The following is a 140,391-nucleotide window of genomic DNA, read 5'->3' as shown; positions in this document are numbered from 1 at the left end:
AACCAAAATCCATAGAGGGATATCTTCCATTCTGAATGTCACAGAGGCATGGGAGTTGGTTTATATCATTCATACTGACAAGCAGCCTTTGGAGATTCATGATTGGCAGCTGCCAAGCCACTCCCTAGCAACTAAACAGAGTACCCTAGCAACCGTTTAGCAGTAACTATATCTCTGCACCAGAAAATCAGAGAGACTTCTGGGTTGATTTATTTCAATCAGGATGGCAAGGACACTTGATTAGTATCACTATGGTAACTGCCTAGCAACCAGATGGGGTTACCCTAGCAACCGAGTAACAAATCACATATCTCTGCATCAGAAAAGCGTAGAGACTTCCGGGTTGACTTATTTCAATCAGGATGGAAAGGAGACTTCATTAGTATCACTATGGTAACTGCCTAGCAACCAGATGGGCTTACCCTAGCAACCGAGTAACAAATCACATATCTCTGCATCACAAAAACATACAGACTTCCGGTTTGACTTATTTCAATCAGGATGGCAAGGACACTTGATTAGTATCACTATGGTAACTGCCTAGCAACCACATGGGGTTACCCTAGCAACCTACTAACAAATCACATATTTCTGCACCAGAACATTATACAGACTTCTGGGTTGATTTATTTATGACCACAATTTCTGTTCTTTTCAAGCAGGCTATTTGGCCGAGTTTTGCCACGGCAAGCACCACTCACATTTTCTTCAGGAAATGTACCTATCTAGTTATTATTATTCTTCTTACTCTGAAATTTCTATATCTAACTCCTCCTAGAGCTTTTAAGCTACAGGCACCAAACTTCGGCACAGACCTTCAGACTAATCCCGAATAGTGTGCTATATCTTTTCTAACTGATCGGACTTACGGTTTTCCTAAAAATGACGATCAAACTCAGAAAAAACTCCCATTGACTTAACATTGCGGAATGTTCAGAAATTTAAATTCCAACTGACATTTTCACACACACAGACAAAAAGGGCCTGTCAGCCCTGCATCTCTCCCTCTCTCTCTCCCTCAGAGGATTTCTTTTATCAAGCAGCCAAAAAGTAATGACCTAAAATCTTCCTAGCCACATGCTTAAAACATGCTTAAAACCATGCTTAGCATCATGCTTAACACATGCTTAGCATTGACTAGCGAAGTGCTAAAACATGCTAAAAACGTGCTAGCATCATGCTAACACATGCTAGCATCGCCTAGCAAAGTGCTAAAAATGCTAAAAGCGTGATAGCATCATCTTAACACATCTAGCATCGCCTAGCGAAGTCTTAAAACATGCTAAAAGCGTCTTAGCATCATGCTTAACCATTCTAGCATCGCCTAGCGAAGTGCTTAAAAATGCTAAAAGCGTCTTAGCATCATGCTTAACACATGCTTAGCATCGCCTAGCGAAGTGCTTAAAAAATGCTTAAAAGCGTCTTTAGCATCATCTTAACACATCTTAGCATCGCCTAGCGAAGTCTTAAAACATGCTAAAAGCGTCTTAGCATCATCTTAACACATGCTTAGCATCGCCTAGCGAGTCGTTAAAACATGCTTAAAACGTCTTAGCATCATGCTTAACACATCTTGCATCGCCTAGCGAAGTCTTAAAACATGCTTAAAAGCGTCTTAGCATCATGCTTAACACATCTTAGCATCGCCTAGCGAAGTCTTAAAACATCTTAAAAGCGTCTTAGCATCATGCTTAACACATGCTTAGCATCGCCTAGCGAAGTCGTTAAAACATGTTAAAAGCGTCTTAGCATCATCTTAACACATCTTAGCATCGCCTAGCGAAGTCTTTAAAACATCTTAAAAGCGTCTTAGCATCATCTTAACACATCTTAGCATCGCCTAGCGAAGTCTTAAAACATGCTTAAAAGCGTCTTTAGCATCATCTTAACACATCTTAGCATCGCCTAGCGAAGTCTTAAAACATCTTAAAAGCGTCTTAGCATCATGCTTAACACATGCTTAGCATCGCCTAGCGAAGTGCTTAAAACATGCTTAAAAGCGTCTTTAGCATCATCTTAACACATCTTAGCATCGCCTAGCGAAGTGCTTAAAAAATCTTAAAAGCGTCTTAGCATCATCTTTAACACATCTTAGCATCGCCTAGCGAAGTCGTTAAAACATGCTTAAAAACGTCGTAGCATCATGCTTAACACATGCTTAGCATCGCCTAGCGAAGTGCTTAAAACATGCTTAAAACGTCTTAGCATCATGCTTAACACATCTTAGCATCGCCTAGCGAAGTGTTAAAACATGCTTAAAACGTCTTAGCATCATATTAACACATGCTTAGCATCGCCTAGCGAGTCTTAAAACATGCTTAAAATCGTCTTAGCATCATGCTTAACACATCTTAGCATCGCCTAGCGAAGTGCTAAAACATGCTAAAAATGTCTTAGCATCATGCTAACACATGTTAGCATCACCTAGCGAAGTGTTAAAACATGCTAAAAGCGTGCTTAGCATCATGCTAACACATGCTTAGCATCGCCATAGCAAGTGCTAAAGATGCTAAAGCGTGCTAGCATCATCTAACACATGCTAGCATCACCTAGCGAAGTACTAAAAAATGCTAAAAATGTGCTAGCATCTATCTGTCTGTCTATCTATCTATCTGAGGGTCAATATCTATCTATCTATCTATTTGAGGGTCAATATCTATCTATCTATCTATCTATCTATCTATCTATCTGAGGGTAAATATCTATCTATCTATATCTATCTATCTATCTGAGGGTAAATATATATCTATCTATCTCTCTATCTATCTATCTGAGTGTCTATCTATCTATCTATCTATCTAGCAACTAAGTTAAACTTTAAACTAATTTAAACTTTAAACTCATTTAAACTATAAACTACTTTAAACTTCAAACTACTTTAAACTTCAAACTACTTTAAACTTCAAACTACTTTAAACTTCAAACTAATTTAAACTTCAAACTAATTTAAACTTTAGACTAATTTAAACTTTAGACTAATTTAAACTTTAGACTAATTTAAACTTTAGACTAATTTAAACTTTAAACTAATTTAAACTTCAAACTACTTTAAAATTCAAACTAATTTAAACTTTAGACTAATTTAAACTTTAAACTAATTTAAACTATAAATTAATTTAAACTTCAAACTTTCTGGTCCAAACTTTCACAAGCCAACTTAAAGTTTGTCTCGACGAACTTTTTCTAGTTATTAAGTTGGCTTGTGAGAGCCAACTTACTGAAATCCTATTTAAACTTATTATTAGTGGTGCTTGCAAAGCATCACTATTGTAATCTCACATACTTATTATACTTTTTATTTTTAGTGGTGCTTGCAAAGCATCACTATTGTAATCTCACATACTTATTTTTATTTTTATACTTTTTATTATTCTATCTCCGTACAAAACTTCGGCACCTAACTCGTCCCGCACCGTTTGGCGTAGACCCACGAATGAGGTGTCAAATCGAGCGACCTATTGAGGACACGTGTGCTATGACTTTTATAAGCGATCGGAGTACGGTAATTGCCCCAGGGGCAAAAAAGCGGCCGAAAAATCCCATAGACTTAACATTGCGACAAACTTTGGCGCGTCACAGCTCCGAGCGAGGATTTCGCAGAAACGTGTGATTTGCCACATTTGAAGAGGCTGGCAGGCTCTGTAAGAGCATACCTCAAAATGGGGTAAAAGTTGCACCCCTGGGGGCAGGAGCTGCCCAAAAATGCCCCAATTGACTTACAATGGTGTAGGGCGGCCCATGAAATGAAATGGCATTGGGATTTGTATTCAACATAGCTCTGGATCACAGTGTCATAGAGACAATGGGGCGGGCTCATTTTACTCAGACGACCAATCAGTATCTCAGGATCATTTTGAATCTATCAAGCCACGCCCTAGCAACAATTTAGAGCACCTTAGCAACAAGTCCCATAGACTTCTAATGAAAGACATCAAAGGGATATCTCCGGATAGAAGTGTCATAGAAACACAAGGGTGGTCTCGTTTCACTCGGGGCAGCAAACAGCCAATCATGAATCACCTCAACACTTCCTAGCCCCTCCCTAGCAACCATTGTCGAGCACCTTAGCAACCAAAATCCATAGAGGATATCTTCCATTCTGAATGTCACAGAGGCATGGGAGTTGGTTTATATCATTCATACTGACAAGCAGCCTTTGGAGATTAATGATTGGCAGCTGCCAAGCCACTCCCTAGCAACTAAACAGAGTACCCTAGCAACCCTTTAGCAGTAACTATATCTCTGCACCAGAAAATCAGAGAAACTTCTGGGTTGATTTATTTCAATCAGGATGGCAAGGACACTTCATTAGTATCACTAAGGTAACTGCCTAGCAACCAGATGGGGTTACCCTAGCAACCGAGTAACAAATCACATATCTCTGCATCAGAAAAGCGTAGAGACTTCCGGGTTGACTTATTTCAATCAGGATGGCAAGGACACTTGATTACTATCACTATGATTACTGCCTAGCAACCAGATGGGGTTACCCTAGCAACCGAGTAACAAATCACATATCTCTGCACCAGAAAATAGTACTGACTTCCGGGTTGATTTATTTCACTCAGGATGGCAAGGACACTTGATTACTATCACTATGGTAACTGCCTAGCAACCAGATGGGGTTACCCTAGCAACCGAGAAACAAATCACATATCTCGGCACCAGAAAAGAGTACAGACTTCCAGGTTGATTTATTTCAACCAGGATGGCAAGGACACTTCATTAGTATCAATATGGTAACTGCCTAGCAACCACATTGGGTTACCCTAGCAACCGAGTATCAAATCACATATCTCTGGACCAGAAAATCGTGGAGACTTCTGGGTTGACTTATTTCACTCAGGATGGAAAGCAGCCATGTATTGTATTACCTTGGTAACTTCATAGCAACCAGATGGGGTTACCCTAGCAACCGAGTAACAAATCACATATCTCTGCCCCAGAAAATAGTACAGACTTCCGGGTTGACTTATTTCAATCAGGATGGCAAGGAGACTTGATTAGTATCACTATGGTAACTGCCTAGCAACAAGATGGGGTTACCCTAGCAACCAAGTAACAAATCACATATCTCTGCAGCAGAAAATCGTACAGACTTCCGGGTTGATTTATTTCAATCAGGATGTCAAGGAGACTTGATAAGTATCACTATGGTAACTGCCTAGCAACCACATGGGGTTACCCTAGCAACCGAGTAACAAATCACATATCTCTGCCCCAGAAAATTGTAGAGAATTCTGGGTTCATTTATTTCGATCAGGATGGCAAGGACACTTGATTACTATCACTATGGTAACTGCCTAGCAACCAGATGGGGTTACCCTAGCAACCGAGTAACAAATCGCATATCTCTGCATCAGAAAAGCGTAGAGACTTCGGGTTGACTTATTTCAATCAGGATGGCAAGGAGACTTGATTAGTATCACTATGGTAACTACCTAGCAACCAGATGGGGTTACCCTAGCAACCGAGTTACAAATCACATATCTCTGCATCACAAAAGCGTAGAGACTTCGGGTTGATTTATTTCAATCAGGATGGCAAGGACACTTGATAAGTATCACTATGGTAACTGCCTAGCAACCAGATGGGGTTACCCTAGCAACCGAGTAACAAATCACATATCTCTGCATCAGAAAATAGTAGACACTTCCGGGTTGACTTATTTCAATCAGGATGGCAAGGAGACTTGATTAGTATCACTATGGTAACTGCCTAGCAACCAGATGGGGTTACCCTAGCAACCGAGTAACAAATCACATATCACTGCACCAGAAAATAGTAGAGACTTCCAGGTTGATTTATTTAACTCAGGATGGCAAGAGACTTGATTAGTATCACTATGGTAACTGCCTAGCATCCACATGGGGTTACCCTAGGACTGACGGCACACGTGAGTAAATAAATAAGAAATAACAATAAATTTATTTCATGCTAGTTTTAGTTTTTATTTTATTTTATTTTATTTTTTTTATTTTAGTTTTAGGGAGTTTACTAATCATTACTTGAATAAATCATATTGCAATATAGAGACAATATAATATAAATGCATTTTAAAATTAAATGAAATTATATTAATAAGGTAAATTATATAGGTATATTATTTTCTTTATTAAAATATATAATTTAGGCATTAACTCAATGTAATGTGTTTTACTAACAGCCAGGTGTTATAATAAATTGTCGCATTGTTGTTAACTTATTAAACTCCAAGAAAGAGATGACAATTTGGTGGATGATTTAAAAATATTCGTTAATCATCTGTAGGGTAGTGTATTCATTTGAATGTAATCATATCGGAACGCCTGAGTGCGCTCAACGACCACGTCAACCACCACGAGTTTCTAACAATTGTAAAAAAATAACTAAAAACAATAAATACATGAAATAATTTACCATTGTTAATGTGTTTATTTTTGTTTGCAGTTATAGTATTGAAAGATTATACACATATTAAGGATGATAAACCAATTCAATTGATGAAACTACAAAGCTGGTACGGAGATATATATATAATTACAAACTAAAGTCATTATAATGGTTATTAATATTATTTTATAAAGTCAGTAACATTTAAGATAAAAGGAGTTTTATCACTACGTGTGACAAGCAGTTTCTGCAACAGCTCAAGCTCTCCGACGCACTGTGTATACGTCAGCGTCCGAATTCACTCACTTCATTTCGTTCACTCTTTACCGATATACCCCATTTCAATGGATGGAAGAATGACTTCAAGCCAATTGTAAAATCTCTTCATTGGATGACAGACAGAAATGCCCTGAAACTTCTTTCCGTTTTGGAATTGTTTATGTTATTGGACTAATTACCCTCACCCTTTTTTTTTCTCCTTTTCTTCTTCTATGTTCTTTTTCTAAGTGATCTATCAACACGAATACAACTGTATGATCGTCGATTTATACCTTATTGTTTGTACTTGAATTCTCTATATTAATAAAAAAAATTAAAAAAATTTAAAAAAAACTCTTTATAATGCACTCAAATGCCATTCACTATATAAGGATTAGTGAATGAGTGAACGAGTTTCGGACACCTTCGAGACAACTCCCGAGGTATTCCCGAGTCATATTAAAGATTTGTTCACAATGAACGAATCATTCGTGACCAAATCATCACTAAAAGGTGTGATTCTATTGGTCGTTCAATCAAAGCTCGCTGCTGATTGGCTGAGAGATGGACTTCACTGAACAGTGGCTGACGGATTCTCCGCACTATTCTCTTGAGGTGAGTGGAGACGGTTGGTTTCAATTATGCTGTTTTATAAAGCCTTGTATTGTCAAATGCAGCTCATTATGTGAAGTAAATGTAGGAAATATTATTCGTATTATAGTATGAGTTGTAGTTTATATCATTTTTTGTTAAGCACTGAAGCTATTTTTTTCTTTAAATATGGTATCTTTAATGCATGATAAGTAACGTTAATGTCTACAGCCACACTTCTATATTTGTGTGAAAACGTAAAATTATATTTTGTGTGTGTTTGATGTATATTACGTCCTTTGGTTTTTGCTGTTTGTGTAAAGCAATGGTAGCTCATGTGATATAGGGCCTACAAGTTAATAGTATAGCGTTACTTATGGTAGTCGCCGTTTGTTGTAGCCTATTTTACATTCATGCATATGGATGCATAGATTTAAGAATGAATATTGTCGATTGAAGCAGCTCGCTTCGTGTCAATCAAAGGCAGCGTCGAAGTTTCCGCATGTAATCTAATGAAGGCGGTTGAACTGAGTTAGTCAGGGGAGAAAAATCCAGTGAGAAGCGATTTCATTGCACGCTCACTGACAGAATTATCTAATCATAAAGTGCACATACATGTATGTAAGAATTTCATTTTTCTCTGTAATAATATAACGAGAGTTTCATGAGTGTACTGGTAACTTTATCACTCAAGACAAGAGTGAGTTGAGATAACCTAGCTTTCGCGCCTTGCGGTCACGGGCTTCATGCAAGTTAACAAAACTCCGCGCTGACATACGTACAGCCAATCACACGCTTTTCTGCTCAATTTAAAAACGCAACGTCCAATCGAAGGCGGGAACTGATTTCAGTGCAAGCTCAACTGACAGAATTCTCTAATCATAACCCACAAATGCAAATATAGTGTATGTAAGAAATTTATTTAGCACTGTAGACTGCATTGAATTAGACTTATTTGATCGGTGAGTGATGTAGATATAGATAGATGACTGCTGCGCTTGTGAAAGAACGAGCAGAGAGCGAGAGCGCGCCCCGGGCGCGCGCGCGCACGCTCTCGCCGTCCTCCAAGCGCTGCCTTGCTGTCTCCCTCGCTCAATTATTTAAAATCAAATGACACGATGGTAAAACGTCGGAAGAACAAAGTTTCACGTGGAGCATTCTGAGATTAATTTTTTTCCTGAATTACCGCTGGGTGTGACTTGTGCTGAAAAAAAAAAACCTATCCAGTGACGAAATATTTTCTGTTCCAACACTGAACTCACGAGACGTCTGCATCGGTGTATAACTGATCGATAACACTTTACAATAAGGTTCCATTTATTAAACTCTAGTTAAACTCAACATTAGTTAGTTAACGTTAACTATTAATAAACTGAACTTCTACAACATTTATTAATATTTGTTAATGTTAATTTCACCATTTACTAGTAGCCTACATTATTGAAATCAAAAGTTGTATTTGTTACTTAATGCACTGTGAAGTAACATGAACAAACAATGAACAGCTGTATATTTATTAACATTAACAAAGATTTATAAATACAGTAACAAATGTATTGCTCATTGTTAGTTCATTTTAGTTAGCCTAACATATTAACTAATGTTAACGAATCAAACCAAAGTTACATACAAATCATTTACTCAGAACACCTAAAAAAAAAAATGAAAGTGCTTACCACAGTTTTTTTAGTAAGAGTGGTTAGCGAGATTTCACCTTAATTAACTACAGTAGTTTCAGGTTATTTATATGACAATGTGTAGATTTGTGTAGAAAATTACCAAAAAAATAAATAATTTTTTTCCAGTATTATCATTATGTGCAATGAAAGTTCAAGTTATGGGTTTGTGAGTTGAGTAAGTTAGGTTGTGAGTGTGGTGTTGAGTTTTATGACACACTGTTTTTCTCTCTTATTTCAGAATACTGTTTTCACGAGCATTCCTTACTGCATTTTAAAGGTAAAGGTTTAATTAGGGACATGGCCACATACAAAATGCTTTAGATTTGGCTTCTTGATGAGAAACATTTAAAAAAATTATAAGGATCATAGAAGCTAGTAAAATACAAACTGTTTTATGCAACAAATAATTAAGACCACATTCACCCATCAATTCTCCAAAACACTTGTTCTATATAGTAAACCAGGCTGGATGGCCAGACCATCACAGGTTTTAGACCGCATATTTCAAGAAAAATACATTCTTAAGATAAATTCCTTAAATTATATTCTACATGTACATCAAAATATATAATTAATATTGAACATGCAAAGAAGTTATGAATATTTGACTCGGCGTTTAGTCATTTTTCATTATGTTGTCATTGTTATTTTTTCAGACTGACTGATCAGAGCACAACCTGCATTTTCTGCTGCACTTTTCTCCTTGGTTAGTATTAAAATGGGTTCTTAAGCTGTACTATGACACTTTCATCACATCACCATAATTGTAGTCCCTGTGCCCTAATATGTCTGTTTCTGTTCTGTTTCTTTACAGGTTCCTTGTGCTTTCTACAGGGAGCAGTTAATATTATATTAGTTATATCTCTTGTCCAGACATCTGCCTTCACAGTGGTGTGTTACAGAGCTATCACAGTTATCACAATCCTGTGTACTGTATTTTGCAGTCATGAAGACATTGAGTCAAGAAAAGTGTAAATGGTGCATGGAAAGGAGGATACTTGGTGATTTGGTTGCCTACAGTCCTAGCTGGGGCAATTTGTGTGGTATTATTGTGTGTTGAGGCATTATGAGGCATTGCCACCAACAAGGAAGTTCACATACGCAATTCTGAAACTATCCATGCTCTTCACACTGACATCATTACCATTGATGCCGAAGACTACAGGAAAGACCCAAGAACAGGAGGAATGAGGAGACAAAACAAGCCTGTCTCAGGAAAAAAAGACGACTTGCCTGACACCATACAAATTGCATTGGGAGTACGCATAATGGTGACTAGGAATCTGGATGTCGAAAGATTGCAAATATTGTCAATAAGACAAAAGATGGAATCAACACCGTACAAATGCTAGGACTTCAGCTTGACAATCCAAGTGCAGGCAAGAAACAAGAGTACAAGGTGAAGAAAGATTGAGAGATCTGAAGAAAATCTAAGGAAAGGATCAGTTCGTCAACAATTCCCCATCAAGTTAGCCTACGCCTGCACAGCTCACAAAGTCCAAGGCATGACAATGGAGAATGCCGTGGTGTCACTGAAGAAGATTTTCGAGCCAGGAATGGCCTACGTTGCCCTCAGCAGAACGACCTCGCTTCGTGGATTACACATTACGGACTTCAATGAAAAGATATGCTAATCCTACAGTCACAGCCATCGGTCTTGTACCATTCAAAGGAATCATGCCACTTTTGGGAAAGCAGGTGAGGGAAACCAACATGGATCAAACGCTTAAAGTCATTCATCACAACACAGGAGGACTGTCATCCCACATTGAAGATATCAGATGCCATCATGAACCGCTTCTTTTGGATATTCTTTGCATGACGGAAACTCACCTGACTGGATAACTCATTACACCCCACGTCCAATTGGAAGGATACAACGCATTTATGCGCAACAGACATGTCTCCTACTCGACACACCAAGAAATTGCGAAGAAAGCTGGTGGTGGAGTCGCAATATTTTGCAAAGAGCATATTTCAGCTCAACCTGGGCAGTTTGTAAAAAATGTGACCGATCTGGAGTATGTCGTCATCAAAGCAACAATCGCTGCTGTGTACAGTGTACATATAGTTATCACAATCCTGTGTACTGTATTTTGCTTAAATGAGTTTTTGTGATGGACTGGTATTGTTGTGTGTGCGGTAGGTAGTATGCCATACGGAACCATTGCCACTGAACCTGCATTAACGACGACAGTGGGGCTTGAACAGCCTTAGTCAAACGGGTTGGCGCGTATGGTCGGGTTGTTAGGTAGTATGCCATACGGAACCGTTGCCACTGAACCTGCATTAACGACGACAGTGGGGCTTGAACAGCCTTAGTCAAACAGGTTGGCGCGTATGGTCTGGTTGTTAGGTAGTATGCCATACGGAACCCTTGCCACTGAACCTGCATTAACGACGACAGTGGGGCTTCAACAGCCTTAGTCAAACGGGTTGGCGCGTATGGTCGGGTTGTTAGGTAGTATGCCATACGGAACCGTTGCCACTGAACCTGCATTAACGACGACAGTGGGGCTTGAACAGCCTTAGTCAAACGGGTTGGCGCGTATGGTCGGGTTGTTAGGTAGTATGCCATACGGAACCCTTGCCACTGAACCTGCATTAACGACGACAGTGGGGCTTCAACAGCCTTAGTCAAACGGGTTGGCGCGTATGGTCTGGTTGCGGTGAGATTGTGGCCTTAGTGCCATAAACCCTTGACATGATCTAATCTCTGAGCTACAAGGAAGGAACAACCTCAGCAGCAGGAAGGACGGAGGAGTAGTGTGGCAGCTTCAGGGAGGACTCAGACAGTAAATTATAAAAGATACAGCAAGGTAAAGTGAGAAGTAGCAAGACACAATTGTAATGTATTTGATTTTGATTATATAACATACATTTTAACTTGAATTAATGTTCAATCTATACAATTTGTGACAATCTGTACTGGATATGCAGTCCCCTGCTATTCTACGATTGATATGTGCCCTTCTGTAAAGTTGCAGGAAGAATTTGGAGGCTATTGCAATCCTGTCCAGATATGAGTGTGCAATATACCTTCTAAAGCTAAGTGTTAAAAGATTTTGCTTCAGTCAGTGTACTACTGCTCCTCATAACCACAGTTCAAGGAAAATTGTATATTTTAATCTAATTTTGATTTTGATGTTTTTTAGGAACCAGCCAATTGAACTCAGAATCGCTGAGAAGATCAAGTGGGCTACAACAATACAGATGACAAGCTGGATACCAGCTTACGTGCTCATCTCTTTCCGTAAGTTTTATTTCGGAGTTTACTTTCTTTTTTTAGTTTATTAATACTGGTGTATGTAGTGATCCCATTATTAATTTATTAGTTTCATACCCAGAGGATGGGACCAAATGTCTATGACAATGCTGAAGAATAAAGAAGCAGAGGAAGAATCGCACTGAGGTAAAGTTTGTCAGTACTACTGGTAAGGTCTAGTGTTTCAGTGCATTTTATTTTACAATGGTGTCAGGGCAATTTGATGTGAAAACTTACATTTTAAAGTGTATGATGTATGATGAAGTGAGAGAGCAAAAATTGTCTCTTGCAAGACATACATCTGACCTGAAACTTTATGCTCCATAAGTCTTGGAGAATCAGGAAAAAATTCAAATAAATTCATTAATATTATCATATCTGTTGTACCTCCTCTACCTCAGGATATCCAGCCTGTATGCAGTGTCAGATCCAGTGGCTAGATGGCGGGAGATGCTTCATTACACCACATTGCATCATCATTGAATGCATTATTAATTAATTTGAATATATATAAATGGTTTTACTATCATATTAAATAAATACTTACAATTTCTAGATATATTAATATATCATATATTAGCTTAAATAAGAAAGTTATTATAATGTGTACGCCGTGCCAGAGGAGGATGGGCTCCCCTGCTGAGTCTGGTTCCTCTCGAGGTTTTTTTTTATCTCCCTTAAGGAGTTTTTTCCTTGCCACTGTCGCCATTGGCTTGCTCACTGGGGGTGTTGTGCCAGGTCTTGTCCCTCCCGGGTCCCTACCAACCAAGGTTTGCAAAACAACGGTTTGCAAATTGACGAACATTTTATTATTATTTAAATCATCAAAATGTAAATAAAATTAATTTGAAATCAAAATTAAATCATGTTATAGCTTAGTCATTTAAAATAAAGCAGTGAGCCCTGTGAAGACATTATATATAGTGATTTCAGAACAGCTAAGGGGCGTTGTTAAAATGTTATGAAATCAGTGTAAATCATGACTTCACTGGAGTTTTGGCCTTATTTCTTTTAGAAATACATACGCAGCAATGCACCAAATCATCGACAGTAAAACAGTATTTTAAAATGTACTTTTGTGAGTAGAAACTTTTACAAGTATTCTGCCAAAATTAAATCTTGAGGGTTAGAAATAATAAAAGTGAAAAATGTAAAACAAGCAATTTGAAAGTGAAGAATTTACAACATAAATGTTAGTATATTGTGTAAAATAAGTAATCAGATAAGCTGTGTTATCAAATATTAATTGTATTATTAATTGCCATAGGGATGCATTTCTGTTTTAATTTGTATAATCTTAAAGGTAATGCTGTAAAAATAATTTTACTATTTAATATCTAATAACTAGTACAACCCAATTTGATCTAATCCATTTGCTGGGTGGGATTTGGCACAACAGGCGTTTTTCTAAATCTTTTAAATAAACATTTTGTGTGAATTGGCACATACAGCATTTTTGTCTTTATTGAATTTTACACATTAAGAATATTTTCTTGTAGGCTTTTAAATGACCATCTTACCTGGGTCTTCTCTGAAGTTCACATTTAAATTAGCTTTGTATACTTAAAAATCAAGACCACAACATTTACAGGATATCAACAATCAAAGTTTGATGTTTTTAAAAGAATGACAACATGCATATATATTCGGATACGCCTGTTCCTGTTTATGTGTCTTCACTGAACAGCATCCATGTGTTTTATAATCCAGAAGTGTGCATAATTGGAGGAATAGCGATATGTCTAGACAGAATCATTATTTCTATTCGTATTCCAATAAATGATGTGACCTGATGAGCATTAGTGGCTTCCAGCGAACGCCGTTATGACCAGGTGGTGTTTTATGGTATTGTCATAATTTTCTTAATTATAAACTTTAAATTACTCTATATTTTATTTCAACTACAAATTTAAATAAAATTGAAAAACAATGAAAATTAAATATAATTTAACACACTTAAATTATTATATCAACCAAAAAAAGAAATACCAATGTGCAACGCGATCAATGGGTGTGTGCTTGTATAAAGTAACTGCGCTTGGGTCCTTCACAGAAACGAATCAGTGACATTTAAACAATACAAATACACTGCTGCCCAGAACCTTTGACATGCTTGGCAAAAAATGTACAACTGGACCATTAGAGAACACCGTTAAATGGTTGCGTATCTCATAAAGTAGGCTAAAGTAGTTCATCTCATTAAAACAATGATAGGAAATCTTGTTATGACTATAATAAATAAAAATGGAAATTAGTTTAAATATATCAATATATAATGTTCACTCAGGACACCATAGCAATGGTTTAGAGCCACCTCGAAACCATATTGCAACCTAGAAGCCATATTTCAGCCCCACAATATCATACAGACATGGTTGTTGGCTCAGCCGGAAAAAGTCCCATAGACTTAGCATTTGCACAAAATTTGGGAGATCATATCTTTGTATCAGAATGTCATAAAGACTTGGGGTTGGGCTCTTTTGACTCGGCCTATCAAGAAGCTAATAAGTAGTGACATAATAACTTAATAGCTGCGCCCTAGCAACTATAAAACAACATTTACAAACCACATTTCAGCTCCAGAAAATAGTAGAAAAATGGAGTTCGGCTTTTTAGTCTCGGACTGTCAACTAGCCTACTCTTTAAATATCATCCCGTAAACTGTATAAGCATGCCCTAGCAACCATATATAGTACCCTAGTAACCATTAAAAAATATGAACACTATATCTACACACCAGAACATTGTACAGACATGGTTGTTGGCTCGTATGGAATCATGTATAACACCCTAGCAACCGAGTGGCGACTTTTGCCACGGCAAGCACCACTCACATTTTCTTCAGGAAATGTACCTATCTAGTTTTTATTTTTATTTTTCTTCTTTTTATTATTATTCTATCTCCGTACAAAACTTCGGCACCTAACTCGTCCCGCACCGTTTGGCGTAGACCCACGAATGAGGTGTCAAATCGAACGGCCTATTGAGGACACGTGTGCTATGACTTTTATAAGCGATCGGGGGTACGGTATTTGCCCCAGGGGCAAAAAAGCGGCCGAAAAATCCCATAGACTTAACATTGTGACAAACTTTGAGGCGTCACAGCTCCGAGCGAGGATTTCACAGAAACGTGTGATTTGCCACATTTGAAGAGGCTGGCAGGCTCTGTAAGAGCATACCTCAATATGGGGTAAAAGTTGCACCCCTGGGGGCAGGAGCTGCCCAAAAATGCCCCAATTGACTTATAATGGTGTAGGACGGCCCATGAAATGAAAAGGCATAGGGATTTGTATTGAACATAGCTCTGGATCACAGTGTCATAGAGACGAGGGGGTGGGCTCATTTTACTCAGACGACCAATCAGTCTCTCAGGATCATTGTGAAGCTATCAAGCCACGCCCTAGCAACCATTAAGAGCACCTTAGCAACAAGTCCCATAGACTTCTATTGAAACAGATCAAAGGGATATCTCCGGATAGAAGTGTCATAGAAACACAAGGGTGGTCTCGTTTGACTCGGGACAGCAAACAGCCAATCATGCATCAAATCAACACTTCCTAGCCCCTCCCTAGCAACCATTGTCGAGCACCTTAACAACCAAAATCCATAGAGGGATATCTTCCATTCTGAATGTCACAGAGGCATGGGAGTTGGTTTATATCATTCATACTGACAAGCAGCCTTTGGAGATTCATGATTGGCAGCTGCCAAGCCACTCCCTAGCAACTAAACAGAGTACCCTAGCAACCGTTTAGCAGTAACTATATCTCTGCACCAGAAAATCAGAGAGACTTCTGGGTTGATTTATTTCAATCAGGATGGCAAGGAGACTTGATTAGTATCACTATGGTAACTGCCTAGCAACCAGATGGGGTTACCCTAGCAACCGAGTAACAAATCACATATCTCTGCATCAGAAAAGCGTAGAGACTTCCGGGTTGACTTATTTCAATCAGGATGGAAAGGACACTTCATTAGTATCACTATGGTAACTGCCTAGCAACCAGATGGGCTTACCCTAGCAACCGAGTAACAAATCACATATCTCTGCATCACAAAAACATAGAGACTTCCGGGTTGACTTATTTCAATCAGGATGGCAAGGACACTTCATTAGTATCACTATGGTAACTGCCTAGCAACCAGATGAGCTTACCCTAGCAACCGAGTAACAAATCACATATCTCTGCATCAGAAAACGTAGAGACTTCCGGGTTGACTTATTTCAATCAGGATGGCAAGGACACTTGATTAGTATCACTATGGTATCTGCCTAGCAACCAGATGGGCTTACCCTAGCAACCGAGTAACAAATCACATATCTCTGCATCACAAAAACATAGAGACTTCCGGGTTGACTTATTTCAATCAGGATGGCAAGGAGACTTGATTAGTATCACTATGTTAACTGCCTAGCAACCAGATGGGGTTACCCTAGCAACCGAGAAACAAATCACATATCTCTGCACCAGAAAAGAGTACAGACTTCCGGGTTGATTTATTTCAATCAGGATGGCAAGGACACTTGATTACTATCACTATGGTAACTGCCTAGCAACCAGATGGGGTTACCCTAGCAACCGAGAAACAAATCACATATCTCGGCACCAGAAAAGAGTACAGACTTCCGGGTTGATTTATTTCAATCAGGATGGCAAGGACACTTGATTAGTATCACTATGGTAACTGCCTAGCAACCAGATGGGGTTACCCTAGCAACCGAGTAACAAATCACATATCTCTGCATCAGAAAACGTAGAGACTTCCGGGTTGACTTATTTCAATCAGGATGGCAAGGACACTTGATTAGTATCACTATGGTAACTGCCTAGCAACCAGATGGGGTTACCCTAGCAACCGAGTAACAAATCACATATCTCTGCATCAGAAAACGTAGAGACTTCCGGGTTGACTTATTTCAATCAGGATGGCAAGGAGACTTGATTAGTATCACTATGGTAACTGCCTAGCAACCAGATGGGGTTACCCTAGCAACCGAGTAACAAATCACATATCTCTGCATCAGAAAAACATAGAGACTTCCGGGTTGACTTATTTCAATCAGGATGGCAAGGACACTTGATTAGTATCACTGTGGTAACTGCCTAGCAACCAGATGGGGTTACCCTAGCAACCGAGTAACAAATCACATATCTCTGCATCAGAAAAGCGTAGAGACTTCCGGGTTGACTTATTTCAATCAGGATGGCAAGGACACTTCATTAGTATCACTATGGTAACTGCCTAGCAACCAGATGGGCTTACCCTAGCAACCGAGTAACAAATCACATATCTCTGCATCAGAAAACGTAGAGACTTCTGGGTTGGTTTATTTCACTCAGGATGGCAAGGAGACTTGATAAGTATCACTATGGTAACTGCCTAGCAACAAGGAGGGGTTACCCTAGCAACCAAATAACAAATCACATATCTCTGGATCACAACATCGTAGAGACTTCCTGGTTGACTGATTTTACTCTGGATAGCAAGGACACTTGATAAGTATCACTATGGTAACTGCCTAGCAACCACATGGGGTTACCCTAGCAACCGAGTAACAAATCACATATCTCTGCACCAGAAAACAGTACAGACTTTTGGGTTGAATTATTTCACTCAGGATGGAAAGGAGCCATGTATTGTATTACCTTGGTAACTGCATAGCAACCACATGGGCTTACCCTAGCAACCTAGTAACAAATCACATATTTCTGCACCAGAAAATTATACAGACTTCTGGGTTGATTTATTTATGACCACAATTTCTGTTCTTTTCAAGCAGGCTATTTGATCGAGTTTTGCCACGGCAAGCACCACTCACATTTTCTTCAGGAAATGTACCTATCTAGTTATTTTTATTTCTTATTATATCTCTTAACAAAACTTCGGCACCTAACTCGTCCCGCACCGTTTGGCGTAGACCCACTAATGAGGTATCAAATCGAACGGCCTATTGAGGACACGTGTGCTATGACTTTTATAGCTGATCGGAGTACGGTATTTGCCCCAGGGGCAAAAAAAGCGCCGAAAAATCCCATAGACTTAACATTGAGACAAACTTTGACGCGTCACAGCTCCAAGCGAGGATTTCAGTAGAAGCGTGTGATTTGCCACATTTGAAGAGGCTGGCAGGCTCTGTAAGAGCATACCTCAATATGGGGTAAAAGTTGCACCCCTGGGGGCAGGAGCTGCCCAAAAATGCCCCAATTGACTTATAATGGTGTAGGACGGCCCATGAAATGAAAAGGCATAGGGATTTGTATTGAACATAGCTCTGGATCACAGTGTCATAGAGACGAGGGGTGGGCTCATTTTACTCAGACAACCAATCAGTCTCTCTGGATCATTGTGAAGCTATCAAGCCACGCCCTAGCAACCATTAAGAGCACCTTAGCAACAAGTCCCATAGACTTCTATTGAAACAGATCAAAGGGATATCTCCGGATAGAAGTGTCATAGAAACACAAGGGTGGTCTCGTTTGACTCGGGACAGCAAACAGCCAATCATGCATCAAATCAACACTTCCTAGCCCCTCCCTAGCAACCATTGTCGAGCACCTTAACAACCAAAATCCATAGAGGGATATCTTCCATTCTGAATGTCACAGAGGCATGGGAGTTGGTTTATATCATTCATACTGACAAGCAGCCTTTGGAGATTCATGATTGGCAGCTGCCAAGCCACTCCCTAGCAACTAAACAGAGTACCCTAGCAACCGCTTAGCAGTAACTATATCTCTGCACCAGAAAATCAGAGAGACTTCTGGGTTGATTTATTTCAATCAGGATGGCAAGGACACTTGATTAGTATCACTATGGTAACTGCCTAGCAACCAGATGGGGTTACCCTAGCAACCGAGTAACAAATCACATATCTCTGCATCAGAAAAGCGTAGAGACTTCCGGGTTGACTTATTTCAATCAGGATGGAAAGGAGACTTCATTAGTATCACTATGGTAACTGCCTAGCAACCAGATGGGCTTACCCTAGCAACCCAGTAACAAATCACATATCTCTGCATCACAAAAACATACAGACTTCCGGTTTGACTTATTTCAATCAGGATGGCAAGGACACTTGATTAGTATCACTATGGTAACTGCCTAGCAACCACATGGGGTTACCCTAGCAACCTACTAACAAATCACATATTTCTGCACCAGAACATTATACAGACTTCTGGGTTGATTTATTTATGACCACAATTTCTGTTCTTTTCAAGCAGGCTATTTGATCGAGTTTTGCCACGGCAAGCACCACTCACATTTTCTTCAGGAAATGTACCTATCTAGTTATTATTATTCTTCTTAGCGGTGAAATTTCTATACGCTTACTCCTCCTAGAGCTTTAACTCCACATACTCCAAACTCGCACAGACACTCAAACTGGTCTGACTCGAAGTTGCTATATCTTTTCTAACTGATCGGACTTACGGTTTTCCTAAAAATGACGATCAAACTCGAAAAAACTCCCATTGACTTAACATTGCGGAATGTTCAGAAATTTAAATCTCAACTGACATTTTCACACACACAGACAAAAAGGGCCTGTCAGCCCTGTGTCTCTCCCTCTCTCTCCCTCAGAGGATTTCTTTTATCAAGCAGCCAAAAAGTAATGACCTAAAATCTTCATAGCCACACGCTAAAACATGCTAAAAACATGCTAGCATCATGCTAACACATGTTAGCATTGACTCGCAAGTGCTAAAAAAGGCTAAAAATGTGCTAGCATCATGTTAAAATCGCCTAGCCAAGTGCTAAAACATGCTAAAAACGTGCTAGCATCATGCTAACACATGCTAGCATCACCTAGCGAAGTGCTAAACAATGCTAAAAACGTGATAAAGCATCAAGCTAACAAATGCTAGCATTGCCTAGCTGAGCGTTAAAACATGCTAAAACGCGCATAGCATCATGTTAACACATGCTAAAATCACCTAGCGGAGTGCTAAAAATGCTAAAAACATGCTAAGCATCATGCTAACACATGCTAGCATCGCCTAGCCGGCGCTAAAACATGCTAAAAACGTAGCAAGCATCATGCTAACACATGCTAAGCATCGCCTAGCGAGCGCTAAAAAATGCAAAAATGTGCTAAGCATCATGTTAACACATGTTAGCATCGCCTAGCGAAGTGTTAAGACATGCTAAAAACGCATAAGCATCATGCTAACACTTGCTAGCATCGCCTAGCCGGGCGCTAAGACATGCTAAAAACATGCTAAGCATCATGCTAACACATGCTAACATCGCCTAGCTAGGTGCTAAAAAATGCTAAAAATGTGCTAAAATCATGCTAACACATGTTAAGCATCGCCTAGCGAGCGCTAAGACATGCTAAAAACGCAGCTAGGCCATGCTAACACATGCTATCATCGCCTAGCAAAGTGCTAAAAATGCTAATAACGTCATAGCATCATGCTAACACATGCTAACATCGCCTAGCGAAGTGTTAAAACATGCTAAAAATGTGTTAGCATCATGCTAACACATGTTAACATCGCCTAGCGAAGTGCAAAAAATGCTAAAAACATGCTAAGCATCATGCTAACACATGCTAGCATCGCCTAGCTAAGTGTTAAAACATGCTAAAAACGTAGCTAGCATCATGCTAACACATGTTAGCATCGCCAAGCAAAGTGCTAAAAGATGCTAAAAACGTAGCTAGCATTACGCTAACACATGATAGCATCACCTAGTGAAGTACTAAAAATGCTAAAAACGTGCTAGCATCTATCTGTCTGTCTATCTATCTATCTATCTATCTGAGGGTCAATATCTATCTATCTATCTATTTGAGGGTCAATATCTATCTATCTATCTATCTATCTATTTGAGGGTCAATATCTATCTATCTATCTATCTGAGGGTAAATATCTATCTATCTCTATCTATCTATCTGAGTGTCTATCTATCTATCTATCTATCTAGCAACTAATTTAAACTTTAAACTCATTTAAACTATAAACTACTTTAAACTATAAACTACTTTAAACTCATTTAAACTCATTTAAACTTCAAACTACTTTAAACTATAAACTACTTTAAACTAATTTAAACTTCAAACTACTTTAAACTTCTTCAGACTTTCTGGTCCAAACTTTCACAAGCCAACTTAAAGTTTGTTCTCAAACTTTTAATCTAGTTAAGTTGGCTTGTGAAAGCCAACTTACTGAAATCCTATTTAAACTTATTATTAGTGGTGCTTGCAAAGCATCACTATTGTAATCTCACATACTTATTATACTTTTATTTTTATTTTTATTATATCTCTTAACAAAACTTCGGCACCTAACTCGTCCCGCACCGTTTGGCGTAGACCCACGAATGAGGTATCAAATCGAACGGCCTATTGAGGACACGTGTGCTATGACTTTTATAAGCTGATCGGGTACGGTATTTGCCCCAGGGGCAAAAAAGCGGCCGAAAAATCCCATAGACTTAACATTGAGACAAACTTTGACGCGTCACAGCTCCAAGCGAGGATTTCAGTAGAAACGTGTGATTTGCCACATTTGAAGAGGCTGGCAGGCTCTGTAAGAGCATACCTCAATATGGGGTAAAAGTTGCACCCCTGGGGGCCAGGAGCTGCCCAAAAATGCCCCAATTGACTTATAATGGTGTAGGACGGCCCATGAAATGAAAAGGCATAGGGATTTGTATTGAACATAGCTCTGGATCACAGTGTCATAGAGACGAGGGGTGGGCTCATTTTACTCAGACAACCAATCAGTCTCTCTGGATCATTGTGAAGCTATCAAGCCACGCCCTAGCAACCATTAAGAGCACCTTAGCAACAAGTCCCATAGACTTCTATTGAAAAAGATCAAAGGGATATCTCCGGATAGAAGTGTCATAGAAACACAAGGGTGGTCTCGTTTGACTCGGGACAGCAAACAGCCAATCATGCATCAAATCAACACTTCCTAGCCCCTCCCTAGCAACCATTGTCGAAGCACCTTAACAACCAAAATCCATAGAGGGATATCTTCCATTCTGAATGTCACAGAGGCATGGGAGTTGGTTTATATCATTCATACTGACAAGCAGCCTTTGGAGATTCATGATTGGCAGCTGCCAAGCCACTCCCTAGCAACTAAACAGAGTACCCTAGCAACCGCTTAGCAGTAACTATATCTCTGCACCAGAAAATCAGAGAGACTTCTGGGTTGATTTATTTCAATCAGGATGGCAAGGACACTTGATTAGTATCACTATGGTAACTGCCTAGCAACCAGATGGGGTTACCCTAGCAACCGAGTAACAAATCACATATCTCTGCATCAGAAAAGCGTAGAGACTTCCGGGTTGACTTATTTCAATCAGGATGGAAAGGAGACTTCATTAGTATCACTATGGTAACTGCCTAGCAACCAGATGGGCTTACCCTAGCAACCCAGTAACAAATCACATATCTCTGCATCACAAAAACATACAGACTTCGGTTTCACTTATTTCAATCAGGATGGCAAGGACACTTGATTAGTATCACTATGGTAACTGCCTAGCAACCACATGGGGTTACCCTAGCAACCTACTAACAAATCACATATTTCTGCACCAGAACATTATACAGACTTCTGGGTTGATTTATTTATGACCACAATTTCTGTTCTTTTCAAGCAGGCTATTTGATCGAGTTTTGCCACGGCAAGCACCACTCACATTTTCTTCAGGAAATGTACCTATCTAGTTATTATTATTCTTCTTAGCGGTGAAATTTCTATACGCTTACTCCTCCTAGAGCTTTAACTCCACATACTCCAAACTCGGCACAGACACTCAAACTGTTCTGACTCGAGTTGCTATATCTTTTCTAACTGATCGGACTTACGGTTTTCCTAAAAATGACGATCAAACTTGGAAAAAACTCCCATTGACTTAACATTGCGGAATCTTCAGAAATTTGAATCTCAACTGACATTTTCACACACACAGACAAAAAGGGCCTGTCAGCCCTGCATCTCTCCCTCTCTCTCTCCCTCAGAGGATTTCTTTTATCAAGCAGCCAAAAAGTAATGACCTAAAATCTTCATAGCCACACGCTTAAAACATGCTAAAAACGTGCTAGCATCATGCTTAACACATGCTTAGCATCGCCTAGCTGAAGTGCTAAAAAATGCTAAAAGCGTGCTAGCATCATGCTTAACACATGCTAGCATCGCCTAGCGAAGTGCTAAAACATGCTAAAAACATGCTATAGCATCATGCTTAACACATGCTTAGCATCACCTAGCGAAGTCGTTAAAACATGCTAAAAATGTGCTAGCATCATGCTAACACATGCTAACATCGCCTAGCGAAGTGCTAAAACATGCTAAAAACGTCTTAGCATCATGCTTAACACATCTTAGCATCGCCTAGCGAAGTCTTTAAAACATGGTAAAAGCGTCTTAGCATCATGCTTAACACATGCTTAGCATCGCCTAGCAAAGTGCTTAAAACATGCTTAAAAGCGTAATAGCATCATGCTTAACACATGTTAGCATCACCTAGCGAAGTGTTAAAACATGCTTAAAAGCGTCTTAGCATCATGCTTAACACATGCTTAGCATCACCTAGCGAAGTGCTTAAAAAATGCTAAAAGCGTCATTAGCATCATGCTTAACACATGCTTAGCATCGCCCTAGCGAAGTGTTAAAAAATGCTTAAAAACTTGCTAGCATCATGCTTAACACATGCTTAGCATCGCCTAGCGAAGTCGTTAAAACATGCTTAAAAACATGCTTAGCATCATGCTTAACACATGTTAGCATCGCCTTCGCGAGTCTTAAAACATGCTAAAAGCGTGTTAGCATCATGCTTAACACATGCTTAGCATCGCCTAGCGAAGTGCTAAAAAATGCTAAAAGCGTCTTAGCATCATGCTTAACACATGCTTAGCATCGCCTAGCGAAGTGCTTAAAAATGCAAAAAGCGTCTTAGCATCATGCTTAACACATGCTAGCATCGCCTAGCGAAGTGCTTAAATCATGCTAAAATGTGCTAGCATCATGCTTAACACATGCTAGCATCGCCCAGCCAGTGCTAAAGCATGCTAAAAGCGTGTTAGCATCATGCTTAACACATGCTAGCATCGCCTAGCGAAGTGCTAAAAAATGCTAAAAGCGTCTTAGCATACGCCTAGCGAAGTGCTAAAAATTCTAAAAGCGTGCTAGCATCTATCTGTCTGTCTATCTATCTATCTATCTATCTGAGGGTCAATATATATCTATCTATCTATCTATCTGAGGGTAAATATCTATCTCTCTCTCTCTATCTATTTATCTATCTATCTGAGGGTAAATATCTATCTATCTATATCTATCTATCTATCTGAGGGTAAATATCTATCTATCTATCTCTCTATCTAACTATCTATCTGAGTGTCTATCTATCTATCTGTCTATCTAGCAACTAAGTTAAACTTTAAACTACTTTAAACTACAAACTACTTTAAACTTTAAACTAATTTAAACTACAAACTAATTTAAACTTCAAACTACTTTAAACTTCAAACTACTTTAAACTTCAAACTACTTTAAACTTCAAACTACTTTAAACTTCTTCAAACTTTCTGGTCCAAACTTTCACAAGCCAACTTAAAGTTTGTCTCGACGAACTTTTTCTAGTTATTATTATTATTCTTACTCTGAAATTTCTATATCTAACTCCTCCTAGAGCTTTTAAGCTACAGGCACCAAACTCGGCACAGACCTTCAGACTAATCCCGAATTGTGTGCTATATCTTTTCTAACTGATCGGACTTACGGTTTTCCTAAAAATGACGATCAAACTCGGAAAAAACTCCCATTGACTTAACATTGCGGAATGTTCAGAAATTCAAATTCCAACTGACATTTTCACACACAGAGACAAAAAGGGCCTGTCAGCCCTGCATCTCTCCCTCTCTCTCTCCCTCAGAGGATTTCTTTTATCAAGCAGCCAAAAAGTAATGACCTAAAATCTTCCTAGCCACACGCTAAAACATGCTAAAAACGTGCTAGCATCTATCTGAGGGTCAGTATCTATCTATCTATATCTATCTATCTGAGGGTAAATATCTATCTCTCTCTCTATCTATCTATCTATCTATCTGAGGATAAATATCTATCTATCTATATCTATCTCTCTATATATCTAAGGGTAAATATCTATCTATCTATCTATCTATCTATCTATCTATCTATCTATCTATCTATCTATCTATCATCTATCTATCTATCTATCTATCTATCTATCTAGCAACTAAGTTAAACTTTTTTAACACTACACTGTAGAACCGGCTCATTAGAGTCATTCATTTGGGAATCAGACTACACTGGTCACACTGTATGTTTCACATTTTAGATTCAAAAGAACCGGCTCATTAGAGTCATTAATTTGGGAATCAGACTACACTGGTCACACTGTATGTTTCACATTGTAGAGTCAAAAGAACCAGCTCATTAGAGTCATTAATTTGGGAACACACAAAGACAAAAAGGACCTGTCAGCCCTGCATCTCTCCCTCTCTCTCTCCCTCATTGCATAGATATATTGTATTGAACATAGCTCTGGATCACAGTGTCATAGAGACAAGGGGGCGGGCTCATTTTACTCAGACGACCAATCAGTCTCTCGGGATCATTGTGAAGCTATCAAGCCACGCCCTAGCAACAATTTAAAGCACCTTAGCAACAACTCCCATAGACTTCTAATGAAAGACATCAAAGGGATATCTCCGGATAGAAGTGTCATAGAAACACAAGGGTGGTCTCGTTTGACTCGGGGCAGCAAACAGCCAATCATGAATCACCTCAACACTTCCTAGCCCCTCCCTAGCAACCATTGTCGAGCACCTTAACAACCAAAATCCATAGAGGGATATCTTCCATTCTGAATGTCACAGAGGCATGGGAGTTGGTTTATATCATTCATACTGACAAGCAGCCTTTGGAGTTTCATGATTGGCAGCTGTCAAGCCACTCCCTAGCAACTAAACAGAGTACCCTAGCAACCGTTTAGTAATAACTATATCTCTGCACCAGAAAATCAGAGAGACTTCTGGGTTGATTTATTTCAATCAGGATAGCAAGGACACTTGATAAGTATCACTATGGTAACTGCCTAGCAACCACATGGGGTTACCTTAGCAACCGAGTAACAAATCACATATCTCTGCACCAGATAATCGTAGAGACTTCTGGGTTGATTTATTTCAATCAGGATGTCAAGGAGACTTGATAAGTATCACTATGGTAACTGCCTAGCAACCACATTGGGTTACCCTAGCAACCGAGTAACAAATCACATATCTCTGCACCAGAAAATCAGAGAGACTTCTGGGTTGATTTATTTCAATCAGGATGGCAAGGAGACTTGATAAGTATCACTATGGTAACTGCCTAGCAACCACATGGGGTTACCTTAGCAACCGAGTAACAAATCACATATCTCTGCATCAGAAAAACGTAGAGACTTCCGGATTGACTTATTTCAATCAGGATGGCAAGGACACTTCATTAGTATCACTATGGTAACTTCCTAGCAACCAGATGGGGTTACCCTAGCAACCGAGTAACAAATCACATATCTCTGCAGCAGAAAATTATAGAGACTTCTGGGTTGATTTATTTCAATCAGGATGTCAAGGAGACTTGATAAGTATCACTATGGTAACTGTCTAGCAACCACATTGGGTTACCCTAACAACCGAGTAACAAATCACATATCTCTGGACCAGAAAATCGTAGAGACTTCTGGGTTGGTTTATTTCAATCAGGATGTCAAGAACACTTGATAAGTATCACTATGGTGACTGCCTAACAACCAGATGGGGTTACCCTAGCAACCGAGTAACAAATCACATATCTCTGCAACAGAAAATTGTAGAGACTTCTGGGTTGATTTATTTCAATCAGGATGGCAAGAAGACTTGATAAGTATCACTATGGTAACTGCCTAGCAACCATATGGGGTTACCCTAGCAACCGAGTAACAAATCACATATCTCTGCAACAGAACAACATAAAGACTTCTGGCTTTGTTCATGGTACTCAGGGTAGCAAGGATCAATCAATCAATCAATCCATCTATCTATCTATCTGAGGGTCAATATCTATCTATCTATCTATCTATCTATCTATCTATCTATCTATCTATCTATCTATCTATCTATCTGTCTCTCTGTCTGTCTGTTGTCTATCTATCTATCTGAGGGTCAATGTCTATCTATCTATCGATCTATCTATCTATCTTAGGGTAAATATCTATCTATCTATCTCTCTATCTATCTGAGTGTCTGTCTATCTATCTAGCAACTAAGTTAAACTTTAAACTACTTTAAACTAATTTAAACTAAACTACTTTAAACTATAAACTACTTTAAACTAATTTAAACTAATTTAAACTTCAAACTAATTTAAACTACAAACTAATTTAAACTTCAAACTAATTTAAACTACAAACTAATTTAAACTTCAAACTACTTTAAACTTCTTCAAACTTTCTGGTCCAAACTTTCACAAGCCAACTTAAAGTTTGTCTCAACGAACTTTTTTTTTCTAGTTTCTGATTGATTTCCTTTGTCAATGTCTGTTCCCCCTATGTTTCCCTCTTTTCGAAGTCTGTTTCCCCTTTGTCAAAGTCTGTTCCCCCTATATTTCCCCTTTTTGGAAGTCTGTTCCCCCTATGTTTCCCCTTTTTTTAATATAATTCCCCCTTTTTAAAGCCTGTTTCTCCTTTGTTGAAGTCTGTAGCCCATACGTTTGTCCTTTGTTGAAGTTTGTTCCCCCTGTGTTTCCCCTTTGTCGAAGTCTGTTCCCCCTATGTTTCTCATTTTTCGAATTCTGTTTCCCCTTTGTTTAAGTCTTTTCCCCCTATGTTTCCCCTTTTTCTAAGTCTGTTCCCCCTATGTTACCCATTTGTCTAAGTCTGTTTCCCCTATATTTCCCCTTTTTTGTATTCTGTTTCCCCTTTGTTTAAGTCTTTTCCCCCTATGTTTCCCCTTTGTCGAAGTCTGTTCCCTCTATGTTACCCATTTGTCTAAGTCTGTTTCCCCTATATTTCCCTTTTGTATTCTGTTTCCCCTTTGTTTAAGTCTTTTCCCCCATGTTTCCCCTTTGTCGAAGTCTGTCTCCTTTTTCGAAGTCTGTTCCCCCTATGTTTCCCATTTTTCGAAGTCTGTTCCCCCTATGTTTCCCATTTTCTAAGTCTGTTTCCCCTATATTTCCCCTTTTTTGTATTCTGTTTCCCCTTTGTTTAAGTTTTTTTCCCCTATGTTTCCCCTTTTTCGAAGTCTGTTCCCCCTATGTTTCCCCTTTGTCGAGGTCTGTTTCCCCTATCTGCTTAGTTTTTCCCTCAGTGCCATTAAGGGGAACAGACTATTACCCCTATATTTCATTTTTAACAGTGCTGTCAAAGCCTGTTCCGTTTCCCCTTAGGTTAGTGTTGAAGTCTTGTTACCCCCAATGTTTAATGGCATTTTGGGAACGCTAACCAGGGAAAGTCTGTTTCCCCTTGTCGAAGTCTGTTCCCCCTATGTTCCCCCTTTTTGATTCTGTTTCCCCTTTTTTAAGTCTGTTCCCCCTATGTTTTCCCTTTTTGGAATTCTGTTTCCCCTATGTTTCCATGGTTAGTGTTTCCCTTAATGCCATTAAACATATGGGGAATTCTGTTTCTCCTTTGTTTAAGTCTGTTCCCCCTATGTTTCCTCTTTTTCAAAGTCTGTTCCCACTATGTTCCCCTTTTTCGAAGTCTGTTCCCCCTATGTTTCCACTTTTTCGAATTCTGTTTCCCCTTTGTTTAATTCTGTTTCCCCTTTTTTAATTCTGTTCCAACTGTGTTTCCCCTTTGCCGATGTCTGTTTTTTCTTTGTCGATGTCTGAACAGACTTCGACACAACACCGGCAACAATGCTCCCTGGTTTTAACCATGCATTGTGAATATTTTCAGTGAACTGAAATAATTTAGGGATTGAGACTGCCCTAAAATTAGCTGACTCCCCGACCAGTGCCCTGCACTGAACTAGGGAACTGATTTAGACACACAAAATGAGAGTCTCAAACTCATCGAATGTGTCATGAATTTATTTTCACCAAAGTCAGTGGTCTCGTTTTGATTAGTATGCTTATTGATATAGGCTAAATATGGATGTAATTATGAAAGAGTTTCAACAACAGAAGAAATTAGACATCACCTGAATGAGTTTGGTGAACTTTAGACACACTTAGTTGAAATTAAAGAGGGGTAACAGATTTCGGCGGCCTCTAATATCAATATAATTTAATATTCCACTGTCAGCATTGGTGTACCTGCTTTTCATAGACCAATGTTGGGGACACTGACAGGATATATCGCCAGAGTGTGTTGAATAGATGTAAGATGAAGAACAAAGACAATAATACAAATATTACAAATAAATGTGCACAAATATACAATAAGCAACCAAAAAAATACAAGTAATTAAGAACAATTTAGAACAATATTAAAATCCCTCGACGTGCCTGTTTCTCGTGTCACTTGTCAGCGCACGATGACACTCACTTAGCACGAGCAATGGACGCATTCTCACACCAAAAAGTACTGAAAAGCGGCCTCTAGTCATAGATTTCAATAGCTCACCGATTTCGGCAGAACACTTGAAGCCAGTCAGAGCTCTTGAAGGCAATGCAAAACTTGTTGCTAGACAGCTCTGACAAATTGAGTTCTATAGGGACTCCAGTCCAGAGTAAGATTCTGTTTTTTGTTTTATTTTTTTTTTTACTATTCATATATTTAATGTCACATTCGTAATGGCTGAACTTTTCAATAATTAAAGGAGTTTTCAACTTGTTACTTCACATCACTTCTGAATGAGAATAGCTAAGCTATCTGTGGCCATTATCCCAAAGTACAGTACTTCTGTCTCACTTAAAGAGCCCAAATTATGCTCTTTTACAGGTTCATGATTTTACATGCTTTACTGTTAAAAAAAAACACATTATTTTTCTCTTTTCACCCTCTGTCTGAAAATCTCTGTTTTAGCTCTGATTGGTCAGCTGGCCCATTCTGTAGTGATTAGTCAACCGCTTAGCGCACGTGTGGGAAATGTAACGCCCCTTACCATAACCAAAGTAGCCCTTATCCGAGCATTATGCAAATATGTTGCATAGTAACATTACACAGAATTCACTGAAGAAATGGCTGAACTGCAAACCAGGCATATCAGGCAGTTCAGGGGGGTATTCCAGAAAGCAAGGTTAACTTACCGTGACATAAACCCTGAACTCTCGGTTGATTAACCCAAAACTTGCTTACTCATGGTATGAGGGTTCCAGAACACCTGCGAAAGGTTAGTTCACTCAATCATGAGTTTGAAACTCAGAGATTGTGCACGTTCTCTGTGAACTCAGAAAGGCATTCTCAGCAAATCACCGAATCCATGAGTCACTATGTAAACAGACACTAAGAAGATAGGCATGCCATTTTTCAGTGAAGCAGAACAGATTTAATGACTGCAAACAAGCATTATTTCATCTTCACTTGTAATAGTGATAGGAGCTACATTGGTTTAGGACTGAGAGTTTGCTTGTCAGAAATTATACTGAATCATTGCATGAATTTTAAATTAATAAAACTATAAAGTTCTATCGTACATATAAAAGCTTAGTTCAACATTAATATTAGACCTCTCTTGCCTACATTAATGTTTAATAGGTCAACCGTTACATTATTTGTTTGCAATGAACTTCATTATAAGTATTAACGTTCATATTATATTAATATTATGATAACAGGCAATGGTTTATTCTATATTTTATTTTAAGATTGATTTTAATGGTATTTACCATGATCTGTGCATGCTAATTTTATTTTACTGTATGTCATGTGAACTGAATTCCTTTATTTTGTATTCCATTTGATGTACCCAGCTGGGATTTCTAAAAACTTATAATCATACCACCTTTAATTTCCCACAGTTACTGATGATCTCATTGTATTAATAGATCCTCTTTCAACTGTAGGATCTCCCACAGCTGTCATCATTTTCCATTGATAATGTTTTTAGTAGGCTATACACATGATTGATTATTCATGTGCATTATAAGATAAAGATCTGCTGTAACAGACATGGACAAAGATAGGAGTTACATGACCATTGTGTTCTTTTCTCATTTGATGTGGCATTAAAAATGGTCATGTCATGTTGTCATGTACAGTAGGGTCCATATGTCTCCAGCAACTTGGTACGGAATGAAATTATGTTGTTTTAATTGAAGATCATGTGTCTGACTATACATTATAGATGTTCATGATCTCAGCATTAGGGAACATTAACTCATCTCTTCCTTGTTAATAGGAATCTGTAAAAGGCCCCTTTTGAAAGGCAGAACAAAAATGTAATTTAGAGATGGACCATGTACAGCTTCTGATGGAGTAGAGGAGGCTGATACAACATTTCATTGAATGACCTGACCACCAGCTAAATGATGGCACTGTGGGTGTCTCTAAATGACAGCATGTTTCATTTATATTTTCAGATAATAAAGAGAGTACAATGAACAAGTCTGGAAATTTGTGCATTTATATGGCTACAGTAGCCTACATGAATTAGAGTGATAAGAAATACAATCTCTAACCTCTTTATCTGTGGTCTGTGAAATTATCACATATTATCTAGTTAGTAAAGAAGAATAATGACTGAATAATTGCTTTAATTGGCAGACATTACCTACATATTGATACTATGGAATGTCATTTTATAAATAACATTAATATTCATTGACTGAAGGAACTGTAAATAGACTGTGGGTTCTATAAAAAATTATTCTATGAAATGTATAGAATAAAATGATTTATTAGAAGGGCTAAATATGCAAATCTGCAGTGTGAGACTGGAAATGCCAGAGTAAAGACGATTTGTGAGGTAAAGATTGCAGTTTACCATAATATTGCTATAAACGTATAAAATTGTGCAAAACTTATTAACATCTACCTGAAATAATCTCTGGAACATAACCTAACCTGGAGCAGGTTATGTTTAAAAAGTAAGTTGCTATGGCTACAAACATACTCTGAAAGTTCCCTCCATTTTTGGAACCGAAAGCTGAGGTTATCCGTTTACTTTTCCATAATCTTACCCAGGTATAAAATGCTTTTTGGAAAACACCCCAGGAGCAATGTTTTCTGTAGGAGAGAGTAAATCCCTTTAGCGTGGACTTTGTGCTTTGTAATTTTGCAGACCTTTTATGTGCACAAACAGCTATTACACACTAAAGGAAATGTAAAATCCTCAAAAGCATAATAGGACCTCTTTAACATACAGAGACATAGAAAAGACATTAATATTCCGTAGTGGAAAAATAGTATGCAATAGTCAAGTAGAAGAACTGATGACATGATGAAAATGAAGAATACAATAGGACAAATACAGTATTCTCATGTTAAAATTACAATTATATGGGTAATGCATTGTAAAACTAATAAAACAAACTGAATACAAATAACGTGTTTTCACATTGAAGACTTCGGTGTTCTGAACACAACACAATTCACACATAGATGGTAATTTATACTATATGAAAGCTACACAAAACAGATGAACTAGGCTGAGAAACAGAAGCTACAATTGTGTAAACCAGGTCCAAATTACTAGGAATTACTAGGAGAACTAGGAAGTATGAAATACATTTAATAGAAATTGTATGCAATTTAATTTGATTTTATGTGACAGTGAATAAAACTGAGTATGGAAAAATGTCTCTGAAAAATGTCCTCTTTGCCCTTAAAAGCTATTTCATCATCACACAGTAGGTTACTATGTGTATTTATAATTTTTACAGAACAAACTATTCTCACATTAGTTAAATGAGCTTTTTTTGTTGTTGTTGTTGCACCAATTCAATGGACTGTAACAAATTTGCATTTAAAAGGCCCCCAACTCATTGATATGCACTATGTGTTGTCACCCAAAGACATTTCCCTCTTAAACTAATTTTTGACAGCTTTCCCTTACTTGGAAAATAACTTCACGATAAACATTTCCCAGAGGCTCAACATATTCAAATAGTCATAATTATGAGCTATAGTTGACAGCTATAGTTGTCAAAAAACAGCTTTGGAAAATTGTGACTTGTGTTCAGAGGTGCCTCATGCGTCCATTCAGACCTTCATTCTGTCCTCATTATGCAAAGAACCGGATGATGTTTGAGCAGCTCATACCAGTCCTGCAGTCAGCATGAGCACCAGCACTCAAATACACCAGCAAACCGATCCAGCCAAAAACCAACTTGGAAACAGGTATGCAGATGGTTTTTATAAAGAACTGTTAATGTTGCCATGAGTTTCCATCGCATGCATTAATATTTGCTGAAATGAAAATTCTGTTATCATTTACGTAACTTTTTACATTTATGCATTTGGCAGACACTTTTATCCAAAGCAGCTTACAGTGCACTTATTACAGGGACAATCCCCCCAGAACAGCATGGAGTTAAGTGGCTCAAGCAAGGTGGCTCAAGAACACAATGGTGGTGGCTGTGGTGTTTAAACTGGATTTTCAGTGAAAATGACTTAATTTAATTATTTCCTCTTACAAAGCTATTGTATCACTTCAGAAGACTTATAATGATGTACATACTGTAAGCGGGATAAACTATTTTAAGATTATTTTATGGGGCTTTTATGTCCTTTTCAGAGCTTGGCAGCCTTGGTCAACATACTCCTTCACTATACATAAGCATTCTATTCTATTCTATTCTATTCTATTCTAACTGTTCACCCCAAAAAAAAAAAAAAAAAAAAAAAAGCTGATTATTAAACTATTTAGATGAACTATTGGGGCTCTGTTTCTTTAAAAAAAAACTTTGCACAAATATATGTTCTCTCACCTTAAATTGAAAATAAGGCTTGTTTGAAAAGAGTTTGGCAGATTGTTAATGGAAAAAACTGAAGCGGAAATTAAATCAGCTCAGCTGCCAGTTCTCATACTCTTGTTTACAAAGAGCACCAAGCCAGTACATTTTGTTTGGATGCCAATTTTTAGAGCAGTCTGATATGTCCACTTACTTGTAGTTTCTGCATATTGTGCATAAAGTACTGAAGTGAATTAGCAACTAAAAGTTTCCTTCACTGATGGGCACTAGTGCTTCTAGCATGTTTTGTGAACTTGCTTATTTCAACAAAACCAGTGGGGCTTTAGTACTTAGTAACCAAAACCAATCATTGTACGAGCTCACAATTCTGCTGAGTGGTTGTGCCATGTGATTCATGGGTACAGCTGTGAGTGAAACCATGGGGAGTTTGTGTCCACTAACAGGCCAGTGGCCTTGTTCTGTGTTTCAGTTCTGACTGCGCATCTCTGGGGCCCATGACAGATCCTTTGGAGCAGGCCGTGGAAGATGGACCATGTAAGAAGAGCAACTTTTGTTTACTACTTTGTGTTTATTTTGTTCAGAGTGTGGACATGGGACAGATGGAGAACTAGATAGATAGATAGATAGATAGATAGATAGATAGATAGATAGATAGATAGATAGATAGATAGATAGATAGATAGATAGATAGATAGATAGATAGATAGATAGAAAGAAAAATAAATGTGCTTAAAAACTGTTTATCTCCTATTCAATACAGCAGAGAAAAAGAGTGTTGATGAGCTTCTGGTAGGTGCAGAGTTGGCTCCAGCCCAATCCCTATGGACTACAGAGGCCAGCGGATCTGTTCAGCTGAGAATGGATGAACTCTGTCCAGAACAGCCTATTACAGTGCATCAAATGTTTATCGCCTCCATTCAGAAGTATGGGAATCTGCCTGCTCTGGCAACCAAAAGAGGAAACAAATGGGAAAATGTTTCATTTTCTGAATATTATCAGCGCTGTCGAATGGCTGCCAAAGGCTTTCTGAAGGTAATCTGGGTGACACGTTTTTAAGCACTTCTTCATATATAACTATATATCAATGGTACATCTGCAACACATGGGTTATAAATAATACACTTCTCTTAGCTTGGTTTGGAACGGTTCCACAGTGTAGCTATCCTGGGATTCAATTCAGCAGAGTGGTTTATCTCGGCAGTTGGAGCCATCTTTGCAGGGTGAGAAAAACACATCTTTTTTACCCTGGGTTAAGCAACATTTCACCTGTACGTTAGAAAATGTTTCTGTTAACCCTGAACTGAAGTGCCAAATGTATACAGTGTGAATGGTTAACACAGGGTCAAGTATAAACTGTTTGAAACATGGAACAAGATAACCCAGTTAAAAATGACCCTGGGTTAACAATTTCAAGTGTGAAAGGCCATTTTTCCTTAATAAAGTTGGAAAAGTGTATTCAGGCTAGAATCACTGTCCTCACATTTATATTTTGTTTATGCTAGGGGTATAATGACAGGTATCTATGCCACAAACTCACCGGATGCCTGCTGCTATGTTGCAAGAGACTCAAGAGCCAATATCATTGTTGTGGAAAATCAAAAGCAGCTGGATAAGATTTTGCAGGTAACATTTAGTCTTATTGTTGGAGTGTGTGTGGAATGACATGTTGGGCCATAGTGTTCATGTGGGTGACGCGAGTTTGAATCTGGCTTAACATTTTCCCCCTTTTCCCCCTGCCATTCTTTCCTTATAAATGAAAAGGCCAAATATGAAAATTGTAACATGCTGATCTCATTTATTTCCTCAAGGACCATTCTTGGTACTCTGCTTTCTCTTGTTAGGTACAGGATGAACTGCCCCATTTTAAAGCCATAGTACAGTATTCTGGATCTATACGGGACAAGTTGCCCAATCTCTATTCAGTAAGTGTCAAACACGCTGCATAGCCTGTACTGTACTGAGTTGACCGTGTATAGGTGTTACCCAGTTGGTTGCATAACAGCTGATGTCTTTGGACAGTGGGAGGAGTTCATGAAACTAGGTCTGGAAGTTTCTGACCATGAACTAGACAACATCATCAATAGCCAGAGAGCCAATCAGTGCTGCATACTTATTTACACCTCTGGAACTACTGGCACCCCGAAAGGAGTGATGCTCAGCCATGATAACGTAAGACATTATGAAAAGTGCCATTCATAGTTGCTATATTTGGAATGGAATTGTAATGTACTGCATGTTGCACAGTATATACTGCCTACCTTTACTACTAATACTGCCATGGTGTGTTTTTGTATACTATTCTATGCATATTGAAAAATTGGCATACTTTGCACAGTTACATAGTCAGAAATAGTCAGAGTAGTATGGTAGAATTCTATTACCAATGTTTTTTGCATTTCTGACTTATAGATCACATGGACAGCCCTCCATGCAAGCAGGGCTGGAGACATGCAGCCAGCTGAGACTTGGCAAGAGTCTCTGGTCAGTTACCTTCCTCTCAGCCATATTGCTGCCCAGATTTATGATCTATGGACAGGGATCCAGTGGGGGGAGCTAGTTCACTTTGCTCAGCCAGATGCTCTTAAGGTAAACCTGCAAGGATGGTCATTTTCTTTGATTATTTATAGGCTTAGATAATGTTAATGGTGCTCTAATCAATTGGAATATGGAGGATTAGTGTAAACTGCCTTACTCTGACTTGCACATAAAGCTTTATGTCCATGTTCAAGGGGAGTTTGATAGACACCCTAAGAGAGGTGACCCCCTCGTCCCACATGGGCGTTCCACGTGTTTGGGAGAAAATTATGGAAAAGATCAAGGAAGAAATTTCACGGTGTGGATACATGAAGAGGAAACTGGTGACATGGGCCATGTCTGTTAGCCTGGAGGCTAATCAAAGGCTTACAAAGTACACTGGTGACTTTTAACTTGTACCTGTTTAAAAGATGTTCAGTATACTGTACCACTGTCAATGTTACACTAGAGTTATTTCATCTCTTTTCTAGACCTTATGATTTTTGTTTTCATTACAGCGACGAGGAGAAGTCATTCCTCTTTACTCTTGCGGACAGTTTGGTCCTGCAGAAGCTTCGTGCAGAACTGGGCTTCTCATGCTGTGAGAAGTTCTTCACAGGAGCAGCACCTATTGAGAGCAAAACCCTTCAGTTCTTCCTTGGTCTTAATATACGGCTGTATGAGGCCTATGGGATGAGTGAAAGCACAGGACCACACTTTATGTCTTGTTCAAAAGCATATCGATTTCTTAGGTAAGCCCCTATGCGTTAAAGGAATAGTTCACCAAAAAAATTAAAATTCTATTTTTGTCCATTTCTGTCTTATGCTGTTATTTTACTGTGGAACACAAAATGATATATTTGAAAGGTTGTTGTGATTGCTGATTTACTTAATATTGCAGTTGATAGTGACTTTAAGGGATAGTTCCCCCATCCATCATCCATCCATCGTCAACCGCTTATCCTGTGTACAGGGTCGCGGGGGGCTGGAGCCTATCCCAGCTAACATTGGGCGAAAGGCGGGGGACACCCTGGACAGGTCGCCAGTCCATCGGATAGTTCCCCCATCAATGAAAATTCTCTTATCATTTACTCACCCTCCTAGAAAAATAACAGCTCTGTAGGTCCATACAGTGCAAGTGAATGTGATCTGACATTTGTAGCTCCAAAAATCACATCATAGATCACACATTTTCATTTTTGGGTGAACTACCCATTAATAGTCCATGGGACTCAAGTTTTCATAAGGCATGTGATCACTACGATTGAAATGTAAGTTGTTATTTACTCTCAAATCAAATCAAAATCTAATATGAGTCCAAATCTAATATGACAACACATCAATATCTGGTTTCCATCCAAGTATTTTTATGCACATTTTGGGATATTGCATAAAAATTGCTGGATGGAAACACCAAGATGTAACTAAAATTTCCAAAATGTGCATAAAAAACATATGCGCTCGCTTGAGGTGGATACATTTTAAATTTGATAAGAAATGCACATAAACTATGATGGGAACACATTTAACGAAAAAACTCCTATTGAATTTATTAGGAATACAAAATGTTCATCATAAAATTAATGTGTGAATGAATAACGAACCAGCGGACCAATCGTCACATCTGAAATGTTGCCCTAGTCATTCTAAAAAAAACTGCTCTCTCAAAAATGTAAAGTCTGCAGAGTTGCATAGCAAATAAGTCAAATACAAACTTGAACTGTGCCAAAGAACGGGTTTATTGACACTTTTGAAAAATATCTTGTAGAACCGCATGGTAAAGTCATAAGGAACACACACATAGTGCTCCCAGAATTGACGCAACAGGAATGAGCAAACTGACAATGGTGAGCAACAAGCCTTACACTGTAAGTTGATCAGCTAATGATGTTAACAAATTAAGAAACAGCTTGTGTGGATTTTTTATACCTCTGTCAATGTTAGCTAGATGTATTGCTGGCTTCCGTGGTTGTAGCGTGCTGTGTTTGCCTGCTAACTTGTTTCAAATCTGGCAACCTAGGGTGTCGAAATACTATTTGAAAATGGACAGTGGGCGGGATCACACAGGCTAAAGCAAACAGAAATTCCAGCCTGAACAGACATTTCAGATTACAACATAATGGTTGTAGTATTGTTTTCGGAGAAGCCAGTATTTGAAATCTCTGACAACATATTATGATAATTTTATGCTTTACTACATTAAATATATGACATATCGTACCTTTAATATTTCTTATTTTAAATTAATATTAAATAATCTTGAGGCCCGCTTTGAAGTGTGCTGAGGCCCCCTTGTGGATAACCACTGCTTTAAAGAAATTGAAGGAAAATCTGGAAATTACAATTTTGTTCTTTTGAACATATGGGTTGGAACAAAATAAAGGTTAGTACATAATCACAGAATTTTCATTTTTGGGTGAACTATTCCCTTAAAGAGGGCGGAGCTGATTCATTTAAACCAAAGTTGTTTTTGTTTTCTCCAGCATACTTGGAACAAATTAAATACATCAACTCTATCTTGAACTCTGTCTTGTCACATCTGGGTTGAATTATAATCTGGTTTACTGCATATCATTATTCCTTAACTTGTTCTAGTTGTGGTAAGGTGGTTCCAGGCTGCAGATATAAACTGGCAAACATAGGTGCTGACGGCATTGGAGAGGTGTGCTTCTGGGGCCGTAATGTCTTCATGGGCTTCCTAAACTTGGAGAATAAAACAAAAGAGGCTTTGGATGAAGATGGGTGGCTTCACTCTGGAGACTTGGGAAAGGTAGATGAAGATGGATTTCTTTATATCACAGGAAGGATAAAAGGTAATAAAATGGAATACTATTTCAATCCTTATCCCTAGTCCAAATGTCAGAGACTGCTAATGAAAATGCTTCCATTTAGCATTGTTTTAATTTAAAAATATATATTATCAGCATAGCAATTTGAGTGAAAAGCGGATTTAAAAAAATAGGCAAGACTTCCAGAATTTTTTACTATTTGGCAAGTTGTCCTTTTGCTTCAGTGTGTTTACACACATATCTATATGTAACTACCAGAAAACAGCTTATTTGGAAAGTCCAACATGTCAAGACTTTTGTAAACTACTATATGGGTTTTGGTAGTTTTGAGGGTAGAATATATTTGCATCTTATTATATTCTGGCTGACTTTAAATATATTGTATTCCACTTCAGATTTATTGTTGTAAAATGTAATGTGTAACGTATTCCGTTAGATTACTCAAGGTCAGTATCGTACTCTAAATACTTTGGATTACTTCTTCAGCACTGGTAGATTTTTTCACTTGTTTTGACTATAAAACTTCTGCCAGTACATTAAGACAAAATACACATGTTAAAAATACATTCTGTGAAAAACCTAAAGATCTTATGCAGTGTTGTTTCTTAAACAAGATTAATCAAATTTATCATGTTTTAAGGAATTTTAGATATTTTTACAGGAAAATAATACAAAATGTATTATCAAGAATATGATTTTTGCCCTAATATCGAAAGTCTTACTAGAAAAAATAAATGATGATCCAACGTGAATTTTCTTGATTAAAAAATATGATCGTGTCTGGTAACATGTGCATGTAAAATGGCTAGAAATAGCATTTTAGTTTATTTCTATTTCTTATACTCAAAACATACTTCTCTGTCTGCTCGTATGAATGTAACACATCATAAGAAAGTGTTTCACCGCTGTTCAAATGCACTTTGGATGATTTATATGTATAAATGTTTTCCATCTGAAAGGACTAAATATTAAATGAAACAAATGACAATAAAATGCATCTCAAAATGTAATCCCTTCAGTAATCAAAATACTTTTTGATTGTAACTGTATTCTAATTACCATATTACTTATTTAAATAGTAACTGTTGTGGAATACTGTGTGTAGCACACTTTTAGGTCATTTTCCCCATGTTTCTTCCCATTCAGAACTCATTATCACTGCTGGAGGAGAGAATATCCCCCCTCTTCCCATTGAAAATGCAGTGAAAGAAGAACTGCCGATCATCAGCAATGCCATGCTCATAGGAGACAAGAGGAAATTTCTTTCCTTGCTGTTAACGATAAAGGTAAACTATGCTAGTAGGAAAGATCTGATACCAACACCTCCAAAAAACATTGAAACTTTCTTTCCTTGGACAGTGCACAACTAATCAAGAGACAATGGAGCCCACTGATGTTCTTAGCTTAGAGGCTGTGGAATACTGTCAGCGGCTCGGTAGCCAGGCCACGAAAGTGTCAGACATCATGGGAGGAAAAGACAAGCTGGTGTACCAGTCTATTGATGAGGGAATTGCACGGGTCAACTCAAGAGCAATGTCAAATGCCCAGCGCATTCAAAAATGGATTATATTAGGGAAGGATTTCTCAATTGTTGGAGGAGAACTAGGTGAGTGCTGTTAACACTTCTATAGAAGTTTAGAAGAATGCTCCAGGTTCAATACAAGTGAAGCACCACCAACAGCATCGCACCTGAATAAACATTGAACACACTGTTTTGAATTCAATTATAAACATGATATGTGCTAACTTGTGATAAAATCACTTACTATTGTCTGTGCAAAGGTAATCTTTCAACTCGTCAAATGATGAACGGCTGCAAGGCCTTTAAAGTTACCTACAAAAGATATAGGAAGCACTTTTTTCTACCCTGTTAACAGTTGATAATCCTGATAAGTGCTTTTGCATGGGCTGCTCATTTTTGCTTTTAAACCCTCCAGAAGGCCTTGCTTCATAGATGTTAAGTGGACTACAGCAAAAGCAATTTACTTTTACAGAAATAAATCTTATAAATTGAGAAATGAAATGCCATTTTCTCCACTGATTAAGTATAACTTGTATTGATCCAGGAAAATTCATTTAACTGATTAGTATATTCCCACTGACTCCCAAGAAACATGATTTACTCGTCTTTTTTCAGGACCTACACTGAAGTTACGCCGCTCAGTGGTGCTGCAGATGTATAACAGTGAAATAGAGAGTTTTTACAGAGAATAGAAGGTATCCAAACCTATTACATCTCTATTATATAAAAGATACTGCTGATGTTGACCTTTTTAACAAGAGTGATATTATAGCAACCATCCTTTATATGCTTTTCCATCTAATACTACTAAGTGCCTTATATTTTTAACTGCTATCACAAAACATACCATAAAATCAGACAGTTATTGCGTTTTAAAATGGTAGTTGGATGTTATATGATGTGTAATATTTCTGTATGTTTTCAAGGAATAAATAGCTTTGTATTAGAAATGAATTGTGTTTTGTCAGGATGCTCCAATCTAATTGGTGCACAACTATGACAATATTTCCAGTGCTGTGTAAAAATAAAGACAGTTTTTTTCCCCCATGAATATAAATGTATATATTCAAACCAGAGTGATGTCTAAATAGTATCATTCTTTATACAATTGATACAGCAATGTTCAAGAACTGTTCAGTTATTTTGATCATACTAGACCATATTGCAAACTTTAAAGAGCTTTTACATCAGCTATAAAGCGTAAAAAATGTCAAATATCTGTTTACTTTGTAATCATGACAGATTGATCACGATTTCAAACATAACAAAACATCACTAAATAAATTTTATGTATTTGATCTCCAAATTTGTAATGTAATGCCTGTCATTAAACACATTACAGAATGGCTGAGTTATGTTAAAATATACAAAACCGAGTTTTCAGTCAATAAATACAGTATATTTTAGGTTATGCAATTGTTTTTTAACAGATTAAAACAGCACACAAATACGGTCAACACAGGACAAGAGTTTAAGACAGTGCTTTTGCAAACAAAATACATATACACTTACAGTATAGTTGTGCGTAGATATGAGAATGATACAAAGAGTAATTTTATATTTTTGAGTGTCTGTTCTTTAGGGATGAGATCCAAACAGTTTCCATTAACATAAGAAAAAGCCACGGCATCATTCCATGTCCTGCACTCTTCTGCAGATATCAGCTGTGAACTCGGAGCACTTTGAGTTTCCACCAAGGTCTTTGGTCAAAACCTGGAATATAGGAATATATACAAGACAGTTTTTAGATCCAATTTAAACCATGTGTATGCAAAAATCAATAAAAAACAATACACACACACACACACACACACACACACACACACACACACACACACACACACACACACACACACACACACACACACACACACACACACACACACCTGCCTAATATTGTGTAGGTCCCCCTCCAAGGAGATCCCAGGATATAAGCGGTTACAGAAATACTCAATCATACCACGGTCCAAATCACAGAGATCCCATTTTTTACCCCATTCTGATGGTTGATGTAAACATTAACTGAAGATCCTGACCCGTATCTGCATGATTTTATGCACTGCAACCACACAATTAACTGATTAGATAATCACATTGCCGATTGTTGGTGCCAGATGGGCTGGTTTGAGTATTTCTGTAACTTCCGATCTCCTGGGATTTTCACACACAACAGTCTCTAGAATTTACTCCGAATGGTGCCAAAAACACAAAACATCCAGTGAGAAGCAGTTCTGCGGATGGAAATGTCTTGTTGATGAGAGAGGTTAGAGAATGGCCAGACTGGTTCAAACTGACAAAGTCTACGATAACTCAGATAACCACTCTGTACAATTGTAGTGAGAAGAATATAATATCAGAATGTTATTCTGAGATGCGGGTTGGCACTGTTTTGGCAGCACGAGGGGGACCTACACAATATTAAGCAGGTGGTTTTAATGTTGTGGCTGATCGGTAATATATATATATATATATATATATAATTTGTGAATGAGGCCTTTTATTTTGACACCGAAAGCCAATTTCATACTTCTCCCTAAATTCCTGTCCAAACATCCCTAGTGATTTTTGCACATCTTACCTTCTTTTCCCGTATAGTGTCAAAGCAGGCAGTCTCAATCTTTTTAGCATAACCGTGGAGTCCCATGTGGCGCAGCATCATGACGGCACTTAGCAAAAGAGCCGTGGGGTTTGCCATGTCTTTGCCTGCAATATCAGGGGCAGTTCCATGTACCTTACACAAGAAGGGGCAAGATCATTCAAATGCCTTACATAAACCATGTGTAACATAAAAAACTGGAATTGTGCTATATGGAAATTCCAGAGAATGAGGCCATTTGATCTCTCCATTGTAAATAAGACTCAGAGGCTTTAAAGTAACAGGGTCCAACACACACCGATTCAAATATGGCAACACCATTGGCTCCGATGTTACCACTGGGAGTGACTCCAAGACCACCAATCAATCCTGCACATAAATCACTGAAACACAAACATCCCGGTTCGAATCAAAGCGTGGTGAGAGTTGGACCTTTAAGATAACCAAATCACATATAAATGAGCTCAAACACCATTGCATGATGCTTTATAGACCGATGATAAACTAACCTTAAGATGTCACCGTAAAGGTTTGGCATTACAAGGACATCAAATTGAGAGGGATCTTGCACCATCTAGTGGATAAATTGCAACACAATATAAGGACAAAAAGGAAAAGGTATTCCTATAATAAGCAAATTAATCCTCTCTGCAACAAAAATGGCCAGGCATTGCACATTTAATATACGAGATAAACCTTTATACTGGGCATTATCAGTAAATGGAATTGTTTCGTTATGAGATCCTGGTTTAGATACATGTAGCTTTATCATGTGACATGGCTTGAACAGAAATAAACAGTGGTAATTGAATGAAAATGGATACATACATTGAGACAAACTGTATCTAGGTACATCTCTGTGAATTTCACATCTTTGAAATTCTCTGCAACCTCTCTGCACTTCCGCAGGAAGAGACCATCAGACATGCGCCTATGTGACAGGTAATCAATGAGTTTAGCATTGTGCTCTTAAAACAAACATGAACATGATTCTATATTAGAACCAACAATACATTTTTTACCAGAGCAACTCCTGTTTTAACCTCAAGGGACCATGCAAAGTCATAGGTTCTACATTTTAAGTTTTCCACATCATTCTAACATTATTTGGAAACATATGACAAAAGTCTATTATTGTATTATATGGAAAAAAAGTGTCATATGTAAATGTTTTGGTTCTTTAACATGTACTTTGTTACACTGACATCGAAAAAGATGCTAATAGCCTACATTTGTTTATATATTGTATTTTTGTGGGATGTTAATTTACAATAATTTATTTTAAAATCAAATATATTTAACTGATTTTTTAGATAAAGGACAAAAAGTCAGGGCATTAATTACTTTTTTTTTTTTTTTTAATAATTTTTGTAAATATACATTTTTAAATAGATTTTTTTTTTTAAATCTATTCTTGGAAGCACATGTTAACTTCACCGGTCCTCAGCGTCACACTGTTAAAATGCCAGACAAAATGTTTAAAAATGCAACAAATTCATAAATATAAATATTAAATAAAAGGTAGCGATCTGTAAGATATCAAACAATAAATAAAGTTTAAATAATATTTTCCATAACAAACTATCAAAGATGTGTCAAAACTTTGCATCAACTCTGTCAGATTGTTTGATTGTAATCAGGTCATGGTCAGCTATGACTCGGAGTACCTCTTTCCCACTTCCTGCTCATGGTGGATGCAACAGTAGGACACGTGGTCTGGTATATTTGATATTTTTTTATATTTTAAACATCAGTGTTAAGTCTGTGCGGTCATGACATCATGTGAACTCCGTCATTCCCATTATGATAATTTCTGTTAGAATTGTGGGATACATTTTGGCATTTTAGTTTAGGTGTTAGAGGCAGCTTTAACTGAGGGAAAAACCTAAATGTCTCCAGAGTACAACACATGGATAAGATGGAAAAATATTCAATTTTGTAAACGCTGTCAGAATAGTGTGAAAACAGAAATTACATTTATATAATGAAATTACACTCTTCTTGGATAGATCAAATTAAAATAGCATGCTTTTTAGTGTATCTGATGGAACTGACACTAGTTACAGTAAGATGTTATGAAGTGAATAAATAAAATAAAAACCGGTTCCCTTACTTGGTTCGTTATCTCAGACATTTGTCTATAAATATATCAATTTCAAATTAATTTAGCATTAAAAAATAAAAACTCAAGAATCAGTGAATTACAAAATAATATATCTCTTTTTAATCTTTTCATAATTTTCTTAATTTTTCTTTTTGTATTAAACCAAGGAGAGAAAGCTGTCTTGGCCAAACCTCCGCATTTTTGGCATTCCTAAAAAAGCACAGGATTTCCATTTTAAAGGAATATTCTGGGCCAATACAAGTAACTCCCTGTCTACACCGGATGCGAGTGATTTCACGTCGCAGCGGCTTGAGGCTCTCCACACTGCACACATCGGAATGAAAGTTACAGTGAGGCACTTTCAATGGAAGTGAATGGGGCCAATTTTGTGGGGTTTTAAAGGCAGAAATGTGAATCTTATTATTTTATAAAAGCACTTACATAAATGCTTCAGTTAAAACGCTTTATTTGAGCTGTAATATTTATATAGTCATTTTTAGTCATTTTAGAGTATTAGGGTTTAATGCGTTATGTCGTCATGGCAACTAAGTTGTAAAATTAGATATAACTTTACACAGAAATGAATGATTTCATCACACTAAAATGATGTTAACATGCATATTGTTTACATCTTGCAGCTATACTTTTGAAACAGCGTGTATATTAACTTTTACGGATTGGCCCCATTCACTCCCGTTGTGCCCAAAATTTTGCTTTTATTAAAGACAAGGAGCAACGAGTCAAAATCAAATTGTGGCAATCAACATTATGCCGCAAATGCTGTCGATTAAGCATAACTTGTATTGAACACAGAATGTTCCTTTAAGAGCACTCCCAAAAAAAAAAAAAAAAATGAATTGGTCAGTCCCAGGAGGACATTCAATGTCAATTATCAGCAGTTACAAAGAATTTGGTTTGTGAAATCTTTTACACCAGAACACACTACATTTCCAGAAGAAACTCACATGATGTTGGCTTTGTGGACTGCCGTGACACCGTGTCTTTGGTTATTCCTGGCATACTCGAATGCGTACTCAGCGATGCGTCTGCTGGCATCCTCTGTGATCAGTTTAATGCTTTGCACCACTCCATCCACGATCTGATATAAAGCAACAGAGAAAACACTATTAAGACAATACAGCATACAGACAAAAAACAACCATAAACATTTACTGTCAGCTACATTATATTTGAACAGGATCATGTGTAGGCTACAGCAAATAGGAAAGGGTTAGTTCACACATAGGGGAAAAATATGACAATTTCTACAGACCCCGATTTTGCAGAGCAGGTTTCATGTTGTAGACTTTATCTATATTCATAAGGCAGCCCACGACTGTACGTACATGTTCATACTTATAGTACCATGAACAGACAAAGGGAAGATTGTATGAATGGAATGTGATGACCCGGAGGCTATTCCACATTTGACAAACTATGGAGTGGGAACAGAGGCAACTGATTTACGGCAGCAGAGTGGCACCTACCTACAGAATAAACAGCACTGAAATATGAGCTGTGTGCCCACTGAATTCCCGCAAGCACTGTGTGAGAAACTGATCAAGACAGCATTAGACAGCACAGATGCTGATGGCAATAGAACAACTTTTGACATTTGTGCAGTCACCCAATCAGCTGCAGAGAGAGGGCCACCACCACCCAGCAGCTAAAGGGCTTACTGCCTAAAGGTCAAAGGTCATCCTATTGACCTTAAGAGCAAGGGGTCAGGGTTTGGCTGGTTAGCATGGTCTAGTTAGCCCCTGCTGGTAGATGCTGTCACTACAACATTCTGGGGGCAAAAAGCACATTACTTCATCGGCAATTCAAAGTGGTCATCTATTCTGACAAAAAAGTATACAAATAGCAAATATTTCATAACATCGATTAAAATATTGATGGAAGAATATCGATATTTCAATTGTCAATCGATTAAAGGTTTTACATGATATGCCGATTAATTAATAGAATTAATCATAATTACTCACGAAAATTAATCGGCATAACTTGTACTTAATTTAATATAAATAAGTATTTGCTAAGAAAGGCCCTAACACAAATGTATAATAGGTAGGCGTGAACGCATATGGGACACTGATAATTCACCACCATTGGACAGAAAACTGACATGATATAGTAGTCATTTTTATAAATATGGCACTCAATTTTCTATTGTAATAAAGCAATAGATATGCTGTGATAGCAAACTTAAAAAGATATAATCATAAAAATTGGATTTATATATTGCGACACTATAAAATATCTCGGGGTCAATAAAGACCCTATACACTTTTGGTAATTAAACAATTTAAAAAATATAATTTGGCAATTTCACTTTTTTTTTTTTTTTTTTTTTTACTGTTAGACAATTCAGAGAAAAGTTGAAGAATACTAAAGTTGGGGCATAACTCCAAAAAACGTATGAGGTAAAGGAGGTTGAATGAGGTCCCGGGTCAATAAAGACCTTAGGACTGCATTTAAGGGTTAATCGCATACATTTTTTCAAGGCACTATTTTTTGTAGAAATCGCACTGAATTAACACGTAAAATTGACAGCCCTAATACTTTTCCATTGACCCTTTTTTTTTTTTTTAAGTGTGAAATGGACTAATATACTACGAGTTGAATGGGAATGCTAACAGAAACCTTTTCTCCAGGTATTATAGACCTACTTGTTTTGGTCAAAAACATCTACAGCTGTAAAGTAGAAGTCTGAATCAGAATGACTAAACCTGGTTTGACAGGTTGGATAAGTGTTACTGGTTAAATTGTTTAAAATATAGATGGCTACGAATACATACCAAATGTTCAATGCCACTGTATTCTCCTTCTGTGTTTTCTCGGATAGTGACTAGGTCCACATCAGTGTACGGTGTCTTATAGCCCTCGATGGACACGCAAGGACGTACATTAGCATAAAGGTCAAAGGTCTTCCTTAATAGCAGGTTCATGGACGGGTGGCCAGCAGCAATTGGTGTTTTCAGAGGTCCTGGAAAATAACAGTCAAATTTGATTGTTGGAAACACTGTATGTCTTAGCTATATTGATGCAAGATAAAGTCATCAGGTTTACCTTTTAATCCAATTTTGTTTTTGTCCATTGACTCTTTTGCCTCGGAAGGAATCATCCACTTGCCTCCAGGCCCTTTGATGGCAGTGACATTTCTCTCTTCCCACTGAATTGGGGCCTGGGTATGAGAAAAAATTGTTACTGTAGCTTTAAATACATCTGCATTACTTACATTTCGGGAAAATATTAACCAAATTTACTACCAAGGCTGCAAGCAGCTAATAGAAGGGTAAAGAAACAATGAAAGCTTCATTTTAACATTGATGCATGTGCTTTCCGAAAACCTGCATAAAGCACTTGTTGAAACTTGCAGCCTAAGGAGTTTAATATAGATACTTGCCTTAGCTGCTTCAAATATCTTCATTACTGCAGAGGAGATCTCTGGGCCGATTCCATCTCCAGGGATTAACGTTACTGTTTGAATCTGTGATAATAAAAACACAAAACACAAGTTGAGGTTCATTCAAGTTTACTGGCTGCAATAAATAATGTCACCAGAATGGCAAAGAGAAACATTGCATTGCACTGAAAACAAAGGCATCCAGCTTGAGTTCTTGCAGTGCATGTTGTGAATAGGACTGACTCATTCTCACTGATGCCTAAAGACCAACGCCTTCAAGCAACCTCGGAGCAACCTCGGAGCCAATTATGCCTCAAACTCAAACAACTACAGTGTTTCTGCAGGTTGCAACAGTGTTTGAGACAGCTACAAAATATGCAATTTGGTCTCAAAATGTAAAATATTCAGAGAAATATTTTTTTGGCTGCATATTGATCCACTTAGGGCTGCAACTAACGATTACGTTGATAATCGATTAATCGGATAAATAAAACATAAGTGAAGTGATAAACAGCGTAAGGATTTGGTTTGATTTACAGTACTGAATTCACAATTCTTTACTCACAAAATTTTGAACAAAGCCTGAATTTATCATTATTACTTTTTGTACATACACAATATGTTAAACAGTTCATTTCCTTTACTTGTAAATCTTAAAGCACTGTTCATTATAGAGTACAATGATCCATCGGGATGGAGTGAGACAAAAATCAGCCCAGCAGAGGACAATGGTGACACCAGAATAGAAATATGAATAATTATGCCCAGCAGAAAAATACATATTTATGCTAGAATAATATGCTTGTACGCGGTCACTGATAACATACATTAAGTATTTCAAATTAATATTGTACGTTTTCTACGTTTGTAAACTATTATTTTCAAAAATATATTTTTAATGGTAGCGTATTCTTATGCAGTAAAATAATATTTGCCATAGTATAAATGTATTGGTGCTATGCTATCAGACATTATATATGGAATTATCATTCTTTATTTTCAGCACCATATACAGTTTAATATAGTACAATTATCTGTAAATGCATTGCAGATTCACTCTTGAGCCGAAACGTTGCATCATTGCTCATTGTATAACATGCGCTTACATGATTAGGGAAAACCATCGAAAACACTTTAAAAAACGACACACTTTGACCTCTGAGACATAAGTGTGACATCCATTAAAGCTGCACAATTGATTACATTGAAACTGAAATTGAGGTATGGTGTAGCACGATTAACCGCAAAGCAGTTTAATTAAAACAATGTCAGCTCTTTTCTCTGTCATAACCAGTTTGATTGAAGTAGATGCGCACACAATCTTTTAATGTAGACTTGCTTGTGGTAAAGACAAACAGTTTTGTGAAATGGAAATCTATGCCTGATTTTGAATTTTATAACATGGGTTACACCTATGCATTACAAAACATCGAAAATAGCAGTAAAATATAAGTTATGCAATGGAGAGAAACAACTCTTAAGTGCACAATCAAGTGACCCACCAACTGGTCCACTAGAAACTGTATGCTTATGATCTTCTTTGAAGCGTTAATAAAGTGCTCCCGTGCACAGAAAAACATATAATGCAACACATTTTTCAATATGATGTAAAGTTAAATGACTGACTTGCCACATATATAACTAATCGATAATAAAATTAATTGTCCATTATTTTGATTCTTATTTTTTTGTTCCAAGTCCTCATGATGGCATAGTGACTCATCTCAATCCCGGTGGTGGAGGACGAATCTTAGCTGCCTCCACGTCTGAGACCGTCAACACGTGCATCTTATCACGTGGCTTGCGGAGCGTGTTAACGCAGAGATAGAGTGATGATATCAGATGGTAATTTTAATGTATACCATGGTACTGAATGACTATACCATATTCATGTACCAATGGATTTGTTTTATTTAAACATTTACCGTGTATTAGTCTAAGGTACTTCAGACAAAACTGTGGTGCGCAACTGTGCCCACCCCCTTCTTCAGCCTTCTTGATTTGAATGAATCAAACCAACCAGCTATGAGGTGAATCACAACATTACAAACAATTTTTAAAGCCAAAAAAGTTTTTAAAATCTGAAAAAAGACAAAGGCACAAGACGGCAAAAGTCTTTCATGAATGAATGAACTACAATCCCATGAAGCATTGCGAATTATGTAATCAAATTAAAAACAACAAAAGAATATAAAACTACTAATTTAAAATTTCTCATTATTATACAATCAATCTATTTAAATGTGTTGCAAAAATATGAATACACAAATAAGTAGTTTGAGTGTGTAGAGAGAGCTGCATAACTCTTTTGACACAATTTGTTTGCTGCAATTCTCTGATTGGTGGATCTCTCTTCGGGATCATGGTTACTGTAGTTCTTTCCCAGAAATTAAAATCCCAGTTATTAAACACCATTTTCAAAATTTAAGTTGAAATAATGTGGACTGATGGTTTCGACGGAAGCATGTTCCATCAATTAACAACATTGGCGCTGATGGAAGGTCCATCTTTAAAGCATTAGAAGTAACCGAGATTTTTACTTCCGGAACCCTACTGTTGCTCTCTATTATCATGGTACATATCCAAAAACATCCCTGGTTCTTACAAAGCAAAATGTCCAAAAAACTGTGGACATTTTGGTGGTAATACCATGGTACTTTATTTCTTAGTGTTGCCCATAAGTTTAGCTAGCTGAGTCACCAACTTTGGTGCAGCAGTGAGTCTCTTGGCATTTCAACTCACCCCTCTGGAGAAGGTTATCGGCTGTGGCGTCTGAGTCTTTATGGCTCCTATTACACGGGACACCTGCAAAAACATTTTCAAAAGGACAAACAGATCAATAACGCTGGAAGATACATCAAGCTGAGACGGTCTGATATGCAACATGGAGCCAAAAAATTTGAAGCATTTCATGCACTTGCCACTATGGCTGATCTTACAACTATATTTACAGTAGCTAAAGCAGTTAATTAGAATGAGCCAGACTTGAGCGACTGAGTCAGATCCTATTAACTCTGCATGCAAACTGAGCTCTGGAAGTGCTTTGTACAAGTACTGTACAATCCAGCAGGCACAAAAACACACCTATTTAAGGCAACAAGCATGTGTAAGATGAATTACACAGGAACCAGTCTGTATAATTATATATATATATATATACATACATACATACATACAGTGGGTACGGAAAGTATTCAGACCCCCTTAAATTTTTCACTCTTTGTTATATTGCAGCCATTTGCTAAAATCATTTAAGTTCATTTTTTTTCCTCATTATTGTACACACAGCACCCCATATTGACAGAAAAACACAGAATTGTAATAACAAAGAGTGAAAAATTTAAGGGGGTCTGAATACTTTCCGTACCCACTGTGTGTGTATATATATATATATATATTTTTTTTAAACAAGTTATATACCAGTATTTAAAAGGGAAGGACTAATCCATGGTGTTATTTGAGGGGATTGTTTCACAAATTTCAGAAAAAAATGATCAATGCTTTAGTCTAAGAACATTCAACTTCTATTATCAGTCTAGAATTGTAAAGCTAAAGCTCACCGATGACACAAATGATCAAACACAATTACAAGAAATTGTGAACAAACCCCTACAAGCAGACAGCAGATCTGATGGGGACATTATATTTGATTTGAAGAGAATTAAATGTGCATGGTCAGAAAGATGTGCCATAGAACTGTTAGACTAAATCATTAGCTGCAAACTAAGATAAGAGTGTCCCCATACTTAAGCCACACTTCAATGTATGAATTTAACAAAAACCTCTCAAAAAGATATTAATTAGGATTAAAATGACACAAATGGAAATATTGAAGTTGGTATTGAGAAAAGGTCTAGCATCTTTTGTTTGCACATGTGTAATATAGTGTATAGTAATATAGACAATTCTGACCTCAACCCCAAATAAAACCCCAATGAAAATTCTAATAAAAACAAAAAGGAGTGATTTTTTATTTTTATATTGAAATAAAAAAAAAAACGTTCTATATTGAAAGCCCTTCATCAACACATTATTTTATGTTTTACCTTTTGATTTTAATGTTTTTTTTTTTTTAAATACACATTTCAAATCAGAAAGTTGATATATTTGAGTGTTTACCACTGTGTAACATAACTATATCTTCTAATAACACTTAAGTATTTGGGCACTGAAGACACAAGTTTGTTACGTTTAGAAAGTGGAATTTTCCCCCATTCATCCATTATGTAGGTCTTTAGCTGCACAATTGTATGGGGTCTTCATTGCCGTATGGTGTTCTTCATAATGCGCCACACATTCTCAATAGGAGATGGTCAGGAATGCAGGCAGCCGATTGAGCACCAGCAGTCTCTGCTTACACAGCCATGCACTTGTAATCCGGGCAGCATGTGGTTTGCCGTTGTCATGCTGCGAAAACCACTTCCCTCGTTCAGCCATGCCCCTCCACACCGTCATTTGACTGTAAATGGATATCACAACGTGGGCTCAGGAATACTTTAGTAAACCTTTGTCACTCAACACCATTCGCCGCTGCATCCACAGATGGAAGTTAAGACTTTTCTATGCAAAGCAGAAGCCATACATCAACACTGTCCAGAAGCGCCACCAACTTCTCTATGTTCAGTCTCATCTGAGATGGAAAGATGAACAGTGGAATCGTGTTTTGTGGTCCAACAAGTCAACATTTCAAATAGTTTTTTGGACAAAAAATGGCATCGTGTTATTGTATCTTTGAAGGCATCATTAGTCCAGAAAGATATGTACAAATTTCAGAGCAACATATGCTGCCATCCAGACACCATATCCTTGCATTTTGTCAACCCCAAACCACACAAAGCCCAGATTACAAGTGAATGGCTGCGTAAACAGTGGTCCTGACCTGTGATCAATTGAGAACCTGCGGCACATTTTGAAGCGCACAATTCGACAACGAAGGCCCCGAACAATTGTGCAGCTGACGACCCGCATAATAGATGAATGGGGGAAAATTCAGCTTGCTAAACTTAACGAACTTGTGTCTTTAGTTCCCAAGTGCTTAAGTGTTATTATCTGAAATGGTGATGTTTCACAGTGGTAAACACATAACTGTCCCAACAATTTTGGAGCGTGTTGCAATCATCTGATTTTAAATTAGTTGCAAAAAACAATTGAATTCACAAGGTAAAACGTCAAATAACGTGTTGTCGAAGTGTTATTAATATAGCACAGGGGGAAAAGAATTTCCAAATCACTTGTTTTTATTAAGATTCTCCATAATGTCCCAAATTATTCTAAATTGGGTTGTAATACATTTAGATTTTGCATGGCTTACTTTTAAAACTGTGTCTAGTGCAAAAAAACTATTTTGGGGCACCAAGGCAGAAGGGTACCATTTTTGCTGTGTTTATCAATTCTATCCCCTCAGACAAATACATACATGTATGTATGTGCTGGAAGAGTTGCCAACATCCTGCCTACAAACCAAAGGTCAAAACTGCCAACATGCCGAAGAGGTGACCTTCATCCCGGGAAGTATAGTTATTTGGTTAGTTGGTGTTAAATGTTCTCCTAGCACATCTAAATCACAGTTTTACAGCCGTATCACGAAATTAATTATTTCAAACGTATCGCACACCGACTTAATCTTAATGTCCACGTCAGATTTGCTATGTTTTGGCACTATCGGACCGCACTGATGGGCATCTTACTTCCTGAGGTTTGCTCGCCTCACTTATCCGCACACCGCATCTCTCGAGAAGTTTTACGATCTGAAAAAGGCAAACATGACGTTTTTAAAAGGCACAGCCTAACTTTACAGTCCTCAGAGTTGAGATAAATGACTTCAGTTTTTTTTTTTTTTTAGCACACTGTATGTGTGGATGAGGGTGACTACAGTGGTTTTGAACATCTGCGTGACTCACTTATTAATGATAAGCCGGCATCAGTGCGCCTTTTCATGTCATTCTTACACCTTTCATTCATTTTTGTTAATATACTAGAATATGAGTTCATTCAGGTCTGCTGAAGTCATGATGCATGTGTTAACAGTGTAAGTGTTGGTGTTGAAGGGCATGCATTACAGGGCCGCTGCCGCATCTCTGTCGCAGGCAGCGCAACCTTTCCAGCGCCAGTCTCTTATATAGATATATTCATACTGGAAACTCATATAAGGCGTGATAATGCATGGACTGGTGTGATATTAATGAGTGTCATATAAAATAGCCCTTACCGTTGACCTCCACGCGTTTCCAGCCATCCTGTGCTACAGTAATCGTGTTCCGGTAACTAGCTATCCGGTGTGTCTCATCCTCCTCCACGAGCATCTGGGGTTGCCAGATATTACTGAAGACGGGTGACGAAACAACGCGTTACCTGTGACTTTGTGACTGTTACTTTTAATTTTGTATCTCTTTCATTGAATCGTTAAACGTAAATTCATCCGAGTAGTTAATGTACAGTTGGTAATCTTATGAGCAATTTATTTAATGTATATTCAATAATGTTTTACAATTATAAAATAAATTGCATTACAATGTCTGACAAGTTATGCTTTTCCCAGTTTTGAAGATGTAAATAATCCTTTATGAATTTGGATATTAGTTTGCAATAGTTCCAGCAAATAATTTCTTGCTGAGGCTATTTTCATCGCTAACGTTTTATGTAGCATATCCTAAATACACACAATTAAAGGGATAGTTCACCCAAAAATGAAAATGCTCTCATCATTTACTCACCTTCATGCCATCCCAGATGTATATGACTTTCTTTCTTCTGCAGAACACAAATTAGAAAAATATTTCAGCTCTGTTGTCCATACAATTCAAGTGAATGGTGGCCAGAACTTTGAAACTCTAAAAAGGATATAAAGGCACCATAAAAGTAATTATCCGTGTCTTCGGAAGAAATATGATAGGTTGGAAACAAATCAATGTTACATTTATTTTTTACTATAAATCTCAGCCCTGATCAGTAGGTGGCGATATGCATAAAGAATGCGAATCGCCAAAGAACAAAATAAAAATGTGGAAATGAAAGAGAAAGTGGAGATTTATAGCAAAAAAGGACTTAGATATCTGTTTCTCACCCACACATATGTAGCTGGATTCTTATGTATTACTTTTATGCTGCCTTTATGTGCTTTTTAGAGATTAAAAGTTCTAGCCACCATTCACTTGTATTGTAAGGACCAACAGAGCTGAAATATTCTTGTAAAAACCTTTAATTGTGATCTGTAGAATAAAGAAAGTCACACATCTGAGTTGGCATGAGGGTGATGAGATAATTTTCATGTTTAGGTGAACTATCCCTTTAAATAATGTTTTCACACTTTTTGCTTAGTTTGTTGAAATTACATCTTAATTGGAAATTATGTCCAATAAAAAATATTCAGCACACTGATAATTACCTTGAATTTTCTTTGTTTACTTGATAGACTTGTCTCATATTTCATCTCAAGCATGTGCTTCAATGACACTTTTGTCAACTTGATTAACGAGAACACTAACTTTTGAAGGAAAAATGAAAAAAACTTAACTAGGGGAATTTTTTTTTGGTGAGGTAAAAATGATGGCACAACTGTGGGACAGTTGTCATTTTTTGAAAAATCGATCATTCATTTGCACACAATATATATTGAAATGGTTTATGTTTATTTCACTCTTTGTTTAGATTGTAATGCTTTTAAACATGTCACAGTTGGTTTTGTATAATGGATTTTCATAGTTTAATATTGAAAGCTTGGGTCTAGGACACAAAGGTAACATAAAAGGCATTAGAAAAGCACCAAAAATGTTAATGTCACCAACACACACACACACACACACACACACACAAACACACACACACACACACACACACACACACATATATATATATATATATATATATATATATATATATATATATATATATATATATATATATATATATATATATATATATATATATATATATATATATATATATATATATATATATATAATATTATATTATATTATATATAAGTTGAAAGTTGTTTTGTTTTAATAAAAACCATGAAATTTAACTGATAATAAAAAAAATACTGAAAATGTACTTTTTTAAACTACTCTTAAATAGGGATTGTATTACCACTGGCAACCCTAAGTACAAGCACGCTGCTTTGCGTGCAGCTGTAGAGTGAGAAGCTCTGACATGTTGAGAACACATTCATTTGTCACAATCCCCCTACCGGACTGGATGTCAAGTACACTTTTCGGGAGTATCTAGTGGTGATTTTTTTAAAGGATTTTTTGGAACCTAATTTTTTGTGTGTTTTGAATTTACTGACTACACTTACTGTACTAACATGACCACAAGATTGCCACATTTTCTTAAAAGACTTGGTCAAAACAATATGTTCTACTGCACCTTATTAGTGCAACATTGACATGCAAAGCTGGTCATATACTCTACCATTAAACACCTCATTTATTCTGAATACAATAGTCAAAATAGCTTATTTACTTCATGTGCAAGATAAATAAACACCATAAAGAAACAGAGACATTTTCTGGTGAATGTCTTCTTTAATGTAAATGCAAAGCTGATCATATATATTTACAGTTTAGATGTAATTTCAATATTTATTATATTTTAGCAAATAAAAGGGAAAAAACTGTATGAACTAAACAGCCACACAAACTGCTGTATTCAATTACAAAAGTTTGTCCACATTAGGCATACAATAAAAAGTCAAAACATTATTAAAAAAATGTAATGAAGAAGTGCAACATGGGAAAGCCTCAGAAATGGTTAATAAACAAATGAAGTGCTTCACTATTACGAAATATACAAATAGCAGCATTTTAAGCATAATTTAAAGCATAATGTCTGATACAGTATTGTGTTAGGAGTGCAAAAATAATTCTTTTGATTCAAAACATCCTGAGCCAGTGATCAAAATGGATTCGGGGTAACTACAGAATCAAAAAGTACTCAGTTGTAGTTACTAAAACGAAACCCTCACACTGCAGGCAACACAGAGCATTTTGGATTTCTGGCACCGGTGATGCATCAAGCATATGTACATTTAAAAAGACATAGAAAAAGCTGTGGAAAACATATGCATTCTTTGCAAATGGAAAACAATATTCAGTAAGAGTCATCAGCAGATTTAAACAGCATACTGCTTTGTTTGGTTCTTGAGGCTGAAGGTCCTTTCATTTTGTGAGATCACATGAGCTGCTCTACTGTTCAGCAGTCTGCATTCATGAAGAACATCTGTAGAGAATACAAAGTCAGTTCACCAAAAAGACATTTTAGTACTTCAGCAAAGGAAATGTATGGTGCCTTGATCCCGCAATGGAATAGGTATTACTACTTTACTATCTCACAATTCTGACTTTATTTCTCATAATGACAAGATATAAAGTTGCAATTGTGACGTATATATCACCCAACTGAAACTTTATATCCACAATTATGACTTTGTCTCTCAACTGCATGAAATAAACTTCCATAGTATGGTGCACTGATCCTGTCATGGAATAAAAAAGACAATTCTGACAACTTTGACTTTATTTCTTGCAATTGCAACTAAAACACTTGTAATTGCATGTCAACTTCCTCGCAACGTAACACTCAACTTAAACATTATATCATGCTATTGTGACTTTATATCAAGCAATTGCAAGAAATAAAGTCACAATTGTAAGATATAAAATTAGACATGCGAGTCATAAAGTCGCAATTGCGAGAAATTAACAATTGTGAGTCAGATATAAAAACAATATAAATCAGAATTACCTTTATTTGTTTGTTTTTTTATTCCATTGGAGGATCTGGCTTTCATAATATGGTGCACAACATGAAAAGAAAAAGTGAATTCTGACTTTCTATTTCACAATTCTGACTTAATTTCTCACAATTGTGACTTTAATACTGGTAACTGTGTTAATATCGCACAATTGCGACATTATTTTTCGTAGTTAATGGGATATACTGTAAACTTTCAACTTAATTTATCTGATCTGCGACTTTATGTCATGCAACTGCAACTTTATTTCTCACTGTTGTGACTTTATATCACACATCTGCAAGAACAAATTGTGAGATATAAGTAGGAACTACCTTTTATATCTATTTTTTTATTCCGTTGTGGGATCTAGCTTCCATAGGACTTGTGACAGCTAATTGATGTAATCGATGTTTTAAGAAATAAAAATTCAAAACAATTATTTAGACCATACCACTGAATTGTTTATAGGCTTCATCAACGATGGCGTTGTTTGATCTTTTTATCTCCCAAAAGCCATCATCAACCCAGGGTTTACATTCTGCTACCTCCGACAGTTGGCCATTTTTATAAAAGCCTGCTACAATAAAATGAGAAGAAATAATAATTACAGAACAGTAGTAGAGACAGCTAGCAGCTAAGAAAAATGCTATTAAACATTAAATTACAAAAATGACTTATGATAATTAATTAACAGGTTTCCATATAACACATGCAAGTGCATTGTCTTTCAAATAAAATCAATGAAATGACATGTTTAAAATTCCAGCAAAAACCTTTGATTGTATCATCAATGTCTTTGCATAGTTGGTATAGGTCACTTCCACGCCCCACCACCCTTTCGCCTAAAGTGACACATCAAAAGAGCACGTGTTAACTTGCTTGCCAGAGAACAACATATCTTGCCGTAGTGTAATACCAAATCCAACATGCATCCTTTTAATTATGTTGCATATGGATCCAAATTGAGCAAACTATGATAAAACATCTCACCATCCATTACTTTGATGTTTGGGAAGATTTCAAGGAGAAAGGTGCGATATGAAGAATTCTTGCAGACTACAACAAAATAAATGAGTCAAAATATTGGAAATGCTTTACAGTACCAAAAATATCTAAATAAACAAAGACCGAGCAAAACAGTAACCTGGATTTGAATAATTATAGGTGTTGTCCTTCAGTCTAATGCTCTCCAGTTTCCATAAAGACTTAAGTGCATGGAGATTATCAACACTGTAGGTGCAATGCAACATATTTGACATGGGAGGAAAGGGGGTTAGAAAAGCAAATAGCAATCAGCTTTATTTTTAAAGTGACTACATTGACATACATGTGGCGACATAAGGCCAGCTCACCTCGGTATCACATTGCCAGCCAAATTCAGACTCTGTAAACTTTCACAGCTTGAAAGGGGTTCTGAGAAAAGACATGTTTGACTGGAATCATCATCATACTGATATTAAATTCTAGTCAGCTGTATTGATGATAATCCATATTCAGGTTATAATATGGTTGTAATAACCATTACCTAAATTGGAGATTCTATTGGCAGACAAGTTAAGGACAAGAAGTCTTCGTAGTGTCGAAAGAGGCCCCAGATTTGTGATGTTATTTCCTGAGAGGTCCAGCCTCTCCAGGTTTACACACTCTCCTATACATCCAAGGTCATAAATTCCTGCAAAACACAAACAGGATTGTGTTTACATGTAATATTTTGTACATATCTGTTCAGAACCTACCAAAATCAGTGTTGGCTTACCTAAATTCCTCAGTTTAAGAAACAAAATGGATTCCAAATCGAACTCCCCTGTGCGGGACTTCAGAAGCACGGTGGTGATCTTTGCACATTCGGTTTCTGGAAGATGGTGAGATAGTGTATGACTATACAACACATGTTCATAGGTCTGCTTCCACTTTCCCTGAGCATTAAAGCATACTAAAGTTCTAATCTGAACTGAAAGAAGTAGAAAAATAAACTTTCCCCATTGTACGTTTTACTGAATCCTTCCTTGTTCAGATTTACTCCAAAAATTCATGTAACCAAATGAACTTATATGTATGCTTTGAATGCATTTAAGCTTTACTTCATCTATTTGTGTTGGCACTCGATAGGGATAGTAAATGTTACAATTAAATGATATATAATGTGTCTTTGTGCAAGATGAATGTAAAGGGGAGACTTGTAGTGTTTACAGTTTTGATGAATTGAGATTTAGAAGCGTTTCTGTTATGTTTGAGTTTTGGGGGTTACCATTACGGTGAATAGTGGAGCTTGAGCTTAGATTTAGGACAGGAACAAAAATGCTCTAAATAGCTATTGCTATGCTATAATAGCGAGTGAAATTGCTATGCTAAAAATAGCATAGTGTTTTCCATTAACATGCTAGCAATGACTGCACTAGGTTGTCAAAGAAGAAGACTAATTGAAGTTAATTTTACATTAATAATTTAACAACTCATTTAAATTAGGTTCCCTCTAATTGATGTATTTAAATTGAGATTACATGGAAATTTTAATTTTTAGAAAACTAATTTGAATCATGTGGAACTACTGTGATTGAATCAAGTTCAGCCAGAAAGTTATTTTTTGAGTGTTTCTCTGTGGAAAGATAATAAACTCACCTCTACATAATAAAAAAGGTTAATGGAGATACAATTTTCGTTGATGTTTTACTGCCTTGATGCTTACTGTACATTTAATATGACATTTAATTAATATTTTTAAGACAATATTGACAACATACATCACTCAGTAACCACTTAAAATAGTTCCGCCAAGCTAGAATAAAATATGTGGAGTCTATGTGGATACAATAAAAGTTGCAGTTAACCAACAGTTGGTTTAAACGCTGAAGTCATGTTTAAATGAAACCTAATTCAATAACCAGTAATGAATGGCCTAAAGGAAACGGCATGCTGGTTTTATTTCAATGACAGTGCGATACTACATTTACTAGACTGCCAACCCAATTAAATGTATGCAAAAAATATATATAAAAATATATATTTAATGTACAGGATCTTTGTTGATCAGCACCACAGTATGTGGACAGCTACCGCTGCTAGCACACCGTTAGCAAACGCGTTAAATACACACTCTTTCTTGGTTACAAGTAACTCACCATTGTCTTTTTCCCTCTTAAAGTCCATTATCGCTCAAACGTTTGAAATCATTTGAAGATTACAGCAAGAGTTTGATGTTTTGAAGATAAATGCTGGTGGACAGACAGACAGCATGCAGTGAGCACAGGCAGGAGTGACTGTTAGCTCTGCGGCTAGCCTCATTGTCTGCCCTACATACTAATGCTTTTAATGCAGGGATTATTGTGCCCCTGTTGTTTTGATGTACTGTACTATGATCCTCTGGTTTAATTAAGGCAAAATAAAACCAATTATTTAAAGTTCAGCGCAGCCGGAAGTCGCTCTTCCAGCGTTTTCGTGTAGTTACATTGGTTACTAGGATATTGTCATGGATACGAGAGAGGAATGCTAAACTTGCAGGATTCGTGTGTGTGTGTGTGTGTGTGTGTGTGTTTCATTTTAGTGTACATTTTGTATTGAAATAGTTTGCTAAACGACGTATTATCTCGATGGACGAAGGACATATTTAAAATGCACTTAAAATCATAAAATCAAAACGTTTACATATATTTATATAACGAAAACAAATAAAATAAAATAAAGGTTTTGCCCTGAACAGCGAGTTTTGAGTGACTTGTTACGCTTCTTTATGCAAAAGAGCAGAGTAAGGGGATGTTCACACCGAACACGTTATTGCGCGACTTTTCAGTTGGTTTCCTATTTAATCATACACTCGACGGATGTCTTTACCCCATGCAAATGAATTCGGACGTTATTTATACGCAATAGTTTGTTTACATCTGGCAATTGCGATTTGTTTTTCGTAACGGGTCTCCTGGAGATGTCCGTCTAGCGCAGTGGTTCTCAACCTCAAGCCCCCTGACCTCTTCATGATCCTCTTAACCCCCTCCCCTAAAAAAAAAACAAAAAAAACAAAACAAAAACACTTCAGAAATACTATTACAGCCAAACAATTGCAACACCGATACCTGAAGCCTGAGTTTTTGGTAAAAAAAAAAAAAAAACTGAAACAGAAGTTTCTTATTGTATTTAAACTACATGTAAAAGCCTCAAGTTCAGTAATATTGTGTTTGGAAAAAAATGCAAAAACACATGGATTGTTTGAAAGGTATTGCAAATGTATTTAGAAATTCAAACAAATTCAGGCTCACACACAATTTTTTTTAAGATGAATTCAATCACGTGAACAATAACGTAACTAACCTAAATGGCCAATGAAAAAGCAGCGGTCGTTCGCGCACTCAATTAGGCAATATATACTAGGCTTCAAATTTGAATAGCCTACAAACGGTCATTTGATTTCAAATGACGAACAAAGACGACAACAGCTCGGCCACCTGAACTGAACCGAAGAAAAAACGACGTCAAAAACAGCCACATTTTTTTAATTAATTACGGTCATTAGTGTGAGCCCTGAGCACTAATTATGTATTCCGCGTTATGTACAGAAAAAGCCGGTGAAAGCGCGCCTCTATTTTGCGCTGAAAATTCTCCGCCTCTTAAAAGCATGTGTAACTTAGGAAGCGGCTCTCCTGGCATATCCTCCTGGTGAAGTGGCAGCAGTAATCCGAGCAAGACGAAGACATAGGCTAAGGAGAAGAGCTGAAAAGATTTTTGCGCAGGCCGCCTGTTGAGTACCTCTGAGTAACGCCCCCCATTTGTGCCTGAGCGCCCCCCTCTCTGCTGCCTCGTTCACACCGCCCCCCAACACTGTCCAAACGCCCCCTACGGGGCGGTACCGCCCCCGTTGAGAAACGCTGGTCTAGCGCATGATTACATAGAAAAGGAATTGAAACCGGACGCAATTGCACGGACGCAAAACGTGTTTGGTGTGAACGAACACTTACACTGGTCTTTTAGCATAAAGAAGAATAGCCTACCAACTCAAAACCGTGACCCGAGACAAAACCGTTTTTATTTATATCATCAAACGCCCAAATGTGGCGAGTCGATATTTTTCAGCGTCTCGCGCAAGAGTGCCGCGTTTTTAGACACCTTGTCAAGTTAAAATGAACTGTTATAAAATGCGTCTCGAGACACCATGCTCTTTTCGTTGCAGTGCGACTAGGTTTATATTTATATAACACGCAAGAACGTGTTCGATGTGAACGCCCCCTGAGATGTCTTATTATGCGATAAAATTAGTGTGCAATATACTGTATATATTTGCTAATAGCTAGGCTAATTATTATACAATACACTGACAGTAGAAGCTACCTTAAGGATCACTTTTTACTTCTTACTGATCTAACCCTTAAAATTAATTTTGTGTAATCGCATTTGTCAGGTTGATTTAGTCAGATTAATTAGCATATATTGCACGAAAAAGCCCCTTTTATTTCATATTTATTATGTCGACACACTGTTGTACGTACAATGCCGCCTCCTGCTGGTATAAAAGTGTTAGACGGTTCAATAAATATTTTCATTGAGAAGAATTCCGCTATTGTGAGTGCGGACAGAGGGCAACGGTCGGTGCTTAAACGGACAACACGAGTACATTACAACCATCAGGAGCTGACCTCAAACAAACGGTGTGCATCAAAACGTGTAACGTTTCTTAAGCTATTAAAGTATTTATGGAGAGTGTCGCCTTTACCACCAACAGCACACTACGAGAAGGACTGAAATTTAATGCTGGGTCCCAATTTTCTCGTCTCGCAAAAACGTGTACATACTGTAAATGCATAGACCCGAGAAAACGCCTCCAACTTCCAATGTGATGCATCTGCACGAGACGAAAATTACGCGACTAAGATGGGTAATAAGCAAACGATATTTACTGATGAACAGCTAGACGCCTATCAGGTAAGATACTCTGTCTTCTTGTTTACGTTTTTCAAGACAATTTTTAATTTTAGAATCAAGCAGATGTTAGAGAGCAACAACGAAATCAAGTTTTTTGGCAAATATGTTGTTCTTTCTTTCTTTCTTTCTTTCTTTCTTTCTTTCTTTCTTTCTTTCTTTCTTTCTTTCTTTCTTTCTTTCTTTCCAACAAGTAGTTATAAAAATCAAGATTTTCAATCAACATTTTATTCTTTATTGAAACAAATTGTTCTCTTTTAACCTGAAACAGCAATAAGAATCTGCTGCATACAAGCCCCTTTACTGTCTGCTAGACAGTGCACAATACAGGATGCACTTTTGCATGGAAATGCAGGAGAAAGTTTTTTAGACAGGTTTTACATAATAATTCGACACATACTACAAACACACTGTATAAGCATTGTGCTTGCCCTGCTTAAGCCCTAGACTAGTCAAAATCTAGATGATTACTTCTATGCATCTTGACCATACTCTTGAAACCAAGTACTGCATGATGATTAAACATTAGGTAATTTCATTTCGAACCACTTTTGGCAATTTCTCTGTTGTACCCTGAAATGTAAAATATTTCACATATCACACCAGTAGCATTTGTTATTTTTGTGAGGCTTGAAATGATTGCTTGCTCTTTATGTGGTCATTGAGGTATATGTGAGGATATCTGATCATATCGTTCGAAAGAGCAGATCCTCCTCATGTGTGCAAACATGTGACAGCTTTTGTCTTTTGTAACAGTAGTCTGTCATGCTTTGGCGAAACATCATCTTAGTCTGCTGCTCATAGAAGGACTCAATGAAGTTTAAATATTAATCCCCAGTCTACAATACCCCAAAACCTAATTCTGAGTGGTGAACTGTGGGATTGTCTGGGAGCTTCTGCTGTCAGAAGCTTCATTTTCCTAATTTTTAATATAACAGAATTATAAAACATTCATTTTGAAATTCTGGTAAACTGTGATGCATCTCAGTTTCCCATTTGCCAATCAACAAAGTATAATGTACAGTGCCAAGCATTGTATCAATCAATGACTTCTGGCAACAATGGAGGCCTCTCCGTGTTGTGCTCTTTAATCACTGATTTGTATCTGGATCAGTGGAGCTTGGCCATCTGGCTGATAGATCTATACCTCAAACCAGCCAAGTCTTACAGTATCAAGTCATTTCACCATGCTGTGACAGAGAATCAGGCTATTTGGGGAGAATCTCGTAGAAAATATGTTGAATAATCCCACTTTAAAACCTATTTTCTTTTTCCGGTCTCCAGTTTTTGTCTTGCATTGGCACATGTTTTTAGGGAATAATGTGATGTATACAGTATATATTAAAAAAACATGTGGCTCCATAGTGCCAAAATTTTTCAAAGTCGCGATGACCGTCTTTTGACAGTGCTTCACCCGGTTGGGTAGATGGCATGAAGCAATGGCCCGAGGTGAGTTACGTTCATATGTTGTTATGACAGCCAACAACTGCACAAGTTGAGCCTGATCTAATTTCACTACAAATAAGACTGAATTTGGTTATTGTTCTCTATCTGGATGGCTAGTTTCATGGGTTTTTACTTTGCTTCATATGGAGACCGGAACCACAATACAGTTTAGCGGGAATAAGAATCAATGTGGCGCAGGAGCTGGTCTGGAAAACTTGGGCAGACTGATCTCACAGTGAAATCAGAAACAGTAGATTGACTTTTATGTAGCTAAAATCGGTCTGTGCATACCGTAATGTGAAACACTGCCACCGGTGAAAAAACTGATTGTTGGACGTATAGGCATGTGTGAGCATTTTCCAGGTGAAATGTCCACAGAGGGGTGCCAAAAACGAGTTGTGAAGAGAGTTGTTTTTAGCTGTACAGGCTGTAATACAGTGAAGAGGAATGCTTATTTTATCAAATGTACCCCCCCAACCCAAACCCAAACCCTAAACCTAACCATAAGTGGAGTAAAAATCTTATGTTAGAGGGGAAAATGCAACCTCCAAATCGTGCTTGTCACTGATTTTGCGAACCTGACTACTTTCTGGTTTCAACGTGGCATCCGAACACAGGTCTCCTACTCTGCTGACGCAATGTGCTTCCGGTCGCACTACAAGGGATGGCAAGCACACTCAAGCTGATGCAGAAATGTCTGATAGGTGATGGTTCTTGTTAGCGAGTCTGCATATTGTGGCCGATCATAGGGTACTGGAACATTCAGAAACAACATGCCGACTTCCTGTGTGATCATGTTGACTGTGGATAGTGATCAGGGGCTGTCAAGCTCCAAATAGGACAATAAAGAAGCATAAAGATTGTCCAAAGTAGTTTATTATGTTGATTCACCTGGGAGTTGTTTGGATTTCTTTATAGTTTAGAACTCTTTTATTTAATCCGTATTGAAGAAATGAATGGGAAAAATACTTCCAGAACCAAGACGACTGAAAAAATTTAACGGACATTGTTAAGCTCTATTGGTTCTTATCAATAGCGTTTTGATCCTGACACATCAAGTTGTTTGTTTTGACCAACTATATTTATATTGTGGCGGAACGACCCACTCCTCTCTCTGGTCAACATTGCCCTGCCTTTAAGGGACTTTCTTCAGCCAGGCTCACAAAGGGAGCCAAAATAGGCAGGAGAGAGGAGAGGTGCAACTTAACAAGCCTTATTTGGGCAGGGGATGATGAGGCAGACCTGATGTGAGTGGAGCCTCATCACCGCTGCTTTTAAAATGCAGGGCGCACCTCTCCTCGGGGGAGCTGGCTTCTATCCAGGAGCAGAGCAGAGCCGGGAGGGTACCGGCCAAGTAAGATGCTCCTGACATGCATCCCTGGACCCACAGGGATTAATTAGATGCGATGCAGAGGGATTGGAGCATGTGTCGCAGCCGATGGGCATGGATGCCAGGCCGCCTTTCTCCTCAAACCGTGAAGCATGAGCTGCCCCTCACACCCTGGAATATAGGAGAGGAGCACGTGATATCTCCAAACCCCACCCAGGTCCTGGCCCATCCCATGGACACTCCCCCTTCCTACACAAAGATTCCTCGATTCACTGCATGGGCGCCAGATCCACCTTTCTTTTGGACACTATTTATCTATGGAAACTTTATTCCTCTTTTTGGACATTTTATGTTCATTAGTATATTTCAAAAAAACGCCTCTCCAAGGTCTGACGCTACACCATATGTGCATGACTCTTGCTCGTCCCGCTACAATATGAATATATCAAGAGTGGAGGACTATTGCTTAGCTACATTCAGGATCTGACTGTAACAACGTATGTAGAGAAGCAGAGAGAAGGCTCTTATACCTTTAGATTATGCCTGTATGACGTGATTGGAAGAATGTATAGTTTGTTGCCAAGCAGCCATTTATTTCTGTGCGCACATAATGCCATTATTAGATATGTGGGCTACGCTCTGTCTCTGGAAATAATTGAACACCAGGTCATCTATCCTGTGCAATAATAACTTGCAGCTGTGGCCTTACCTCACACCACACAGATTCAAACATCAATATTTCAAATTAATGAGCAATTAACAGTACTCAAAGGCTAATGCGCATAAATCATGGAACAGGCTGCTGAGCTGCTGAGTGATTTGGAGGATGGTTATTTTTTTGGCATAATGGTGGCTGGGTGTGTTGCATTGAGCAGGGTAAACATCATAAAGGAGAGCTAAATCATTAACTAATAAATCTGCCAGTGCGGGATGGCACTGCTACTGTGAGCATGGTGAGGTAAGATAGAAGGTCCTATAGTCAGGTGGATTGTGCCGTGCTGCACAGATCATATTGCAAGGCCTCATTTTGTGTGTGGTTTGTGACAGGTAACACTTATCAGACACAGAGGCAGTGCCTAAATGAAACCTAAGAGGCTTTGTGTTCTCATAAAAAGGTGCTGAAAAAGCTGGTAAGGGGCTCATGTGTTGATCCACGTGAAGTCATGTGATATGAGTGCAAGACTCATGCTTAACATGTTGGAGCTGTGGCCTAGTGGTAAGTGCACTTGTTCAGACACATTGAACCATGGCATTCATATTACTGATGAAACGAGTTTGAATCTGGTTGGAAAGTGGAAAAAAAAAATCTCATACTTAACTTCCCATTTCTGGACATAAGCCTACACGATCACATGGGATATCAACATGCTGTTTCCGACATTTGAATGTTCGAGTACTCTGAAATCAACCCCATTCTGCTGACTGCATCACCCATCAGACATTTTTGCAAAGATTCAAATATGTTCACCTTTCCTTGTGGTGTTACTGATGGCATGTTCTGGTTCTGCAGGTTCTGGTCCTGTGGAAACCAGGAAGTAATCGCATTCACATAAATAATGGCAATCTCAACTCGTATGGTGCATTTACTCTCTAAAATTACATAATTCTTTGTTTTAGTGTTGGGGTTTGGGGGTAGAGTAAAATAAGCATTTCTGTTGATTGTAGTACATAATTTACAACAAAAAATACAACTTGGTTTTGGTGCCACCTTGTGGACATTTCACCTCAACAACACTTCCAGCTACAGCCACTGGGGACAGAATTTTGGTAAGCACAGACTGATTTCAGCAGCAGAACTTTCAACCTGCTGTTGCCGAATTCACAGTGCAATCACATTGATCAAGCTCAAGTTTTGAGCGAGACATTGTTGGAATTAATATTGCCATGAAATTGTTCAGAAGAATTGATTTTCTCTCTCTCTCTCTCTCTCTCTCTCTCTCTCTCTCTCTCTTTTTAGGACTGTACGTTCTTCACCCGAAAGGAAATCCTTCGGTGAGTATGGTCAGCCTTTGATTCTAGTCATTAAAGGTGGTTATTTGTTCATTGTTAAAATACCTTTTCCTATCCCAAAACGTGTAAACACTGTGGCTGTGAAAACATTGAAGCATTGCTTTGTTTGATTGAGCATCCCGACCAGCCTGACATAGCAACATTAGCTAAACCAATGCTGTGAGTTTATCTGTTAGTCCAACCAATAGAAAAGTGTTTGGGAAAACTGTTTGAATGCAATGATTATTTTTGCAATTCTGTTTGGTGGCGCTTAGACTTACCCCCCTGTTAGAGTACGGCATTTACAATGGAAGTGAGCGGGGCCGGTCCATAAATGTTAAAATACTGTACACACGGTTTCAAAAGTTTAGTCTCAAGACATAAACATTATAAATGTCAACATGATTTTAGTGTGATAAAATTGGTTACTAACCTTATCTGTGTAAAGTTATTTCCAATATCGGGATTACAGGGTTTCGTGTCCATGACATAAACGTTTTAATAGTGGATATAACTTTACACAGGCGTGTAATTTTATCAGACTAAAATCACGTTAGCTTAACATATACTTTATAATGTTTACATCTTGTAGCAATACTTTTGATGTGCTTGGATGTTTATGGACTTCCCCATTCACTTCCATTGTAAGTGCCTTAATTTAATGAATGCTTTTTTTGTATACAAAGAACATTGTACAAAAGTGCTGTTCGTACAGTAACAGATTGTTTTCGTATTTTGTGTTCTACCAGTTCTTTCACCTCTGTTGCACCCTTCTTTTCTCAGTACACTGCCTCTTACTAACCACGTCTAAGGCCTATATATCTCTCTGTCCTCTTCCCCCATTCATACAACTAATTTCCCCCCTCTCAGAAGTTCAGCTTCAGTAATATTAATGCATGCCCATTCATATAGTCCACTCTGCATTTAACAGTCTGCTGCTTCATTAGTATTCCATTCACAGCCAGTGCACAATTTGTTTAAAAATCATATGGTTGCTTAGATCAAACCAGAGAATCTAAGACCTGAGAATTTCACCATTATAAATGTTTCTTCTTAAGAGAATTTTCTCTTACAGTATGTAAACTACTCTTATGCAGATCTAACCTCAAGCTCTGATCTAAAACCTAGTGAGCTGCCATGCTGTCTACTCTCTCTTCCCTACATAGGCTGGGGAAGCATCCTAACTAAAATGGAACCTTAAAATGACTTATTTGGAACACTGTAAGCAGCAACTCTGTGCAGCACATGCACCATAAAAGCCATGAGTGTATGTCATTAGCATGTTGCTAAGCTAACAATGTGATTCTCTAGTAAGCATAAAACACATAGAACACACAAATATATAGAACAATGGTCACATTTTATTTATATAGAACAATAATGATTTAATATAATTATATTATATGTATAGCATCTTTTCTTTTTATTCACCCCCCAAAAACAAATTGTGACAAAGAGCATGTCCCAATGCACTCTTGAATTGCCTTATCTGTGAATGATACATGCAATGCTCCCTTAGAATTGAGCAAAAACAGTATATCTCAGAAGGCAGCAATGTTGATGCTAGAGATGGACTGAAGTATCAGCCAAACTTTAGTCTCGGTTGATAAAAGAAGTTATCTGTGCTATCGGACATTGGCTGATTGTTTATAAACAGTTGATTGATAATGGCTGAATATTTCCTGTCAAAAGGGCACAGAAAAACACATCAGACATTTAGCCTTCAATCAATGCTGTGTGCAAAAGAAAATGGGTCTGTTGCAAAACTTAGTGAGCTGCCTCGCTGTCTCATGCCTACATAGGCAGCATCCTTGCTTAAATGGTCCCTCATAAGAGACCGAATTGGAATGCTCTACACAGATGGCAGATCCGCGCATCATTGAAATAGTGCTCTTCATGCGCAGTGCATGGGAAACTTTACTCACAACTGATCTAAAATGTAGTAAGGCGGGACTTCCTTTCTTACATCCGTTGACTGTTGGGCGTTTAGAGCTCCTTGGTTGAGAGTTCCAATTTCTCAAATTCATTGTAAAAGAAGTGGCCCGTTTTCAATACAGGTGATGCAAGAGAAATTATGCGATCCTTTTATGAACTGGGTGACAATTACGGCTGTCACAATATCAGACTTTCACTACATGATTATTGTGTCCAAAACAATTCACGTAAATTATATTATCGAGATAGCTATACACATTTTGAAATAATAATAATTAGAATAATAATAAGAAGAAAAGAATTAGAATAATAATGCTATCAGTCAAATTCATCTTTAACTTTGTTTATTGTGTGTTTTCTATTTTTTTGGCCAATGAAACACTCAAAATACGAGTGTAGGGAGGTGGAGAGAGAGTTTGTAACCATAACTGTACAAAACCGTACAAAAAGAACAATAACACTTAATGGCAACCAGATGAACTGATAAACAAATGATCCACAAGGCCAAGGGCGTAAAAGCCGTGGGACACGTCCCCCGCGCTCTTTGAAAAGGTGATTTTTGTCCGCTGCACTTTTCCAAGCAAAACACATACTGAGTCCTAATGGTGGATTTGTATACAGTATTTGCATTACTTTGGGCTGATTGAGCGACCATCCAGCCAATCACAGGTAAGTTTCATAAGCCAAAACAACCCTTACATAATACCTGTAGGCCATCAGTCAGACAGCACGGCTCCATTCATATCTATGTTATTTTATCAGCATTGATGTTGATCTAAATGCATAATCTAGAGATGAGGAACACACAAATGAGAGTTACTGTATTTATCGGCATATCGTTCTTGATTTGCAGCATTACGTGAAATGCACTGCAGCAATAACACCAAGGACAATCCTTCTTTTAAGCACACATTGTAAGTGGAGTTTATATCAGTGCATAAGTCTTCATTACATTATGCTCTTTACATTATGTTTGTGAGATAATAGTTTGATCAGTTGTTTTTGCCAATTTAACCACATTATAGATCTGAGTTAAATATGTAAAGCTACTGTATTTTAAATACCAGCTCTGGTTTTTTTATCTCTATTTTGTTGTGCAGTAGACAAACTGTAGTTTAAAATATTGATCTGCTGTGTTCTTTGATCATTTTACTGAATTGAATTTATATGTAGACACTCATTTTTTGTTCTCAAAGTGTGTACCATAACATTTTTTAATTTTTAACCAAACATGACATTTTCTCAGTAACAAGCCGTTATTGCAAATGCCCACCAGTCCCTGCAGAGTCTTACCTGTGAGCCTGTCTTCTGTATCTGTACAATCGGATTTCAATCAGAGAGGTTTGTTCCTATGATTAATCAGCATGAGCTACAGGCTGAAAATACAGCCCATCAATCAATTTCTCCATGTGGCTGCCCTCCAACTCTAGAATTTTCTGTATGTAGCATTCCTCAAGGCAGGAGTTACAGACATTGAACATGTTTGTGTATTCCTCTGCCTTATTTTTGGGAATGCGCTTATGTAATTCAGAAATTATAATTGACAGAAATAATGTATTTCAGATTAAAGGCAAAAAATATGCAAAAATGAGAGTGTTCCTGCATCAAAATTATGTTATGCAACAATATGATAATTGTTTCTTATGAGGTTTTAAAAGCAAAATAATTTGTAGTATATATATATATACAGGTGAAACTCGAAAAATTAGAATATCGTGCAAAAGTTCATTAATTTCAGTAATTCAACATAAAAGGTGAAACTAATATATTATATAGACTCATTACAAGCAAAGTAAGATATTTCAAGCCTTTATTTGATATAATTTTGATGATTATGGCTTACAGCTTATGAAAACCCCAAATTCAGAATCTAAGAAAATTAGAATATTACATGAAATCAATAAAATAAAAGGATTTTAAATACAGAAATGTCGGCCCTCTGAAAAGTATAATCATGCATATGTACTCAGTACTTGGTTTGGGCCCCTTTTGCATTAATTACTGCCTCAATGCGGCGTGGCATGGATGCTGTCAGCCTGTGGCACTGCTGTGGTGTTATGGAAGACCAAGATGCTTCAATAGTGGCCTTCAGCTCTTCTCCCCTAAACCTAACCCTACTCCTAAACCTAACCCTCACAGAAAACTTTCTGCATTTTTACATTTTCAAAAAACATAATTTAGTATGATTTATTAGCTGTTTTCCTCATGGGGACCTTTGGTCCCCACAAAGTGATAAATACACGCTCACACACACACACACTCTAGTTAAAGTGTGGATCAATCAAATTTGAAATTAAATTTTTCAACTTTTCTATTAGTAGCCTAATCACATTGTATATAAGGCAGGTTTTATCTGGTCAGGGCCACTGATGCTGTCTCTAATGGAATTATTGTTCATAAAATTGCAAGGTTCCACGTTACTGTAGCCTACACTGAATAACATTTACGAGGACAAACCAGTAAAGGTGTTTCACTTGTTTTCCTTTTAATGAGAGGTAAATATGGTTATATTTCATTGTAGTAAATTCATTGATTCAGTGTAGTAATCTTTTTTTTTGCTGAATCAGTTTTATTTTTAAAAGAATATTTAACATTTTGTTATCATTTACTCAACCTAATATAATTCCCAAAACTTTTTTTGAAGAATGTTCATGCTGCTGTATTCTGAACAATGGAAGCAGAGTCTTTTCTACGTAGACGTAGGGTTTATGGGGTAGACCAGAGAGTTAGGTTTTTATTTTACTAGGCTGTATTAGAATAAATAATAATTCATTATGTAAATATGTAATAAAAAATGTTTATTACTTAAAATATGTGCATGGAATACAGATATATTTTGAGCGATATATGAATTTGTTGATAGGTAAGAGAACATAGTTAACTGATGGTCTTTATAATGTTTTATCTTGTTTTTATATATTGTATGTACTGTATAGTGTATACATAAGTTTTTTTATTATTATTTTAATTAAATTTTTCTTCTGCAATGCCTTATAATGCATTTTTAGTCATACTTGAAAAAACATAATATTATGACATGGTTTAGGTTTTATTAAAAATGTTTAGCTGTATTTTTCCCCTTCTGTCACTCATCGACATTGTGTCGATGTAGTGACACTAGGGGTCACTCTTGGTAGCCCAAAAATACCTTCAAATCTTTGAGAAAAGGTCAATGAGTATTGGCGAGTAGAATTTGCATGCCACTCCCCCGGGGGTATAAAAGGGAACTGGAATGCAGAGTTCATTCAGATTTTTTCTTAAGAGCCGTGCGGTTGTGTAACAGGAAGCTGAATCCACTGCTGTTCCAATTCACCTCTAAAGAAGCGTTTGCTGTTGTATATAAGGCGCATTACAGCGGCTTTCTCTCCATCTGCATGCTTAGTGCAGAGCAACGCCCCTGGGCGCATCGACAGTGCTAAAAGAGTGTATTTCTCCTCTAAAGAGTAATATTTTCTCTATTAGAGCAAACACATTGAAGTTGAACGTCTTTTTAAAGACACGTCTTTTTAAAGATGTCTCCATCTCTGTGTAGTTCCTGGGTGCGGTCGTTACCTTTCCGCCTCTGATGGCCATGATCGCTGCCTTACGTGTCTGGGCAGTAATCACGTTGAGGATGCATTCATGGATGGTTCATGTTCTCACTGTGAGAACGTTGTGGTCACGGCTTTCCTTCTTCTGGGGGAAAGCCACTTCAGCTGTTCCCTCCACTGGTCCTTCTACATATGGGTATGAGGCCACCCTGGTTGATGCTGAAGGCAATTTGGGGGCTTCTATGGGTACAGTTCCACCGGGTAATCCCCCGCGGACCACTCATTCCCCGGTACGCTTGTTTGCTCCCATTCAGTTCTGGAATGAGACAGGCAGCTCGCCTGAGTGCCAGCCTAATGTCTTTTTCAGAGCTTGCGGGTTGGATGAGATGTCAATTGCTGCATCGGAGAGCGCCTTGGTGATGTCAGATGCCGAGGACTCGATTGGGCTGGTGCCTTCGGGTGTGCCAGCTCAGTCTGAGGCAGACGGGTAGCTGACCTCCATGCTTGCCTGGGCCGCTGCGAGTGTCGGGCTAGATTGGAACCCTCCACGCGCCCCTGAGCACTCGCAGCTTGACGACTGGTTCTTGGGGTCGGCGCGCCGCTGATTGCCATGCCCCCCTCCGGTCCCCTTCTTCCCGGAGGTGCATGACAAGCTGACAAGGTTGTGGAAGGCACCTTTCCCTGCCCAAATCCGATCCTTCAGCTCGCCCGCTCTCACTACCCTCGACTGCGGAGCTGCCACAATTCCCCAGGTGGATAAGGTGATCACTGCACACCTGTGCCCAATGAGTTCCCGAGCCTGTAGGACTGTGTCGTCTCTGGCGACCAAAGCCTACAGAGCTGCCAGTCAGGCCGCCTCCACCCTGCATGCTCTCTTACAGGTCCATCAGGCCAAGGTGCTAAAAGAACTGAACGAGGGTAGTTCTGATCCCGATGTGCTACAAGAACTGCGCTCGGTGATCGAGCTCACTCTCCGTGCAACGAAGGTCACGACGCGCACTTGGGCAGACGATGTTCACTCTCATGGTTCAGGAGCGCCACCTGTGGCTGAACTTGGCTGAGATAAGGGATGTGGACAAGGCAAGTTTCCTGAAAATGCCCATCTCCCAGGACTTCGCCCAGCAGTTGCCCCGGAGTGGTTCAAGAGTTCGCACCACATCTGTTCGCCATGGGCATCCCCCTGCGGTGACACAAGTCTAAGTGGCAACACCCCAGCCTGAACCAAGCTCTCGGCCCCAGCGTAGAGCCCCCCGCAGGAGAGCGTCGCCCCCACCTCTGGACCTGCAACTATTTATCCATTCAGAATAAAACTAAGTTCATTTTTAAATGTCTTTTACATGACAGTAATTCATTACTTAGTCAGTGTAAACTGTTTTATCATCCCGTCCATGCTGATCAATCCTTAAAATCAAGCAGTAACAAAGTAAACTTTGACGCCTTAAGAGAAATATATAATTTAAAACTTGTTAAAATAGATAATTGCCTGACCATGATGACTTGCTTTAATAATGATTGTTTGAGATTACTGTGGTCATGTGCACTTTTAATTTAAATCACATACTGACATCTAAATAAGGGAAATTAGTGAATAATAAAAACACCAGAAAATGCACATTTCTATATCTCTAGTTCAGATGCAGTGGGAGAATATTCAGCCAGCGAGTAAGTAATATGATGCATTTTGATTGGTCCTGCATCAGTTTTCCAGTTCTTGTGATTGGCCACAACTTTGTTAGCCCCGCACCCACCCAACAACGGTATTCTGTTCTCTCGCATCTTGGTTTACAAGTGCACAAGTGAGTTTTGCTACAAGTTTATCAAAAATGTTGTTGCAAAAGTCTAGTGTGAGAGGTTGTAACTGCTGAATTGTGGTTGTACTGCGAAAGTGAATTAAAGTAAAAAAGTAAATATGAAATACAAGTTTGTGTCTGTTGCTATTTATGTGAATGTCATTTTATCAACACACTCTCATGGCTAACTCGTCAGGATTCGTATGACTTTTCTAAATATGGCTAATTCGTATGTGTGGCATGGGGGGCGTGGTTGTGTGTCGGTCTGCGGAAGAGAGAGAGAGCGGTAAGGCTTGTCACCTGGTTTGTAATTATCTCTAACACCTGTGTCTTTTTGTAGTGATACGGCTAGAGACATTTAAAGTGTCGGGAGAGAAGGAGAGAGTGTCGAGAAAGCACGACAGCAGAGAGAGTGTGTCCCAGCTAGAGTGCTCACATAAATATAAACATAAATACTATTGAATGGTTATCGACGGTTATTCACACACTTCATTCACACACAACTGCTTCCTATCATGTTTACATACTCTACTGTTTGGTAAAGTTTAGATAAGGGGTTTGTGTAAGGGCATAATATTAATAAGTATGTCCTAATCGCCTCGTGTGCGGAACTTCTTGCTTACTTCCGCATTAGACATCGGTCAATTTGCATGTGATGAAGTCATACAAGTTTATGAAAACAACATTGTTTAAGACCATACAAAATAGCCAACTTATAAATTATTTAATACTTTTCATGAGATTGGGTTGCATTTTACACATTTGTGACTATTTGTCTGCAACTGTGAATTCTAAACAGATTTTTGATTATTGTCTGTGCGTGCATATTGCAACATTCAACTCCAGATTTTTATTTTACAAGAATTCACATCATTGCTGTGAGTGCAAATATCAACTTATGAATACAAATATTTATAAAGACCTCAAATTCAAATCTACAAGCTCTCTAGTTTTTCAATGGATTTACCTTCATTCAGGTTGTATGTCAGAATAGACTGAAGGTTTGTGCCAAGTTCAGTGGAAGTAGCTTGAAAGCTCTAGGACGAGTGAGAAATTATGGTCTTGGTTTAGGGATTTAAAAAAAAAAAAAACTGAAACAAGTCTGTACATTACAGAATCTTTTGTTTGCCAAGCCAACATAATGACTGTTTTTTCAGGTTTGCCGAACACTCTCTCCATCCATTTTCTCACTGACCTGACAAACACTTAGCCTGACCCAGACTCATTCCATTGGTTGAGCCAGTATTGCTGTGTCAAGCTGGTATTTATGCTAAAAAATGGTTTTAATGTCACCACAGAGCCTCAGCTTTTACACCTTTCAGGGAAATAAACCTTCACATGGCTCACAGTTGTCTGCATTTTAAACTGGTATACAAGAAAGAATTTTAACCCCAAAGAAATCACAAACTTAAAGTTTAAGCCCTTTATGCTCTGTGGTAATATTCTTGCATGGCGTAGGATTGCTTTCCAAACCTTATGAAAGACATGGAACCCAATCTCTCGATTAGGCACAGACTTACAAAGTCTCACATCGGGTCTGTTTCATTCCTACGTCGGTTCCTATCCCTGATCACAACCACAAGCAAAACCTTAAGCAAAGCAAGCCCAAAGTTTGTGCATGTTATTTGAACTGGCTGTTGTCCATTCCCTCTATATATTAGGTATAAACAAAACAAATTGCTTTATTACTTTTCTAATGGGATTTGCATATTGTTCTCAGGTTTCAGGATATGCTGTTAACTGCTGTCATTGGAAGATCAAGTGACTACTTTAAGAAATTAAAAACAGATACAGCAGAAAGGGGTACAGTGTTAGGTTACAGTCAAAGGACCCAATTACGGTAATACAAAGTCCTAGCGGCAGGCTCTGATTCGCTGAGCTCTAACTAGTGTACTTCCCCAATCTGACTCATGGGTAGGACATTTCCAGTGCTGAACATACTAGTTAAATATTCTGTCCATAAGTCATATGCTTGTGTAGGAAATTCAGTAGGTATCTGCCTTCAGTTCACAGCTACTTTCCTCTCATGGTATATGAATAGATTATAGACAACATTTTGTAATTGGAATGCATTTGATCTGAATGGCCCTTTAGACTTGTAGTACTGTACCGCTTCAAATTCCACTAAGTGAGTCAGATTTTAGATTTTATGGTGTCAGAATTTTAGGGTGTTTTGATGCTTTAATTACTGGTAATGACAATTTTAGTATGGAAAATATGGTTTATTGTTAATCATCATCAACTCAGCGCCACGTCTCCCAACCACAATGTTCTAGTAGTTTCTCTTGATGTTCCCTGAGCTGCATTAAAGCTTTGCCCTTCCATTGCAATATCATCTGAGAATGAACGAAGTGCCATCTTTCACCAAATGGCTCAACCTATACCTTTGCCTCGCTAGACTACTATCAGACTACACTAAATTCATCACTATCACTTCAGCTGTGATAGACAAAGAAGCACCTGAGTGTGCTGAAATCAATTGAGTGACATTTTCTGTGCGCTGTGTGTGATGTGATCTTGATAGATTGTCTGATTACCCCTCATGATTTTTGCCTGTTTTTAATCCTTGAGAGGATTATATGATATAATTCAAGGTGTTATGTTATTCATGTACCGAAAATGTATTGCTTTTTTCTCCGGAATGTAACTTTTTTTGTTAAAAATTAACAAAATGTTGTTAAAGAGAAAGTGCAATAAAAATCCATCTTCCAAACCATGTTTTTACCCACGTACACTTCGATCAACCTATAATAATGATTTATATTTTAGAGCAGTTCGGACAGATTTAGCGGGAAATTGCATACATACGTCATTTGCCCATGTCTGTATGGTGTGGGAGTAGCGTGAATCTGAAAGTTTGTTGTCACAACGAATGAGGAAAATTGACCATGGATCATTCAAAATGGCAAAACTCTGTGGAATCACTGGTTGTAAAAACAAAGAAACCCGTCTGTAAGAAAGAGTCTGTGATAAAACACAAAACAACATCGGCTTGGCTTTTCAGATGTGGCGACAACTGAAAGGATTTAAAAGTGACCCAGACGTGGCTTTTTCATACTCAACAGGTAAGATATTTTATTGATATGGTATATGTATAGTTGTGTAATCACACACATACACACAAACACGTCTGTATGAAATACAATTATTATACTGTAATCGGTGCAGAACTTTTCACTTGCTAGCACGCGTGTGTGTATTTAACTTTATACCGGCAATCATTTATATAAATAAATCCTTTAGTCCTAGGCTTGCCAAGAACATGTGAGTCTTGAAATTATTTTGACCACTGGTTGGTAACAATGACAAAACGTTTCAACGTTTGACCTTATCAAACTAGCAATCATAATGTCTAATGTTAAAGAATGTTGCCTAACTTTTGTAACGTCATTTATTTTTTTTTTAAATCTATGTTTCCAGTAAGTCAAAACAACAGCATAAGATATGGCACTTATCTCCTCAGATGACGTTTTCAGAAATCCGTATTTTCCTTTCTTTCGTTACTTATTTGTCCATTTGCTCTGATAAGATGTCCTGTATCCATGTGTACACTGGTACCTCAAATCACATTCATCCGAGCAGAGGAGCAGAGCTGAAGCACAACCAAAACATTGTTCTTCCACAAGACACATGCGGTTTTATTTTTTAACCGCTAGAGGGTCAAAAGTTACATAGTGTAGCTTTAAACATGACATATGAATGGCAGATACTAGTATATGAACTTTAGTGGGACACTTGAATGTACGGGATGCAACATTAACAATTTTGCCATAAGTCTGGGGGGTCGAGTGTCCCTTGATCTTTTTGCTGTGAGTCATTGCAAGGATTTTAGAAGTTTCTGGGGGGGCTTGAGGCAAATCTAGATGGGCAGTGTCTATTGAATGAATATGATGTCTCCTCATCTCCCAAGGCATTATGGGATAGTAACCTGTCCAGTGGATGTGCACTTTAGAATATAATTGGAAATAGTAGGTCATCTGGGTATTTCACGCATAGTATTTTACTCTTACATACTGTATTATTCTATTGGCATCTTGTTTTTGGCACACTATGTTGTAGGGATGTATAGAAAATCGGATGCTGTGTTGGACTACTTTTATGGTGTTATTTTTGTCATTACGGAGCACGACAGCCTCAATACCCATCACTTTTATTGTGTATTCCACAGTGGTTTTCCCTCTGGAGCAGATGCGTGATGAGACTCTTTAGCACGCGTTTGACGTTTACATTTACATTTATGCATTTGGCAGACGCTTTTATCCAAAGCGACTTACCCTTTTTACAGGGACAATCCCCCCGGAGCAACCTGGAGTGCCTTACTCAAGGACACAATGGTGGTGGCTGTGGGGTTCGAACCAGTGCCCTTCTGATTACCAGAATACCAGTTATGTGCTTAGACCACTACACCACCACCACTCCTAACCAAGTGAAAGTAATTGATGGTCAGCACCTTCAGCCGGAAGCAGTGCATCTTTGCAACATCTCAGCACTTAGTGTTGTGGAGGCACTCTTCAGAATAATCTCCCAAGTGGGGATTCCGAAAGAAATTCTTACCGAGATGTATGAATTATTAGGTATTAAATCGATTCGGACAAGCGTGTACCATCCACAAACTGATGCCTTGGCTGAAGATTTAATAAGACCTTAAATGTGATTCGTAAGCACAAAGATGCTCAGAATTGGGATAGGTGGCTTGAACCCCTGTTATTTGCAGTACGAGAGGTCCCACAAGCCTCCACTGGGTTTTCCCCATTCTAATAATTAAATGGACATAAGCTCCTTGGTGTGTTAGATGTAGAAAATTGGGAGGAGGGACCTTCACAAAGCCAAAATATTATTAAATAATTTCTATCAGAGGTGAGTCTAAAAGCCAATCAGTTCACCCCGGTCCCCTGAGGAGACCAACTCTCAACGTCACAACGTACAAAGGTTTCCAGATTGCAAAATAATTTCTCTGACGTGTTCTCTCCCCGGCTGCAGAAATCTCATAAAACACCACATCGAGACAACCCCAGGGGTAGTGGTACATAGTCATCCCTACCACTTGCCCGAACTCAAGAAACAAGTATTACGGGAAGAATTAGTGTCCATGCTCGATATGGGCGTAATAGAAGAATCCCACAGTGATTGGGCCAGCCCTGTGGTTCTGGTAACTAAGAGTGATGGCTTAGTCTGGTTCTGTGTGGATTATAGAAAGGTCAATGCGGTGTAGAATTTGATGATTATCCAATGCATCGTATTTACGAACTGCTCGATCGGTTGGGCTTGGCTAAATTTTTTTAGACACTGGATTTGACAAAGGGATATTAGCAGATCCCCTTAACGCTGATGTCCCATGATAAAATGGCCTTCTCCACACTGTTTAGATTACACCAATTTGTGACCCTTCTGTTTGGTTTGGGGACCTGGCTATGTTTTGAGTCCTCAGGCCGCACACTGCGTATGCCGCTGCATATTTGGATATCATTATTTACAGTAATGATTGGCAACAGCATATGCAGCAATTGAGGGCGGTTCTGAGGTCGCTGCGATGAGCGAGGCTCACAGCAAACCCAAAGAGGTGCGTAACTGGACATGTGGAGTTACAGTAGCTGACTGATCTCACTAAAAAGCCCAGGACCTGGTCCAGTGGACGGAGTTGTGCCAACACACTTTTACACAGGTAAAAGCTGCACTTTGTGACCGCTTCTGCATTCCCCTGATTTCTTTATCCCTTTTGTTTTATAGACAGACGCATCAGACAGGAGGCTGTTCTGTCCCAAGTAGTGGAGGGGGAGGAGCACCAAGTGCTGTACATTACTCGAAAGCTCTCTATGTGAGAGACGAAGTACTGTTGGCAGCCCTCACTCTCTGCTACTATTTGTTTGGATGAGCACTCACCCTCTTTTCGGACCAATGGCTCCACCGTGTGAAGGATGCCAAATCCCAGATCAGTTGTTGGTATCTGACACTCCTGCCATTTTAGTTTAAGGTGGTCCACCGACCGGGGCACAGATGGCTGTTGCGGACTTCCTCTCCAGAGAAGGGGGGTGTAGTGGGCAGTCCGGACAGTTCCTCTGGCCTGAATCAGGTGGTGGTATGTGGAGGGGAGAGCGTGGTTGAGCTCCTGTCTGGGGAGAGAGAAAGCAGTAAGGACACCCACTTGAGATGAATTGTGAAAAATTACCATCTCTATGTTCACAGTGAGAATTGGGGGAGATAAATGTCAGCCAGTCCACAGAGAGAGGGAAGAGACAGACAGACCAGAGATTTCGTGTCTGTTCCCTGAGAAAGAGAGTCTTGTGTTGTGTGAAACTGAAAAGCGGACTGTTTATTTGAACGATGCTGAAAAGCCGTCTTGTGTTTTGAGTGAAGCTGTAGAGCGATTGCTGTTTATTTGTTAAGAAACAGACTCACGTGAACTGTGGAAACTGGTTCCCGCTTCCTCCTTTATCTGCCCAGCCCAATCCTTTGCTACAGTAAATAAATGATGACAGAACTTGAAACTATTCAGCTGTACAATATAATAAGTCCTAGGCCTTTATAATATAAAGAATAAGAGAATATCCTTCTATAGGAGCAAAACAACCACTTAGGTCTGCTTTGGTTTACATATTGCCAGTTTTCTAAAGGGATTTCATAGATCAAATGAGCAGCTGGTGAATAGTTGGCAGTAATACCATCTACTGAGTGAGTGTGTAATGAAAGGCGTCAGTTATCATAATGAAACCCATCCTACGGTCCCCTGGTGACTCATCATGGGTCATGGACTTTCCTGTGACAGTGAATAAGCTTCAGCGTGGGTGTTGAAAATTTTGCTAGTTTATCAACTACTGAGAAATATGACCTATCCAACTTACTGTCTTCTGTGGAACACAAAAAGTGATATTTGGCAATATGTTAGTCTTTGTCACATTCACTTTCACTGCATAATTTTCTTTTCTTAATTAAAATTAAAGTAGCCTACATAGTGACTGAGGCATCATTATACCTAACATCTGTTGTGTTCCATGGAAGAAAGAACATCATTTGGGCTGGTAACAACATGTAAATTATGACAGATTTGTAGTCCCAATAAGAATAAGTAGGTGTGTCCAAACCTTTGATGAATAGTATATGTTGCTCCTTTGCAGAGTTGAAAAATCCATGAGGTGGTTAATGCATTTGTTTCTAATGGACATAATAGGCTCTGCTTATTTCTCAGCAATGAACCTTTACTGGCTTTTATCTCCTGTCCTCAGGCTGCTTTGTCACTCTCTGCTGCCATTAACCCCAATAGGTTATTCATTCCCATTCACTGGATGCTATAATGCTATGATGCTTCGAGTATACTGCTATACATTCCTGAAAAAAATGTGCTTGATGCTGTTAAGTACCTATTACTTTGAATACCATTTTAGAGCAGGGCTGTTGCTGTGGTTAAGTCACATAAAATAATGATCCAGGACCCAGTTGCAAGAAACATTCATTATAATTGTAAGGGTATTGTTATAAGGGTATTGTCACTAGATGTTTAGATCTTTCCTGACGTTACTCTTATGTACTACAAATGATGCATAACTTAACTGAATTAGAACATTCCACAATGCCAGGGTATTGTCTGTGGCTGCCAGTCTGGGCATTGCTATGGTTGCTAAGGTGTTAGTGGTTTTCAGTGCATTGCTGTGTAGTTGATACATAATTGTGGGTGGATGCGAGCCACTGAATTGCTATGGTTGATAAGGTGTTCTGAGTGGTTTTTAGTGTGTTTCTTTGCTGTTGCTAAGGTATTGTGGGTGGCTGCAAGCCACGGCATTGCAATGGTTGCTAAGGTGTTCTGAATATTTTTTTGTGCATTGCTGTGTGGCTGCTAGGGTGTTGTGGGTGGTTGCCAAGGCATTACTATGGTTGTTAATGTGTCAGAGTTTTTTTTTAGTGTGTTGCTGTTGCTAGGGTATTGTGAGAGGTTACCAGGGCATTGCTATGGTTGCTAAGGAGTTCTGAGTGGTTTTGAGTGCATTGCTTTGTGGTTGCTAGGGTGTTGTGTGTGGTTACCTGTACATTGCTATGGTTGTTAAAGAGTTCTGAGTGGTTTTTAGTGCAATGCTGTTGCTAGGGTATTGTGGGTGGTTGCCAGGGCATTGCTATGGTTGCTAAGGTGTTGTTTTGAGTGCATTGCTTTGTTGTTGCTAGGGTGTTGTGGGTGGTTACCTGTGCATTGCTATGGTTGTTAAGGTGTTCTGAGTGGTTTTTAGTGCAATGCTGTTGCTAGAGTATTGTGGGTGGTTGTCAGGGCATTGCCATGGTTTCTCATGTGTTTTGAGTGGTTTTTATTGCGTTGCTATGTGGTTGCTAGGGTATTGTGAGTGGTTGCCACTCAGGGTATTGCTATGGTTGCTAAGGTGTTCTGAGTGGTTTTTAGTGAAATGCTGTTGCTAGAGTATTGTTGGTGGTTGCCAGGGCATTGCCATGGTTGCTCAGGTGTTCTGAGTGGGTTTTAATGTGGTTCTGTTTGGTTGCTAGGGTATTTATTGTAGGTGGCTGCAAGCCATGGCATTGATATGGTCTTCTGAGTGTTTTTTTGTGCTTTGCTGTTGCTAGGGTATTGTGGGTAGTTGCCAGGGAATTGCTATGGTGTTCTGAGTGGTCTTTAGTGCATTGCTGTTGCTTGGATATTGTGGATGGTTTCCGGGGCATTGTTATGGTTGTTAAGGTGTTCTGAGTGGTTTTTAGTGCATTGATGTGTGGGTGCTAGAGTGTTGTGGGTGGTTACCAGGGCATTGCTATGGCTGCTAAGGTGTTGTGACTGTTTTGTAGTGCATTGCTGTGCAGTTGCTAGGGTGCTGTGTTTGGTTGCCAGACCATTGCTATATTTAGGATTAGGGGTTTGTTCGAATCACTAACCCTAAATATGAGTTATAGTAATCTCATACTTGCCTTAGCAAGCACCACCAATGAGCTTGATACTGTAAAGTACCTGTAGCTCTGGATACTACATCAGAGCAATAACTGTGGGAAACATCTTTCTTTATAGTGCTCTCACATATATAATGTGTAATTTATCTGAATTATGTCTACCACTTTTAGTTTTTTGTTTTCAGCTAACAAACCTTAAGGACCCATATTTGCATACTTCCTACGGCTCTTTCAGTGATGTTATCGTTAATATCTATAATGCCGAGCTGTCATATGGTGTTTCATAAGTAGCTCCACAACTTACATAAGATGTGCCAGCCAGGTTTGATTCATGTGGATGGATTGTCCCTCTGCAATGACTCCAAGATTGGTTTTGATAACAGGGCCAGTGGAGCATGAGAAACAAAATGTACAATCACTGGCGTACCTATTGGAGTCCTGTACTTTATCACCTACATAAAACGCTTTCTGTTCACTGCGCACACTAGCACAATCCATCACACTGTTATGCAAGGTTATCGAAGCATTATCACCAATCATTATAGAATGCCTCTTATTTCTTTACATCCTAATTGGATGCTTGTGGAGCAACATGAGACTTCTCTCTTCTAAACTAAAGTAGGAGCAAGTATGATATTTAGTAAAATCTGAAATATATCAAATATTTCCAATCTCCATCTCAATAACTCAATTTCTTTATTTTATAGTCACTGACAAAATGCATTATCCCCAATTTAAAAAGGCCTCCTTTTGCTGTCTATATTTGCTGGTTTATTTCAACTTTACACTGCAGAGCATACATCTAACTGGGGTCTTGGCAACAAAAATTATTTTCTTTTCTTACAAAAAGCTGCATCAGCTATCTGTTTTGTCTTATCTCCATCTGACTATGTCTCTGCAGCCCTCATTTAATTGGACATCTGCTATCTCATCTCTGTGCTAAAGTTTTTTTCCCTCTCTGCTGCAAAGGTCTGTTACAGTGTCCTCTCTGTCCAGTTGCCATGCTCAGAATGAGTCATCACTTCACCGTTGGCTGGCAACACTCCAAGTCTTTCTGTGCAGAACAAATGGACAAAATGGCCTTGTGCAATCTGCCTGCTTAGTCAAGAGCAGGACTACTCATTACTTTTAGTTAGTTTCATTGATAGTTGAGTTTCACAATATTTGTGAAATCCTTTTAGTCTCAGGCATTCTGGTGACTTGTCCTCAATACAAACCACTGTTGATGTAAACACGATTGTGTGGCTTTTTTGCATTATTCTAGAATTATATCAGCTTCCTTTTTAATTACCTTATTTTTTGTTTTGTTTTGTTGTCATTGAAGTAACAAATAAAACAATGAATGAGTTGTTGATTCTCTTTTACTATACTGATTTATAAAATATCTCATCTTAAACAGACAATTGACTTAATAATCAGTATATTTCTAATACTTTAACAAAATAAAGTAATCAGAGCAACCATGAGGAAACGTAAGAACCAGTTATCCCTTTTTCTGCATTCCAGCTTGCATGGAAGATACCACGAGTTGGCTCCACATTTGGTTCCCATGGACTACACCAACGATCCTGATGTTAAAGTCCCTTTAGCTCTCATAGTCAACATGCCAGAACTGAAGGTAATGCTCTCAGTTTATTGGTTATTTGCTACATACCGTACCTCTTGTTTGATCCATCAATATTCCAAATCTTTACTTGTGTGGTGCAGTGCCACTCTGAATCTAATTTGCCATTTTTGAGATGCAACAATGTTCTCTATCTATTTTGTAACTTTTAGAATGCAAAAATTTTCCAAATTTAATTCACTTCCTCTGTGATTCAATGTTCTGAATCTAAAGCTTAGCATTATAGGTGCAGAAATGTTCCCTGCCCCTTGTTAAAGCAACAGGATGCTTGTGCAGTGACCCTCATTGCACTTTTTATTTGATATCAAATATACTGTAATATAGAGTTGTTTATAGAGGGCAAAACTGGTTTTTAATGGCATGCTGGCTGAGCTGTTTATGACAAAGCACAACTTGTGAGAGCGAGGGACATTACACCGCTATGCTTGTGAAAGTTAACACTCCATGAGATGTTGCAGTTTCAGCAAATTATTTTAGCACTTTAGAATTTTCATGGTTGTTAAGATTTGTACGTTTAATCCTCAAGCAAGTATTGGTAAAACTGAAGGGTGTCATTTATAGTATTACCCAATAAGAGATTTAGTCAGTATAATATGCTAGCATTAAAGTCATAATCATGTAATTTTATAGAGGAAGTGGTTTATTATTTCCATTCTTTATCTGGTCATGGTCAAACTGTTTCAGATAATTCATCATACAGTAATACACATCATACTTTATCAAGTGTAGGGCTGATGATAACTTGATGACCTCAAACTTATATTTTTACAAACGTTTGAATTAAATATTCCCTCACTTAGTGCTATAATTAAATTAATAGTTCTCTCATATGACATTCATTGGAAAACACTTTGTTATTTTTGAAGAATATACTGGCTGCTTTTAATTCCTATAAAATGATATTGAAATGACAAAAACATGGTCACACAACTTGTGCAGTATATTCTTAATTATAAGTCTTCTGAAGCCATTCAAAGGTTTAAGGTTTGTGTGAGGGACAAAAAATTCAGATACATCGATTTTATTGAGATCACACCTTTATTTGAATGCCACTGTAAGAGTGAATAATTGCAGTATCATGAACATGTCACAGATCTGATCTCACCTTTCCCTAATAATTCTGATTGTACCTTCAGCCCATCAAAAATTTGTCTCTGTAATGGATATACTATAGAATGAGCCCCATTATATACCCTTGCTGGAGACGTAATTTCATTCCTTAAATCATCACATTGAGCAAAGGAGCTATAAAAGTCAAGGCATGTAATTTTTATTTGTATAGCGCTTTTCACAACATACCTCGTTTCAAAGCAGCTGTACAGAAAATCATACTTTAACAGAAAAATTAACTATAACATCTATAACGTTGAGTCATCTTTGTGCAGTTTGATAAAATAATTATATGATTGTAAATTGTGTATAAAACGAAATAATTAAGTAAATACTGATTGTATTTAGAACCCCAGTAAGCAAACCGAAGGCGACTGTGGCAAGGAACACAAAACGTCATAAGATGTAGGTTGATGGAGACCAGTTAGTTGTCATAACTCAGGGACACGTAGCGGTGGGAGTTGGATACCAAGCAGGAACAGAGTTGAAAATGGCAGGCTCTGATATGAATCCCAAGGTTGAGATGGGGAAACAAATAGAATAATATTAGTGTATGTCTGGCTGAATAAATGTGTCTTTAGTGTAGACTTAAACTGAGAGAGTGTGTCTGTGTCCTGAACAGTGTTAGGAAGACTATTCCATAATTAGGAGCCAAATAGGAAAAGGATGTAAATCCTTTTGTGGATTTTGATATTTTAGGTACTAACAGGCCAGAATTTAACAGGTAGCCAATGTAACAACGATAAAATGGGGCTGATATGATCATATTTATTGTTTCTAGCTGCTGCATTTTGAACCAATTGAAGTTTAATTATTGAACTGCATTACAATAATCTAGTCTTGAGGTCATGAACGCATTAATTCGTTTTTCGGCATCAGCAACAGAGAGCATGTGTTGTAACTTAGCAACATTTCTGTTGGAAGTTCTGAGGTGGAAGAATGTTGTTCTACAAACATTTGTATATAATATTTTCAAAGGACAGATTGGTATAAAAAATAACACCTACATTTTTCGCTATAGAAGATGATGTTACAGTACATCCATCAAATATCAAATTATATATTATTGGCTTATTTTTTAGATGTTTTTGGTCCAATAATTAGTACCGCTGTTTTGTCAGAATTGAGTAGAAGGAACTTTCTGGCCATCCAATCTTTGATTTCATTTATACACTCTGCTAATTTGGAGAATTGTGAAATTTCATCAGGTTTCGAAGAAAAATAAAGTTGGGTATCATCTGGATAACAGTGGAAACTTGTTCCACAATTCCTGATAATGTCTCCCAGGGGATGCATATACAAGGAGAAAAGCAGAGGGCCTAAAACTGATCCCTGTGCAACTCCATCCTTAACTTTTGTTTGATTTGACAATTCCTCGTTTATACAGACAAAGTGGTAGCGGTCTGATAAATAGGACCTAAAACCACGCTAATGCCTGTCCAATGCCTTTTAGAAGTGGATGATCCTGATTGAGACTACTCAAGCTGGAACTGATAGCACCACATCAGTTTCCAGTTTTCAAAGGTCCTCTCGATCTCCATAAACATAAATATTTGCCCTCTTTGTCCCTAGTGAAGTGAAATTAAGTTAATAACCTTATATCACCACTGATTCCAGGGCATGATGCTTAGAAACATTCATTTAAACCAGCTGATATCTAATAATGTGAAGACATGCTTGAAGTTCCTTCAAGAATAACCATTCTGTGTGCTTGCTATCACAATTGCTCCTACTTAGAATGAGGAATTTGAATAAACCCCTTACTCAAAAAGTATTAAATGTTGTTGAGTTACTCATCTCACACATTTAGTTTGATTCATTTTGATAAAAATATACAAATCTATTTACAGATAATTAGGCACAGGATGTGGAGTGTAGTATGCAGAGTTGAAACTTTAGTCTTTACCCTGTGCTGCTGTGTTTATACTACTGTTCCGAGAGCTGTTGAGTCAGCTAGTAGTGTAGAGCATAAAAATCCTTTAGGCCAATAGCCAGTAGCAAATATATGGTCACCAGTTTGGGGATTCAGCCATTTTACATGTTATACATGACTCTCTCATCAAAACTGATTCTGCTTCTCACATGCTCACATTACTGCAACCACAACATGCATTTATACACAGTGGCTTTTAAATTGTACACTTTCAATGAGGGCTTTGGCAGTGTCAGGGTTCATTTATGAAATGGAAATTCAGTGGTATTTACATACATATGGTGGGGTTCAAGAGTCCGTGTCTATATTGAAAATCTGGGATGCAACCCTGGAAATTTACTATTTTAGAAAAATGTAAAACAAAACAAAACATCCTATTATGCTAAATGAACAAGGTATCATATGTCTGCACTATTTCTAGGTCACTCATCAATGTAATTAAATTTGTGACATTGACCATATTTACAAAAGGTCAGATTTCCTTTCCTCCACTGAAGTGCTCAAGAAGCTCTTTGGAACATTTTAAAATCATGCTGGAATAAAATTGATCTTTAGGTTTCAACTTGATCACACAGGAAAATGACATGCTGCTTCCAGATGTTCATGTATCCTGAAATCAACCTTAGTTACTGACAAGTGCCATCCCCTATAATATTTTATTTGATCAGTTTCTCCAAAAATTTAATTTGACTCTGCTGACTGTAAGGTTTAGGCTTGGGGTTTGGGTTAGGGAGGAGGGTTAATAAAATGTGCATTTCTGTTGACTTTATTACATTATTGCATCAACATTACATTTACAAACTTGCTTCTGTTGCCACTTTGTGGACATTTCACCTCAACCACACTTCCAGCTCTGGCCACTAGAGGAATTGTTTGAATTTTGGTAAGCACAAAATGATTTCAGCCACAGAACCTTCAACGTCCTTTTTCTGAATTCACAGTGTCATTAGTCTGCAGATTTTGCACAAATTTGTGGAATCCATGTCCACTCAAGTGCATTGACATGTTAATTTTTCAACTTTTCAACTTACATTTTGAAACTTAAATTACTATGATGATAAAATAATCTGTAATGAAGAACTGTATTATAGAACATGGTGCCTGCAGGATTTCATCAGAGGGTACGCACATAAATCTGCCTAATAAAAGCGGATATCTAGGGGGGTCCGGGGACATACTCCCATGTGAGATTTTTTTTTGCAATAACAACACCAAAGCATTCAATTCTGGTGACTTAGGGGCTTTCACACCGGGCATGTTTGCTGCGGACCGATTCCAAGTGCGATTGTTCCTGGTGTCCCCTGCATTGTTGGTCTGGTTTCACACTCTCTTGATTCTATCGAACCCTGGTCCATTTGCGTTTATCTTACATCATCACAAACACACATCGTGAACACAACACGACTCATCATACTTTTAGTTTTTTTGTCATTTTGGTGCCATTATGCACAGCAGAGTGAATGACATCTGCGTATATGTGCGCTTTGTGGCATAACTCATCAGATGTTCATCAACTGCTCAAATTATTCTTAGAGTGCTCAGAGAATTGGACTAAATCATGATTTGATTCAGACCATTTTGCAAGCTCGTTTTGATTAAATCGAGTTTTTTCCCATCGGCGCGGGACTCGTGCTGAGGTGGCTGCTTACGTTTGGTCCACAGCTTGCATGGCTTTACGGATGGCTGGGTGGTGACTTTTGGCTGTGCTGAGGCAGCAGGCATGGGGTTTTAGCCAGGCTCTGGCCCGAGACAGAGCGGGAGCGAGTCGGTTATAAAATGTCTCATAAACCCATCCACAAAGCTGCCAGTTATCCTGGAGGTGACCACTCGAGACCGAGGTCTTCGACCCTCCTTGAATGGATGCAAAGCATCTTCTTGTCAGTGGGGCATGCATGCTCCTAGCTCTCACTGGGGGAAAGGGTGACAACATCCTCCATTGACCACTCGCCAGTGACAGATGCATTGAGAGACATAACATCATCCCCAACTTCAGAACCGCAGAATGTAACAAGGTTGTGCACTCCTGCAGAGGGCCGAAGATTGTCACGCATATACTGTAGAAGCACAGACACAGTCCATGGAGACTGAGGGGCTCGCAGGGTGTGTGCCAGCACGAGGTCCACATCAAATTCATACTGCTCAACCTCGAGGCCCTGCCGTGCCTCATGTGATCCCTCGGGAGTCACAGAAGAGGCGGATGTTAGGGCATGGGATGTGTCCCTTGCATAAGGAACACTTAGAGAATGGCATCTGTAAAAAGACTTGAACTTGTAAGCGGCTCATATATATATATATATATATATATATATATATATATATATATATATATATAGCATATGTACAATAAAGGATACTCAGGCCGAAGCGCTGCATGGAGTAGGTGTGTTGGTAAAACGAGGACCCGTTCACCAAAGAAGCTTCTAACGGTGAGGTGTAGAATGTCCACTGGAACACTGCAGGGGAGTGGAGAGTCTTCTAAGCTAGTGAAGATTCCATTCGCTGACTCATGTATTTCGATGGCAACAAATGTAGAGGGGTTCTAAGATGAGAGATAAATCTTGTCTTGAAGGAAGAAAATTCTGAGAAATGGTGTTTCTGCACCCACTTTGCATGTAAAAGGCCTGGCTTAATCTAAGAATTGCTGTTATTGTAGAAGGGTTTCAACTAGATCATCGGAAAAGGAATTTGTCCATATGCATCAACATGACGCAATGTAGAGTAAACTGTAATTGTAAGGGAAACGGAACACACTTCATGATTGATGAAATATTCTGAGAGTCATTTTTTCTCCGGTCAATCAGAGCAACCATGGTCTGCACAGTGCATACAGCCGTACAGATGTTATAGAAAAATTGAAAATGTAAGCATTTTTGTTAGTGGGCTTTTGAAACTCACTGTACTATGGTGCTGTTTGATTACTATATACAGATACAATGTTATTTCAATGGTTTTGTAAGTTATTAAATAAAAGCACTATGGTATTACATGATTTTACCATGGTACTTTTTGTACAGATTTATATTAAATTCTAATGTCTATAACATTAAAAGTAATTGACTTCCATAAGAACATGCAAATATTGTGCTGCTTTTATAGTCTTTGTGTAATCTGCTTAATAGAACTCTCAATTTCTGTTCTCCAGGAGAATCCATTCAGGAATCGTATTGTGGAATCGTTCTCTGAAGACGGTCAGGGGAACCTTAGCTTCAACGACTTTGTGGACATGTTTTCAGTTCTCAGTGAAATGGCACCAAGAGAACTGAAAGCCATTTATGCTTTTAAAATATACGGTAAGTCAGTTTTCATTACCTCATGTACATTTCACAAAAACAAAATTATATTAACAAAGTTTTACAATGTCACAAACCATGGTTTTACATAAACAATTTTTAATAAACAATTATATTGCACCTTTCATGAACAAAACTGCCACATCATAACATGAACTTGGAATATTATCTTTTCTTTCTTAACTCTTAACATCTTGTTTTTTTTTTTTTAGACTTTAATGTGGATAATTACATTTGCAAAGAAGACCTTGAAAAGACGTTGAACAAGTTGACAAAGGAGGAGCTGACACCAGAGGAGGTTAATCTGGTGTGTGAGAAGGCCATTGAGGAAGCTGATCTGGATGGAGACAACAAGCTCTCCTTTGCCGACTTTGAAAACATGATCTCCAGGGCTCCAGACTTTTTAAGGTAAGAATATACTGTAGCATTACATCTTTAAAGTGATACATTTTTCTCAGATGTGTGCTAGTCTGAGTGGAGATTTGCTGCTGCATTACCATAAATAGTTGTTTAAAGTTAGGATTTCGGAAGTCTCAGCCTCAATGTCTACAAATGTTGTCAACATATTTCTTCTGTGTTGTTTGTCCTCTATTTGTGTAAACTGCTGTGACGTTATTTAAATGAGCTACTACTTCGTTGCCAGCTCGCCTATTATTGTGGTGTTATTGATTTCAAATTAATGCTGCCTATATGTGCAGCTGAGATTATCCTAGTTCCTATATTCTCCAGTGGTAATTATGAGTATTCAGGGGCTTTGTTGTCAGAAAGAACAAGAAACTTGGACAACGCCTGGATCATTCTTGCATATTTCTTGAAGAACTTTTATTTTGACACAATAAGACATATTACTGAGTTAGCTTGCTAAATTTTGGTCTCATTCAAACTATTTTCATGGTGTAAAATTATAAAAATGCATCAAATGGTTGGTGATATATATAAATGTACAGTATGTGTCTACGGCAAGCACTAACAATTAGCTGTATTTAGAAAAATTAACAAAACCTGTCATTATTTACAGAAACCCTGATCTTCTCTGCCATGTTGAAAGTTTGCATCTCCTCCCAACTCGTAAACTGTCATCAAAATTACCTTCTTAGAATTTCCCAGTCGTAAATATGACTTGAGGGGTCATTCATGTGCAACTTTTGAGTGGGAACCTCGTATTTACGATAATTTCGATAGCACGTAAAGGCAGCATTATTCACACCTAATGATCTCTGTGGTTGGTCATTGCATGGCTGGTCGAGTTTTGAACCAGTATTGGTTTGTTTTTAGCGAAAACTAGCTTGTGTTTACCCACCTCTTGCCCCTCCTGACAGCATGATGATGTACAAAACTGTTCACTAGTTATGTTCATTATTAATTCTGACTTATTTTTCTCCAGTAACATGATGTGCCTTCGTAGCATCTTCATTAGTATTTAATAGAGTCATTATGTATGTAAATCCAGTAATGTTAGTGGCAAGCATTCTGGGTAGTCTCTGCACTGGATGTGCACTGCTGTAATTTGGCTGCAGTGCATTTCAATGTGCTTTATGGGGGCAAGTGTTCTTCTAATTTACTTTTACAGGCCTTTCTGGACTGCTCAGCTGTGCCTGTCTGAACACATGATTGAGAGTGATGGGAGAGCATTGTATTATCGTTTGGAGTCTTGGCTTAGCCAAAATAATCTCAAATTGCTCTTTCAGCAGCTGTCAAATCACAGAATAAAATTTCTGTCTACTTGTAATTTTGGCAAATTAAACTCTGCCCTTGATGTATTCTGCTGACTTTACATGTTTCGCTACTTAACTTTAGCAGTAACTTTATTGTCTTATTGAGTTCAACTGATATGTTGTACAGCTTGTAATCTTTGCCATGACTGAACCCCCTGGCCCCCCAAATGTGTCAGCATGTTATTTTAAAGGAATATTCAGAGTTATTTAATAGACATCATTGTGGCATGATGTCAATTATCAGAGACAATACTGATGATTGGTCCCTCTGTCCCTCAGAACAAAAAACATTAACACTAATTAGGGCCGTAGCTAGTGGGGTGAATGGTGGTAACAATTCTATGGGCCAACAACAAATTAGAAACTATTTTCTTTTTAAATAGGTAATGGGAAAAGTTCCTTGCTACATCCCTGACAGTAATGCACTTACATAGGAAGTACGCGAGCATGCCATAAGTAGTCATGTATTTGGACTTAAAGCACATGCACTACGTACTGTTCTAAGTGGAGGAAATTGCATTGGTTAGTTTGGTTATGCATTACCGTAATCTATAATTCCTGTGGGTGGAGTTAGCAAAACTCAGCTTCAAACAATCTCTGTGTCTGAATATGCCTACATCACTTCTATATACAGTAGAATGCCAAAAACATTATGTCAATCAAAGGGATAGTTCAGCCAAAAAGGACAATTCTTTCATCATTTACTCACCCTCATGCCTCCCCAGATGTGTATGACTTTCTTTCTTCAGCAGAACACAAACAGATTTTTGGAAGAATATCTCAGCTCTGTAGGTCCATACAATACAAGTGTATGGTGATCAGCATTTCAAAGCTGCAAAAAGCACAGCCATTCATAGTTAAAATAATCCATATGACTCCAGTGGTTAAATTCATGTCTTCTAAAGTGAAATGATCACTTTGTGTGAGAAACAGATTAATGTTTAAGTCCTCTTCACTATAATTGTGTCCATGAGGGTATCCAGTTCACGCTGCCTCTCGCATGACGCAAGCGTGCTGGCATGTTCAAATGAAAGCAAAACCAATGAAGATTGATGTGACGTGGTCATGTGTCGGTCGAGTGTGGAGGGAGAGCGGTAAGGCTCATCACCTGGGCCGTAATTATCTCTAACACTTGTCTTTCATTATACTGATGGCAGAATGAAAAGGCACGCCAGAGCATCAGGTATGTGTCATGGGGGCGTGAACACCTGTCTCTGATGCTCTGGCATGCCTTTTCAGGTCTCTCTCCGCAATCACTATAATGAGAGTCAGGTGTTAGAGATAATTACGGCCCAGGTGATGAGCCTTACCGCTCTCCCGCAGACCGACACATGACCACGCCCCCATGCCACAGTGGTTTCTGGCATCGTTCACTGTTTATTAAGACAATGGGACATTTAATGAATTGTATTCATATATTTTGATAATTAGAAAGCCATTGTAAACTATGGTAAACTATTTCAGAGGATCAAGGTTGACCGTGCCTTCTCATTAGCAGTTATTTTGGAATAATTTATCAGTTCATATCAGATCTTGTTCCACTATTGATGCTTTTAAATCATCTCTTAAGACTCATTTATCTAGCCTTTGGATCTGAGTAGGTGGATGTGTTTGTGTTATATTTTGTGTGTACACGATTGTGTTGTTTGTAATTTTCTTACTGTTGATGTTTTTAAATCATCTCTTAGATCTGTGTAGGTGGATATATGTTTGTGTTATAATTTTGTGTGAACGTGTGTGATTGTCTTACTGTTTATTATTCTTAGTGTACTGTACAGCACTTTGGTCAGCACTTGCTGTTTTTAAATGTGCCTTAGAAATGAATGATTGATTGATTGATTGATTGACTGATAAAAATGTGTTGAAAAAATCGCTATGAAATTAAAAGGCAGTCTCTGCAGTCTGCACATGCGATTAGCCTACTTTGATAAGCATAAATGTAATTGCAATAGAAAGATGATATGCTCTTATTAAACTAATTATTTAAGTAGTCATATGTTAGTAATATAACCATGCAGTTCAAAACTTAAATATATGCCTAAATAAATGATTAAAATATGGCTAAAGGAGAGTGTGCAATGAGAGATTTCCTCTCTCTTCCTCCTCCTCTTCTTCCTTCCTCCAATGGCTAGTTCAAATCGGCTCGCATATAATCTTTTTACAAGGCAGTTCTTGTAAACTCAAACCAAATGATCTATTAATATTTAGATAGGTTTATGAGTAGTTCAATACTGATGCTCGTCATTTTAATCCTGTTCTGTGTGCATTTGTTCAGTTTCCAGCCAAAGTAACAAAACTTCCGCTACGTGAGATCATTTATGATTCACATTGAGTACATTCACGTTGATGCATTTAGTGCATCACTTTCATTAATTTCAATGACTGAGCATCAATACGTCTGAAACTCCGTCTTACTAAAGCCATCATTATTTCTTTAATTTAATTATGTAATAGTTCATACATTTCAGCGCTTGCCTCAACAAGGTTACAAACAATTTCCATATTTGTCAGTATTTCCAAATTATTTAAATTTTTATAAAACAAACTCCTGGACATATATTGGTCAAAGTGATCAGTACCAATTGGACTGGGCCTCGTTACCCAATAGCATCGTAAGCATAAATAGATTGTAGAATCCATTTTAGGATGCATCTTAGTTTTGCGGCCCGTTTCCCTTTGCATTGTAACTTAAGTAGTACTTGAAAATGCTCGTAGATTAGCGAGTGCTCTGGAGTAATCGTACAGTGCTAAGAACATCGTAAGGACACAGACTTATGCAAACCCCTGCAGGACAATCGCGAAATTACACCTAATACAATTTAAACACCTATAGCTACACTTAAACCCATTTAATATAAGTATACACACATTTTATTTTATTTATTTTTTAACAGAAAAGTCTAATAATAATAATTATAATAATAATGAATGCATAAAATGGTTAGTCAGTATTGGATGAACCGATTAACAAATTAAAGTATTTGTGGACTAGTTGGTAACAACAAAGTGGTGGCATGATTGTTGAAGAGAACTGTAAAATCAGAGAGAGAAGGAAAAAAGACAATGACTTGCTGCTTTGCATGAATATCGTCTGTACAGTATATTGGCTCCTCATCCTCGTTTCCTCTTCCTCTCTCACACACAAGAGAGCTCTCACCAGCACCACACGTTGTGTAGTTACGCACATGTTGTGTAGCATTGCTGTAACTGTTATCACATTTGGGAGTAAAGAGCAGATCTCCCATTGATTGGTGAATGTCCCTAAAGCGCAGCTTCCACGCGTCTCCTTATTTTGCACTCAGCAATAACATGTTGAACCACTTTATATTCAATTAATGCTCGTTGTCATTAGCAGGACCATACACAGGGCCTCCGCTGTCTTCACTAATCCTGGAAGCTTTAATCTCGACCCACAGAGCAAAATTTTAAAATGCACATCTGATGAATGTGAAAGTAGTGATTGTGTAAAATATATATATCCTTCTACTTGATAACGAGCGATCTACAGTACGTGCTGGTTTTGGAAACAGGCGTTACTCCATCATAAAATAATGATAAACGTTAGTGAAGATGATCGTTAAAGCTTAAATTGCAACAATATCGAGAAACCGTCTCGGGTTATGACTATAACCCTTGTTCCCTGAGAAGGGAACGAGACTCTGCGTCATTGAAAACGACTCTTTGGGGAACGCTCCTTAGCGTGCGCCTCTGAATTATGAATGAAACTATTCCAATCTTGATTGGTGTTGCGTCATGACGTAACATGTGACGGCATAACCGGATGCATAAAAGTGACGCCGGTACACACACACATTAGCCTAGCGATGAAGCAAGCCGCTCTCAGGCATTGAGGGGCATGGCAGGACGACGCAGTGTCTCGTTCCCTTCTCAGGGAACAAGGGTTATAGTCATAACCCGAGACGTTCCCTTCCGAGGGAACTCGCACTGCGTCGTTGAAGACGACTCTTTGGGGAGCGAATGCCCACTAGGCCAAGCACCGAATAAAGGCCTGCCCTAGAGTGAAACTGAACTCAGGCACTCAACTAGAACGAGAGCACACGTGCGCCAGGCGTACTAGGGAGGTGCAGACTATAAAACCTGATGAAAGTGTGTGGGGTAGCCCAACCGGCTGCCTCACAGATCTCCTGGAGGGGCACTCCCGATAAGAGAGCCCTAGAGGACGCCATGCCTCTAGTTGAATGAGCCCTTATGGCCAAAGGTGAAGGCAAATTACGCACCTTGTAGGCCGAGATAATAGCCTGAACAATCCAATTACTAATGGTTTGTTTCGAGGCAGGGAGCCCCTTCTTAGGTGACCCAAAACACACTAACATTTGGTCCGACCTCCTTCAAGAAGAGGACCTCTCGAGGTAAATGCCCAAAGCTCTGACAGGGCAGAGCAAATGGAGCCTCTCTTCTTCTGCCGACACATGAGGTGGAGGATGAAAAGCCTGCAGGACCGTGAGACCGTGCCGTGTTAGAAGGCACCTTAGGCACATAGCCAGGTCTCGGGTGCAGAATGGCTTTAACTCCGCCAGGGGCAAACTCCAAGCAAGCTGGTGTTACTGCCAGGGCTTGAAGATCTCCCACCCTCTTTAGAGAGGTAATAGCTAAGAGAAAAGCCATCTTGAGCGTCAGGTCCTTGGGTGAAGCCGACTGAAGGGGTCGAAGGGGGCCAGGGATAACCCTTCGAGAACCACCGCCAGGTCCCAGGCAGGAACCCTGGACCTGGTTGTCGGTCTCATCCTCCATGTACCACGGAGAAAACGAATGACCAGCTGGTGCCTCCCATCACTCAGTGGTGCATGGAAAGCCGAAATGGCAGCCACGTACACCTTAAGTGTGGAAGGGAGAGACCCATGAGAAAGCGATTTTGAAGAAACTCCAGAACTGAAGCCACCGGGCAGTTAACTGGATCTAATTCATGTTCTCTACACCAAGTGGAGAACACATTCCACTTGAGGCCATATAATCTCCTAGTAGGCGGAGCCCTAGAGCTAAGTATGGTTTCAACCACCCCGCTGATAGACCAGCATTTAGGTACTGAACCGCCTCAGGGGCCAGACCCACAGTTTCCACAGCTCTGGACGAGGGTGGAAAACTGTGCCCCCTGCCTGAGACAACAGATCCCTCCTCAGAGGAATTTGCCGTGGCGGAGCTATCAGGAGTGAAATTATGTCTGAGAACCATACTCAGGCCGGCCACATCGGGGCAACCAGAAGTAGACTGATGCCCTCTTGGCGGACCCTTTCCAGGACTCCCGGGAGCAGAGTGATCGGGAAATCGCGTACAGGCGAGGCCTCGGCCAGGCCTGTACCATGGCATCCAACCCCAGTTGGGCTGGATGTGAGAGGGAGAACCAAAGTGGACAGTGGGACGTCCCTCGAGACGCGGATAGATCCACTTTCGATGGTCCAAATTTGTCCCCTATCGACTTCACCACCTCTGGATGAAGTCTCCATTCCCCGGGCCTCAGCCCCTGCCTCGACAGGATGTCTGCTCCCTGATTCTGAACCCCCCGGAACATACATTGCTCTGATAGACAGTATTTTCCCTTGGGACCAAAGAATTATCTGATGCGCCAGTCTGCACAGAGGGCGCGATCTGAGTCCCCCTTGTTGGTTCAGATAAGCTACCACTGATGTATTGTCCGAATGTACTAGGACATGGTAACCTTAGATGTCTGGAAGGAAGCTCCTCAGAGCCCTGAACACAGCCAACATCTCTAGACAGTTTATGTGCCAAGAATGATGATGGTCCTGCCACAGACCCCTGGCAAAGCGGCCGTCCATGACCGCGCCCCAGCCAGTGAGGGAGGCGTCTGTCGAAACGGTTTTCCAGCGACATGACGCTCCCAACACTGGCCCTAGGGACAGGAACCAAGGTTTCTTCCATATTAGCAGAGAACGAAGGCACCTGCGCGTTACTCTGATTATACGAAATGGATTCCCCTTGGGGGAAAACCCCTTGGCTTTCGGCCACCACTGGAGTGGCCTCATGTGTAGAAGGCCCAAAGGTATAATGTTGGATGCCGCTGCCATGAGGCCCAGCAGTCTTTGAAACTGCTTTACAGTGATGGCCTGGCCTAGCTTTAACCCGGACACCATCGCCAGAATGGACTCGATACGTGCAGGAGACATGCGTGCCTGCATCGTAACCGAGTCCCACACAACACCCAGAAACGTTGTGCACTGGGATGGTTGTAACACACTCTTTTTTGTGTTGAGTCTCAACCCCAAACTTCGAATATGGCAAAGGCTGGTTCAAAACTCTGAGATCTAAAATCGGCCTCAACCCCCCATCCTCTTTTGGAACTATAAAGTACCGGCTGTGAAGACCGGACTCCCTGTCTGAATGAGGAACACGTTCTATGGCCTCCTTCAGCAGCAGAGATTGCACTTCTTGTTCCATCACCTGAGCCTGCTCCGGAACCACTGTAGTCTGCACCACCCCAGAGAATTTGGGGGCGGTGCCCGAACTGCAGTCTGTACCCTGATTTTATTATATGCAGGACCCATGCAGATATGTTGGGAAGATGATTCCATGCCTCTACAAAATCTACTAAGGGAACCAGCCTCTTGAGGCTGGTCTCGGGTGTTTTTCAAGCACTGTTCTCGACTTCCTGAAGCGAAAGACCGGCAGGATTTAGTCGATACGGTTTCTGTGACCACCATTGATGCTTGTTTTTTATTTTTTGACACGAACGGCACGGTGTGCGTTCGCTGGAAATTGATGTGCCCGAAGCGTCAGAGACGGCGGGAACCGACACCGATTTCCTAAGGACTCCGCTGCGAGAGCAACCGCGGTTGCTCTGCAGCGGGGGGGGGGGGACAGCCCTCCGAGGTTCTACCACCTCGGTAGGACCTCTTTCCCAAAGCTTCAACTAAGGGAACCAGCCTCTCGAAGCTGGTCTCGGGTGTTTTTCGAGCACTGTTCCCGACTTCCTGAAGCGAGAGACCGGCAGGATTTAGTCGATACGGTTCTTGTGACCACAATTGATGCTTGTTATTTTTTTGATATATTTTTTATTTATTTTTTTGACACGAACGGCACGGTGTGCATTCGCTGGAAATTGATGTGGCCCGAAGCGTCAGAGACGGCGGGAAACCAACACCGATTGTGTCCCGCCATGTAAGCCCTACTTATTAAAGCAGATGTATCTCTGCAGGGCTTACTAGGCAGCGCCGGGGTTTTAGCCCATATCCCGTGCCCCCAAAACATCGTCTGTAATCAAACACTGGGGCTGGAGATACGGGACGAATACGGTTTACCCCACGATCTCGTTTTAGATATCTTTGTGGAGATCGGGGAAAAACGGCAAACCCCGGCGCTGAGGTTGTGATCTGTGCCGCAGGAAACGCACGTCTAATTTGCTTTCAACTTGCGTTCCCTGCTCATTTTGTGGCCAGCTGATATTCAGTCTGGCCACAGCACGCGTCACAACCTCAATCAGCTCCTCATAAGCTTGGCCAAAAACTGGCGTGCTTGGCTCACGATCAGATCCGCATTGATGCTGAGCATATCCACTTCCTCGGAAGCAGTGAGCTCAAGCATCGGGACCTGATCATGGGCAGAAGAAGCTGCGACGCGGGCTTCTGCACCACTCACAGTAGGCTCGGGATCCTCAAACGAAGAATGAGAAAGTGCCGCAGCAGTCTCATTCTCATCTGCAAATTCCCGCTGCGAACCCCGCGATCTCAATCGCCGCGCTGCCTCAACAGACGCGGGACCAAAACCGTGGGGAACGCGAGCCTGACCGTGCTCATCAAAGCACGCCAACCGGGAGCGCAGCACTCTCATGGGTAGTGCTTCACAACTTTTACAGGCAGATCCCTCGAGAGCTGCCTGTGCATGCTGCGCTCCCAAACAGTTCACACATAAAGCGTGCGTGTCCCTACCCGTAATGAAACGAGGGCAGGGGTGTACGCACTTCTTGAACTGTTCGGTGGCCATAATATTTTTAAATCAGACAAACAACACCAAATAAGACAAACAATTTCAACATAGAGCGCTTGCTGAAGAGCGAAAGCTAATGTGTGTGTGTACCGGCGTCACTTTTATGCATCCGGTTATGCCGTCACATGTTACGTCATGACGCAACACCAATCAAGATTGGAATAGTTTCATTCATAATTCAGAGGCGCACGCTGAGGAGCGTTCCCCAAAGAGTCGTTTTCAACGACGCAGTGCGAGTTCCCTCGGAAGGGAACTTGCCTCTGTTCATAACAGCAGCCATAGATGTCTATGAATAAGCTGTGGGAACAATTTCTTAATTCATGGCCACGATATACCATTTTCCCCCAAGTCATGTGCGGAGCTGTGTAAAAAAAAAAAAATATATATATATATATATATATATAAAATATTTTGTATTATTATTTTATTTTATTTTATTGGGATGATAGGAAATAGTACATATGTTATCATTACCAATATTATGACTGTTATGTTTTAGTTTTGCATTTGTGATGCACTAGTTTCTACAAAAGGCAGATTTGTGTTTAGTATTTTGGTACATATATGATTTCACAGAAGACACTGTGAGTGGACATTTTAGTGTGTTCATATGAAAACTAATTTGGAATTTCAGTTTGCTTTACAAAATTCAAATGTGTATTAACCTGACATGATCTTGTAAGAATAAATTCATACTCATGTGATGTCAATGTCATTATCTCTTTCAGATTGAATGTGAGAGCTGCAGTGGCTGGCACCACTGGCAATATGTTATCCAGGCAATTATGGAGGCTGTTTAATTTGTCCAATGTGCCAAGGCCATATTTTAATAAACTATTTTCTGGGGCACTCGCTATTCCTGTGTTTAATTTCATACAATGTTTTTGAAGCTTTCATTATCTTACCAAGAAGAGCCATGCTCATTCTGACTGCTTCCTCCATTTTTTTAGGCTTTGGTAACATTGTTTCATGTGACTAATATTTATATAACTTATAATACAGAAGGCCAGAATTGGTGCAGCATGCCTTTTGTGTGTGCAGCAGATGATTTTGTCATTGTACATAGATAGGCTAACTTGACAATAAGAAATGAGAAGAACACCTGTGAATGAGACTTGATTATTGTTCTGGATTATGTATTTAATCATTTATTTAATGCTTTATTGCTTGCTAGTCACTATTAATTATTTACCTATTCATGCAGTCTTTTAAATGGTTGCCAGCAAACATTCTGATACAGTTTTATTCAGTAAAGTTCAGTGCTTATATTATTATCACAGCTAGACTATTGAAGCCATTCATTCTGTGATCACTTATAGAAAGCATTGCCTGTAAGTGTTTCTGATCATTCCTGTATTTATGGTTTATAGCTATTAGTAATGAAATATTAAAACCATGTAAAGAACAAAACAAAAACTCATATTGGAGCGGTGTTGTTAGAGATTCAAGTAGATTAATTATTTCCATCCTTTTACTACAGTTTCACTCTCTTTCAATATATTCAATGTGATGTTGAATAAAAGGAAAGTTCACCCACAAGCCTATGTGTGAAGGAGTTTGCAAATTTTCTAACTGAGGAAAAGGACTGTAAAGTGAGGACAGAATCAGTATGTTAAACACAAGTCAGAACATCACCATGGATCACTAAAAGTTGGAGGCTATCATCAAACAACATTCCAAAACAGTATATGTGTGTGTGTGTGTGTGTGTGTGTGTGTGTGTGTGTGTGTGTGTGTGTGTGTGTGTGTGTGTGTGTGTGTGTGTGTGTGTGTGTTTACAAAATGAGCAAGAAATAAAGAGTGACAGACACATTTTTATTAAATCACAGATACTTCGGCAGGTTTAATTTAGATGTTGTTGTTAATGATATCAATGGAAATACAAAATGATATATATTAAAGTATAACAACGCACAATAACTGTAGACTACCGTATTTGCTAAAGTTTGCTATTTTGTACTCTAATTTTGACTAATACCTAATTCAGTAAATGCTGTATTCAGGGACACAAAACTAATCAAAACACATATTGCATTTACAAACGGCAAACTGTTACGAAAATATGAATATTGTAGTTATTACATACTTCGTTCGACGGTGAAACTTAATAACCTTTTCAAAATAATCCTTCAGACAAGTTAAACTTGAGTCATGACGGGGGTGCGCTAACATTTTAATTTCAACTTCAATACGCACGTCAGGGTAATTCATGAATATTCATATGTGCTCCGCCCACTGGAACCAAATATCTCAGGAACTAAATATATTGTAACACCGTCCATTGCGGAAGGGGTGGAGTTACCTGCCTGCAGGTCTGGCAAAACAGTTGTAAATAATGAAGAATGTAGCAGCTAGCAAAGCTTCAGTGTACACAGCACCTTACAAATGTTAGTGGAATGCTTTACCATCACCCCAAGCTGTGTGAATATGTTCGATACAAGTGTTGAACTGAGGTTGGCTAAAGGCGGTCGCACACTGGACGAGAAGCGCCACGCCGTGTTGCTTCGTGTCTGGGACATGGCACATATCAAACACAGGGCACGTCGATGCGGTACAGGTGGCAAACAGTACACACAAAAGTTACCAAGGTGTTTCCCCTTTTCAAGAATGAACAACCCCAGAGTAATAATTATGTAATTTTATATTTATTTGGGTTGAAATTAATGGAAAATATGCATGGTGCGCTGCAGAATGTTGAGCAGCGTCCGGAGTCGTAGCCGGGACCCGACGACAGACGCCGAGTGGCGGCGTGCATACCTTCATTGAAAACAGTTGTTTTATAGACGCGCCCGGTGTGCGACCCATAGACATCATATAACATCTATGGTGCGACCTGCTTAATGCGCTAAAGTTAGTGACAACACCTGAAACGTCACTTCCGTCAGCTGTTAAACTCCTGAATAGTAAAAAAAAAACTAAAACGTTAAGTGTTCCATTTGGGATCATACTACACTTTGAAAATGCATATACTTACATGGCTGAGTGCACAGTATATTTGGGAAGTGTAAAGTGTACAGTGTGTCGTTTGGAACACAACTACAGCGACTTTAAGCAGATTAAAGGCCTTCTATGGATTTGTTTACATTGTAATGTTTTTTTTTAATTACTTTTAGAGTTTGAATTAATAAGCATTCCGTTGGCCATTTGAGCATTCCGTTAGTCTTCTCCGTCAGTTAGAGAACACATGGCACAGTGGCACACTATTCCAGAAAAGTCTGAACATTTGTACCAGGTTTGGTGGATGTAGCTTTGAAAGCTCTTGAAGTTATTGTTAAAAAAAATTGTTAGTGGGAGTTAGGAGTTCTTGGTTTAAACCAAGTAGAATAACATATAGGCTAACCCAACATAATAACGAGAATATTTCTTTTTTAATTGTGAAAAGCTTTTTATTAGTCTGCAAAATAAACAGCACAACAGTGTCTGCATGATTCAGCATTTGAACAGGAATTTTTACCTCTAAATCTCACCTCTCAAACACAATCGTTGTGGGATTTAAAGGTAATTTATATTAGAGATGCACCTGAAATGAAATTCTGGGCCGATATGATGTTTAAAATAACAATTTGGCTGTACTTATTTGGCTACTCAATGAGAAGAATTTTTCAGTACATAGCCCAACAAAAATTGTTTTTGTGAAACAGAAATGTAATTACATTTAAATGTAAAAAGCAATAAAATATCAAAGATAAATAATTACTAAATATGAACATAAATTGGCTGATCTTTCAGCTCTTGTGTTTTTCATACAGAATACAAAGTTCTTGTGTTTCCATTAAGCACAAAATTACAGTAGGTTGTAGCATGGTGCTGAACATGGGCCTCTTTACAAAACAAAAATTGGCCTCTTAGGAAATACCTTCCCATACTTTTGCAAGCTGTATGCACTGTGCATACCATGAATGCTCTGACTGACATGAGAAATATTTACTCAGAATATTTCACCATTCATGAAATGTGCCCCGTATTTCTGTTGGCTCTAGCAATGCCCAATTTGCGAATGCGTAATTCTTTTGAGTTGGTTCTTTTCAGTTAATTAGCCAAATGGGCTTGCAACATGGTCTAAATAGATTTGTGAATAAGTACAATTCGTCCAGAGCACTCTCTCTGAATCATTTGGATATTTATGAATACAGTGCTGGATACAATGTAAATATACCTACTGTCAACTGAAACAAAAATCTGTCTTTTTGAGAGGTAACTTTAAGAAACTTCATCTAGTACTGTGTCATGTGAACAAGGGGCTGTTCAAACTGATTGTGTTTTTGCATCCGCTCGTGCGATTTTTCAATCGTTTTCCATGTAAACATTAGCTTGATGGACATCTTTTAACAACTGTGTCACATTTCACTGTGTTTTTAGCATCTCTCACGGGAGCACTGTATTTTTAGACGCCGTGTCAAGGTAAAAAAACTTCAACATATGTAAACGCGTTTTGAGACTTCTGCGTTTTTCTCTATTAGTTGTGGTGTATTTTGCTTTTTTAGTGTGAAAATGCATCTGTCTGAACGGTTACTGGAAGAAATTCTTTAGCCAATAGTTACATGATTGCTACTCATACTAGACAAAATAAATAAATGCTTATCTCAAAGTCACCAGCATTGAACACTTTGGTGTTGGTATTATAGTACCACCTGTTGGATCTTCTTTGAATCTGCAGCTGGGTTGGGAACTGTTCAAATCGACTGCAAATAACCAATGCATCGGCCACTGCCATCGGTGAATGACATCATATTTGAAGATAGGCATCGGCCAATACCGATGTTTGGCCGATAAATTGGTGCATCCATAATTATATATTGTGAGTGCTTCAAGAAATGGGTTTAATCTTGTTTTAATCTGTTGTGTTTTCCCAAAAGAACTGCAATGGTGTTGCATATTCATTGGATTGGATGTGCTATTTTGCTTTTCTGATAAAAGTGGATTTCCAGATTAATTTTAACAAACTAATTTAACATAAACTCTATCTATTATCAAAATGTCATAAAAAGCTATCTGCTCCTTTTTTCAGTTCTTTTCTTATACTTTTTTTAATATAAGTTTTATGCTCCATTTTCATTCTCATGCTGAGAATTTCCTTTCGAGAAAAATCAACCAAAATGGATAAGACTATAAAAATAATATATCCTGAAAAATATATCCTATGTTTTTTTTCACTTTTGGGTCACTACTATGAAAAATTATCCCATTTCATTGGTATGAAAGGGCCAAATTCATTCTTGGTTCATGTGCTTTTATCTGTAATCTAATATGCAGTTTCTCTTTTGTCCTTTTTCTATACTGCAGCACCTTCCATATACGAATCTAAATGGCTTCAATGGAAGACACCCATCCTGAGGTTCCTAGGCTGATCCAGGACTTGAATCCACCTTGAACAGACATGTTCACATCAGAGGATAAATGTCTACAATTGTTTTCCTTTCATTTTTGCACTGGAAGCCCACTTGACATTGAGGATTACTGACAAGTGCATTTTTCTTTTCACCAGTGGAAAACTTCAGAGATCCCTTTGTGTTTTCAGAGAGAGGAAACTCTTTGTGGATTTGACCTAGTTGAGGACTACAATTAATCAAATGTGCTCCTTCAAATGTTCTACGTAGTCTTACAATATATGTGGCACATTGGACACAATTTTGACTTGCTCTCCTTCATCTAATGACTCGGCTTTGGGATCAAGTAAATCATGGGACATCGTCCATTCTGAAAGTGACAGTGGACAACCAGAAAATGAGAGAGAGAGAGAGAGAGAGAGAGAGAGAGAGAGGGCTAAAAAGCACAGCACTGACATCAATGTCACTGAGACACTGTTTTCTACAGCTATGCAATCTTTCTCCATAAAGTGCATGAATTAGATTGTTTTCCCATTCCCTAATGTCCCTGCAGCTTTGCCATTTCAAAACTATCTAATTGCTTATTGAACTGGAACATGATGACAATCATATCTCAATGTTCTCCAGTTGAATGAAGGGCTCTATCATCATATATTTCTCTAATTGTCTTATACACGTCATTCACTCGCCATGTATTTGTTCTGCTTGCAATTCCTTTATCCCTTCTGTCTAAACTTGAGGTGTTTGCGTCAAATCTGTGACTTTTTTCAGTATATGATGTGATAGAGGGCATTTGACTTAACTTTTAATAAACGGTTTTCTGTCGATTGTTGACTGAGTGTATCTGTTTATGAGGTTGATTGGGAAAATGTACAAAAATATGTGAAAATCTCGTCTGCCACCAGCAACAAGCTTCACTCATGCACTAATGAACGCACAACTTTCAGAATACTTGGAATATGATGTATGAGTCACATGGATTCATTTTATGATACTTCTGGGTCCATTTTAAAAATGTAAAGAGATTTGCTATCAACTGCCATTGATTGAAAAGACAGACCGTGATAAACTTTTGATGCCTCATTTGAAGTTATAGCACTAGATCAGTGTATGACCGAAATGGGTTTTCAATGGCCAATGGCGATACTGATATCGATAGAGCAGGATGGCCGATATAAATGCCTAATACACAACAACAATCAGCAAATCAAATGTAGGCAACATTTTGGAAGTTAAATTAACATACAATATTTAATCTTTAAATATAAAAAATATATATATATATATATATATATATATATATATATATATATATATATATATATATATATATATATATATATATATATATATATAATATACAGATACATTACATTCTTGTGGCAGAAGAGTTAATCATTGATCAGACAATACAAAAAGCGGCTTTAGAATACAATGTATTGTTTACTACCATATTATTGATCATAAGTCAATCATTGGCATACAGTTCACAGCAATCCATTTCACAAGTGAATTTGTCAATCAGTTGGGAGATTTATTATGAGGGCTTGTTTAAGGACCCGTCAATTTCAACAAGCATCAGACATGCTTGAGTAGCGTCTCGGGTGCGTTGCATCATAAACATAAAATGTTTTTGTCACTGTGTCAAGTTAAATATAGTTTAATAATTAGAACACATCTTGAGATCCCTTAGTTCGAATTTGTACTCCATCAAATGTTTTTAATGCAAGAACATAACGAATGTCTGTTTTGTGCTGTCTGGTTGTTTTCTTCACTGTATAAACTGTGCATGCCCATACAGTTGAAATTTCAATTACTGCCCTCTGGAGTAAACGGGTGATACTACAAGCTTGCATTTCTCAGGAATCTTCCTTATTACAATCCGGGGGCATTGCGATTAATTGCGCACATTTTTTTAACGCGTTAGTTTTAATAAAATGAATCGCACTGAATTAACGCTTTAAATCGACAGGCCTAATTTGAAGCAAATTGTACAGCCTTGTAGTAATCACCTCATTCCAAATTTCCCTTGTCAATATTAAAGAATTCAAACATTTGCAACCCCAGGTCTGGTATAGCTGTTCTTTTGTCCTCCTCCTCATCTAGTTGCAGCTTCAAACAGCAACAAACCAACCAGCCTTAACAATAAAGACAGGTCAACATTTATTCTTCAGCCCATCCTGTCGTATTCCACTTTAATGTCTTTTTAAGCTGAATGAGATCGTTAGAAACAGCGCTGCCTCAGCACCCTTATGATTATACTCGCCGCACTCTCAGCCCTGTAAATCTCCAAACATGAGATCACAGCACAGAGCTGCGCTTGGCCATTTTAGTACAGGTGATGATTTACTGGGTCAACCACTTCCTGTCTTCTTTACAGGGTTTAACAGTTATTCAAAATGCATTAGTTTTGGTCAAGCAGGGAGATGGTGGTGTTTAGGTAGTGAATGTACATGTTGTTCTTTGTTTTTAGAGAAGAATGGGTGTGTGCTCCTACTGATCTTGTGATGTAATACATTGTATAATGTCCATATGCTGTGGCACTGGGATGCCATTATATGTGCAATGGATAGGATGGCAATTATAACTAGATAGGCAACTAGACAATTAATGAAGAAAATTTGAGTGATTCTTGCCCAGACAAAACTCGCCACCATGACCTTTTCCGCCCCCGTTGAGAACCTCTGCACTAGGGTGTTGTGAGTGGTTATCAAAGCATTGCTCTGTGGTTACTAGGGTGTTCTAAGTGGTTGCTAGGGTGCTCTGGGTGGTTGCTAGGTGGCTGCCTATTGGCCTAATTCAAAAGACCCCACCCATAAGTCTCTGTGGTATTCTGGTCCCTAGATATGGCTTCAGACCCTCCTTTAATATAAGCCTATTAGACTTTTCTCCTCCTGTATTATCGTCCACCAAGTAAAATCCGGACATTACGTCTGATCTCTTAGAAAAGTAAAAGCATTCTTTTCTTTAAGAAGCAGCACAATTTGAGGTACCATGTCATTCATGTCCATAGAACACCAGGTGGAGTTACAGACCAAAGATTAATACTTATAAGGCTGATACACTCACAGCAAAGTTCTTCTTTGTTCTTTGCTCTGAGCCAGTGCTGGTCCTATCCCATTTGGCACCCTTGGTCAAAAGCCTGCTGTGGCAGTATCATAGTACACTGATGGTATGGTAAAACATTGGTATTTTATATTATGGCTAAGGAAAATTACCAATAAACATGGGATTGGCTTGGTAATTTTTGGTACTTTTAAGTGCTTACATGTAAAGTTTTTATAATGTTTATTATGTAATGTTAATATTTTGATACACTTTTATTTAGGAAATGTCTTAACATGCAGTAGACAATCATTCACAGTCTGCACTCACACATGACAATTGAATGCAGCTGCAGGTTTTGTTTCAATAAATTGTAAGTAAATATCCACTTCATTTAGCGTTATTTTTGTTTTCTGTCTTCTAAAGATTAGAAGGTCATTTAAGTAATAGATGCACACTGTCCTGTCAACAGACTCCTTGTTAAGCATTAACTAGTGTGACCTTAAATTACAAATTTATTAACACTTATTGAATTAAAACCAGTACTATAGCGACAGGAACGTAACCCATTGTAACAAAGTAAAAGTTAAAACTTTTCATTCAAATTTTTATTTTCATTCAAAGTACCCTCTATTAAACCTACTATTAAAAGTAAATTTTCTCCAAATAATTACTTAATTAAATGTGATGTGAGTAAATGTAGCATGTTACTGCCCACCTCTGGTTATCAATGACTACATGCCTCGTTCTATGAATAGAATTCACATGAGATCAGAAAAATACGTTGTTTTAACAACTAGGTGATGATTTAAAGTGTTATTTGTCATGTTTACATTCTGGATTTATCAGAGCCCTTCAAATAGTGGAGCTGAAAACTTAGCCTAAAATAGCATAACGTTGTGGTACACTGACGAGGAGACAAGAGGCCGTTCTTTTAGAATGGTTGTCTACGGAGGAGATGCCTCAGAGTGCTGAATAAACTGCCTTTGTGAGGAAACAGCATATAATTTAATGAATTGACTGCTAATCTCCAACATGTTTTACACTAAACAGTCCTTTTGGAATTAATTATGTGTGAAGTATACTACTATAAATGTATGTTTTATAAGAGAAGTTTTCGGACGATTTTGTGACAGGTAGGTGTCAGTTTGCGGCTCCCCCCTTCATTTGTATGGTATCCACAATATATTTTTTAAAGAATGACATTGAAACTACTGCAAATGGAGTTTTACAAACAAAGTTTGGGAGGAACATGTTCATTTAATCTGACCAATAGCATTGCCAGAGTAAGTGTATTTAAACAGCTGCTTATCTCTATGCTGTGACAATACTTCTGGCATCCCTCCACCACCCCAACTCCACCCATCTATCCATTAATAACTCAACAAGTCCTTGGATGTATTCAAGCTCAGGTCAAGTCTCGAGCCTCGAGCCCTACTCTAGGGACAGTGAGCCAAACATGTTTACAATATCCTCATTTCAGGATTATATTTACCTGTGGATTACTGAAATATGAGTGTATAAAAGAGTGGCAACTCTTTGCAGTGTTTATATTGACTGATCTCGACATAGTGAAGAAATTAACCGGAAAAAGATGTTGGCATCAAAGTAGGTGGAGGCTGGTATCACGTAGAGTCTAGACCGATGACAAAAAGAAGGTTTTTAACTGCTTAAATCAAAGTTTTCCTAAAGTTCACGCAGCTAAACTGTTTGGAACCATATGGCCATTTGGCCAGATTTTGTTCGAAATTATTCAATATTGTTTGATTTTGCTAGAAGTATATTGGAGTTTGCTTACATAACTTGCTAAGTTAACAGCATGTTATGTATTGAAATATACCTTTGTTTAGCTAAAAATCTGGCATTAAAGAAAATGCAGCAGAATAATCTCAGGCGCTAAATAATCATCCAATAATTAAAATGGCTATGTTTTCTATTGTTAGCCATGTACTTTGAGTTAGATGTACCAGAAACAACTCAAATTGATTTTTAAGGAAACACAAATGCACCTGGACCTTTGTTCATTTGTAAAAAATAATCTCATTAGCACTGCTTACGTAACCATGAAAATGGTTCTCAGACATAAAACAAGACATGCCTGGATGGAGTGGTGAGGGACTAAATTGGTGCGCAGTCATTAGGGAGCAGGCAGCCAGTGCTAATATGCAGTTAATTCCTCATCCCGCTACCTCCAACTCCCTTTATGAGGACTGTATTAAAACTCCAACGGGATGTAAGTGCTGATGATGCGCCTCTGTTAATTATGCCTCTCACCCTGAGCATCTGCTGATTTAAATGTGCTTCTGTTCCAGTCTGATACAGCCACTCAGGCTACTGATGGTAATGTAGGCATTAGGGCATTGATTCTTCTGGATGCTGGGCATAAAATGGGGAATCAGGGACTCCTGGTTCTCTCACACATGCACTCTGGTTCATGCACATACTGGATGTGCTTGCCTTGGCTGCCCTCTAATCTTATTTGCTAGAGGAGGCTGGCCATTATGGCATCTAAAGAGTTGCAAAACAATCTGATGATTTTTATAAAACAGTTCAATAGTTTTTAGAACAAGCATGGTGACATATTTGGATGAGTGCTGACTGCTCTCTTTTCAGTTGCATTCACTGCTTCCTGTTAGCGTTTTAGTGTAATGAGAGGAGATATCAGTATTACTGGATGTGTTTGTGTAATAGCTTTCTTGTCACCAAGGTACAGTAATTGAAGTTGTCTAATTATCAATAATGATAAACATGGAAACAAATGTGATATGTTTGTTGGGGCCAGTTACAACTAGTATTAAGATGTGCTTTGGTAATCAGATCACAAGTGGTCAGGCGAGACACATCACCATTTACACCTGGTCATGAACACTTGCTGGTCTCTGATTTCATGACAACAATACATACAACACTCACATCACGTCAGTGTTACTGCATTATAATAATGCATAAACAAGAAAAAATATTGTCCATTTATTGCTTTTTAAAGCCCTCCAAAAAAAAGAATTCCTGGCAAAACATATTCTATAATATAATTAAATATATTGTGATTTATCTGTATATGTTTATGTGTGTGAAAAGTGGAGGTATAAATGTGTGTGATTATTATATATATATATATATATATATATATATATATATATATATATATATATATATATATATATATATATATTTGCTTTTGTTTGTGTGTTTGTTTGCTTTTTTTGTGTGTATATACTCATTTTTGACCACAGGCCATTGGAGGCAAATAATCATCTGAATGTAAGGTGTGTGCAGGGATATTCATGATTATCCTATAGTGTAATACACAGTAATATCCGGTGACAAAAGCATAACATTTAGGTGGTGGTTAGTCCTTGCCTCACACATCTGCTAATTTTGGGAACTAATTGGCTGGCTTTTTGACCATTATTGAAGGGTGTGTGTGTGAATGGGTCATGTGAGAAAGTAAATCAGTGTGGGATGTGCAAAGTGCCTGATGTGGAGTCGTGGCATAGGCCTTCTGCGGCTGCTCTGTGTCAGGCTGACGTGGGGGAAGGGGAGGTGTCATCCTTCTCCGCCCTTAGGGAATTACCGTAGGGGATTTCCTACTAGAGCAGACAAATTAAAAATACAACCCAGTTGTTGATACCAAAGAGTCGTTGGGAAATGTTATTCCAGGTAGCTCATCATAATCCGATTGCAAGTCACTTCGGACAGAGGAAAACACTAAGCCGTCTCATGGCCCGTTTCTAATGGCCGGGCATTCACGGGTTTTCCCCGTTTTAATTGTTATATGGGCATAAGCCCTGTGGCATGTTAGACGTCATGAAGGAAATGATGTCATGACGTGATGTGAAATTCAATATGTTTTTGACCTGAGAGCAAAACTCCACACACTCAAAATAGAGAATTTGCTAAAGGCACAAGAACGCCAGTCCCGGCTGTAATACAGGGAATCTTGGCTACGGGAGTTTGCTCAGGGAGATAAAGTACTTGTATTGCCACCCACATCAAGCTCAAAATTACTTGTGAAGTGGCAAGGGCCCTTTGAGGTCACATGGCGAGTTGGGGAAGTCGAATGTGAGATTGTGCGTATGGATAGGGGCTGGGCATGTCAGATTTGCCAACTCAACTTACCTAAACCGTGGAGAGAGGCGGTCCCTGCATCCTTGGCGATGCTGGTTCTGGAGAGGGAGGAGTTCGGACCAGAGGTGAATCTAAAAGCCAGTCAGTTCACCCTAGTCCCTTGTGGAGACCACCTCTCACCATCAAAATCTCATAATCTCATAAAACACCACATCGAGACAACCCCAGGGGTAGTGGTACGTAGTCCTCCATATCGCTTACACGAACACAAGAAACAGGTAGTATGGGAAGAATTAAATTCCATGTTCGAGTAATAGAAGAATTCCACAGTCATTGGGCCAACCCAGTTTTTCTGGTACCTAAGAGCAATGGCTCTGTGTGGATTATAAGAAAGTTAACATGGTGTCGAAATTTGATGCTTATCCAATGCCTCGTGTTGACGATCTGCTCGATCTGTTGGGCACGGGTTGCTTTTATTCAATATTGGATTTAACAAAGGAATTTTGGCAAATCCCCTTAAGCCGATGTCCCATGAAAAAAATGGCCTTCTTCACACAGTTTGGTTTATACCCATTTGTGACCCTTCCATTCGGTTTGTTTGGGGGCCCGGCTATGTTTTACCATCTTATGGTCAGGGTCCTCAGACTGCATGCTGCAAATGCCGCAGCCTATTTGGATGATATCATTATTTATAGTAATAATTGGCAGCAGCACATGCAGCATCTGGGGGCCATTCTGAGGTGGGTGCAATGTGCGGGGCTCACAGCAAACCTGTAGAAGTATGCAGCTGGGCAGGTGGAGGTACAGTATCTGGGGTTCCACTTGGGTCATAGTCAGGTGCAGCCCCAAATTGATAAAACCTCAGCAATGACAACCTGCCCAAGACCCGAGACCAAAAAGGAGGTGAGACTGTTCCTGTGGTTGGCTATTATCGAAGGTTTGTGCCAAATTATTTGGACGTCACCAGCCCACTGACTAATCTCACTAAAAAAGGGAGCTCCAGACCCGGTCCAGTGGACAGAGCCGTGCTACCAAGCATTCATGCAGGTAAAAGCTGCAGTCAGCTTCTGCATTCCCCTGACTTCTCGCTCCCTTTTGTCTTGCAGACGGACACATCGGACAGGGGGCTGGGTGCGGAACTGTCCCAAGTGTTGGAGGGGGAGGAGCGCCAAATTTATAGACGTATCCTTCACTGCCTCACTGTCATTCCTGTCAAAATCAAAGATAGCACTGCTGTGAATAAAGTTTATACTAGAACATCAAGCATAGTGCTTAGAGAGGACACATTTGATAGAGCATCTCTCATCTTTGCCAAGTCTAATGTGTACAGTACTGTGTGTAATGAATCTTATTTACAAGTGCTGCTCCCCACAAAAACAGGATCAGTCACTTTTGGCATCTTTATTGTCCTCTTTTTACATGAAGATCTTGTCCAACACCATTTTGTCCCTTGAGTTTGTGCAATCATAGATTTGCTTCTCCTGGGAGTTGGAAAGACCACTATAAATTTCCTCTGGATATCAATCACACATAAGGGTCTCAGCCTTACTTTGTGAAATGAGTGAGGATGTTTGTTAGGAATGAGCTTAAGTTGAATAAAATGCTTTGTATTTGTGCAATATTGTGTAGTTGCTGTATATTCCTTGTTATTATAATCAATAATAGACATATAATTCTAATAAACAAATCAGCAAATTCTATTCAACAAGTCTACAGCTTGGTTTCTCTTATAAATAAACAACACTGAGCCAAGCTCATTTGCATTTGAAAATAATGAGTGGTGAATTTGCATCAAGTTTGCCAGAACTCAAAATAATTTAAGTTTAAGGGCATGGTAAGTATTTGGAACTAGGATCCAACTAATCTGTCATGTGAAATTTTAAATATTCAAGGCCATGAAAGAATCTCAACAGATTGCCTGCAATAAGGACACTTATGTTAACCATACAATGACATCATGTGTTTTAATGGTTCTAGTGGTTGTACACTGTCTCATTAAGACAGATGTGTTCCCACAGATGATCTCTGTAATAGGCAGGTAAAGTAACTTTGAAGACTGTAAACTTTTACCGCATCTGATTCCCACTCTGTGTATTAATAATTAGATTCATTGTCAATACATTTGTAATCAGAAAATAATTGTAGTAGTTACTAAGATTGCATACCATTAAAAATGTCCAAAAATGTAATCTATTTCATATCATATTTAACATTTAGGAACAACAATCTTTACAATACTAATACTACAATACAATACTACTTTTGAATCAATATTTAAATATAAATGATATTATGAAATATAAATATATTTGTGGTCCAAATAATTTTTGTCTAAATTCTAAACCCTATATATACACTTTTATATTTTATAACTTATTTATTTTATATATAATGCAAATACATTTATACATATCATTTTAAAGTGGCTCAATACTTTTTTGGCACTAGTCATATGTACCCAGATATACAAATAATAAAAGTCTTTGACTGTCAAATCTTGCAGACATTGTCCTTCTTTTTACCAGTCAGTTTCCTTTACAAATTCCTACCTGAACTGCCATAAAATCACTCATGTCTAGGAACTGAATGATTTAAGGCAGCTAATATTTTGTGTGAGACACATAGAGGTGTAATGACACATTTGTGAATTAGCCTATCCTTAATCAAACACATAGAGCTCTTTGAGCCTTACCCTACAACACAGTATGATGATACTGATGATTGTTTGGCTATTATTGGCCAGATGTTTTATGATACTGCAGTACACCTGACAAAAACAAATAAATAATAATAATAATAATCATATATAAAAGAGCCAGATAATTCATTCATTTTAGAGGTGCTTGCTCCTGTTCCATGCTTGTTCTCCCAGTCATGAAACCATAAACAGACATTTGATGTTTATTATGTTAATAAATATTAAGCAAACATATTCAAATTTAAATATATCACAAATTTCAAAATACATACAAAAATTCCACAGCTGATGACAAAATAAAGCTCTGTTCTAGTAATCATTAATCAGAAATAGATTCAAGGTAAATTAAGTTTTTTTTTCACAGACTGTAATGGTTTGGACATGTTTATGACTGTTAGTGTAGTTTTGTGATGACTGTGATTCATGTCTGTAAAGGCATTCATCTGTATCAGCTGATGAAGAAGATGAAGAGTTATTTTTTCCAGTATTCCGGGGACAGCCATTTCCATTTCTCAGTCTGCAGGAAAAGGAAGTCTTTTATTTCATGAAATTGCAAAGCATATGTTATTATTGTTTTTTTTAATTATTATTAATGAATATGCTGCACAAATTAAACACTGCACTGAACAAATCATGTTCTTTAGTATCAGTATATATCTTATGAATCAGTATATTTTTCTTATTGTCCAGTAAAACATTCAAACATCCTTTAAACGAGGTAAATTTACCTATGCAGCATAGTTAGCTGTTTTCTTTTCCCACTTGTCTTAATTCAAATACACCTACATTCTATATAATTGATATTTTCTCTGAAAAAACTAAATATCTTATAATTGTCAAAATTAGTCATTATTGTTGTTAAAGGTAAAGTGTGTACAGTAATTTTGTCAATTGTAAAATATTTTCTCCTGTCACAACTGAATATACAGATAAAGCTATGGGTAATACATTCATCACCCATATCAATTTCACTCACCTTAATGCCCCTGGCAGAAAAGATCTGCTTTGGTTTTAGGTCTGTTAGCGTCTCATATGTATTAGTGAGTGCTGAATTCTCCTCGGCTCTGGCTATAGGACATGCATCTGGAATCTGCTCGTATGTGTTATCCACGTGGAAGTGATTAAGAATGGCTTCAAGAGACACCTCAGCATACATAGCATCATTCTCTTGCCTGTTGAACATTGGCATTCCCTGCCCTACTACGCTTTGGTTGCCAGGTGTTCCAGCTAGTGTATAGAGAGATGTATTGCTTAGCTTGTCCAGACTGTTGCTTAGACCTGGCAACCTGCTGATTGGTGGATTACTGAGCTTTACCCTCTGTAAGTGAGAAGACAGGTGGGGTTGTCTTTTCCTGTAGAAGTGTTTGTCTTGTTCAGTGTCATCCAGGAAAGGCAAGGACTGACTTCTGCAGTTTGGCAATATGAGTTCGGAGTATATAGTTCTTTTGTTTGTGTCAGGGTTTTTCTGTAGTCTTAGGGCTTTGAGGTGTTCTCCCTGGTTGACCCTAAGAGCTGTAAGTGAAATGTCCTCAGTGGGAGTTCTGGCTCTTTCTTTGGGCCTATGTGGGGCTACTTGAGTATACAGCACACTTTCTGGGCTGTGTTTGATTTCCAAGGAGGCAGATTTTACAGGAGGTCCTTTTCTTGGCACTGGAGGTACTGACTGTGGGAATCAATCACAATTATTCAGATGTGAATCCACAGTCAGATGTTTAATTCCTTGTTTTGACAATAATAATGAAGAATGTATAGTAATAAACTTGTTAAAAACCATTAGGTCCCACTTTAAATAAAGTGTCTTTAGCCACTTGTACTGTACTGAAAAGATAATTAATTGGTTTAAAATTAAATGGAAAAATATGAATATTTGATCAAAGTTCAAATAAAAAATTCCAAAAGAAACCATTCTTTCAAATGGTATTTAAATGAATGTGACTTACCTGTGTGTTTCTGTTGCCTTTGGGCGGCAGGGCTGGAGGCAGCAGAATCTCATTGGTTTTTTCACACTTATGTTCCCAAATATCCTTCACAGATTTCACACTCACACCTGGCTTTTCCCTCAGGTCAAAATGAACCACGTCGTACAGGTCACTTGTGGAAGACTGCAAAACACACATAACCACATAGAAATTATCAGATAGATCAGATATGCACAATAAACAATACACTTTTTAAACCAACATGTGTGATTTAGTAAAATAATTTAATTACAAATGGAAAAAAACTTCTTCAATTATGTAGATGTGTTGACAGCTACATAATACAATACTAATTATATACTGTATATACTATAATATAATATAATATAATATAATATAAGTAAGAAATAATTGAGGATGTACCGTTGAATTATTGAAAAATAATGCACACCGAGGTGGTAATGCCGTTACACCTCGGGTTTGCATTATGTTTTAATAATTCAGCGGGCCGGAGTCAATTATTCTGCTTATACCACGGTTACAACACCTTAAGATGTCATTCAGGGTTTTATCTCAAGACATTTTCTGTTTTTCATCCCTAAAATGCTCTTATGAGTGTATTAAGGTGTTGTAACCATGCTATCAGTGGAATAATTGACTCCGGCCCGTTGAAATAATAAAAAATTATGCAAACCCGAGGTGTAACGGCATTACCACCTCAGGTTTTTCAATAATTCTGGTATATATATATATATATATATATATATATATATATATATATAATATAATATAATATAATATAATATAATATAATATAATATAATATAATATAATATAATATAATATGATATAATATAACACACAGTTAGCAAAAGGGCAATGTCATACAATCTTCCACTCTGAATTGCTAAGTAATTGTGATGAAATACTGTATAACTACATTTAAATGAGGATACAGATGTGGAGGGGTAGAGAGTTCACCTCAAAACATGACAGTGTCAGATACTCCCCAAAAGGCTCAATGGGGTTTGTTGTGTAATATTCAATGAGGCTGGTCAGTGTATCATGCATCTCTGTGTCGCCAGTCACAATGAAACGTCCCACTTTATTCTGATTGATGACAAAGTGCCGACATCGATCACGACCTCTGAAAAACAATTATTTATTCAGTTAAAATAAAATATAAAAATGATATAATATAATATAATATAATATAATTATAAATTCCAAAATATCTGTATTAAATTACTTAAATTATCAAAAGAATGTATAACATCAGTAGCTTAGGACTGACCCCCCAAAATAGGTTAAATTCAACCAAAACTTTGCATTTTAACAGTTTCCTATTTTGCTTAAAGGAAATGCAAATATCTCGTTATAAGCAAAGTCATGTGAAAATGTAAATTATACACCAGAATAGACACCAATGATCTGAGGGCTAAGAGATCTTTCACACCTTTTCGTTTGAGGAACCTCAGGAGGTGGTCTGAGTATGTTTCTTTTGTGGTTCGACTGATTTGTGCGATGTGAAAGCGAAGAGGTACGAGTCCACTTCGCATTTTATGACAGACAGTAAGTAGCATACCTCGTGGCTGGCCATACATAGCTGCATTTCATATTCCAGTCACAATTTACAGTCCAAATATGGGCGTTTTAACCAAATAGATACACCATGATTACCATGATGTGTTTTTGTGTCTCAAATTCTGTTCTAGTTACCTAAAAATAGAGCATCTAAATTGAACGGAACGGCTTCATTCAGAGCAACCGCTTTAAAGTGCCCTGACGTGTGTACCGTCTACGGAGGTTCCCGCCAAACTCCCATGAAAATACAAATTTGATTTGCGCAATGGCAAATGTTGCCGGCTCATGTACACAATGTAAATGACACACAGGAGGAGACACTTGCTTGCTCCATTACTCTCGAGAACATAAAGGAACATATTTTCAAATGCACCTAGAAGGAATTGTATGCGAACTAAGGGCTTGTAGGTGTTAACGGAGAGCCTTAACATAACGTAAGAGAGTGAAAAATTTCGGAAAATAATACAGTATGCATTATTACTATTGCATAATATAATATGATTGCCGGTGATGTCTGGGTTTCATAAATGGAACATATAAAATATAATTTTTATGCAATTCTATCCCTGTGCAATAATTTTTTTATGAAAAATTCTAATTTTTTAAAGCCTTAAGTAATCATATAGCCCCATTTTATTATATGATTATATCATAAAAACTGCTTAAGGTGTAGGATAAGCATTTATACACCTTAAGATGTATGACAATTTGTATGACAATTGCTTATCATAATAATCACAATTATTTATGAAAAATTATTGTCAGCCAATTTCCATAATCGTGACCTAGTTGCAGTGGGGTCTGAGTTCTTAAAGAGCTGTGGTGTGAACAACAAGGGGTCTGAGAACACAATAACGTGAACTTAAAACATACTCAATATGAAACCACCCAAGTTGTTTCTAGACTGCATGTATAGAATAGCAATTAATATTGTTTTACACAAACTCACTTATATGACAGAATGTATCCAGTGGCTTTATCACTGAGCCGAATGAGGAAACAGCCCAGTTCCTTGTCTTTTAAATGCTCCTCTGCATCCCTGTGAAACATAACACCATGGGGAGAAAGAGTTCATATCCAAGTATGAATACTGCTTTTATAATTTCTCATGTAAATAATAGTGTAAGCGTGCATGTATAAAAACTGAAACTTTCAAATAACTTGCTCTAAGACACAGAATAATTTCCATGAAGAAATTCTATTTTAGCCCTGGATTACATAAAGCAATGAACAAAAAAACAGTTCCCCCAGTTTTTGCCATACAATGAAAGTGAATGGTGCGTTCCACGGAAGAAAAAAGTCAAACATCACTCATCATGTGAGTGAGTAAATGGTTTAATTTGGGTATACTATCCTAGTAACAAAACCCATTGCTTGTTTCAATAGTAGGGACAGCTTAAGAAGCACTTCTCACTTTCTGTTTATGAATCCTTGGAACCATTCTGGAAAATTCCCGTTATGTAGAATGAGAGGAGCCTGTGTCTCAGTAAACCACTTAAGGGCCAGTTCCCTTAGTCTGCTCTCTGTGTTTTCTGCCTGGATGTCCCCTATAGGTTGCCTCTGGTCCATCCTCACTCGATCCTGTATCAATGCAGAATTTGAGACAATTTAGCCAAGGTGAAACAACTTAGCCAATGCACTGGATGTCTAATGGCATTAGACCTAAAAGTGCTTGTCCACACTAAGAACCTAATTTACCTATTTTCCAGGTGACGTCATAAAATGCCCTGGGCGTTCTCAACACAGTCATTGTTCTTGTTGATCATGACAGAGCCAAAACTGTTTGGCATAGTTACATTTTACCACCTGTGTACCTTTCTCAGCTTGAGTAAGAATTCTGAAAACGTCCCACATTTACAGTAATATTGGATCGTCAGCTTGATAGCTTGGCCAAATTAGATTACATGTCAAGCAATACATGCAGTCATTTTAGAGAGGTGAATTACTATTACCCCCAAAAGTATTTGGATATTTAAGCCACTCTTAAAAATGTATGAATGTTACTATACAGAAGAGGTTATTGTAAAAATGGCTTTGAAATGTTCTTTGAAAATGTCGAGCATCATTTTGCAGTTGCCACTTGTTTTGATATTTTGTTCCATTTTGATCTAATGCAATAACAAATAAATTTTTAAATGTGGTTTAAATGTCCAAATGCATTATAAAACCCCTGTTTATCTCTTTAAAAAAAAATCTTAAACTTAAGTTATATACCTTAAAGCGAAACATCAGGCAAGAGTGGAACCTGTGGGATTTGGGCCTCCTGTTGTCCATTGGATGAGTTCTTGTGAGGTAGTTGTGTTGGAATTTAGAGCTGTACTGTCTTACGCAGTATGCGCTGGTCCATAGAGATCCTGAGAAGGGACAAAATTTAAAATTTTCATGTAATGTGATTTCATCAGTTTACTAAATTTCTGTGGAAGACTTTCATGGAAAACCACTTTATAACAGCAGGTTTATTTTATTCTTACTGTGTATATAATATACCATTTTATTTTATTTATTTATTGATTGATTGATATAATTATTTATTATTTGTCAGCTAGTTTTATTTGTTTTTAATTATTTCATGTATTTATTATTTGTTTTTAATATACCTTTTGATATACCTATAGTATAATTGTTAATATAACTAACAGTGAAATAATATTTTTTATAAAGTAATCTTAGTGTCACTAGCATCACGCTAGTTCACGCAGGTGAACAAAGAAATATGGATAATTCTGCATAAATCAATTGATCATTTGTAAAAAAAAACATAATTACAAATGAAAAATCAGATCAAACCATCTCAAGAATGACAACATGGACACCGGAGACGTACCTGTTGGCGTGCGTTGATGCATGCAGTGTGATTTGACTGTCATGTTGCTTAAGATTAAAACTGTCCTTTGCCTCTCACACATCTGATATCCTTTTGAAGAAAGTGAGGACATTGTGAAGGGGTGCTGACAGTTACAAACTGATATACTTTGCTGACATTCACCTCAGATGTTGTTCCACACGGTTTGGAAAAAAAAGAGTGTTACGAAGGGTAAGTCGCTTAGCTCACCTACGAATGACAGCGCGAGGGAGGGAAGGAAAGAAACAAAAACATCCTCACACAGAGCACAGAGTTTCCTGAAGAGAAATGGAACGGCACAGAGGAAAGAAATGTGGTCTTACAACACACGCACACACACACACACACACACACACACACACACACACACACACACACACACACACACACACACACACACACACACACACACACACATTTCTTTTTATAGTGGTGGGTAACATACTTGTAGGAAGTTGTGTAAACTTCAAGAAGAAGAAACGGCTACCTAATGCCAAATTTGAATGACAATTTACAGTGACCCCTAAAAGTATTTGGACCTTTAAGCCACACTTTAAAAAGTGTAAATAGCAAATCAAGATGCATTTTGAAGATTGAAATTGATGGTAATTTAAAAAAAATTATCAAACTGAATTTGGCGACATTAGGACGAAAGTTTTGCTGCTGAAATCGGTTTGTGCTTACCGAAATTCAAATCACTGCCCCCCACTGGCTGAAGTTGGAAGTGTAATTTAACGCATGGGCACGTGTGTTCCTCAGTTTCCACAGAGTGGCACTAAAATTGAGTTGCATTTTTCATTGTAAATGATGTAATACAGTCAACAGGAATGCATATTTATTAACCCTACTGCCTAAGCCAAACCCCAACCCTAAACCTAACTGTCAGTGGAGTAAAAATGTAATTTTATAGCAAACATATAACCTCTGAGTCACGCTCACCATTGTTTATGTGAATGCGATTACTTGCTGGTTTAGGGTCGATTTCAGGGTACAGGAACTTTCAGAAGCAACATTAAGACAGCCACTGTCATGGGGTACATAAACTTAAAATGACCTTGGGACCAGTTGGTTAAAATGTAATGCAAAAAAATTGAAATTAGTTCTAAGATATGGTCTTGCATCATTTGCTTACATTTGGTTTAATATTATGTGATCTAGGCAATGAAAATCATCAGTTTTAAGTGTGGTTTTAAATTTCCAAACAGCTTTTGTATCACATAAATATTAAGGATTTGATTCCAGCAGTTTAAACAAGCTTATTGAGCTAGTTGTTAATGAACTGACTGTATAAAATCTTAAAAATCAGTGTCTTGCCCGCATAAAGCTGCCATACTGTTAGTGGCCACCCTGCACAGACTCAATCACAACAACACATGGCTGAGTCATCATGGTTAAACTGTGACTACTGTAGCTTTTTGGTTTGCCCAGCCTGCCCTGACATATTCCCCTCATATGTGTGGGATAAACAGCCTCTTCAGATGTAATGTGTCACAGTGATGGACAGGGTTTCCTCACACATTCCATCTAGTGTGTCTGTACTGTGGTTGCTTCATCAATATAGAGTAGGATAACTGTACATCATCTGTTTGATCTTTGACTTTAGGGATAGTTTAGAGACTGCAGGGAATAGTTTACTGTAATTTCCCTGGTTTGGTGCTGATGAATCACTAATTGTGTGTTATGTAAATCACCTCTAACCCAAACCCACTCGATAAATGTAAAAAACAATATGGTTGAATTATTACAGCAGATTGGCCCGCCTGAAGTCCTGACCTGTCTTCAGTTGAGAATGTATGGTGCATTATAAAGCACACTATCCGGCAACAAAGACCCCGTACAATTGTGCGGCTTAACACATACATAATGGATGAATGGGGGAAAATTCCACTTTCAAAACTAAACAAACTTGCATATTCCATGCCCAAATGCTTAATAAGTGTTATTAGAAGAAATGGTGATGTTTCACAGTGGTAAACACTCGGCTGTCCCAACACTTTTTTGGAACGTGTTCCAATCATCTGATTTGAAATTACTGTACATTTTAAAAAAATTAAAAAAGTAAATTCACAGGTTAAAACATCATATAATGTGTAGTTGTAGTGCTTTAAATTTAGCAAAGGGTGATTATAATTTACAAATCATTAATTTTTGTTTATATTAGCATTTGTAATACTGTCCCAACTTTATCAGAATTGGGGTTGTATTTGAAATATGTAAATTAATTAATTATTCATATTCAGAGTTACAATTTAACCTGACATTCCACAAAGAGATATCATAGTTTGACAATAAAAATTGATGAATGCATCTACAGTTTATTTAATGTGGTAAGGTGCGGAAAGGTTTGCGTATTCTTGGACCTCAAAGGTGAGAACTCAAAAGTTTAACTGAAGATAAAAAGTAATAAAGACACTAATCTGTGAGACACAGTGGAGGAATATATGTCAGACAGCTTGACATTTGAAAAAGGTCAGATGTCTGTTTAGACAGTGGAGAATGTCAAAGTGACAGTTATTTCTGCTTCCTGAAGATTTGTGTGACATCTTTTAAAGAACAAATACAACTATCATTAGAGGTTAAGAAAACAGAGCTAAAACATTAATTGTAATTAAAAAGCATTTTAATGGTGCATTTTAACAAATATATAGAAACACAAAAGGCTTACATTGCAAGTGAACAATTGTAATAGTAAAAGAAAGCTTAAATTTATCCTAGAAGTTCATAATCACACAGTAATAGTAATAATAATAATTTTCTTTAACAGTATTTTGACTTGTCTTCTAGTAAAAATATCTAAACATCTTTAAAAAACATGTTTAGATGTTTAGAATTTTGCTCCTCATTTATTTTATTTGAAAACTTGTTTTAGACTTGCTTCCTTTTTCTCGCCCCATTAGAAAATTGCTTTTCTTGTTCCAACCCAAAAGGTTTATGCTTATAACAATACAAATCGCCAATGTGGTAAGACAAATAATATTAATTCAAGATTCTATGAAATCAAGTATTTTATTTTATTTATATTCTTGTTTTATCTTGCATTTTATTGGAAAACAATACAAAAAATATTGTTACATTCCAACCACTGTTTATGAGTGACACTCATATAAATTTATATATATATATATATATATATATATATATATATATATATATATATATATATACACACAAACGGTAAAAAGTTTTTAAATACTTACTCATTCTTTATTTTTATTTTTTTTTTCACATTTTAGAATAATAGTAAAATCATCCAAACTATGGAATAACAGAAATGGAATTATAGGAATTATGTTGTGACTAAACAAACTCCAATATAAATCAAAACTGTGTTATATTTTTGCATCTTCAAAGTAGTCACCCTTTGCCTAGAATTTGCAGATATGAACTCTTGACATTTTCTCAACAAACTTCTTGAGGAATCACCCTGGGTTGTTTTTTAATCAGTATTGAAGGAGTTCCCATCTATGTTGGGCACTTATTGGCTGCTTTCCTTTATAATTCGCTCCAGTTCATTCATTTAAAAAAATTAAAAATTGTTAATTAAATTGTAATTCTATAATGAAATTAATATGGTGGCTCAATTATATTTTTGTCAAAAAAAACTCATTTCAAACATTGACTGGTAGTGTGTGTGTGTATATATATATATATATATATATTCTAATTCTAATTACATTTCTTATTTATTTCTGTTGATTTAGGAGTAATTGGACCTGGACATTTTCTTTACAGGTTCTTTATTTAATCCTTTTAGGGATTAATTGCTCCAAACCTGAATGCACCAGTTTGTAATTTCATTTGTGTCAGCGGTATCAAACAGATGTCACATTAACGAAAGCTCTCATGTTGTCTTGTGGTACAGGAAACCAAAGTGTTTCCCTCTGTCTTTTCATTTCAACAAACTGTTACTGCAGTAAGCATGGCAACTGGAGATATTTGTAAGCATGGAAACACACTAGAGCAAAAGCTTATGATTGTTGCATCATTGTTCTAACACACTAAACAGTAAACCCAGAATATTAGATTCAGAGACACAGAGGCACAATAAATAATGTCCTGTTATGAGTACCATTAGCCTATACTGTGGCCCCAAAAAGTATTTGGACACTTTTGGGCCTTTTTTATATTTTATTATATAATTCAAAGGTATTCTTTCATATTAAGTGAAATGTCTAAATATTTTGGGCCTACCCTGGCTGCTATACTGTATGATTATTATTTGCCAAGGGTGAAAGTAGTAATCTGGTTTCTGTCAGATGAGGTGAGAGTGTAGTGGCACAGTGCTCTCATCTCATTTGAATGACACTTCCTGTAATGAGAATCACTTTCACTCTCTGCATTGGATCAAAGCCTTCTAGTTTAATTCATGGGTATCAGTCATGTTTCCAGTAATTTGCTGAAATTATGCAATTATTGGAATAATGATTCTTCAAAATTGATTATGCATAATGAATAATCAAGATTCATCATGATGTAAGGATCTCATCACCATTTCAGTATTTGAGAGTTAAGTTTTTCAAAACACACAATAGGGGAAATATGAGTAGAGGTATACTGATATTGTTTAAATACTAACAAGGGATTCTGAAAAATAAATAGACTATATAAACAGCAATCACACACTTCAGCACATCCATGATATTTCTACAGTGTGTGATAGAGATAACAAAGTGACTCTTTTGCGACCCCTACCGGTCGTGGTTTAAATGAGCTTATTGCACGGCAAGTCGAAAGTATATCTTTCACCTCATCTCTAACTGGTGACAAATAATCACTCTTTTCATTTTTGTTATAATAAAACACATTTTATTGCCTCTGTTTATGACAGTACAAAATGTGATGGTACTGCTTTACAATGAGGTTGTATTTTTTAAAAGTAGTGAACATGAAAAATAATAAGCAATCATTTAACAGCACTTCTTAATCTTGGTTAATGTTGATTTCAACGTATAGGCTACTGATACATTTTTAACTTTAAAAGTTGTATAAGTACACTTAAGTACGTCTTAGATTGCACCCCTAGGGGTGTGAATGCAGCATCATTCAAATGCAATTCACTAAAAGTAACAGTCAGACAGGATTACTTTAATCTTTAATTGAAAAGATATATTAACAGGATGGTTATTTAGATTAAGCGAGTATTCAAATGGTCATGTGATTCTAACATGGCAGGCCCCATGAGGGGACCCTCTCCATGTAGAATAAAACAGCCTTTATATGGTTACTGGTCTCATGTGGGTGCTCATGATGTTATACATTTGTTTAAAAAATAATTCATGTCTTAAGATATGTATTTTTTTAAATGAAAACAGATTGCTGAATGCATTATGAATTGCACCTTTAATAAGGTTTAATAATGTTTTATATGTATTTATTTATCTGATAATAGCTTCCTGCATCTAGCTTTTATTTTTACTTGTTATTTTCTCTAATTCAATAAATACAAAGTGTTTTTCTCTGATCTTTTTGGAGTAGTGTCAAATGCTCTTTCCCACACACAGAAGTGGCTACAATTTAAAAGGAATCCACTACATTTAGTCAAAAAACTCCCAAGAAGGACATGCATGTGGAAGGCCCAAGCATGGCCTACATTTGAACAAGCCAAGTGGAATTCATTAACTGCTCTTAAAGGATTCTGAAACTCATCCAGTTCACAAGCAACCACTGGAAAATTTATTTCTATGAGCTGCTGTTTATATTTAAAATTCTGTCTCTGTTCAAAGATATAAGTGTGATAGAAGAAGTGGATGTCAATGTTCATATGCTGCCTGTTGATTCAATGGATACCTGACACATGTTTGATTGTGTCAATAATGGCTGTTGAAATGTCCAAAAATTAAAATGTTAAACAAAGCATTGCAGTTCTATGCGCTGGGGAAAGCTTGGTGTGTTCACATGCTAGATGAATGAACTGAAAGCATTGCTTGTTGATGGTGGTGATGTGGAACATATAAAAACAAAAGGTGTGAAAGCATTTTATATGGAACTTGAGGAATTCAAGACTGCTCAAAAGCTTGTGCAAGAATGGTTATCTCTGATGATATCAGAGAAAATGAATGCATTGATTGGTATGAGCCCAAAATGTCTATATTTGAGAACTTCATGAGTGAAGTGGAAATGTGCAAAAATGTCAAAAAGTTCCACAAATACTTATTGTGCCAAATTACAGTGCTTCAAATGTGTCCAAAAGATCACACAAATCATGCGGATCCCATGTGTCAAATTTATCATCGTCAGTGACATCTTTGAGAACCACAGCAGCTGCTGATTAAGCAGCCCTTCTTGTCTGTAAAGCTGCATTCTAACAAAAGCATGTACTGAAATGGAAAAAAACTGCATTGAACATGAGACTGTAAACAGTAAAAAAAAGAAAGTTCAGAAGATTTTGGGGGAATGATTGATTGAACTTGTGTATTGGACTTGTACATGGAAGAACCTGATATTGTAAGCTTCGCCCCCGAAAGTAAACGTCAGGAACTTCCTGTGTTGTGGCAGTATTTGTGACAGTATTCGTGACTAATCAATCGCGATGTTGAATTTGTGACACAATCGTCTTGACAGTTAGGAACTTGAACTTGAGCACCTTGACAGCGGTTCAAGCCACCGAAGATCTAAAATCGGACGCAATCACCCATCCTTCTTGGGAACCAGGAAGTATCTGCTGTAGTAACCTGAATCTCTCTCTAGAAGGGGAACATGTCTGACCAGAGGATATTGCAGCTCTAATGTCAGGAAGGAGCAGGTAGGTAGAATTGCACCAAGGCTTCCTAGTGTTTTTTCACCTCCCGAAACCGGACGGTGAGACCGGGGCATCAAGTAGGAATACTCTGTCCTTATCCTTGATGCCCTTGAGGTTTAGCCACAGATGCTTCTCCGAGCTGACAAAAGCATCCATTGAACAGCCGATAGCGCAAGCCGTCTGCTTGGTTGCACGGAAAGATAAATCTGTGGCTCGATGAAGCACTGAGAATGCTTTCTCATTGATTGTACTACCTGCACTCAGGTCCTTCAACAAATCAGCCTGGTATGCCTGTAACACCACCATGGTGTGTAGTGTGGCACCAGCCTGACCTGCTGCTTGATCAGCAGATAAGAACCATTAGAAAGATAACGGAACAGTGAGCCATTAACCTCATGAAGAGATTCCAAAGAGATTACATGTGTTTTATGGACTAAAAGGAATTCATGAATGACCTCTTGGAGCAAAGACATGCTGAAAAGGTACCATAGAATCAGCTGCCAGGAAGTTATGGAAGAGTGTGGTGCATACCCCACCATGGTGTGTACGACAAGAGGAAAAAGAAAATCAGGGTTGTTTGTTTGTGCGTCCTCATTCCAAGACACATACCTAAATCAAGAGCTACATCAGGGCCCTGACCTTACAAATACCCTCCTTGTAGTCATCCTTTGATTTCATCAGGAACCTGTAGCAGTCAAGGCAGATATCTAAGGAATGTTTCTTACTTTACTTTACTTCTTTTCTTATGATGGCCCAGGTGACATTAGTCAACCACTGGCAGAGTACTGGATGTTGGTCCATCATTTTTGTGCTGTCTCCTCACCAAGTTGTGTGAACTATGCCCTCAAAAAAACAGCTGACAATGAAGGAAAATTTGGTGAAGTAGTCCTTAGCATCATTCGAAATAACTTTTACATTGACGACTGCCTGACATCCATTACCAATAAGGAGGCAGCCATTGCCTTGATTAAAGACTTAAGAGCAAGCGGTGGATTCAGATTGACAAAGTGGATCAGTAACAGTCATTCTGTCCTAGCTTCAGTTCCAATGGGCCCTGCGAGAGCTTTTAGGGCTAAAGTTAAGTCCCAAGTTGGGACTGTAGCCGGTCGAGGTGGGTTTAATATTCTTGCTCCTTTAAGGAACTAAATTATTAAATCATGCTTGTCTAAATAGGTGCCGACTTCATGTGCATGATATGCAGATATAGTTGCCACATACACTTTGAACGTTGACAGGGTGAGTCCTACATCTAATCGCTCTTGAAGAAATATTAGAATTTCATGTTTGGGGTAGTTTACTGGGTCCTTTCCATCTAAGAGACACCAATCAGTGAACACCTTCCATTTTAGTGCATAGAGGAGTCTCATGGACAGTGCTCTGGCTTGTAAAATTGTGTTCATGACTGAACGCGTCAGTTCTGGTGTGTGTAGTGCGGCCCGTTCAGGGACCACACATGCAGGTTCCACAGCTGGGGCTGGGGATGCCAGATTGTGCCTTGCGCCTGAGTGGAGAACCCTCCTCAATAGTATTTCCCATGGTGAGCAAGCTGTACAGCATCTCCATCATTTCCAGAAACCACGGCTGGTTGGGCCATTTTCGGCGCAACTAATAGAACCGTTTCCTTGTCCTCTCGAACTTTGCATATGACGCCGGCCATTTGTTTGCCATTGCATTCCATGCATTCCAAGCAGGGGACAGTGGGCCTTCTCCACTGAGGCAAATAGATAGATTTCTGCTTTGTCTAATATTTCCCAAATCCTCAGTACAGTTTGAGGATGATGTCTCCATTTGCCCGGTATTACCCCTTAGTGTGACAGTAGGCCCGTGCCATAATTCAGGCGGCCTGGGACACATGTCACTCTCAGGGAGAGATGATGCTCGCTCCATAGGAGGAGGCGATGTGTCAGTATCAACAGTGGCGGTGAATGAATTCCACCTCGGCTGTTTATATTTGTCACAACTGTCATGTTGTTTGAGCAAACCAGGACATGACAGCTGACTATTTCTGACTGAAAGCCTTTAAGGCTAGAATTACAGCCGATAGCTCTAAGCGGTTGATGTGCCACGCCCTCCTCACACCTGTCCAGGTGCCGTAAGTCAGGCGTCCATTGCACACTGCCCCCAACCTGTGTTGGAAGCATCTGTGGTCACCACTTTCCGGCTGACAAATTGGGACTTCAAAGTACCAGAGGGGACAGTGTCAGGATGCCGGTTTGATCAGCCTTGTTGTGTTTGTGTCTGTGTCGTTGTTCGTCCGTAGCGCTTCGCTGTCTTGTTTGTCCGCCCGCGCGCTTCTGCGCGTGGTGTTTGTGTTCGTTCACCATGTGTGTCCGCACGTGTTGTTTTCCATGCGCGCACTGTCAGCTGTCGCCCCTCCCTCTTGTTACCTTGTTAGTTCATCATTACACTCATGTGTCACTCCTCATTAGCCTCTCTTTATATTCCCCTTGTGTTTTTTGTCTCTTGCCAGATCGTGTTTTTGCGTGTGTTATTCACGTCGAGCTAATCTTGCTCTTTCTTGTTATTTGTGGTAATTAGGTTATCTAGTCAAGTTTTTATTTTTTCTTCTATTTAGTTTTGCCTTGGATTCCTAGGGTTTTCCTATTTTTTCTTTTCTTTTTTTGTGTCCTGATCCCAGCTTGCTCAACCCTGATTTGTATTATTATTTTTTCCCTTTTTGATGTTTTTCTATTTTTGCTATACATTAACTTTGTATAGTTTATAGACTTTTGCTTCATTTTTCTCATCCCCTGTGGCTTGTTATTCGAGCTGTTTAGCCTTTCCCCTTTTTTCCCCTTTTTCCCCTCTCCAGTCTCACCGTCTCCCAGGCTGCTGGACAGAGCCTATTCCCTCGCCACCTCCGGGCTACCAGCAGTCATCTCCCTTCCCCCTCGTCGCGCCTCACCTGCCAACACTTCCCGTTGCTTCCCCCGTCTCATTCGCCATCATCACTGACCTCTTTTGCAGACTGCTCTTGGCCGGGAGTAACCGTCCGACGGACCCAGTCTACGTTTCCTGAGGCCGTTACTATCTGTGGACCTCATCCTGTCCGGCCCGTGCTTGTCAGTTTCCCAATAAACTGTTTTTGAACCCTGCAATTGAGTCCTCTTCCTTCGGAACCCTGACAGTACGATCTGGCCAGATATGGATTCAGCAGGCTCAGATGTAGTCCGGACCACCGTCGCCCAGCAGGGGATTCTGCTTGGACAACATGCTTCACGGATTACTAACACTACCCGTGATGTAGAGTTAATGGCCAACCAGGTGGCAGACCTCACCGCTCAGCTTAGAGAATTGCGAAGGGACCAAGATTCCATCAGAGCTGTTGCTGCTGCCTCCCCTCCCGTACCTGCTCATGCGGGTCTAGAACCCCGAGTGCCCACACCTACCCCCTATGATGGCGACCCCAAGTCCTGTCGTTCATTCTTGACTCAGTGTTCCATCATCTTTGCCTTGCAGCCTACCACCTATGCTTCTGAGATCACCAAGGTGGCCTTTGTTATCACTCTGCTCACCGGCAAGGCCCGTGAATGGGGAACCACTGTGTGGGCAGCCAAGGCTCCGTTCTGCACCACCTTCGAGCTGTTCGAGAAGGAGATGCTGAAGGTATTTGATCGATCGCTGGCAGGTAAGGAGGCCGCTAGCCAGCTCGCCAGGTTGAGACAGGGGGACCACTCTGTGACCGACTTCTCAATCCACTTCCGTACTCTTGCTGCCTTAACTGGATGGAATGAGGAGGCTTGCTGGGACCGTTTCCGGGAGGGCCTTAACGACGAGCTCCAAGATGAGATTGCCATTCATGACTTGCCATCCTCATTCGACGGCCTGGTGGATTTGGCCCTCAGAGTGGAGACTTGTCTGGAGATGCGACGTCAGAGACGATCTGCTCGTGTTCAATGGAGAGGAACCATATCTCCACTGGCAGTAACCAGCCATGGCCCTGAGCCTCACCCGGAGCCAGAACCCATGCAGGTGGGGCGAATGCGGCTGGCAGCAGAGGAGAGACAACGCCGCATATCCCAGGGACTCTGTCTCTACTGTGGCAAACCAGGACATTTTGCAGCTCAGTGCCCGTTAAAAGCCAGGGCTCGCCAGTAATTGGGGAAGTACTGGTGAGCGTAACTCCCTTGTCTTGTTCCCCCGGTTCCCGCACCCTTCTTCCTGCCACTGTCGGATGGGGCCCCTACTCAAGACGTTGCTCAGTCTTAGTTGATTCTGGTGCGGAGGGTGACTTTATTGATGCTGATTTGGTAGCTCGTTGGAAAATTCCTACCTCCCCCCTCCAGAAACCTATCACTGCGAGGGGACTTAACGGCTCCATCCTGGCCCAAATAACCCATGTCACTGACCCTGTAAGCCTAGTCATCTCTGGCAACCACCGTGAGGAAATTGTGTTCTACCTCCTTAAGTCTCCTAGCACCGCCATTGTATTGGGGCACCCGTGGCTGGTTAAGCACAATCCCCATGTGAGTTGGTTAGAAAATTCTGTGTTAGCGTGGAGCTCTTTTTGTCACAAGTTTTGTTTGGGTGCGGCTTCGTATTCTGGCTCTGTTTCTTCTATGTTACAGGAGGAGGCGTTGGATCTAACCGGTGTTCCTGTGGAGTACCTTGGCCTGCGACGCGTGTTCAGCAAGTCCCGGGCGGCATCCCTTCCTCCGCATCGGCCTTATGACTGTGCCATTGACCTTCTCCCTGGCACCTCTCCACACAAGGGCCACCTATACTCCCTCTCTGGACCAGAGAGGGGGGCTCTGGATAAGTATATCCATGAGTCATTGGCGGCTGGCCTCATCCGACCCTCCTCTTCCCCCGCAGGCGCGGGGTTCTTCTTCGTGGGAAGAAGGATGGTTCACTCCGTCCCTGCATCGATTATCGTGGGCTGAATGACATCACCATAAAGAATCGGTACCCTCTGCCATTGATGTCTACTGCTCACGAGCTGTTGCAGGGAGCCCAGGTCTTCACTAAGTTGGATCTCCGCAATGCCTACCACCTGGTTCGGATCAGGGAGGGTGATGAGTGGAAGACGGCATTCAACACCCCCACTGGGCACTTTGAATATAGGGTGATGCCCTTTGGGCTCACCAATGCCCCGCCGTTTCCAGGCCCTGGTCAATGATGTGTTGAGAGACATGATCAATAGATTTGTCTTTGTGTACCTTGATGATATCTTAATTTTTTCCCCTTCATTACAGGTACACATTCAGCATGTACGCCAGGTGCTGCAACGTCTTCTGGAGAACCAGTTGTACGTCAAGGCAGAGAAATGTATGTTCCACACTGACTCCGTTCCGTTCTTGGGGCAAATAATCTCAGCGGAGGGGATCAAGGTAGATCCGGCGAAGGTAAGGGCTGTCTCGAATGGCCAGTCCCTGACTCCGCAAGGCGTTGCAGCGATTCCTGGGTTTTGCTAACTTCTATAGGCGGTTTATCCGCAGCTTCAGTCAAACCGCGGCACCTTTGACAGCTCTAATCTCCACACGTGTTCCTTTCAGGTGGTCAGATCAGGCTCAGGAGGCCTTCCAGAGACTTAAGAAATGTTTCACCTCTGCACCTATCCTGTCTGTTCCTGAACCTGATCTGCAATTTATTGTGGAGGTAGATGCTTCCGAGGTTGGGGTTGGAGCAGTTCTCTCCCAGCGGTCCCCTCATGATGGAAAAGTACACCCCTGTGCATTCTTCTCGCACCGCCTGAGCCCGGCTGAACAGAACTATGATGTCGGTAACCGGGAGCTGCTCGCGGTGAGGCTGGCCCTGGGTGAGTGGCGTCACTGGCTGGAGGGCGCAGCGGAGCCCTTCTTGGTCTGGACCGATCATAAGAACCTGGAGTATATCCGTTTGGCCAGGAGGTTGAACCCTCGGCAGGCCAGATGGGCACTCTTCTTCGGCCAGTTCAGTTTCACCCTTTCATATCGGCCAGGATCGAAGAACGTTAAGCCTGATGCTCTGTCCCGTCTTTTTGACTGCCCTAGGGGTAAGTCGTTTCCCGACACTATAGTGCCTGAAGATGTTGTGGTGGCTGCCGTGTCCTGGGGGGTCGAGGGACAGGTCAGGGAGGCCCTACGAGGGGTGGCTGTTCCGATGGGTTGCCCGGATGGCCTGTTGTTTGTCCCTGAGCCATTGCGTGCAGTTGTGTTGAAGTGGAGCCACACATCAAGGCTGGTCTGTCATCCAGGAGTGCGGAGAACTCTGGCTTCTGCTCGTCAACGCTTCTGGTGGCCCAACATGGACCAAGACGCCAGACAGTTTGTGGCAGCCTGCTTGGTTTGCGCCCAGAATAAGTCTTCTAACAAGCCCCCCGCTGGTCTGCTGCAATCCTTGCCCGTTCCCTCCCGCCCCTGGTCTCACATTTCCCTTGATTTTGTTACTGGCCTCCCTCCCTCAAGGGGCTGCACCGCGATTTTGACGGTGGTTGACCGTTTTTCCAAGGCAGTGCACTTTATTCCCCTTCCCAAACTACCCACTGCTAAGGAGACGGCACTGGTGGTGGTCGATCACGTCTTCAGGATTCATGGTCTTCCGACGGACGTGGTGTCTGACAGGGGGCCCCAGTTCGTTTCCCACTTTTGGAGGGAATTCTGTCGTCTTATTGGGGCTACTGCCAGCCTGACTTCAGGATTCCATCCGCAGACCAACGGGCAGTCTGAGCGGGCCAACCAGGATTTAGAGCGCATGCTTCGCTGTCTGGCATCGCATAATCCCGCCTCCTGGAGCCAGCAGCTCACCTGGGCAGAATATGCACACAACACACTTCCTGTGGCATCTACTGGTATGTCCCCTTTTCAGTGCTCTCTTGGTTATCAGCCCCCTCTGTTTTCTTCACAGGAATCTGAAGCCGCTGTCCCCTCTGCCCAGGCCTTTGTCCAGCGTTGTAAGAGAACCTGGAGAAGAGCCAGAGAGGTCCTGCTTCGGACAGGGAGACGTGCCAAGGTGGCAGCTGACCGCCGGCGGACTCCGGCACCCAAGTATGTCTGTGGGCAGAGGGTATGGCTGTCCACTAAGGACCTACCTCTTAAGGTGCCGGCACGCAAGTTAGCACCCAGGTTCATAGGGCCCTACCGCATCTCTAAGGTCTTGAGTCCAGCGGCGGTGCGGCTCAGACTCCCACCTGCTCTCAGTCGTGTGCACCCTGTCTTCCATGTCTCTCGTGTAAAACCAGTATTTTCTTCCCCCCTTAACCCTACTGTGTCTGTCCAATCCCCCCCACCCCCCCGTCTGGTTGATGGGGTCCCTGTGTATACCGTCAGGAGATTGCTGGACTCCAGGAGGCGTGGTAGGGGATACCAGTACCTTGTGGACTGGGAGGGATACGGCCCGGAGGAGAGATGTTGGGTGCCGTCCCGGGATATTCTGGACCGCTCTCTGATCGAGGACTTCCACCAGCAGCGGCCCCTTTCTACCCAGGGAGCATCTGTGGACGCCCCTGAAGGGGGGTACTGTCAGGATGCCGGTTTGATCAGCCTTGTTGTGTTTGTGTCTGTGTCGTTGTTCGTCCGTAGTGCTTCGCTGTCTTGTTTGTCCGCCCGCGCGCTTCTGCGCGTGGTGTTTGTGTTCGTTCACCATGTGTGTCCGCACGTGTTGTTTTCCATGCGCGCACTGTCAGCTGTCGCCCCTCCCTCTTGTTACCTTGTTAGTTCATCATTACACTCACATGTCACTCCTCATTAGCCTCTCTTTATATTCCCCTTGTGTTTTTTGTCTCTTGCCAGATCGTGTTTTTGCGTGTGTTATTCACGTCGAGCTAATCTTGCTCTTTCTTGTTATTTGTGGTAATTAGGCTATCTAGTCAAGTTTTTATTTTTTCTTCTATTTAGTTTTGCCTTGGATTCCTAGGGTTTTCCTATTTTTTCTTTTCTTTTTTTGTGTCCTGATCCCAGCTTGCTCAACCCTGATTTGTATTATTATTTTTTCCCTTTTTGATGTTTTTCTATTTTTGCTATACATTAACTTTGTATAGTTTATAGACTTTTGCTTCATTTTTCTCATCCCCTGTGGCTTGTTATTCGAGCTGTTTAGCCTTTTCCCTTTTTCCCCTCTCCAGTCTCACCGTCTCCCAGGCTGCTGGACAGAGCCTATTCCCTCGCCACCTCCGGGCTACCAGCAGTCATCTCCCTTCCCCCTCGTCGCGCCTCACCTGCCAACACTTCCCGTTGCTTCCCCCGTCTCATTCGCCATCATCACTGACCTCTTTTGCAGACTGCTCTTGGCCGGGAGTAACCGTCCGACGGACCCAGTCTACGTTTCCTGAGGCCGTTACTATCTGTGGACCTCGTCCTGTCCGGCCCGTGCTTGTCAGTTTCCCAATAAACTGTTTTTGAACCCTGCAATTGAGTCCTCTTCCTTCGGAACCCTGACAGGACAGTGGGTATTCGCCACTGAGGCAAATAGATTGATTTCTGCTTTGCCAGATATTTCCCAAATCCTCAATAGAGTTTGAGGGTGAAGTCTCTTGAATTCCATCTTGGCGGTTTATATATGCCACAACTGTCATGTTGATATTTCTGACTGAAAATCCTTTAAGTCTAGAAATGCATCTGATAGCTTTAGGCACTGCATGACAACTTGCCCCAGTGCGACACCTTGCTGGTAAAATGCAGGAGCTGTCCGTGGTGCTAAGCAGCTATGCAGTGGAGGGATGTAGTGATGCGAATGTGCCCTTGGCACCAAGCATGTCATGGCACATAGTGCTTCAGCTAGCACAGAAGAGGTCTAATTTGTAAGAGACCTAATGGAAAGACAGCGGAAGCCACTGCAAGTTCCTCGCCCTTGCTGGGGGGGAGGGGTGGCAGCATCATACACTGACCACTCACCTGATGCAGCAAGATACATAATGACATCGTCATTATTATCCCCAGCATCAGAACAATTGCACGAGATGAGGCTACCTGCTCTTTCAGAAGGTCGGAGCTCATCACACACATAGTGTATCGGAAAATACCTGCTGCGGAGAGATTGAGGGGCTCGTGGGGCGTGTGCCGCCACAATGACCATCTCAAAGTTATCCTGCTCGACCTCACAGTCCTTGTGTATCACAGAAGAGGCGGGTGGGAGTGCGCGTGAGGCTGAATCGTCCCTCAGAACAAGGGTGATTCACAAA

General features: G+C 38.9%; 5 protein-coding genes across 8 annotated transcripts; 2 read left to right on the top strand and 3 right to left on the bottom strand.

Moving 5' to 3' along the window:
* Positions 1-33,197: 33,197 nt before the first annotated feature.
* On the top strand, positions 33,198-41,733 carry LOC127640638 (long-chain-fatty-acid--CoA ligase ACSBG1-like). Its single transcript, XM_052123319.1, has 14 exons — positions 33,198-33,405; positions 34,450-34,514; positions 34,741-35,012; positions 35,112-35,200; positions 35,483-35,603; positions 35,822-35,902; positions 36,000-36,149; positions 36,390-36,566; positions 36,710-36,888; positions 37,013-37,246; positions 39,090-39,307; positions 40,430-40,569; positions 40,643-40,889; positions 41,421-41,733. The coding sequence occupies exons 1-14, from the start codon at positions 33,344-33,346 to the stop codon at positions 41,495-41,497; spliced, it is 2,112 nt and encodes a 703-aa protein (XP_051979279.1). The 5' UTR covers positions 33,198-33,343; the 3' UTR covers positions 41,498-41,733.
* A 184-nt stretch (positions 41,734-41,917) lies between these two features.
* Positions 41,918-55,216, bottom strand: LOC127640639 (isocitrate dehydrogenase [NAD] subunit alpha, mitochondrial). 2 transcript variants are annotated; one of them, XM_052123320.1, is made up of 12 exons: positions 55,120-55,199; positions 54,599-54,658; positions 51,654-51,716; positions 48,912-48,995; positions 48,575-48,689; positions 48,304-48,491; positions 46,471-46,604; positions 44,230-44,332; positions 43,911-43,975; positions 43,700-43,784; positions 43,384-43,536; positions 41,918-42,518 (listed from the first exon to the last, which is right to left on the bottom strand). In XM_052123320.1, exons 1-12 carry the CDS (start codon positions 55,144-55,146, stop codon positions 42,435-42,437), a joined length of 1,161 nt encoding a protein of 386 aa, XP_051979280.1. In that variant the 5' UTR covers positions 55,147-55,199; the 3' UTR covers positions 41,918-42,434. The 2 variants fall into 2 exon arrangements, with proteins under 2 accessions (XP_051979280.1, XP_051979281.1); XM_052123321.1 differs by lacking the exon at positions 54,599-54,658 and having other exon boundaries at positions 41,930-42,518; positions 55,120-55,216.
* Positions 55,217-57,435: 2,219 nt separating this feature from the next.
* On the bottom strand, positions 57,436-62,096 carry LOC127640663 (leucine-rich repeat-containing protein 61-like). The gene is made up of 9 exons (XM_052123353.1): positions 61,767-62,096; positions 60,404-60,499; positions 60,173-60,319; positions 60,000-60,060; positions 59,792-59,877; positions 59,638-59,703; positions 59,421-59,489; positions 59,099-59,224; positions 57,436-58,130 (listed from the first exon to the last, which is right to left on the bottom strand). Exons 1-9 carry the CDS (start codon positions 61,792-61,794, stop codon positions 58,024-58,026), a joined length of 786 nt encoding a protein of 261 aa, XP_051979313.1. The 5' UTR covers positions 61,795-62,096; the 3' UTR covers positions 57,436-58,023.
* A 1,439-nt stretch (positions 62,097-63,535) lies between these two features.
* LOC127640560 (calcium and integrin-binding family member 2-like) lies at positions 63,536-109,219 on the top strand. 3 transcript variants are annotated; one of them, XM_052123186.1, is made up of 6 exons: positions 63,536-64,554; positions 69,285-69,319; positions 86,952-87,063; positions 93,255-93,402; positions 93,615-93,810; positions 108,356-109,219. In XM_052123186.1, the coding sequence occupies exons 1-6, from the start codon at positions 64,504-64,506 to the stop codon at positions 108,375-108,377; spliced, it is 564 nt and encodes a 187-aa protein (XP_051979146.1). In that variant the 5' UTR covers positions 63,536-64,503; the 3' UTR covers positions 108,378-109,219. The 3 variants fall into 3 exon arrangements, with proteins under 3 accessions (XP_051979146.1, XP_051979143.1, XP_051979144.1); XM_052123183.1 differs by lacking the exon at positions 108,356-109,219 and adding an exon at positions 103,802-104,361; XM_052123184.1 differs by lacking the exons at positions 63,536-64,554; positions 69,285-69,319; positions 108,356-109,219 and adding an exon at positions 103,802-104,361 and having other exon boundaries at positions 86,524-87,063.
* Positions 109,220-118,585: 9,366 nt separating this feature from the next.
* LOC127640734 (uncharacterized) lies at positions 118,586-124,823 on the bottom strand. Its single transcript, XM_052123451.1, has 8 exons — positions 124,538-124,823; positions 123,928-124,067; positions 123,128-123,294; positions 122,663-122,752; positions 121,111-121,276; positions 120,151-120,312; positions 119,187-119,873; positions 118,586-118,727 (listed from the first exon to the last, which is right to left on the bottom strand). Exons 1-8 carry the CDS (start codon positions 124,647-124,649, stop codon positions 118,683-118,685), a joined length of 1,569 nt encoding a protein of 522 aa, XP_051979411.1. The 5' UTR covers positions 124,650-124,823; the 3' UTR covers positions 118,586-118,682.
* Positions 124,824-140,391: the final 15,568 nt, after the last annotated feature.

This window comes from Xyrauchen texanus, chromosome 49 (assembly GCF_025860055.1).
Source record: "Xyrauchen texanus isolate HMW12.3.18 chromosome 49, RBS_HiC_50CHRs, whole genome shotgun sequence".
Classification (NCBI taxonomy): Eukaryota; Metazoa; Chordata; class Actinopteri; order Cypriniformes; family Catostomidae; genus Xyrauchen; species Xyrauchen texanus.
This window is presented reverse-complemented; position numbering and strand designations above follow the sequence as displayed.

Excerpts from the sequence above, each read along its gene's own strand:
- LOC127640560 (XM_052123183.1), top strand. The coding sequence starts at position 64,504 with ATGGGTAATAAGCAAACGATATTTACTGATGAACAGCTAGACGCCTAT. Across the intron at positions 64,555-69,284 it reads AACAGCTAGACGCCTATCAG|GACTGTACGTTCTTCACCCG; the intron begins GTAAGATACTCT and ends CTCTCTTTTTAG. Across the intron at positions 69,320-86,951 it reads ACCCGAAAGGAAATCCTTCG|CTTGCATGGAAGATACCACG; the intron begins GTGAGTATGGTC and ends TCTGCATTCCAG.
- LOC127640734 (XM_052123451.1), bottom strand. The coding sequence starts at position 124,649 with ATGTCCTCACTTTCTTCAAAAGGATATCAGATGTGTGAGAGGCAAAGG. Across the intron at positions 121,277-122,662 it reads GGATACATTCTGTCATATAA|AGGTCGTGATCGATGTCGGC; the intron begins GTGAGTTTGTGT and ends ATTGTTTTTCAG. Across the intron at positions 119,874-120,150 it reads AAGGCAACAGAAACACACAG|TCAGTACCTCCAGTGCCAAG; the intron begins GTAAGTCACATT and ends TGATTCCCACAG.
- LOC127640639 (XM_052123320.1), bottom strand. The coding sequence starts at position 55,146 with ATGGCTGGAAACGCGTGGAGGTCAACG. Across the intron at positions 48,996-51,653 it reads CGATAACCTTCTCCAGAGGG|ATTCAAACAGTAACGTTAAT; the intron begins GTGAGTTGAAAT and ends TTATTATCACAG. Across the intron at positions 46,605-48,303 it reads ACAGTGGCATTGAACATTTG|ATCGTGGATGGAGTGGTGCA; the intron begins GTATGTATTCGT and ends GCTTTATATCAG.
- LOC127640663 (XM_052123353.1), bottom strand. The coding sequence starts at position 61,794 with ATGGACTTTAAGAGGGAAAAAGACAATG. Across the intron at positions 59,878-59,999 it reads GCTGGCAATGTGATACCGAG|TGTTGATAATCTCCATGCAC; the intron begins GTGAGCTGGCCT and ends TTGCACCTACAG. Across the intron at positions 58,131-59,098 it reads AGCCTATAAACAATTCAGTG|ATGTTCTTCATGAATGCAGA; the intron begins GTATGGTCTAAA and ends TATTCTCTACAG.
- LOC127640638 (XM_052123319.1), top strand. The coding sequence starts at position 33,344 with ATGAGCACCAGCACTCAAATACACCAGCAAACCGATCCAGCCAAAAAC. Across the intron at positions 35,013-35,111 it reads CTGCCAAAGGCTTTCTGAAG|CTTGGTTTGGAACGGTTCCA; the intron begins GTAATCTGGGTG and ends CACTTCTCTTAG. Across the intron at positions 35,903-35,999 it reads AGTTGCCCAATCTCTATTCA|TGGGAGGAGTTCATGAAACT; the intron begins GTAAGTGTCAAA and ends GTCTTTGGACAG.